Genomic DNA, 142,770 nt, shown 5'->3' with positions numbered 1-142,770 from the left:
CAGGAACTAGAGGACCTTTTTGGGAAACGGTGATCACCAACAAAAGGCCTCTAAAAGGTTTGTGTTATTTCCGTCACTTAGAAATTTATAACCTATTCACAAACCTTTATTCCTTTATTGTAAATGAAAATACAATTACCGTGAATCGGTTTTAGTTTCAAAATGAAACAGTTTGTATACAGCATTTTATTTCATATTCAATGTGTTCAGTAATAATAATAATAATTCATACGTAAATATATCATACGTGGGAAATATAAAATGCAGTATTGCACAATTTTGGCTAAAAGTTACACGGTGCATTACAAACAGCATTCAGCCCCTAAATAGATTTATTTTGTAAATAAGCAATTCAGTAAAAACCCGCGAGTAAGAACCTAGTTTTTCCAGGTTCTTACATAAATGGTAGTTAACACGAATTTAGGTTATTTAGGTTCTACTTATTTTCTGGGAAAAAATTTACATTGTTGCTAACAGAACTTTTAGTGATATTCGGCCTATTATTTGTATAAAATTTGCATACCACACAAATGTTAATGTAAAAATGAAGAACTAATCATTTAGAACACAACATTACATACATGTACAGTAAAGCCTTGTCCAAACTTATTTTCCCAAAGGTAAACATTTTTAATGAATTTAAGGAAATCAGAACCTGTTTTCAAATTTTAGGCTAAATAGGTTCTTATAAAAATGGGGTTTTATTTACAAATTTTAGCATAACAGGTTCTTAAATGTTAGGTTCTTACTCGCGGGTTTTAACTGTATTCCCCGTAAATAAACAAAATACTACACGATAAAAAAACACTCGCGCAAGGTCTGCCGGTTACTAGGGAAACAAACAAACATTTGATTAGCATTTAGTAGATTGCTACATTGACCAGATTTTAATCAGTCCTTTTAGAAAAACCAGGAACAGTGATACGGCAAATAATTAAATTTATCGGCTGTTGTTATGCACGTAAGAGCCAGAACTTTCACTAACAGTTTTACAGCCATCTGCCCTTCGCTGAGCCAATCAGATCAAAGAACTGGCATTAAACTAGATTAGCATGTAATAATGCTTTTTTATATATCAGAATCGTTCAAGGGAGTCGTACAACATCACTAAAAATCAAACGTGATCGGGAAGTGGCAACCCGAATACAGTTGAACCCTTACCATCCGATCGAAAACCGAGCAGAAATTTGGGTGTCGACTCCTGGCTAAGAGACTGTATCTTGAAGTTGGTGAGTCCCTCATACTACTGTTGACATAAAGTAACTAGAAAGAGAGGTGCACATGCACAATTTTTTTTTTGTGTGTGTCAAAACAAGCAAAATAGCAACTTCGTTACACTTTGACATAATGTGTCGTTTTTCCATTATGTTCAGCTAAAAAGAAATCCAATATATTTGACGTGCGTGTAAATTTTTTCTTTTAATTTGAACTGGTACATTATTTTCGTGATTTCTTTGAAACCCAACGCTCTTTTTTTCCGCAAGGCCACACAGTTGACACGCCGGGGAAAAAATATCAAAATCTGTGGTTTTGTCTTATTCAAACGTGTGCATTTCTCGCCTCTTATTATTATTCTTGAAGGTACAGGACGGTAGAATTGATGGATTTGCATATTTACATTGTAAAATGTTTCTATGACGCATATTTATTTCTTCTTTTTTTTTAATTGCAACGTATAGCTTTATCGCGTATAGCGTATTAAGCTTTCGTATGTCGATGAGCATGAATGCTTATCGGTTCATCAGCTAAAAGCTTTGGCCGACTTCTGGCAAATAATAGTGTGAATTTTCAATTCACTTGGCTAGTGAAGAATAAAGAGTTACGTAAAAGATGTATCGATCCTTAAGATGTGAGCAGCGCTTTATTTCATCCTTGAGCTTTTCATTTTTGCTGTATCAGTCTCATAATTGAACAGGTGTAAATCAATATGCAAATTAACTATAAAAAAAAAAACTGAACATTTCTTCTTGGATAATGGTTGCTCCTTACTTTGAATTTCGTTCAGTGAAATAAAGGTCGCCATGACTGTTGATTATTTGCAGGTAAAACACAAACTTTGAGCACTTTCACTAAAAAAAAATCGCGCGTAAATGAGTTGCACAACTAGATTTCTTATATGAAATTGTCCGACCGGAACCTAATGTAAAAACTTTGAAAACTGCATCTATAAAATTACCGTAATTTCCGTAACTTAAAAAATTACGCTGGTGAAATTAATCCTGCATTGTACAAGGACTGTATTGCGATTACTTGTTTATCTCGTAACTCCATGGAAAATTTTTCGTGAAATCGTGCCTTTTTAATGTGGCCGACATGAATTTCTTCGATGAGTGTAAAGCTTTTAAGCCGTTATCGACACAATTAACAAGAACAACTCTTTGCAACGTCGACTAAAACACTGAAATTTGGTTTCAGGAATTAACCATTCAAAATACGTCAGTTTCAAGTCCATTAGTAATGATAATGCATGTGAAAATGGTACAGTTGTGGTTTCATTTACCTTTGGTACAATCTGGTATTTTTCTTTGTTTTATATGCATTGATATATATTACCAAATTAATCTCAAAATCGAGCCAATATTTTCTTATTCAAGTCTTGACCAATCAGAATTAAGGACGAACTTTTCTATGCCAGAGAGACAAAAATGCTCCTGGTATTAACAAAGCAGTCGGCACGCTCCTTATCGGCTTAGGTAAAGAGTGGTTTAGTTTTTTAGCCGACTATTTTAAACACTTTGGTCATTTTATACGGTTCGTTCCGCAAGCAATCACACATACTCACTACATCATCGCCAGACATCAGATGCCGCTATTTTGGGGGAAGAAAGGACGCGAACACGACCGATGTCAAATTATTACCGTAAAACTTTAATTTTAAAAAAAAAATTATATGAAAAATGTTAATGCATGATTTTCAGTCTGAGAGAAGAAAATATCGTTAGAAGGTGAGCAAACGTGTTTTTATTTTTCAAACAATTGTCTGTAATTTTGCCCAGAAAGTCATCCCTTTCTAAATCTGCGGGAAAATGTAATTCCTTCCTAGCAAAGACACCACTCTCTAATATGGTCATTTAAATTTTTTGCCCAATACAGTCGAAGCTCTCGTAAGCGGCCACTAGAGTTGTAGGGGATAAATGGCCGCTTAAGGGAGCTTGCCATGCTAACAATAACCGGACGGACGTGGATGACGCCAAAACAAGCACTGAAATATGGCACTGTAATTACTTTAAAATCATCGGCGATGTGAAGTTGATTAATGAACACAAGATTCAGAGGTTGTTAATAGGATTTTCTTTGGGGTGTCCGCTTACGGGAGCTTAAAACAAAGAAAAAGTCTAAGTCGTAATCTCTGAAAGTGTCCGCGGCCGCTAACAAGAATGTCCGCTTATGAGAATGTAAAAATACAGAGTTTGTATGGGAGTTAAAACGGGGTTTCAAACAAGACGGCCGTAAGTAGAGCTGTCCGCTTACGAGAGTGTCCGTTAAGAGAGCTTCGACTGAATCTCAAGTTTCGCTAAGTCATAAATGCATTTTAAATACGATTTTTAAGGAAATTATTCGATTATTTAATACACAGTCTATTTTTTTACTCCCATAGGTCATAAATGCTGCTAGGATGAAGAGCAAAATACAGCCAATTGATGCAAGCCCTCAACTGACACCGGTGCCTACAAGGATCACTCGAAGACACAGACGGCTCCGATTGGTTGTGGTGACCGGCCTGTGTTTGATTGCCATGACTGGTTTAACAGTTCTTACAATATTAGACACACTAAAAGCGAGCGCAAGCGCCTTAAAATCGAAAACACTGCAAAACAGTGTTAAACTAAGCATCGAGGTTGCTGGTCTTATTCATACGCTACAAATTGAGCGCGGAACAAGAGTCTTGCTTGCGAGTTCTGGCAGAGATCACAATGTACGGCAAAAGGTGTTAGAAGCGGGAAATAACACGGACAAGCACGCCAGAAGTCTCGAAAAGTGGCCTGAGGCCGAATTGGATCGATATAACTTTAACAGCCTGGAAACTTTTATGGCGCTTGTCAATAGTCATCGTATCTCACATAGCGTCGACAACAGTACAGTCCGAGACGAGATCATATTTTACTCAGAGATTATTTCAAACCTGTTTGACTGGTTATTCCGCAACGTTCAACAGATCGACCATGACGTTTTGTCAGAATTTATTGGTTACCAAATGCTTCTTATTGGAAAAGAGAAGACAGGGATTGAACGCGCTCTTGGTGGTGCGTTTTTCATTCGAGGACAATTCGGTGAATTAAAAGAGCTACTTTGGTTCACGGAGAACAATTTGCTGGGAAGGGAGAAATTAAACTCTAGCATGCAGTTAATGCCCGAAATTAAAGAAATTTACAAAAAAGCTGTGGAATCCCACAATATGTCGGTATTAATTGAAGTGGAACAAAGAAGGAACATCATTTTGAGTAACAAAAAACAAAATGCCTCGGCGGAATCTGGTAGACAGTGGTTTCACTTCATGACTACTTACATAGACGCATTACTTGACGTACAACGTGAAGCCGGAAATGTGATCCTTGAAAGACTAGAGAATGACGTCACCACCACCGAAAATGACTGGATTCTTAAGCTCAGCATTTTTGGTTTCATTGTATTACTAATGCCATTTTTTGTTTATGTTATATACACGATTCAACGCTTTGCGGCCAAACTTCATCAAACCACGAAAGAGCTGAAGGAAGAAAAGCAAAGAGCGGACTCTCTTCTCTATCAAATGCTGCCTTACCCGGTAGCAGAACAGTTGAAGGGCGGCCATAGCGTGACAGCAGAGCAGTTTGAAAGCGTGACAGTCTTCTTCAGCGATATTGTAGACTTCACACAAATATGCGCCAACATTTCTCCCATGGAGGTCACACAAATGTTAAATCGACTGTATGGAATCTTTGACAACCACATAGACAAATATGACGTCTATAAGGTAGAGACGATTGGTGACGCTTACATGGTGGTATCAGGTCTTCCAGAGAAAAATGAGCACCGTCACGTCACCGAGATAGCACTGATGGCGCTACATTTAGTTGAGCTCATGGAGAGCTTTCGTTTTGGCGCCGACGGTGATCGGGATCTTTGTGTACGAATCGGGATTCACACCGGTAAGTCAAATTGATTTGACAGTTAAAGAGGAAGTTCATTCCGAAATGGCACTTCTTTTCTTCACGCCAACGAAAAGGTAATTCCAAGATATGTTTGTCGCCAAAATTTCAGCTTCCAAATAGTATTCAAACCTTATGAAATCCTTGTCTGAAGTAATCCGAAAATCGAGATCTGGCCGCCGCCATCTTGGAGTAACTAAGCAGCCTGGCGATGTACGTGCGATGTCAAAGAGTTCAATCTGACGTTTGGCAGGAAGTTGTTTAAATACTTGACATTCCTTGTTAATTTTGTATTGGCTTGTTTTTCGAAATGCCTGTTCTGTGCAGCATCATTTTGCACAAACTGAACTCCAAGACTGATAGCAAAAATTGAGATCTTTGACGTCACACATACATCGCCAGGCTGCTAAGTTACTCCAAGATGGCGGCGGCTGGTTCTCGACTTTTCGACTACTTCAGGCAAGGATTTCATAGGGTTTTCATACTCTTTGGAAGCTGAAATTTTGGTGAGTAATGTATCTTTGTATTACAGTCAACTCTCTCTTAACGGACACCTCTATAAGACGGACACCTCCATAAGACGGACACCTGGTGATGGTCCCTGCCGTTTTTCAGTCATTTTACTGTAACCAAACTCCCTATAAGACGGACACCTCTCTAAGACGGACAACGGACACTTTGAAATCATAAACGGACACTTAAGAAGTGTTTTTTATCATCCAGCTTCAAAAATCTTATAACTGAAAAGAGAACAGCGTACAATCTTCGCGGTAATTTTAATCTTTCCATACCTAAAGTGAACACTACCAGATATGGTCTTAAGTCGTGGCGTTATGCTGCAGCAAAGCACTGGAACATGCTACCTCGTGATATTCGTTCCATGGCAGGCTCAAAGGACTTTTTGAAAAAGATTAGACAAACTGATTTCAATGTTTAATAATTATATTTTATCGCTTTTAGATAGGATTTTTATATTTATATATATATATTTTTTAGGAATCTTAATTTAGCTAGATGGTGTTGTTGTTTGTTTGTTTGTTTGTTTCTTTTTTTTTTTTTTTTTTTTTTTTTTTTTAACCATTTTAAAATAGTCTGATGTAATACTTTTATACCCTTTGTTTTGATGTAAATACTTTTGTAAATACTAAACTTTTAATCGTGGAGCACCTGTAAACTAGCTAACAGCTAAGTGTGTACTTTTTTCCACGTTAAATAAAGTATGTATGTATGTATGTATGTATGTATGTTTTACCAGTGAAAATACTTCCAAACATCGTATCGACCTAAAGTAAAGTTAGTCGGCGCCCAGAGGATACGTGTATACCAAGCTTACTAACCATAATTGATGACGCTTTAACGGATTTCTTCTCTGCTTACGTGTATGGACACTAAAGAGGTCGTTTTCTACTTACAGTATTACAGTTTGTATTACAGCTCTCAATTTTTGCTTTAACAAGCAAATACGCTCCTTTTATTATTTTAGTCTTGTTGCAGTTAGCAAAGGTTTGTTGTATTGTGCAAAGGTTTAGCTTTATTATCTCAGAATTACTGGTGTCATGATACCTCGACTCTCTACAGAGCGGACACCTCTCTAAGACGGACAGCTGCGGCCGGTCCCAAAGGTGTCCGTCTTAGAGAGAGTTGACTGTACCAGAAACCCATAAGGGTGGAAACGTGTAACGCGCGCGCACAGCGTTTGAATATTCATTTTGCTAAGTACCATATTTGGAAACACGAAGAATTTGTACGCGAATGCTTCATACACGTAATGACACACGCAACATAATTTTTGGTTTTACGGTAAGTTGCTTGAATTTCGACCTAAACACCGTAAATTTCTTACAGAAACTAAAGAAATACATTAAGTGTATCGAAGCGAAGTTCTCCAGACTACTTCAAGAAGATGAAACAGAAGAATTTAACCAAATTTAACTTTATTCAACCAAGCTTGTTCAAAAACAAGATTACGCCATTGAGCGCGAGCTAGCGCGCGCTGTGAATTTAATTCAAATGATGCAATTTTGATTGGTTAATTTTTTCTTCTGATTTTCCAAAAATGGTACTTAATGGAAACGAATGTGCAAACGCTTTGTACAATGCGAATCATATGGAGTTACACGTTTCAACCCTTATGGGTTTCTGGTATTACCTATTCGTTCAGTTGGCGCGAATAACAAAAGTGCCATTCTGGAATGAACTTCCCCTTGAAGAAAGCATGGTAGACTTCTGATTAGCCTGCTGGACTCTGGATCGAGCGGTCTGGATTTGAGCCCTAGTCAGGGTGCTTGTGTCATGTTCTTGGGCAAGACACTTAACTCTCACAGTGCCTCTTTCCACCCAGGTATATAAATGGATACCAGTGAACTGTAAGGGAAGCCTGACAGCCCATCCCTTCCAGGGAGGAGTAGTAATACTCCTAGTCGATTCATGCTACACAGTCACGTGACCCTTCCAATTCGTTAGACTAGAAGAGGATTGAAACTAAACTTAACTTAGTGAGTAGAATTCTTTTAGTATACTTATGCAAACCGACAATCTGACTGGTTAAGCTACTTGTTTACTATCAGTCGTTAGTATGCGAGATCGCGCGTGATTACGAGGTAATCGCATTAATTGTGTTTTTTTTTTCGTTCCAGGCCCCTGCGCGGCGGGAGTTGTGGGAAACAAAATGCCTCGCTACTGTTTGTTTGGTGACACTGTGAATACCGCCTCGAGAATGCAAACAACGGGCATGCGTAAGTATTAGTACCGTATGGTCTTGTGTCATATTTGGTGACTTTTGTTTAAAGTGGTGTTGTTTGATTTCATAAGCATTTTTTGTTTGATCATAAAGTAGATTTTGAACTTGTTCCTTTAAACATAGATCATAATACTTTTGCATGTTCTTTCCAGTTAAAACAGTTTTTAAATCAGATGAATTTCTATTTTGTTTTAAATTTGATATGTCAACAATGGCATCAGTCAAAATTGCCGTATTCCATTATAATCTTTTCTTAAATTGACCAAATTTTAAATTTGTGTAATTTTGCATTTTGTTTAGCTCAGAGAATCCATGTTAGCAAAGATTCAAAGGATATGCTGACATTTCTGGGTGATTACGCTCTAGAGTTTAGAGGACTTGTCGAAGTCAAGGTATGTGTTAGCTTAACCAGTTCACCGTGCCCAAATTCAGAATCAACCAATCAGAAGCTCTATCTGCTGACCAGCTGGTCGATATCGACGATATCAAGTCCCTAACCTGCTAACTAGTATCCTACCATATCAGCTTGGACAGTTTAAGAAAAATGCCAGCTCCAGCTTTGTTTTCCCAACCAAAATATTCAAAACTACAACTGTAATGTAAAATAGGAAAATCGTCAAAATGGATAAGGTAATTTTTATGACACTCACGAAGAAAAAGTAAGCAATTTTCGCACCGAAACCACGGCTGCAGCACCACGCGTGTTATTGTTGCCGGCCGGAGGGAAGGAAGAACGCAATTTGCACGCTCGTATAAAGAGAGAAAACTACATATCCAATATGGCGGACGAAACCGAACCTCGTACTTTTTATTTTACCCACCCAAGATACTTAGCGACTTTTACCATTTGTATAGGGGGGAGGGGTGGTGTTAATATATTCCTGGTCTTCTTTATCCTCAACATTATATGTTACGTGTCGTATTCGAGGTTGTCTCAACAAACTGAATTGCCCTTTATAAACAACTTAAAAGGGGATAAAACTTCACAGTCTTTAAGACAAATTCACTACAGGACCATAAAAGCAATAAGCAATCCAGATAGTGAGCAATACAAGCCATGACTCGGCCAAACGTAAGTGACTTTAAATAATGAAGCTCGACGGGACACCGTGAATACTGAAATTATTTTTATAAAAACACATTTTTTCCCACTCACGTTTTAAGGTACCCCTCCCTCGAAAAATGTGCCGCAACCGTCTCTTTACGAAGTCTTTTGAAACACGTATGAATAATACGCTAATATTCCTCCTCGTACGTATTAACCTGATGATCCCAGGTGTCTCGTCCCATTTCATCAAAAAGCTTAACTCGTACAATTACTTCTTTCCACAAAACCCTTGTGGTTGCAAAAGTCTCTTATATCCTTTTTATTTCTCTTTCCAGGGAAAGGGTACAATGCAAACCTACTGGCTGTTGCGGGAACACACTTCCAAGACAAAGAAATATGAATTAAATTGACTTGGTGACTGTTATGACCGTGAGCATAAGAGGTCTGGGGCTAGTCGCGTATCACCCTGCGAGCAGAGCCTCTTTTAACTTCCCTGCGGTTGAGATTTAGGAAGAAGAAAGAGGCTCTGCATGAATCGTGTCATTTCTTTGAAGTCGCCGCAGCCCCAAAGTTTGGGCTGGTCAGCCCGGATTAAACCGGTTTTTGCTGCGCGGGCATTAATTTTTTGGAAAAACTGATGTTCAAGGCGGAGCCCACAGTACGCTCTCGAAAGCACTAGAGCTGACGATTGCTCTCGCCATCTGCTAACGTTTGTGCGCGCGTGCAGGTTGTGGATCATTTAAGTTCTCGTTTTTTCGCAAGGCAAGAAGAAATTTCACGGTTAAAATCGCACATCTCTACCATAAAGTCACTAATACGACTTCAAGCGCTGCTTGACGTGTTATTACTAAAGGAATTCAGATGCTCTCCGAAGAAAAGAACTTGTAAAACAAACACTTTTTCACACTGTCGTGTACGATCCATCACGCCATTTCTCGCGCGCATGCTAAGATTAAGTGTTCCTCGCGCAAGCTAAATGCGCAAGCATCGCGTAAACCTCGCGCATGCTCAACAAAGATTTGACGCGATTCTTGCAGAGCCCTTTCTTCTCAGTGGAAAAGAAAGGGCTCTGCTCGCTGGGTGGTCGCGTATGTAAGTTACGTAGTTATTTGCCTTCCAAAAGCGCGTGGCTTTTGAGCCGTTTAGTCCGAAAGGACATTAAAATTCAAATGTAGAAGAGGCCAAGAAAATAAAATAACAGATATCGCAAGATTAAGTAAATTGCGATTTAGTTAACAAAATAGCGTACATCAAGTTCTAAACAACAGGTCTAAAATAGCACTTTTTGCCACCGAAACTACCCAAGAGTATCTGCGGATCCGAGGGCAAGAGCAACTTTGTTAGATTTTACAACAAATAGACAATGTTTCCTCTCTTGTGACAGTTTATTGTCGAAACTCAATCATATTCAAACAGTCATGCGTAAACATAGATTTTTTTTTAATTTACCTCTATGAGTTGAAAAACGTTTCCTTTAGTGAGCAGAATAATCCAGGTAAACAATAATAATAAAAAGAAATATTTATACAGGACCGGACACTTCAGTTATACATTCAACTTTTATCAATGTGGGCCCTGATAAATGTTAAATTTCGTCCAGTTTCGTTAATTTCTTGTCTCAAAAAGACACTTTGTCCGAAATATAAATACTAAATATATGTAAAAAATAAATATGTATAAATAATAAATATATGTAAATATCTCTTTGTCATGAAACACACAGCACGTTAAATATCACTTGTAAGAATCATAAATGGGCTAGCTTGATGGAAAAGGTATAAATGTACGTCTGCAAATAGCTTCTGGAATCGATTATGAATTCCAATATGTTGACCATCAAAAGTTTCTATAAGCAGAACTGTTAGGTCTGTATATATATTTAAAGCATACATGCAAGTGCTTTGATAAACAAGAACTTTTGTATAAAAATACAGTAGATCTATTAAAGATACATGTTCATGATATTAACACCGTTTGATGTTTGTTTCCCCCCAGTAATATGAACAAGTACACAACTTACCGGAGCGAACCCAAGTCCCCCCACCACCACCCCCACTGCGGGAGGCCGGTTTCACACCATGACGTCAAAGGAGAATTTCTACCTATGGGTACACCCCGGTGGAAATACTTGCGCGGATCAAATTCACTTTCCCCACTCCCCTAATATGGCTGATCTGTCATGCCGATGACAATTAGTCCCCGATGATTTCTAACTCGTCGGCTTAGCTTCGGCGAACTTTCCACAGCGAGATATTTTGAACCAAAATGACCGTCCACTGTTTTATGCCTGGTCACTAAAGTTGACCGGTACAATTAATATTTCTTAATACGTCTTGAATAATCACTCAAGGGGTGAGTATTTTCCAAAATTTCAGTTTCAATCCGAAAATAGGGATTGAATTGATTTTGCTGTGACGTCACATTGCAAACAGAAGACATAATACGGATCGCTAATTAGGCCTAATTAATTATCTACTGCACTGTGGTCTTGTTGTTGAAAGGAATTAATTTGGTCAGTTCTTCTGTTAATTTGATTGACCCAGTTATCTGAGTTCCATACCTAAATTTCTCCTTTCCAAAAGGCCATTCTTTTTTGTTAGAGTTCGTTTAACGAAATTTCCTGTTGCACTGTTATTTACAAACAGGCAAACACTCATTGGATAATTAAGCTGTGACGTAATATTGGGCATTACGGATCGCTAGTTAGGCTAATTAATTATCTGCTACAATGTGGTCTTGTTGTTGAAAGGAATTAATTTGGTCAGTTCTTCTGTTAATTTGATTGAAGCAGTCTTCTCATTATCATCTCATATCATCTCATTTTATTGAGCCAGTCATCTCAGTTCCTAAATTTCTCCTTTCCAAAAGGCAATTCTTGTTTTTTAGAGTTCGATTAACGAAATTTCCTGGTGCAGTGTTTTTACAAACAGGCAAACAATCATTGGATAATTAAGCTGTGACGTAATATTGGGCAAAACATAACTGAGTTATTTACTTATCATTTTGCTCCACTTCGGGAAAACTAATTAGGCCTACTTAGCAACGTACCTGTTGATTGGCATTATAACGTCAGTTGTCTTTAAACATGCAATAATTCTTTTCGGTTTGTCCTTGTTTTTCAAATGTTAGATAAACTGCCGTAGTTGAATTTAAGCTTAAAATCAAATTTAGCCAACTATCAAAGTATTTCCTAAGTCGAAAAGCACACAGTTTGATTCATAGTATGTTATAGGCAATTTAGGAAATGAATGGATTTGAACAATTCTGACTTCCATAATGGACTCTCAGCTTTTGGCCTTGTCCAATTTACAGTCCACAGTGTAATTAATTATCCACGTAATTCTGGATACGTTTTTCGTAATGAATATTAATAGTGTTATTCAATGATGTCATGGTACAAACATAGCGAATACCCGTATGGCTACTTTGACGCTATACGCAATTCCCTGGTACAGTACAAACAGATCACTGATGTGATCATTGTTTGTTTCGGTTGGTAATTACGTGGAGGAAACCCTTAAACAAAGCAAAGAATACGTCACTACACACAAAAAATATCCCGTATTATCGTAATACGACAAATAGCCAATCATGTGACAGCATGTGAAACTTGGCGATTAGTACTAAATGCAGTTATCATTGCAATGTTCCACATTTGGCTAAAAGCGGCCACTGTGTAGCGTGTAGTCACTTCCAACGCAGCGTTTTTTCGAAAATGGCAGAATGTTCCAAACGGCCACTATCTGTAAATGTAGGTGCTTCCAGTTCAGATGATGCTCAACTATTCGACCAGAACGCATCGTCAGGTTAGTTATGTCATCCAAACTAGCAAAGAATTTTGATTTATTTTAGGAAATCAGCATAGAAAAACAAATATTTTTCACGATAAAACAACCTTTGTTTTTCTGTCACCCATTTCGATGGTACTTTAAAATACGCAAGCGTTATCCCAATTTACTTAATTCACTGACACGTGTTGGAGAATTTCTCTCTGTCTTCTATAGCATTACATAATATTTTAGTGAGCGGCGTGAATTCTTTTAAGCAGATTTGACTAAACCAATTTCAGATGAAGTTGCGTCCTCGTGCGATTGACCTTAACATATGCTTTTTTTAAATCAGTAATGTAAAAAAAAGTATACTTATACAATGTAAAAATAATTAAAAATTGTCTTCGTTTGATGAGACGTCAGTGCAAAAGTATCAAATAATATCTCTTAAAGCCTACATGGCTTAAAGCTTAGTACCTGTAATTTGCGACTTTTATATTATTATATATTTTAAATATTTACTTGTAAATATTAATTATAAATATCGATAATAATTTTCATCGTTTTAAATTTTGAAATAAAAATTGATTTTTACTTTTAGACACTTGTACACATTCAAACGAGAAATCTACGTACTCCTTGGTGTTATGTGTTTAAAATAAAATGTGATTTGATTTGATTTAAACTCACACTCGCCTAACCCAAGAACACATCTAATATTCTAAGGGACGGACCATTAGAAATAACCGGAGGGGGGGGGGGGGGTGACTTTTACCAAAAAAAAATTCCTGCAAGGAAAACTTGTCGAAAAAAAATTCCTGCAAGCGGTTGTGCCTGAAAAAAAATTCGTGCAACGGAATAACCTGTAAGTGTTGTATGTTGGCATCTATAAACGTCCATCAGAATGGCTAAAATAGCGTTTCTGAGGTTCTGAAAATTAAAATTTTCCCGGGGGAGCATGCCCCCGGACCCCTCTAATTTGTCATGTACCGAGAGAACAGCATCAGCTGAATCCTATCAACTAATTTGGTTGCAAACACATATGACCCACCCTAACAATCGCGTCCCATCAGTAAACAGTTAACCAAAAGCACAAACAGTATTATTATTATCACTTTAAACTGCAATTTTGTCTGATATTCTAAAGTTTAGCTTGATAGGTTTTAGCTGTCATCTTTTTTGTTGAGGGACTAGGGTAAAAATTTCTAATAAGGAGGGGGGATTATATTTAACAGGCACTATCTATCAAATCCCTTCAGCTCCCCTACCTATGGCATAAAAAATGAACGGTCCCTAAATGTCGCTTAATTCATAGAACGAATCTGAAAAAATGAAACAATAATGCTATTTAATAATGATAATTGTTGCGCAAATCATAGATGCGTTACAAAACAAGACCTTTATTTTTGGGTGAAAAAAAAATTCGTGCAAAGCTTGTGCCTCAGAAAAAAAATTCCTGCAGACAAGTAGGCCTTCAAAAAAAATTCCTGCACGGAAAATTTTTTACCCCCCCCCCCCCCCTCCGGTTATTTCTAATGGTTCTTCCCTAATAAGAGATTAGGAGATGATTATGTCGCAAGCTACACAAAATAATTTATGCTTTGAAATGAATTTCCTTAAAGGTGAGGCCGCAGATCAGGTCACTGTTTGTTCCTCAAAGAGACAAACACGCACAAGATTGAGTGAATATCAGAAACAAGTGTTGAAGCGAGCGTTTGAGTCGTCACCTTACTTGACCCCCATCCAGCAGACGGAGGTGGCTGTTGCACTGGGAATAACAAAGCAAGTGCTACAGGTTTGTAATTTCCTGCTATGCAGTAAGGTAAAGTTCTTTATTACATGAAAAAGGGATGATACCTGATACATTTCACACCTCGGGCGCAAAATGCAAACGTGTATTCTTGCAGCATGTTGCAGAGTCGAGCATCCTACAACGTTTATTCTGAATGTAGCTGTGTTTTTATCTTATAGAACTGGTTCAAGAATAAACGGTACCGATTGAGGCTTAAGATGGAATCCACAGTGAATAAAACGACCTGTATGATGCCAGTCTCTATGCCGCACTACATCGAAAATACAGCACCACAGAGTGCTTACATGGAAGTTCCTAATAGCTACTTCTATCGCCAGTGCTCAGGAGCACATAATGGGCTCCTGCAGTGCTTCAATACCTCACAGGGCCAAGAGCAGGAAATGGAATACTGGTCTCCCCCTACTACAAACAGTTATTAATTCCCTTGATATTTCTACTTACTAATGTAAATATGTTCTTACTTATTTTCGCGCGTACTTAATTTCGCGAAAATTTGGGAGCCGAATTTCGCGAGTATTAATTTTCGCGATGGCAAGAAAAATTAAAGCAAGAGGGTATTAAATTTCGCGATTTTTCCAGTGTATTCTGGATCAGTCGTCAAAGACTAAGGAACTACTGGAAATATACAAAGGCCGGGTTCAATGTAAGTACTGTACACGAAGCCTACAATTGGAAACTTCGGTGACTGTACTAAAGAAGTCTTGGCCGATTTACAAGCTAAAGAAAACAGTAATCAGAGAAAGGGTGCTAGTCTAAAACAAGACGGAAAGATATTTTCAAGGATAGATAGTTTAATTTCCAAACATTTAAAATTTTTGTTTTGATATAAAGTAATTTCGCGTGTTTAAATTTCGCGCAATATTATATTCGCGCGTATTAAATTCGCGATTATTTTGAAATCGCGAATATCGCTAAAATTAGTACTCGCGAAAATTAGTAAGAATAAGAAATATGTCACTGCATATCAGTGATATTTAAGGAATTGCTGTTTATTTGTCGAAAACAGTTTTATGACGGTTGGGTATCAATAACTTGCCTCACAAAATGGTTTTTTTTAATTCCGAGTTTGGGGAGAGGGGGTGGACTCTTTTATGAAAAGGAGGTGCGTGCTCGTTGGCAAATTTAAATCCAACCCCTGAAAGGGCGTCGCTCAAGTTATTTTTTACCCCTGTAAAGTCCTTTGCTCTTTTTGTCGAGCACTATGTGAATAAATTTTAAAATATTCATTAACGTAACATTGTACTTAATGTGCAAAAATTTGATTTTATTTTAGTGGTTAACGACTTGTAAATAACTGCTTAGTAAAACGTTAAAAATCCAGGCAAGGGCGTTATGTTCAATAAATTTTGTGAATCTGATAGCCCTCTTATGCTACTTTGGTTGTCACAAACGTGCCATGTTGCTTGCATTTTGTTATTTAAGAATTTATTGTGTTGATTACTAATGTTTTTTGTTTTGCTATCTACTTGGAGTAAATTGTGCGTAATAAAAATTGTTTGTCAAGGTACAGTTCATTTCATTGTGTACGAACGTTTGGAGATTTCACACAAAGTATGTCAAACCCGTAATTTAGGGATGTCCCGCTTGTGGTCGTGATCTTGAACGGGACAAACCCCGCGGGTGACAAGTGCATGGGGCCTTTCAAATACACGGCCGTTTCCGACCATAAGCTGTTCACTGTTCAATCTAAATATGGAAGACTATCTTTCACATAGGCTCTCTCTAAGTTGTGGTTTCTCCATTGGCCGTACAAACAACTCAGTCATTAATTGAGAAATATTATAAAATTTAGAAAAAACTGAATTGTTTTATCTCACTGGCAGGGAAATAAATTCTAAACGTAAATTAACAAGCGTGGCGGATATTTAGAACGTTAGCCTTTCGTCGGACCATAGTTAGTAAGATTTAATTAAACGCATAAAAGGGCAATAACTTTATAGCAAAATATTCAAAATCCAAACACAAAACAGAAATAAAAATCTCTTATTTATGTTTGTAATAATCACTGTTCTTTGTTCATGTTCTTTTTTCTGTTGGGAGTTTTCTGGTTTGAAGCAGTAAATTGGTTTTTTCGTTTTTAAAATGCGAGCCACAACATTTGATTGATTGTGTTCACTATAAATTTTCCTAAAATTAGAAAGAAGCACATTTGGAAATTTTAATACAAGCAACAACCTTTTCCTTCACATCGACGTAAGGAATGCGAAAAACCTGTTTTGTCACTAAAATTACGAATCTCCTCAATGGTGTTATAACTTCATACTCTTATCTCTAGCTTTTTCAACCCGAAATTACAAGCATTGCAGAACAGCTTTTTTTTCTGTTCTAATTGTTTATGTTTTTGTCAGTTCTGAGTTAAATTTAATTTTCAAAGGCCCAGGCATTTTAGAGAGGTCACTTAATCAAATGACCTCTTAGTTCCTGCTTTACAAGTATGTCAAATTAAAATATACCTTTAAAATACGTGTATTTATAAATCGAATTTTCATTTCGAACGTGATATGCCTAATCTTTATTGTTCTACTCAAAACAAACATTTTATTAATACAGTTGATAAATTAAAACAAAATCCGTGAGTTATTCAACACTTTTTTGATGTTTGGGTGTGTTCGTTAACAAATATTTTGTTTATCGTTTCAAGTGTTAGACACCAAACAAATTGTGTCCTCATCGACAGCAGGCGTCAGTGATCGCTTGTCTTTTCACGCGTTCACAATTTTCAGTTGACATAATACTTAGTAATAAGCCAATCAAAGGGCTTTATTTTTCAGTAGGGGTGTGTGATTATTTCTTAAATTCCTATCAATCAAAGACATTCATCAGAGTTTGTTGGAATTCGCAGTAGAAGCGTATCGGAGGTAGAAAGGAATTGGTAAGTTCAGCTTCTTGTTTTAAATCATTCTACGTTCGGATAATAAAAATAGAGTCGTGTAATTTTTCAGTAAGAAACCATAAGTGTATCGTAGCGAGTGCCTATTTTTCAGCTGATGTCCAAAGTTTGAATCAAGCAGTTTTTGTAGGCTTTTCAAACTAGCTTTTTTTTAAAATGCTTAACAAGGGAAGGTAAATATATTTCTATGAGCCGCCGTTTCACTACCTCTTTTCGAATAGCATACGTGTTCATAGCCTTTAAAAAATCTTGTCTAAATAATTTTTAAAAAGCGAATCAAGTTGTCCGCGAGTACTAATTATATTTATAATCTATTTAATTTCCTATTTCGTAGCAGTTTTTTCCAAAATATCTTCAATTATAGTCTGATCCCTGTCACTACCAGTAAAATTAATATTTTAGTTAGTAATGTAGTTATTTTAAATGTCGATATTGGTGGATGTATAGAACTGTAAGCAAAAACTTCCATCTCGGCTGCGCTGCAATAGATTTTAAACAAGAAAATATTGAATGCTTAAAATAGAACAAATATTTTGGGGAAGAAGTATAGGATTGCAAGGATGGAAGTGGATTACAGTTCATAAAATTTGATCTTGTGTCAGGATGAGAAAAAATCAAAACTTTCATTCTCAGGAAATTCTGAATATTTTAATCATTACGTATCCATTTTTCTTTTAAGTTGAGATTTCTTTGCTTTCACCACATTCAGGGTGTTTTTCTTTCTTTCTATTGCAAGATAATAAAGCAAGTTTATAGCAAGCCAACGGTCATACTTTTAAAATAAGATATATCAGCCGGGACACTGCTGTCCCTTAAAAACATGTTTAATAAATTACGTTATATCTATACCTAATGCTAATATCGATGGTTGTGTTTTTTTTGTTTTGTTTTAGACATGAGGACTTCAGTTGTGATTGGTTGCCTGTTGGCAGTGGTGTGTTTCGTTGCAGTTGAGTCCAGGGCTCTCAGTTCTTTGGAGGTTAATGCTAATCAAGTTAACCCCGCCGAGTCTGCGCAGCAAGTCAGTTTTCAGAGCCAATCAGATGAAGTGAAACAGGACCAAGACAAGAAAGGTATATCAAGAAGATAGTGCAAAAGCTGCAACTGTAGAGGAATTGAATAATTGTTAAACCTACGCATAAGCGTATGTTTTATTTGAGTTTGTCATTGCTGAGTTGTTAAATTTGTCAGAAAACTCGTTCAAAGTCCCTGCAACCAAACAATTGTTCATCCGATTAGATACAAACGAGAACCAACTGTGTTTTCCCGCGCTTAAAACTGGTTACATGTTTTCGCACGCCTGACACCGGTTGTCAGTTTTCCCGCGCTACGTACCCTGTTACTTAATTGGTTAATTGTGTTATTTTCGTTTGTTCTGATTGGCCACTGGCCGATTGGTTTTGGCCTTAAGTCAGTCGACAGAATTTGTCAAAAAAAGAAGCGTGCTTGATTTTATCTTTGCAAAAAAAAAGCCCAAAGGAATACTTTATTACAAAAAAATCCTTATTTTATCCTTCAAAGCAGCTAAAATCCTATAAAACTGCGAAGTGAGAAATAATACGATGGGCGGGTACCTGTTCTTCTCCCCAGGTCCCTTGCTTGTGTTCGAGACTCTCTTATTCATCGCAACTTCTGTCAGATGACGAAAGCATTAAAAAAAAAACCACCACACACCATTTTAACAATTATATTCTATCTAACGTTTGTTGAATACTGGTTTTTGCAGCCCTGTAAAGTAAACTAAAGGTGAAATGACAACCGTTTCTTTCATTTTTTAGGACAATCCAACGATGTCTATTACCCTGGATATGGACATCCCGGATACCCGTGGCATTACGGACAATATCCGTATCAACACCCCGGCTACCCGTATCATTACCCTTACCCATACCAGCACCCAGCAGTCCACCCTGCAGTCCATCCAGCAGTCCAGCACCCCGCAACAACAGTAGTACACCCAGCTTCAGTAACTGTACACCCAGCTGTGACTGTACAGCACCCCGACACACACCACTACCCTTACAACTACCCGTACCCGTATCACTACCCCTACGGATACAACTACTGGTACAATAACTGCGGGTATCCAGGGTGCGAGACACACGTCCCAACAGAGACGAAAGAACAGAAAGCTAAAGAAGAAGACCACCATGAGGACAACGATAAAGAACAAGACAAAAAGAGCAAAATTACTCACTGAGTAAACCTTCGCTGTTTTTGACAGTTATCCTAAACATGTTAGGTTTTTGTTCCTAAATAAAATAGTTTGAAAAGAAGGCTGAGTTGTTTATCGTTTATTATTATATAGCCGCGAGTGTTTTACTGGAAAATAGACCACTCGTAAAATTCATACGAAACTGCATCCGGGACTGTAGTGGCCTATTTCCCATATCCTCACTAGTGACGAAATCGATGACGTCATTTCCCGCCTTTGCACGGTTGTTTGTGCAAGGCTGCCAAACGCCGGTTGGAAATGGCGAGCTATCGATTCATGAAGTTCACTGAAGCCAAAATAAAATGTTTTACTGAGGAGCAGGAAAATATGCTAACACGAAGAAGAAAATTATAAATTATAAGAGCTTCTAGCTTGTGGAGACGAAGAGAGGGAAAATCAAGAAATTGCAGCTGCCGAACTGCAAGACTTCGCGATCAGAAATCAAAAAAGCGGTGAGTTTGAGCAGAAACAGATTTCAAAACGGCGAATTATATTATCAGTGACAGTGATGAAAGCTAATAAAGTCAATAAACAGTTTTTATTATATAAACTGCAGTGGTATAGTGAGTGGTAGCAAATCGATAAAAATGGTATCACACATGTGTGGATAAAAATGATATCCACACACATGTGTGATATCATCTTTGACCAATCAGCTCGCAGAGTTTACCATGTTTGAATGTTCAATAAGCCAAAGTTTATCGATATTAAGTCGAAACATCTTCGGTTCTCTCTCGGCAATCTTCGGCAATCTTCGGAGTCTGGAAATTTTCGGAAAATGTTCGGCAACATTAGAACGACCTTCGGACAACATTTTGAAAATCTTCGAAAATCTTCGGAAAATCTTCCGAAAATCGTCAAAAACGTCGTAATTAGTAGGTTTATATAATAAACAAAATAATACATGGCTGCTTGGAGATATGAAATATATCTTTTCGTGTTCTCTCTCCCTCCCCTCCCCCTCTCCGGGCGCCTCCGCCCCGCCGCCCTCCCCTCCCCTCCCCCCCCGCTGCCCCCCCCCCCGGGCGTGTCCGGCCCCCCCCCCCCCTCCCCCCGCGGGGGTGCGCTCGGGGCCGGCGTATTTTCGGTTTCCTATTATGGAAATAAAGCTCTATTCATGTCTATGCATGCGCGCTGGACTCCGGATCGAGCAGTCCGGGTTCGAGCCCTAGCCGAAGTCATTGGTTTGTGTCCTTGGGCAAGACGCTTTACTCTCATAGTGCCCCTTTCCACCCAGGTATGCTTAATGCCGGGGGTTTATCGCGCCACGGACTAGCATCCCATTCATGGGGAGTAGAACACTCCTAATCGCTTCATGCTGCAGAATGAAACCGGGATAAGCTCCGTCCTGTATGGGCCAGTAGGCTCGACGCAGACCTTACCATGTCGAAATTCGTTCGAGGTCGTTGAAGTTCATTAAAGTTAGGATTTCTAGTTTCCTTTTTAGGTTTGTGAAAGCGACTCCAGTGTAAGAAGTACATGCTGAACAACATGACAACAAGTAAACTTGACGTTGGATTGTTTAGGCAACGTGTTTGATTCATTATATTGCTGTTATACACAGTATTTTCTCCCACCAAACGGTTTAATAACAGGCGGCAGGCGGCAGAAGCTAACAACATGTGACTCTATCGTCTGGTATTGTGCTGCTATTTAAGTCTCGACTCATATGGGTTTGTACAGGAACGCAACAGTTCTAAGATGTATAAATTCAACTGTGAATAAAATTGACTTGCCCCGTTACTTTGTCGTATTATCATAAATTGTTGAATGCTTGCCAGCTCCTTAGGCCAGATTTATTCCCAATGCTGGAAGAAATTGAATCGTACATGATCTAATCTGGCAAGGGATAGTCCAGCCCCTAAACTCTGTAGCGCGGAAGGAAGATTCTAGACATGCAAGAACTGGAACTGTAAGTAGTGTTGTAAAATTCATTAATTATTCATGAGGGTGCAAACCAATCCCAGCACAGTATTCAGATCACATGTTCACAACTGTAAACCCCAATACAAATCAAACAAAAGGATTATTTAACTTTAGATACAAACTCCTGCTCAGCTAATTAGTATTCATTAACTTTTGATACAGATCTCTACTGATTCGCATAACAATACTTTGCATTCAATTCATTGTTTTCATTTCACAAGTAGGATAAAATATTCGCGTCCGATCTGAATGGGCGTTTACAATGGCTCGCCTATCGGCTCGCCATTGTAACTGCCCATACAGATCTTCCGCTCATATTTTATCTACTACTTGTAATAACGCTGTTAAGGTAATGATTGTAAATGTGTGAGCAATCAATAAAAAAAAAGAACTGAAGATTAACTTAAACAAATTTTGCTTATTATGAAAAATGAATGTTCAATGTCTAGACTCCGAGTGCTCTCGAGTTTATGTTCACTGTTTAAAAGCACGAGGATTAAGCGACAGGTCGTAAAATCCATGTGACTTATACAAGCATCATGATTTCAAAGACGAGTAACCACAAGAATTACATAACAAGTTATTGGAAACTAACATTTAATGGCGTTTTCATACAAGAAACAGTCTTACTCCCATTCGAAGTCAATAAAAGAACTGAATACGAAAATAAGCAGTCTCTTGATTCATAACAATTGAATCTAAAGTAATGTTGTTATTCTATCTACAGGACAAGTTCAAAAGTCAACGTTTCTTCTGAATCTTTCACTTCTTATTTACAACAGGCGGGAGCACAGGATGGGGCACAAACTGGCATTGGAGGGGGAGGAGGAGGAGGGATATACACAGGGGGTGGAGGAGAGCAGCATGGCTGAGGACAAATCTTCATACAGTGGTGAATACAGATTGGGGGACACGGTGGTGGGGGTGGAGCTGGGAGACCGGGGCATCCGGGTGCTCCTGGTGGTCCCATCGGTCCCATTGGTCCCATACATCCGGGCATGCCGGGGAATCCACGGCATCCGGGAAGTCCGGGTGGTCCCATGCATCCTGGCTGTCCGGGGGGTCCTGGCTGTGGGCAGGGGATTGGCATAGGCACGGGGACGGGGCATGGTGGTGGAGGTGGTGGCGGTGGTGGTGCACAGCATGTTGGTTCGCAGGTTGGAGCACACATTGATGGGCATCCATAACCACAAGGGTTAGCTTCTCGCTTTTCTTTTTCATCTGCAAGGTAAACAGCAAAGTGAAGTTACACATTTTGCAAGATCTCGTTTAACGAGCACCGTAGGTACCACAGAAATGTCCATTTTAGCGAGCCGTGCGCTTAAAAAGAGTTAAAGTAAGAGAATGTATGAGGAAGGAACCAAAACCACTGCATCAATTGGGTGTCCGTAAAGCGATGTTTGACTGTGCTAGTTTAACTTATCGTAGTGTTGCATTTTTCTCCTGAACGTCCTACGAATCTCCACATCCTCAAGAAGAAGTAGTAATTAAAAACAATATAGTGATTCCTTACCAATTGATTTTCCGCATACTACTGCCACAAGGCAAGATACAAGAAGAATTCTTAAGTCCATATCTGAAAAGAAAATAAGGACAACTTATTATAGGACTGTCATCAAATGCGTCAGCCGTGCTGAATACGCCAGCACTTTGTCGGATTTCCAGAATTCTCAGTCAATCCGCACGTGCATGTTACTGACCGAGGTACTATTCCGCCTCGTAGACTAACTCAGTTTCCCATTGGCTGAGCAGTGGGAAAACCAACAATGCGTTATTTTCCGTTATGCCAAACAAGTACCCAGGCGTGCCATCTCACTAACTCGATTTGGCGCGAAATCTCACGACGCGGTGACAGAATGTAGTATGCAACCGATACGAAACTAACGACACGCAAACCGTTCCCAGACCCTAACGTGGTCGTCGCGCTCGACCGCGGGGAGGGAGAGTACGCCTAGATACTACAATGGTCGCATACATAGCAAAGTTCAATGTGACTCAGTTTCAAAATCTAATATTGTCTATTGTTGGTATCCAGTGGTTCGCTTTTGTTTAGCAACAGGTTTCTGTTCAACTCATGTCAGTTGAATAATACAAATACCAGTTAACTGCCAACTCAGTAAGGCTAAATAATTAGAAATTCTCCTTTAAAAAATCACAAATTCTTCCTTTGTCCTAAAAATCCCCAGAAATTTCCGTTTTCAATAGTGTTTTTACGCCACAATTTTTTAAGTACGATCTGATTTCCCCCTTCTTCCTGATTTCCTCCTTTCCTCCTTCGATGACAATAATGCATTGGTTCGTACACAACAATCAAACGAAAGCAAAGAAAATCAAATTCTTGATGTACTACGAAACTCTCTGAACTTACAACAAAACAAATGTATCGAGTTCAGTAAGGAGGATTCAAATTTAAGCTTTGGGATTGTAGAGTTAAATTGTTTGTTGATCTTGATTTTATAGTCATTTTTAACAAAATGCTTCGTAATATATACTGCATGTGTAGTGTTTAGGAAGCCACGTCTCGAATGTCGCTTCTTCAAAAAAGTTAGCCAAAATTTTCAAGCCCGTCGTGGTTTGAGACCCTTCTCAACCTACGTCAGTCTTGATCATCCTTGTACCTTTTGGTTAATTATTATCCCTTTGGTGTATTTCTACCTTAATTAACTATTATTTTGAGGTTTCCTTTTATTTGTAGGCAGAATTTTGTAACATAGCTCCCTTAAAATCAATAGCACAAATAGTGAGGCTTTCCTTTGAATTGAGCGTCTAAGAGAAGGTTTCAATTGTATTATACTTAACAGCGTGAGTTCCAAGTTTCTAGTTGTTAAAATATACGACCTTTTTATTCACTCTGAGGGAGTCAGTTTAATCTTCGAAGCATATATTAAAAAAAATTTACTTCAAAGGTCAGAAGACTAGAAGACTAGATACAACGCCACTGGAGCTAGCAGATTGTTAGTAAAACAATCTTCTGCTAAGATTTACATTTAGCTTCGACACTTTTTAACATGAAACAATTATATCATGATTGCTGTAACTAAAACAAATAAGTATCAGTATTATCGCCGAGCCCAAAACAAGAAATTTTGTATCTGGCTTTTGTTTATACTTGAGAGAAAAACACAACACGATTAGAAAGCTAAATAACAGGTTGTTTTTGGTCAAAGTGTTCATCGCACGATATCGAAGCAGTGCGAAGCAAAATCGAGAACTAAGTTTTGCTAACTTTCTTACCTGTTTGCTTGATTTGTCCTGTTTCAACTCAAGGGTAAGGGTTTTAGGATTTGGGACTTTTAGTGTCTGCTTTTGTTCCCATTTTTGTCGACTCGTGAATGATTCATGATGTTGAGCCAAGAATTACATAATAGCCGCTGCTCGGGGAATTTAACGCATGAATGGCCAGTCTTTGACAGTTATTACCTAACAAAGAACAAAGATTTCCTTCATGTGGAGTTCGATAAATAATTTGCTTTGCTTGTCACTGTGAGACAAAATATTTGCTCTGACTGTCGACAAAATACGAAAGAGCATTGGTTGAAAAAATGTGTGGTTTTATCGTTTGCTTGGTAGCTACGGGTTTTAATAATTGATCCCCCGAGACCTCAGCCATTCGCGCTTCATTTGAGCGTTTCACAGAGGCCAAAAATCTTACAAAGCGCTCGCTTAAGATAAATAAAACCCGAAACATAGTTTCTTTAGCTTCAACCTGATTTTCCTTGCGTTGCGTTTCTTAAACGAGCCAATCAGAGGACATCCGAGGTGAGGGACGGCGGGTTGAGTTACATGACGTAATGCTGTTGACAGAAACTCGCCCCGGGGCAGGTTGCGTTGGTAAACTGTCCGCCTCCGATGAATATATGATGACACTAGGAGCACCGCCTGCCAGTAGGGATTGCTTAACGACTTGACCTTTCGACAGCACTTTGTCAACCGAAGGAATCACCAAAAAATAAGGTAAAATTATAGACACTGTTTTTGCTTGTTGTTTTGAAGGGGGTGCTTTAGAGATTTCTTACCCAAGCTTTTCGGGTGCGTCTAACGCTGTTTCAACTCGTTTACTTGAATAAAGAGACGGTTTTTCGGACGGTTGAGTTTGGCAGGTGACCTCTTTCATCTTCTTTGGAAGCGAACTTCCCTTAACAATAAGAGAGTGTCACTTTGGATGGAAGAAATTCTTTGAACCTTTTACTTTATAGAAGCGTTCGATGGAATGAACTTGAAACAATGTCAAGTTGATTCCATTTTGGAACAATTTGGGGAGGAAAAATAAACAAAAATCAATCATAAATAAGGACGGGAAAAGAGCACCGGATTTAAGCATTGATTATTCTTGATAGCTATAAGTATTTCTTATGGTTATATGTTTTAATTTTAGACAAAAATTAAGGAGAGAACGAAAACTACAACTCACAAACATAACCCTTAAAATTTAAGCAATATCTATTTCAATGGTTAGCCAAGTGTAACAGAATTGTGGCAAGCTTTTCACGGATCGATTAACAAGAACTTTTTTATTATTTTCCTCCACAGAGCGACGTGGGTCATGTTTCGAGTAACGCTTGCTTGTTTATTCCTCTTTATTGCTTCGCTGGAAGCACGGAAAGGTTAGTTTGTTTATTTATCCTGGCCAGTAAATGTATCCCTTTTATCTCTGTGATTTCAGCTGGAAAAGCTAAACGGTATCAAATGTCAATATAATGATTTTAACTGGTATATTGACATAAACATGCAATCCATTTTAGGTTTTCTTCGTAGATCAAACTTTCTTTCGAGATAGGCGCCGGCAGAAACATTGAACAACTAATTTAGAAACGTAATTTGAAAACGATTAGCAAAACGAAGAGACGGCTATCCACGTACATTTTCTCTTGTCTGTGCACAAAACAAGTGTTGACATTTTTATTATTTCGCCTTGTGATATTTTACTGAAAAGTGTAGATGGCGGTATATATATTTTGCCGTATTTGTTTAGTATTTTATCAGGCCGTTCTGTGAATTAAAATGACTTTTTTGTAGAATCTAATTTGGAATCTGATCTTGTTTAGAATCTAAGGTGATTGCAGATAATTACACTTTCCTTGTAACAATAAAATCGAAACAAACAGGTGTTGCGTTTATGCGCTTAACACCTGTACCCAACCCGAAAAAATAAAGACTTAGCAAAGAGCCGGGAAAAGATCATTTTGTCATAGACTGAAATCTTGTGTTAAAATTACTGTTTTCTCTGGAGCCCAAAATCTGTTGTCATACCGATATATTAAGAGCTTTGCAATAACTTTTGGAATACGCGGTGAGTGAATCATGTTTACTTTTGGACAGGTTGTTGCTTTATAATGGCGAGAAACTGAAACAAACTAAACAGTACTACTTCTTGCAAAACGAAAAACTTCGGGAAATCCAAATATTGCGTCTCATTAGTATTACACTGCTTAGGTTGAAAAATGGATTTTGTGATTCAGATTCGGCTTGTTCAATTTGGTAACTACGAATAGAAAACTTGACGCGATTTAAAAACGCAAGCCTTTAATGTTGAAATCAAGTCTGGATTACCGGTAGTGTCCAAATTGGTGATAGAAACAAAAGAAAAGAAAACATGAATTTGCAAATTATGTGGACTTTCGTAGAAAATAGCTAGAAGCAGATCTTTTTAAAGCCTATCTGAGAAGCAACCCACAAAAAGAGTTTAGCGATTCGATGGTCACGTTCGCAGGGTTCTTGTTCACAGTAAACAGACTTAAAGGACATCTTTGAGTTATTCGAAATAGTTTGGTTTAACAAGCGGGTACCATGAGTAAGGATACACGGTGATTATACGCTGTAGTGGATTCACTGAGAACTCATACCTTCTGTCGCCAATACCAGAGTAATCAGTGGTATGTGAAATTAGCGCGCACCAATTGGCGAAGCGAACTTTAATCTGAGACGACCATTGTTTCAGTATCCATGTGAGTAAAACCTTCTTAGACCCCATGCTGAAAAGTTTCTGCCCCGGGTTTTGGTCTACAAACTGTGAAATCAGTAATAACTCAAACAAATACGTGCTTTTAAGCACTAACTTAAAAGTTGTCCCTAGCTATTTTGAAGGTTTCTTCTGAACGGCGTGTAAGTTGTGGCTGGTTAAACACTTTTGTGTGAGATGTAACGCCTTTTCTACACGTCCTGGATTAAATTAAACGGTTCGCAACAGTGGCAGCACAACACCTTTTGAAAAGGTGTTCAAGCACACCTGTTCTGATAAAGATCATAGTTTATGATGCCGGAATTATGAGTATGAGTTAGAAATAAGGTACAGCTAATATTAAAAAAAGGAACCCGGAATCGCTACAGGAATCACGATCACAATCTAACAGAGAATCGAAAATATCTTGCTACAGAAATTCAGTTGACATGACGTCACAGAATAACTCGCCCCATATTTCTCTCAACGCGTTCTGAGTGTTATTTCGAAACTCTTCCACATAGATTTCAACTGTCAAACAAAAGAAGAGAATTGGCCGTAAGTATTTAAACATTGGGAGGCGTAGTTGACTAATGGTTAGTCCACTGTACTCCTGACCGAACGGTCTGGGTTCACGCCCTGACCAGAGTCACTGTCTGTTGTGTCCTTGAGTAGGACGGCTTAATTTTCACAGTGCCTCTCGCCACCCAGGTGTACCTTTACCTTTTACATTTTAACATTGTTTAAACCTGTACTTTTACAGTTACTGAGGCTTACCTTCATCATGGAAAGATCGTCAAAATAACGAAAGAAGTCGAAGATGAGCCAGGTAAAATGACCTGCTAACAAATATAAAAACAATTACTTAAAAATCAGTTACGTTTAGTTTAACATATACCTTCGTTGTAGTCTAAGCAACGTCACTATCAGTTACATGTGTATACAAATTAAATCGTCAACGGTAAAGTAAGGGGAATTTTTCCAGTCAAACTCCAATGCCGAGGGGTGTCAAATGCCAAGTGTTCAATGAATAATACTGAATTTGACCATACATTACCAATAGCATGTCTTGACCTTATTTTTCATCTGCTTCCTTTTATTTACTCACAGAAACTGTAGAGAAGCGTAACGCAAACCCCTGTGGTTTGGGATGCGCTGCTTCGTGTGCTCCGGCCTGTGTACCGTCATGCTGTGCCCCTCCTCCTCCGCCACCTCCACCACCACCGCCGCCACCTTGTCCTGTCCCCTGCCCTATTCCAGGACCTCCCGGCCAGCCAGGATGCATGGGACCCCCAGGCCTCCCTGGATGTCGTGGACTCCCCGGTATGCCAGGATGCATGGGACCTATGGGACCAATGGGACCGATGGGAACCCCCGGTTGCCCCGGTCTCCCAGCACCACCCCCGCCAGCATGTCCACCTGTTTGTATCCACTACTGTATGAGAATCTGTCCTCAGCCGTGCTGCACTGCACCCCCTCAACCAATTATGCTCCCTCCCCCACCACCCCCTCCCCCAATGCCAGTTTGTGCTCCGTCATGCGCACCAACGTGTTGCATGGGCAAAAAGTAAACTACACAACCGATGTAATAAATTGACAAGTCAGGCCAATGGTTGAGAAAGAGCGATACGAGGACGCTTTGATCTGCGGAATGATGAAGAATAACACGAAAAAGATTTGGTTTTTTTTTTCATGATACTGATGCAGACGGCAGACAATTCGATGCTCAAGAGGGTGATTTCAGGTTGAAAGCTTTTGTAAATGACGTCTTGTTTTCCAGAACTGGCTGCGCAAATAAAGATTTATTTTAGCTATGTGTGTCGTTACGTTAATTTTCCAACGTTTACCTATGGGAAAATTGAGTATCTTTAAGTATTGGATAATGACATGGTGCCGTACAGAATAAGGCCATTTTTGGGAGACCGCTTTCCTTGTCAAATGGTCACACGTTTTTACCCAGTATCAACCAACACGCGCAGTCGAGGTCTGTAACAACGCCAATTAAAAAAACAGAGAACCAGGCCGATATCCCGCCATTCTGATTGAACAAACTTGGTCAATAAAGGCTAGGATTTAATAGTATGTCATAGAAAACACCATTTTTCTTGCGGGACAGAGCGGGCAATCCCGAATGAGCAAGCTAGCTCAAGAGTGGTGCCCGCTCGTGTAACCAATCACAGCGCTGGATTCGGTTCAACTTGCCCACTTGCTTTAAAATGCTGGGACCTCTGGACCAGGGCTAGTTCAAACCAAATTTAATAAATCAAACAGTTTTAAAAAAGTCGCACAATTGTTGGACACGGAATACAGTCGATGCCAGATTATAGGTCTGATAACAGTGATCAGAAGAGAAACTCTCATAAACTGAATGTAAACTAGATTTTAATCGCAAAATGTGTTACATTTGAATTGTGTTCAGCTTACAATGCCGCTTAAAGAATAATCAATGTAAGAAAGTTATAAAAATACTATTTGTCACTGACAATAATCCACTACAATACTCCAAAATCTGTCACTGACATAGCTAAGTATTCTTCCACTAAACGTCAACAAAATTTGCTATATCGTTCATTCCCTTTTTATCTAAAAAATAACGCAAATTTTGTAACTCTTATCAAAAGCAAAACTACTGAAGCAATTGACCCTCTATTTGGAGTTATTTAAATACTTGAAACTCTCTAGTTTCATTTGACCGCATTACAAAAATAGCTTTTCTTACATTTTTCTTATTTCTATTTATTAGAATTAGAGCTTTGTACAAACACAAACAACGTCGTATGATGGACTACTTTTTGTAAAATTTCAACTAGAATTAATAGTTTTATAAGTACATAAAAATGAGAATTTAGCAATAATTTTCCACTGCTCTTTCGGAGCAATAATTGAAATAGTGCGATCTTAGAATAAATACTTGCTGAAGTCAATTTTCAGTGAAAATTTGATAAGGTTATAACTTTGCATTTATCCATAATCCGGATTACTTACAACAGCACTTATTGTAACAGTACAAAACAGTTAAATAATAAATATTTGGATATTCAGTTTAAAACAGTTAACGCTCAACGTACAAGTTATTGTTCGCGGACCATTCGGTACCAGCCCTAAACTGAGTCCGCGACTCCTGCAAATGAAAGACAACTATTGTTACCAAAACACACAGATAAAGCAAGAAAGAATATTAACGTCAGCTTAGTTCCTAGGCGTTCTCTCTTGTCCTATTGTTCGCGCGAAGTCTTGGACGGGCGAGTCTGTCTTGTTGACGTCCATTCACGTCCCCATAGCCCTTTTGTTTCTCTTAGCCGGCTGGGCCTTGGCACGAGAAAACGAAGGGCTCTGAAGACACAGGATTTCCAGTCCTAGATTCTAGGACTTCCGGTCTTCATGTATGCAGTCATGATGTTTCAAAAGAATGTATGAGAGAGTCGTTACGTTTTGACTCTCGTTTAGGAATTCTTTGTTCCAAACAGCCAATCAAAAAAATTCGAATTAATTCAAAAATCCTATGTCCCCAGAGCCCTTCGTTTTCTCGTGCTAAGGCCCAGCGGGCTAAGAGAAACGAAAGGGCTTTGGGGACGAGAATGGTTTTCGTCATGGCTCACAATAGGGTCCAGGTTTGACCAAGTCGTGAACGCGTGGGGACTAGGCTGCATTAACTCGACATTACTCATTAACACTCATTGAAGCCGCAAAGGACACGTGATTTAGGTAACTCATTTGACACCATGATTAAAGGTTTAAACCAGCTGATCTCATAATTGTAATTATATGTTATTTGATTCTTGTTTTTATCATTTCACCTTTCTTTTTAGTACCGTTTTCTTTCACAATCACGTGTACTCAGAATCGTCGTTAGATAGTTTAGTATTGTGAGTTAAGCCGAATGGGTTAAAGCTTTAGGAAAAGTTTACTTTAAAGTGAATATCTGCATTACTGTAAGCAACGTTTTATAGGATTAGACTTGAGTATCAAGAATGCAAAACAATGTTGACTTCAGTTCAGAATTATTATTAAAGGGATTTTGTGGTGTGTTAAAAGCATAGCAGCAGCAGCAGCATTACTTACTTGAGAGGTAACAGTTAGCTATCACTTGTTGATCTCAAGTCTTCCCAAGACTTCTACATTAGTAAAGTAAGAGCAAAAGGTAAGGGTAAGAACACTCAAGATCGATTTTCAATTGAGTGTCGAAAGTAATTCGCGTTTATTTTGGTTTTGCGTTACTACGCTAAATGATTGGTTGAAAACACTCGCGCCACTTTTTCAACCAATCAGAAGTAAAACCAAAACCAATCATGACACTCTTACGCACGTTTTCCCGCGCTTCTCGCCCGCTATATGTATTTGCTTCGAGATTTGATTGGTCTATTGGATTGTGTGTGTCCTTTATGATTGGCCAGGGTGATAAATTCGGTTATGGATTTAAGATACTCAATCGAAAATTGCTCTAACAGTTAAGGATTCTTAATCTTCTTCACAAACAGATTCATTCAGTAAGATTTAGATAACGTTACTCCATAACTTTGCCTCCCTTTTTAAGGATTCTTCAATATGTGAGCTCCTTTTGGGTTGAATATCTTCATCCGAAGTCGAGGAAATAGTAAAAGTTTACAGATATTTTAAACTTTAATATAAGACACTTTAACAGTTTAAAATTTAGTGGTTTTGATTCTATCATTCTAATCAATTTTTGGCAACCGCACTCTTTATTAACCGCTCCAAACCCCTATCATAATAAATTAATTTTAAGTTTGCGTTTTTTCTGTTCGCGTTTTTTCTGTACTTACGATATTTTCAAGTAAGTCGTCAAACACCAAATTATCGTAGGTAGGTTCCAGGTTGTCGCGGGGTCTTCTCGCCTGTGTGGATTGGGACTGTTGTTGACCCACTCGGGATAGCTGCTCCATGGCGCGGTTAGCTGCCCCCAGTCCCCTGGTGACCTCGCGGAATGATGCGGAAGATGGAGGCCTGGCTCTCATCCTTCTATTTGGAACAGTGAAGTCTTCGTCGATTGTTTCAAGATGGACGACGCCAGATTTTCTGACTGGACGATACCTTTGAGGTCTCACAGAAGCGTTTCCATCTGAATCTAGACGTTCATGTCGCCTATTACCAAAAAACAGGTACACGATCTATATATGTGTCTACTGTTGTTACGTTGGTTAGGATTTTGGACTGACTAGTATCGTGCTTAAAAGCGCATGTGATTACTGCAAGGCTAGAGTCTTGAACGATATTGAGATTGAAAGCCACTTTCCAAATTCCTATCAAACGGAATTTAGGGAATTGAGAAATGTAACCTAGGTTTTAGGTTTACACGATAGTCACTTTATAAATACAATAACATATTGTTACCTCCTTCTGCAGTAGCAAATAGCAATGATCAACAGAACCAGTAATAGTGTCCCACATACTGAGGCAAGGACCACAACGATTATCATCATATCGTCGTCTGTAAAGAAAGGTAACAAACCAAAAGAAGAACGACATGAAATACTTGCAGTCAAATAATGTCGTAATGAAAATGGCATGTTTTACGTCTAAACCGGAACGTCGTTTAGAACATTACTGAAGCAATTCAGTCAAGGGACAGCCTCCCTCGGTTTAGTAGATGACATTCCAGAAAGCACCAATGTAACGTTTACTTATGAAAAATGTTTGTAGCAAACGCCCGAGCCCACGCGTGCGTGGGGACTGGTGCAGAAATACGGCTTTGGATAAGGAATTCTTAGCTTATGCGAGTAATGCGGCAACTTTGTAAACAAAACCGGTAGTAGAGCATTATGTTGATGATACAAAACAGCTTTACCTGAACCAACACGAGGGGCCTCAGTTGGTTCTGCGCCTACTTCACATCTGTCACCATAGTAACCTCTTGGGCATCTGAATTAAAACAGACACAAGGATGTTGAATTAGTAATGTTAGTATGTGATCATGCAAGAAATTAATCTAACTAAAATCTACTCCTCAATGAGTTTGCAAAGATTTCAAGAACCTTATGTATCTGCGTTCATTTAGAACTAAATTTTGACTATCGAATGCAAGAGTGTCGTCATTACATATTTGTTACTTAACTTGGGAGACTGAATAAAATGTGTTTTTCATACTTCAGTAGTTATAAAAAAACTTCAAATTTGAAAAATGTAATCTTGAACTATTGGTTTGACGTTAGAGCATTAAAATACCAGAATTAAAAAGTAAAAGACCATCACAGCTTTCTCTTCTTCCCATCTCTAGTAATTCTGGTATAGGATTCCTTGTAATTGCTTAACTTTGCTTGCAGTTTGCGTACGAGTTTTGTTCTGACAACGTTTACAGAGGGTCTATTATAGGGGGACGTACTGTCCGTAAACCGCCATAATTTGTTCTTCCTAGACAGCAAAAAGTTTTCGTTTTCTCCTAAAGATCGGACCCTTTTTTTAATTTTTCTTTATTTTAAAAAAATAAAAATATTTACTTTTTTCCGGGTTCTTCTCCGGTAAAATATTTAAAATTCACTTTCATTTTATATTTTCTTCAGGCTTTTTTTAAAAAAAAAAGGATTTTTTCTATGTTCAGCTTGGTAACCGCGCCAAAAAGAATATTATACGACGTATGTGAAAAAAGGCGGGAAAATGTAGCGAGGTCTGTCAAGTAATTTTACATTTGTGATACATTTGTGATACGCGGAAACCGCCATAATTTCTTGACTGTAAACCGCCAGATAAAAAGGAATGTACCCGCAAACCGACACTTAAAATTGCCTTAAGCCGCCAAACCGCCAGATTAAAATGGACCCTCTTTACAATATCCCCCCCCCCCCCCCCCCCCCCCAAAAAAAAAACCCCCCCCCCAAAAAATTTTTTTTAAAAAAATTTTCTCACCCCCCTTTTTATTTTTTTATTCCTCTTATAACCCCCCCCCGAAACCCCCCCCCCTAACCAAAAAAACCCCTTACAAGTTGTATAACCCAGGGCTTATAACCGGAATTCTACGATATCACATTGATGTCTATGTCTTACTTGCAAATGTTTCCAACTCTGGAAATAATACAAGTTCCTCCATTTTCACAATGATTAACAGGACATCCAACTGCAAAGAAAAAATAAGAACTTCTCACTGACTCCGGGGGAAAGTGTAACGATGCTTGACACCCATCTTGTGCATTGTAATAATTGCCTTTGCATTTTAGGTGAATATGTAAAGGAAGCGTTCAGTCTCGAAGGGAAACACGAAAAATTCACCGCCGCCATTATCGTTACCAAGCACAGTTTGGTCCTTTCGCATATTTTTTCAGAGGACGACTAAGCAATGTATCAAAGTGTTTAAAGCACGTGCAAAGCATGCCCCATGTCCTACCAGCTAACACAGCCCCAACATTGACCTGTTTAAATTTAACGCACGACAAGTAAAATTAACAAAGGGATAATGGTAACTCCTAACAAAAGGCGCAACAAGATAAAATAATACGACCTTACCAAAGCAGTGTGTTCCATTTCCAAAGTAATTCCTTTCTTCTCTGCACGCGCACTTGAACGTGGGGCCTGGGAAGGAGGTGCAGGTGGCGTTTGGGTGGCAGTTATGTGTTCCCGCCAAACAGTGATCGATTACTATGGTAACAAGAAATTGTAAATTTCGTTAAGAACGTTATCTTGAAAAAATACATTGAAAAGATATTGCGACAAATTATTCCTCAGTTGTTGTCCCAGTTACCTTGCACCACTTTTCAATACTGAACAACTTCTGTTTAGAAAACTCGAACTAAGCTTTCTAACATTTTAATTACTCGTTTTAGTCACTTCAGCATGAGGGGAAATACTAGGTTGATAAACATTACGTAACAAAAACAGCATTGGAGCTTAAACTTTTAATATTTAATTATTTGAATTTCAAAAGAAAATCAAATACTGCTTATGAGAGCTCATGACTTCATCAAACACAAGAAGTAACAAAGAGTCACCGCACGGCACAATCTTTAAGCTCTTACTACTCAGGCCTTCACTCTGTTAATTTATTTCTTAACATTAAGTCAACATCTCGTAGTTGAAAAGGAAATTATATATTGTTTTCGTGTACATCCACATAAAGAAGCATATATACCGTTGCACGTGATTCCATTTCCAGAATAACCTGCCTTGCACGTGCACTGGAATCCTCCAGGTGTGTTGAGACACGTGACCCCAGGTGTAGCCATGCTGCAGTTGTGTCGTGATGAATTTTTACATTCGTCGATGTCTGAACATGGAGAAATAATAAGAAAAAAATTTAGATTTATTATAAAATCTGTAATTTTGTTGTTTGGTGAATCTGTCTTTAGAACTCGGGAGCCTCTCTTGCCTTAACATGCAATTTGGAATTTGTCCGAGCATGTGGCATACCTTGACATGTTTTTCCATTCCCAGTGAACCCGTCTTTACAAAAGCATTCAAATGATCCAACAGTGTTGTTACAGATGGCATTTTGATCACAGTCATTGGTGCTGGCATCTTGGCATTCGTCTCGATCTAGAAGAACGAAAGGAAGATAAGGAACCTTGATCACACGATATATTGACGTTTTTTGTTTGCTAAATAATAATTGTGGCAAAGGAAGGCGAACAAGATTAAAGATGCGAATAAATTAAAGTCACCTTGACACGAGACTGACTGAAAGCAAACGAGCGATTAGAAAAGGCGAAGTCAACAATCACATTTCTGAACACAATCGACTTACTAACCACAAAATCGACTGGGACTCTACTGAATGCTTAAGCTACAGTACAAACTATTTTCAACGACTGACTCTAGAAAGCTGGTACACAAACTTAGAACAGACGCTTATCAACAGATGTCAACAACTACCGGCACCTTACAAACGACTTTTTCACGACGTAAACGAACTCAATAACATCACGGCTTAACTGACCAATCAGCTTCAACGAACCAGACTTTATAACGTCATCGACTGGCAACAATAAGATGACTTCATGGCGCTATTCTCCCAGTGGAGAGCTAGGATCTAAGCATGCTCAGTCCTGAAGATGACTTCCGCTCAGGTTGTTGAAACGTCAGTCACCAACAACAATTGCCATGTTCAAACGAGCGGGGGACTGGTCGTTTCGGGCGTCATCGCTCGCCCATGTTGCGCAGGTTGTTCACTCCGTCGGGGCGCTGTCCTCCCTCCTCTCTGTTCCACCTCGTATCTCTCTTGTGGCTTGGGCTCGTGCTGTCTCTCCATCGTTTTTCGTCCCTCCCCTCTCTCTTAATTCTTTTCAGAACTACTCTTACCAGGACGATCACACTATACGAACTACTGATATGACTAACAAGACTGCAAGGCTGATCGTACTACGTGAAAAGTAGACTTTGCGAGACACCACCACGACTAAAACCGATAGAGCAGGATTGCAACCGCGGACAGCTGTTTCGTTCTTATTGGAACTCATCAGCGCGGTGTAGCAAATCTAAATAACGCCAGCCCAAAGAGCCAACGCAAATAAATTGCCCATTAACCCGTACACTGTATCAAGTTCCGTACGAATAGCAGCATTATCGTATGCGGTCCCTTGCAGTTTTAGTCTTATTAATATGACTCCTTGGTTCAAACCATCGACTTTGTCTTTTTACAGCAAAAACAATGTCGCCAGACAAAATCTCTTACCTTCTATTACAACAGAACCTGGATCAACTTGCAAATCTCCAAAGCTCGATGCATTCTGGGACTGAGACACGCTTTCGTTAAGAACCTTCCTCGCTGTAGGTAGCACGGTTGCATTGCCAGTTTGTTGAAAATTGACTACAAAATCAGCAATTACGCTGCCTTCTCTGTAGAGATATAAAAAGCGTACATTAATTGATGGTCTATAAATGTAAAAATTGCTGTGATACAAAAGAATGCATAATGTGTTAGTAAATGAAACACACTGAAAAACCGAATCAGATAACTTAGCCACATGGCACTTGTTTATTCATTATCCACAAATGAATGCGTTGTTGGTGATGTAGTACCTGCGAGTCACGCCACACCTTAACTGTCAATATTTAAGAATGTGACGTCATGTTACATTTAAATGACGAGCGTAATAGGACAGTTTCAACTACTCCGTTTGTTCTTGTTGGATTTTGTTTCTTGGCACTGTTAAATCCTTTGAGAAGTTAGAAGAAATACACAGAGAGACACACAAATACACAGAACAATGAAATCACGAGTCGCTAAGTGAGAAATTTGAACGTGCATCAGAAAACAGTCATAAATGCTTGGTGGGTTATAACTTTGATCATTAAACTGTAACAAGACTTATTCTAAGTAGCATAAAATATTATAGTAAACGGAAACGCGAAATTATGCAATCAACATAAGGGACACAACCCGACCATGGTACAATATGGTCAATCACCAGCCTGGCCCCTTGGCGTTCTCGGCTCATTTAAGCCTAGACTCTACTCGAATCGGAGACGTCACGGGATAGGACTCACAGTGAGTTCTCTCGCCTACTCCCAACGCAGACTTCGCGCGGATAACGAGACCCCCAGTTTCAGACTTCGTGTGGTTGACGAAACAAGAGAGGAGCCTAAATACTAGGTTGGTGATCACAATGTCATTTTGTCAGAGATGATATGGTATTTTGGTAACTAAAGACATCTATAGCGTGTTCCTCAGTACCTAAATCCCCGAATCTCGCACCCTTGGTAAATTGAAGCCAGTTCTGATTTGTTGTAGACCTCGTCCACCTGCAGAGAGAAAGATAAAATAAAGGTTTTTTAATGAAGAATTTTACATATTTTATAAACTGAATTGGCTCACCAGGAATACTCTGCAGCTAATTTGCTAGATGTGCAGAAGAACAAAGGCTTTAACATTATCGGGGACTCTGGATCTGTACTTTCGACTCTACTTTCTTTACGGAATTTTTTTTTTGCTTTTGTTCTTGCTATTCTTCCTCTGTTCATTTACCGCATTGGGTCTTCAATCTAGAAGAGCGTTTTCTTTGTTTTCATTTTATAATTTTTATGCTGAACCATATGATGATGAAGTGACTCTCTCTCCAAGAAAAGCAGCAATCTACTATAGGGGAAAAACAAAAATTATTGAACAAGCCAGTTTCCTTACCGCTGAAATGACTTTGTTAGCCAACTCTTTGTATTCGGGAGATTTCTCGTCCGCCAGTTCTGGAGTGTATTTTGAAAAGTTCCCTCCAGTTATTTTGAAAGATCCTTGATACGCGTCGATGGCTGCACAAATATAAGAGTAAAATATCTTTAATATAAAGAGCTTGGTCCCACCCTGGACATGCCCGTAAAACAAGTGAACATTCACGTTCACACGAAAATCGATTCAGCAATACACTTGGCTAGATTAACTCAACTACAAAATCGCCAAAAATGTATGAAATATCTGCTTAATATCATGGCCTTTCTTGATACACCTATCAGACACATGAAAAATGCATCACATGTTTTACACCTCTAAAGGGGACAAAGAGCTTCATCTGGAAGCAAAGTTGCGCTATAACTCGATCACAAGCAGCCTGTAGTCACAATGCCTCTTTCAAGGGAGTCCGTTTCTATTTTAACACTTTAAGGAGGCTCGATGTAGTTTTTTTAGCCGAAGGGTGGTTGTTTTGAAAATTAAAATTATCTAGGAAGCCAATGTTCGATTTTTTCCAAAATACACCATAATGATCAAATATGACCAAATTTTAATTTTTTACACGTCACTTTGTCACAAAGGTTACCATAGCAACCATTGACGTTTTCTTTTGTTCTCAAACAAGCTTGATTTTCTCGAAATCCAGACTGACACTTGGTATTCATTTTTTGATATGTTCAAGTACAGTAGATTTACTACCTGTGCTCAAAATTTTAGGAAAATCTGTAAGAGCGTTTTAGAGTAAATCAAGAATGAAGTTTTTGGTATTTTCTTATAATTTCTTACAATCGGCAGTCGATATATTTTAACAAATTAAAGCAAAAAGTCTTTCTCTTTTAGTTAATGGTCTTTGATGGTGTAAGTATGTATATTTCAGTGAGAGAAACTGTGCTCAAATAATACGAAACAATTTTAAGGCGCCTATTTTATATTAAAACGGTGTTTTTCTGAAAATTTCATTCTTGATTTACTTGAAAACGCTCTTACAGATTTTTCTAAAATTTCTTCAACAGGTAGTCAATCTACTAAACTTTAACATATCAAAAAATAAACACCAAGTGTCAGTCTAGATTTCGAGAAAATCAAGCTTGTTTGAGAACAAAAGAAAACGTCAATCGTTGCTATGGTAACCGTTGTGACTAAGTGACGGGTAAAAAATTAAAATTTGGTCACATTTGATCATTATGGTGTATTTTGGCAAAAATCGAACATTGGCTTCCTAGGTAATTTTAATTTTCAAAACAACCACCCTTCGGCTAAAAAAACTACATCGAGCCTCCTTAAATAGGACGGTGGACGATAGAAGAATCCTTTTTATACTTACCTTCACAGACGTTGCTATTTTCTTTTTCAAACTTCCCCGGAGGACATCGACACACGTGATCTCCAACCAAGTTTTCACAATCTTGATCAGGACGGCATGGTGAGGAGGCACACTCGTTAACGACTGAAACAAACACTTATTGTGAGACGTTGACGGGCTATACCGAACAGATCTTTGATCAAAGCTATCAATGACACACAACACAGAGAAATATGACCTTAGATAATAATACTGTCATCGTCCCAAGCATTTAAAATAAATTCATCAAAATGTTTCCAGAAAACGAAATCAAATGTATATTCAATGAAGATATTCAATGTCAGATTCCTTCAGCAGGGTCAACATTTCATCAACTACAAAACCAGTAAAATTCGGCTGTAACATGGTTATATCGTTCCTCTAAACAATTTTATTTTCCATTGAAAACAACAACAATAATGGCAAACTTACCAACAGAGGACGAGACGACTGACAAGCTGATCGTACTTGAAGGACTAATCGCCAAAGAATCGACACTGGAGCTCCTTCCCAAAGATGGCAAACTACTTATCTCCCTGGTAGAAACAGCAGATACAGAGCTCACAGAAGGCAACGCAGCTGTACTTTGATCTGTTGCCAGACTGGAACCTATTCTCACCGATGGCGAACTGATTATCTCACTGCTTGATACAGCTACTGATGAGAAAACCACTGCGGGTGACGAGGCCAACGGAGATGTAACTGAAGACAAGGCACGCGTACTTTGATCTATTGCCAGATTGGAGCTCATTACAATGGATGGTGAACTGCTAATCTCGCTACTTCTTGAAACACCAGCTGACGAAAAAAACACTCCAGATTTCAATGATGACGGACTGGTTATCACACTGCTTGAATCAGTAGTTGAAGTCGAAACCACGGCGGAGGATGAAACTACCACAGACCTCGTTAAAGACAATGCAGGTGTACTTTGATCTACTCCCAGCCTGGAGCTCATCGCAATCGGAAGTGAACTGCTAATCGCACGGCTGGGAACAACGACTGACGACGAAATCAGTGCAGATGATGAAACCACTACAGACCTCGTTAAAGACAATACAGTTGTACTTTGATCTACTCCCAGGCTGGAGCTCTTTGCAACGGGAAGTGAACTGCTAATCGCACTGCTTGAAACAGCGATTGACGACGAAATCACCGCAGATGATAACACCACCACAGACCTCACTGAAGACAATACAAGCGTACTTTGATCCATTGGCACACTGGAACTCATTCTCGTCGATGGTGAACTGCTCATCACACTGCTTGAAACAGGAAATGCTGACAAAATTACCGAGGATGATAAAGTCCGCAAAGATCTCGCCGACGACAACGGAGATGTACTTTCCTCTTGTGCCAGAGTAGAACTTAATGAAATGGATGGTGAACTGGTAATCTCCCTGCTTGATAAAGCAACTGACGAAGCAATCACTACAGATGAAGACGTAGCTGAAGAAAATACACGTGTACTTTCATCTACTGCAAGACTGGAGCTAATTACTATAGATGGTGAACTGCTTGAAACAGCAACTGCCGACGAAATCACTGAAGACGAAGAAACCAGCAGAGACCTCTCTGAAGACAATGCTGACGAAGTTTTATCTATTGCCACACTGGAACTTATTTTCACCGATGGCGAACTGATCATCTCACTGCTAGATACAACTACGGATGGTAAAAACACTGTGGATGACGAAGCCAGCGAAGACCTCGCTAAAGACAATGGAGGCGTACTTTGACCTGTTGTCAGACTGGAACTTAATACTATGGATGTTGAACTGCTTATCTCCCTGCTAGAAACGGTGACTGACGAGGAAATCACTGCAGATGATGATAAAAGCATAGAACTAGCTGAAGACAATGTAGCTGTACTTTCATCTACTGCCAAAGTGGAGTTCATCACGATGGATGGTGAAATGCTGATCTGCCTACTTGAAACAGCAACTGACGACAGAATCACTCCAGATGATGAACCCATCACAGACCTGGCTGACGACAATGCAGGTGTACTTTGATTTATTGCCTGACTGGAACTCATTCTCACTGATGGCGAACTGCTTATCTTACTGCTTGATACAGCAACTGATGAAAAAACCACTACGGATGACGAAGGCAACAGAGACCTCGCTGAAGACAGTGCAGGCGTACTTGGGTCTAGTCTTAGGCTGGAACTCACTGCAATGGATGGTGAACGGCTTATCCCGCTGCTTGAAACAGCGACTGATGATGAAATCACCGCAGATGATGAAACCAGCAAAGACGTTGCGGAAGACAATGCAAGTGTACTGTTATCTACTGCTAGACTGGGGCTCATTGCAATGGATGGTAAACTGGTTATCTTCTTGCTTGAAACAGCGATTGACAACGTAACGACTTCAGATGATGAAGCCAGCAAAGACCTCACTGAAGACAATGAAGATGCCAGACTGGGGCTTATTGTGATGGATGGTGAACTACTAATCTTGCTGCTTAAAACAGTTACAGACGACGAACCCACCACAGACCTCACTGAAGACAATAAAAGTGTAGTTTGATCTTTTGCGACACTGGAACTCATTCTCGTCGATGGCGAACTGCTTATCGCAGTGGTTGATATAGCAATTGATGACACAACCACTACCGACGATGATGATGCCAACGGAGACCTCGCCGAAGACAATGTAGATGTACTTTGATCTTTTGCCTGACTGGAACTTATTTTCACCGATGCGGAACTCGTTATGGCACTGCTTGAAACAGCAACTGAAGTCGACACCACTGCGGAGGATGAAGCCAGCAGATACCTCTCTGAAGACAATACAGCCGTACTTTGGTTTACTCCTAGGCTGGAGCTCATTGCAATAGATGGTGAACTGCCAGTCTCACTGCCTGAAACAGCAACTGACGACGAAATTACCGCTGATGATGAAATCAGCAAAGACGTCGCTGAAGACAATGCAAGTGAACTTTTATCATCTGCTACACTGGGGCTCATTGCAATGGAAGCTGAACTGCTAATCTCGCTGCTTGTAACAGCGGCTGACGACAAAATCGCTGCAGTTGATGAAACCACCACAGACCTCGCTGAAGACAATACAGGTGTACTCTGATTAATTCCCAAACTGGAACTCATTCTCGTCGATCGCGTACTGCTTATCGCACTGCTTGATACAGTACCTGATGACAAAACCACTACCGATAATGATGTCATCGGAGACCTCGCTGAAGACAATGCAGTTGTACTTTGATCTATTGCCAGACTGGAACTTTTTATAACGGATGTTAAACTGCTAATCTCACTGCTTGATATGGTAACTGACGAAGAAATCATTGCGGATGATGAAACGACCACAGACCTAGCTGAAGACAATACAGGTGTACTTTTATCTATTACCAGACTGGGGCTCATAACAGTGAAAAGTGTACTGCTAATCTTGGTGCTTGAGACAGCAATTGACGACGGTAGCATAACGGTTGATGAAACCAACACAGACCCCGCTGAAGGCAATGTGGGTGTACTTTGATCTACCGCCAGACTGGTTGGTGAACTGCTTGATATAGCAACGGACGACGAAATCACTGCAGAGGATAGATGGAAAATATTTGTATCCAGAATGGAAATACTTTGTATAAATTATGTTAGTAACTTACTCTATCGATATCTGTCTTTCAAATATCTGCCTGTCCATACCCTTGTTCTTCCTATTTTCGCCCTTCGTTGTGTCTGTCTGTCTGTCTGTCTGTCTGTCTGTCGGTTTGTCTGTGTCTCCTTTGGTTTCTCAGTCCGTTTTTCTTGTTTCTGTCTGTGTCTACTATATATTACATTTGTACCCTTTTTTAATTGAAAATCAAACAGTATGGCACAGGAAGATGGGTTTCAAATCTCGTCTAGGTCAAAGGATGGTGTTGATCCAATCAACTCACGCAAAAAGTCTCTGCATACCAGCGTGGCTGGCATTACACGAAGCCCTAGTCAAGCACATTGATGCCTGTTTAGAATAATTATTGCTTGCAAGGTAAATCAAAAGTTAGCTTTTAATTTGTTGTGATTGTTACCTTGACATGTTCTTCCATTCCCAGTGAACCCTTCCTTACAAAAGCATTCAAATGATCCAACAGTGTTGTTACAGATAGCATTTTTATCACAGTCATTGGCGCTTCCATTTTGACATTCGTCGCGATCTACAATAAAAGGAAAGTTAAAACGTCTTCGAAGGAATATGGACGATCTTGTTGTGTGATAAATATAGACTTTATTAGTTGCGTGAAGTCCATATTGGGAAAATATTGTTCAAGTTCTTTCCATTGAGTTCTTTCTTATCTTCGCGGTCCGTATCGCAAACTTTGGACCGCTCAGGGAACCAATCAGGATGCTCCTTTCCATCGTGGACCATTTTGCTGACTAACAAAATAATTTATGGGATATAAGAGATATTATATGTGTGTATTAGGCAGACAGTTGCCAGTAAAGTAGGCAGATAAAAATTTTCAATTTAATGTACTGTACATTTCTTCAGCATCGTTTCATCAGATGAACTACTAAGCTAGTAGTTTCTTACCGTCTAGTATAACAGACGCTGGATCAATTTGCAAATCTCCAAAGCTCGATGTGTTCTGGGGCTGAGTCACGCTTTCGTTAAGAACCTTCTCTGCTGTTGGTAGCACACTTGCATTACCAGTTGGTTGAAAATTGACAACAAAATCAGCAACTACACTGCCTTGCCTGTAAATAGATTGAGTCGCGTCGTTAAACGAGATATTTTTATGCTTTACGGTTAACAGTTTTACTAATTGCTGGGTTACACTGACTAATTCTAAGTTTATAAAAATATTTCTCAACAAGAAACGCGACATTGTGTTATACAAGAAATACTATAGAGAACGCAACCAGACGTTGCTGAAGTTTTTAAAATCACAATATTCTTTAATCAGAAAATACACAGAAAATTAAGATATAATGAAAACCAAAGACATTGATTGTGTGTTCCTCAGTACCTAAATTCCCGAATCTCACATCCTTGGTAAATTGAAGCCAGTTCTGATTTGTCGTAGACTTCGTCAACCTGTACAGTGAAAAGATACATATTTAGGCTATTTAAAGAGTAATTTTTACAAAATAGCCTAGTTACACAGGCGTTTCTCTGTACTTTGAAGGTAAGCGCGTTCGATGTGTGGAAGTTCATAGGTCATAGATTCGAACCCTTTTTTTCAGAGCTTACTATTGTAGGTACCTGGGCACATCCTTTTCCCCCTAAATTTTTATTTTTTTATTTTTTTATTATATTTTTTTTTTTATTTTTTTTTTTTTTTTTTTTTTTTCTTTCTTTTTTAAATTTTAATTATAAATATTATTATTTTAAATTTATTTTTTTTTTTTTATTTTTTTAATTTTATTTTAATAATAATTATTATAATGCTTTTTTGAATATTTTTATAGAAAAAGGCAATATAAATATTAAATATTATTATTATTATTATTATTATTATTATTATTATTATTCATTTATTAAAGAAAATTATTACAAAAGCCAGTTCCTTACCGCTGTAATAACTTTGTTAGCCAACTCTTTATATTCAGGAGATTTTTCATCCGCCAGTGCCGGAGTGTATGTTGAGAAGTTCCCACCAGTTATTTTGAAAGATCCTTGATAAACTTCGACGGCTGCACAAATATAACGGTAAAACAACTTTAATAGTAACGGACTGGTCTTTCACTAGGCATGAGCATAAGATAAATAAACCTCACCATTCACACGAACAAATCGATTCCGTTAGCAATTCACATGACTAGATAAAGATTTACGATATATCTGCTTACCGCGGCCTTTTCTCAGTACACTTATCATCGTTTGAAAAATACATGACACGATTTGTACTTCTTAAGGGAACAAAGAGCTTTTCCTAGGAATGAAAATTGCACTTAAACTCTATCAGTAGCGCCATCATAACACAAAACCCTATCAAAACAGCAGACAATTATGTAACGATCAACAATAAAAGAATCATTCCCATAATCACTAACCACTCCCTCTTTTTTGTAGTAAAGTGTCTCTCAGACAAGATAATTTGTTGTAAAAGTTTCCTAAACAAAAAGCAAATGACATAGAATTCTTAATTCTATTTTTCCGTGGTAGGAGGCTTTAATCCAAACAATGTCAAGAAACAAGTAAAATTCCGTTCTCGTCTACCTTCGTACTGCAAGTAAGTACACGAAAATGCTAGGTATTTTCACATCTGTGATGCAACATGGAAATTTTCATGTACTTTTATATATGCGCTGCATAAAAGTAAATGAAATTTTCCATGTACTTTGACGTCTGTGCTGCATACAAGCAGGTCGAGATTACTATGTACACCCGAGTTGTAAAAGGTGCATGGACATTTTCCATGTACTTTTACGTCTGTGCTGCTTAAAGGCACAGAGAATTTCCCACGTTTCTTGTCTTGAGAATTGCAACAAGTTGCGTGGAAATTTCTTATACCTCCTCTTATTCATTGTCACAAGTTACATGAATATTTCCATGTACCTTATTTTATGTATTGTCAAAAGATACATGAAAATCTGCATGTACCTTGTTGTATGTATTGTCACAAGATACAGAGACATTTCCATGTACCTTGTTCAATTACTTTCACAAGGTACATGGAAATTTCCGTGTAACTAGTTTTATGTATTGCCACAAGATACTTGTACATATAAGTCCATGTACATATACCTTGTTCATTGTCACACCATACACAGAAATTTTCAAGGAACTTGTCTTATCTATTGCCACAAGATACATAGAAATTACCATGTACCTTCGCATATGTATTATACCACAATGTACATGAAACTCCCTTGTACCTTCCCTCGTGTATTACCAGAAGGTACAAGGAAATTTTTTAGATATCTTCGTGCTGCATAGTTTGTCATTCAATATCGTCACATCTCGCGTGGTCAATAACCAACTGAAAAACAACTAGAAGTGCGGGTTGGTTGGATCAATCAGAAAAGATTAACGATCTGACTAGTTCGATAGTGACCAATCGTGGACAAGTTCTAGTCACATCAAAACAAATTACGTTCTATTCAAAACTTGCAAGACAAGAACCGAATAACAGGTTGTCTGTATCAGCATACTTACGGTCACTGTCCATTTAATATCTCCTATGACAGAATAAAGCAATATTCTAATTTTCCTCGGTAGGATGATAAAAGATAGAAGTCTCATTCCAACAATCACTTTAGACTCTTACCTTTACAGGCGTTGCTATTTTCTTTTTCAAACTTTCCTGGAGGACATCGACACACGTGATCTCCAACTAAGTCTTCACAAACTTGATCAGGTCGGCATGGTGAAGAGGCACACTCGTTGATGACTGAAACAAAAACTTAATGTGAGTCGTTGATAGTCTATACTGCAGAGATCTATCAGTGATATCAATGATACACAAGCTCTTCAACCACAAAGAAATATGACCTTGGAGTATAGTCAATAAAGCTGTCGTCTTCCCAAGCATTTTAAATAAATTCATCAAAAAGTTTCAGGAAAACGAAACAAATACATATTCAATAGAGATATTCGATGAACGATTCATTCAAGGTCACATTTCAAAAAATTCATCAAACACAAAACCAGTGAAATCCGGATGCAAAATGGTAATAAGTTCTTTTAAATAATATTTAATTCCATTCAATACACAAAAAAAACAGCGAAGTAACTTACCAATAGAGGACGAAACGACTGACAAACTGATCGTACTTGTAGGATGAATCGCCAAAGAATCCACACTGGAGCTCACTTCCAAAGATGGCGAACTACTTTTCTCTCTGATTGAAACTGCAGTTAGAGACGAAATAACTCCAAATGAAGAAACCACCAAAGAACCCGTTGAGAACAATGCAGCGGTACTTTGATCTGTTGCCAGACTGGAGCTCATTCTCACCGATGGCAAACTGCTTCTCTCGCTGCTTAAAGTAGCAATTGATGACAAAACTAATGCAGATGATGAAACAATCGCAGACGTCAATGAAGACGATGTACTTGCCAGACTAGCGCTCATTACAATGGATCGTGAACTACTGATATCACTGCTTGAAACAGCGACAGACGAAGAAATTACTTCGGATGATGTAACCAGTAGAGACCTTGCTGTAGACGATACTGATATGCTTTGTTCTATTGAAACACTGGAACTCATTCTCGTCAAAGGAGAACTGATAATTTCACTGCTTGATACAGCTACTGATGAAAGAACCACTGCGGATGACGAAGCAAGCAGAGACCTCCCTGAAGACAATGGACGAGTACTTTGACCTGTTGCCGGAATGGAACTTGTTACAATGGATGTTAAGCTGCTAATCTCCCTGCTAGACATGGCGACTGACGCGGAAATCACGGCAGACGATGACAAAAACACAGAACTTGTCGAAGACAATACAGGCGAACTTTCATCTACTGCCAAACTTGAGCTCATTACGATGGATGGCGAAATGCTGATCTGCCTACTTGAAACAGCAACTGAAGACAGAATCACTCCAGATGATGAGAGCTTCACAGACCTCGCTGAGGACAATGCAGGACTACTTTGATTTATTGCCAGGCTGGAACTCATTCTCGAACTCGTTATCGCACTGCTTGAAACAGCAACTGATGAAAGAACCACTACAGATGACGAAGCCAATAAAGATTTTACTGAAGACAATGCAGGTGTACTTTGATCTACTACCAGACTGGAACTCATTTTCACTGATAGCGAACTCCTTATCGCACTGCTTGAAACAGCAACTGAAGTGAACTCCGTGGCGGAGGATGAAGCCATCAAAGACCTCTGTGAAGACAATTCAGCCGTACTCTGATCTACGCCCAGGCTGGAGTTTATTGCAATGAATGATGAACTGCTAATCTCGCTGCTTGAAACAGCGAATGACGGCGGGATGACTGCAGATGATGAAACCAGCAAAGACGTCGCCGAGGACAATACAAGTGTACTTTTATCTACTGCTAGACTGGGGCTCATTGCAGTGGATAGTAAACTGGTAATCCGCCTGCTTGAAACAGCGACTGACGACGAAACCACTTCCGATAATGAAGCCACCGAAGACCTTGCTGATGATAATGAAGGTGTACTTTGATCTATTGTGAGATTGGAGCTTATTCTGATGGATGGAGAACTTTTAACCTCGCTGCTTGAAACTGCCACTGAGGACGAAATCACTGCAGATGATGAAACCACCACAGACCTCGCTGACGACAATACAAGTGTACTTTGATCTTTTACCAGACTGGAACTCATTCTCGTCGATGGCGAACTGCTTATCGCACTGCTGGATACATTAACTGATGAAAACACCACTGCCGATGATGATGCCAATGGAGACCTCGCTGAAGACAATGCAGTTGAACTTTGATCTATTGCCAGACTGGAGCTAATTCTCCGCGATGGCAAACTACTTGTCTCACTGCCAGATACAGCCATGGACGAGTAAACCAGCGAGAATGACGAAAACAGGAGAGACCTCGATGAAGACAATGTTGGTGTACTTTGATCTGTTGGCGAAATGGAACTTATTACAATGGATGTTACACTGCTAATCTCCCTGCTTGATATAGCCATTGACGAAGAAATCTTTGCGGATGATGAATCCACGACAGACCTAGCTGAAGACAATACGGGTGTACTTTGATCTATTGGCAGACTGGAGCTCATTGCGATGGATGAACTGCTAATCTCGCTGCTTAAAACAGCGACTGACGACAGGAGCACTCCAGATGATGAGCCCATCACAGACCTCGCTTTTGACAATGACAGTGTACTTTGATTTTTTGCCAGACTGGAACTCATTCTCACCGATGGCGAACTCCTTATCGCGCTTCTTGAAACAGCGACTGAAGTTGACGCCATGGCGGAGGATGAAGCCAGTAGAGACCTCTTTGAAGAAAAATTAGAACTTATTACAGTGGAGGGACTGGAACTCAAAACAACGGAAGGTTTTCTACTAATCTTCGTGCTTGAAACTGCAGCTGACGACGATAGCAAAACGGATGATGAAGCCACCACAGACCCCGCTGAAGGTAGTGTGGGTGTACTTTGATCTACCGCCATACTGAAACTCATTTCAAAGGTTGGTGAACTGCTTGGCGACGAAATCCCTGAAGGTGATAAATGGAAAATATTTGTATCCAGAGTGGAAATACTATGTATAAATAACGTTCGTAATATCTGCCTGTCAATATCTCTGTTCGTCCGTATTTCCTTCCTCTGTTCTGCATGCCTATCTCTTTGTCTGTCTGACTGTCTGTCTGTCCTCTGTCTGTCTCTCTGTATGTATGTCTGCCAGTCTAGCTGTTTGTGTCTTAAATGGTCTATGTGTCTGTGTTTCCGTCTGTCTGTGCATATGTTTCTGTCGTTTAGTGTGTCTGTGTCTATTACTATGATTGCACCCCTTTTGAATCAAAGATCAAACAGTATAGCACATGTATGGTGTAATGTACAGTATGTTCAATTATACCAGCGTGGCTGGTGTTACATAAAGAGAAGGAATGACCTCATCAAGCACATTAAGACTGTTTGGAATTGCTCACAAAGTAAATCAAAAGTTGTAACTTGTTGTGATCGTTACCTTGACATGTTTTTCCATTTCCAGTGAACCCTTCCTTACAAAAGCATTCAAATGATCCAACAGTGTTGTTGCAGATGGCATTTTTATCACAGTCATTGGTGCTGGCATTTTGACATTCGTCACGATCTTCAAAAGAAAAAAGGTAAAATTAAAAAGCCTACAATGATTATGTACGGTCTTGCTGTGTGTTTCGTAAATATAATTGACCTTGAGTGAGGTCATAATTGAAGACATATGACACAAATTTGTAATATTATCGACAAAGTATTCTGCAGCAAAGCAAAAAAGTATCACAAGGAAGCTTTTTAAAAGTTAATGGCATGAAAAGCATTTATATATGAACTATTTACCTATTCTTCATGAAAAGAGAATTGGGAGTTTCGTACCTTCTAGTTTAACAGATGCTGATTCAATTTGCAAATCTCCAATGCTCGACGTATTTTTGGACTGAGTTACGCTTTCGGTAAGAACCTTCTGGGCTGTTGGTAGTACGGTTGCATTGCCAGTTTGTTGAAAATTGACCACAAAATCAGCAACTACACTGCCTGGTCTGTAAAGATATAAAACGTGTACATTAATTGACGGATAGACTTTGTGAAATGAAAATAATTACATAAGATAGAAACGTCACATCTTTTAAGTCTTGGATAACAGTACAGTTTCAACCACTTGATATATGGATACAATGAATTTTCTTCCTGACTTCATGTAAAATTCTTCGAGAGTTTGAAAGAAGACAGGCACACAGACACAAGAAACAATGAAATTATGACTCGTCAAACGAGCTTTCTTTCACGTCTTTTGGTTACTTATTTTAATTACATGCTGGGTAAATTGGACTGATTCTAAGTACTTGAAGGAGCTAAGTCACGCGGATTTCGCGGATTTCCTTTAAACTGTTCTAAAATTGGTGGTAGGCAAATAAAATAAAGACATTAACTTTCTTCAGTACCTGAATCTACGAATCTCACATCCTTGGTAAATTGAAGCCAGTTCTGATTTGTTGTAAACCTCGTCCATCTACAGAGTAAAAAGATTAACTCATGAAAGCTATTTAATTAGCAATTTTAAGAAAATGACCGAGTTTACCAAGCGTTTCTCCGTTGCTCAGAGGTTCACGCGTCCGATCGGTGTGTGGGCGTCCATAGGTGATAGATTTAAATCCTTTGTTTTCAAACTATCCCACGCTTTTGTCATAGAGGATTAACTCTTAAAGGAGCTATGTCACGGGCATTTCATAGACTTTTGATCTAAACTCTTTTGAAATAAGTGGTGGGCAACTTAACCCATAAAACATTATCTTTGAACATCTAAAGGAAGATAATTATAACCTTAATTTGCGGATAGAAATCAACCTTCGGCTATAAATATCGATTTTTTGATGACGCGCAGCAACAACTTGAAAACGTTAGCTTAGTTGCAATCCGTTTTAATCCGATCCATCCACAGCTAAGATGCCCGTCAACAGTTTCAGTGGTCCAATATAGCAATTTTCAATAAAAATGGACCATTAATTTTAGGTTTCCTGCGACACTAATATAAATTTTAGCTATTCAAAAATCTGATAAAATCCGCGACATAGTCCCTTTAACCCTTTTCGTTTTAGCAACAAGGCTATGTTCGAAACATACACATAGCTTTTTTTGTTAATTGTTACTTTACTATAAGATGCGGCTGTTGCTGTTGTTTTTGTGTTGTTTATTCATTTCTTTAAAGCATTAGACGTACATTCTGGAAGAGTTTAATCTTCTTCCTTATTCTGTAAGAAGAATATTACACACGCGAGTTGCTCACCGTAGTAATAACTTTGTAAGCCAATTCTTTATATTCTGGAGATTTCTCGTCCGCCAGTGCTGGAGTGTATGTTGAGAAGTTCCCACCAGTTATTTTGAATGATCCTTCATAAGCTTCCACGGCTGCAAAAATTTAAGGGTAAAAACACTTTATTAGTTACAGGCTGGTCATTCCCTATGCATGTACACCAACCAACAGGCAATACTGAGACAAACGTTACCATTTACGCGCAAAACTCGTTTCAGCAACTCATTTGCCAAGAAAACCCAAATAGAAAATAGCTCCCAGTTATCGCCAACCTTCAGAATAATAATCGTCAACATAGCTTCTCACAGAACATCTATTCACGCCAAAAGAGTCTGAACGTTTATTTCAGCACACGTAACATGTACGTCACAGCATCCTTTTAATTCTTATTTTTATCGCCATTGCCATATAGAAAGTCTCACTCCCCCGGGATAAGAAGTTAACGCGCTATAGCTATAGCGCTAGCAACATTTATTCAAAATCCTCTTTGAAAGCAATCAGGAAATATTTAAGCAGAGTAGTGAATAATCGAAGAGTCATTATAATAATCGATTTGAACACTTACCTTCACAGGTTTTGCTATTTTCATTTTCAAACTTTCCCGGAGGACATCGACACACGTGATCTTGACAAACATGATCAGGTCGGCATGGTGAGGAGGCACACTCGTTGATGACTGAAACAAAATATTGTTAATAATTGATTGTGTATATTAATACAGACCTTTGGACTCTCTTGGAGGTCATCATCAACAGAGCTATAAAAAATGTTACGGAAGCGCTCCAAGGACAAAGATGTTCATTACGCTATAAAAGCGTTTTCACAAATACTTATAATATATGCCACGTTACAAGAATTTCAAATGAATTTATTTAAATGCACAAACAGAAAGAAACCTATGCTCGAGACCGACCTAAGAACAAATTTGACAAATGGAAGGAGCAAAACAAATTACAACTGATGGCAGTAACTAACTTTCAAAGGATCAAAAAAAATAGAAAATAAAAACTGTATATTAATTTTTGATAAGCAAAAGTCCGAGAAAGAAGTTTAACTTTTTTAATAGTTAAGAAAATACAGTCGAAGCTCTCTTAACGGACACTCTCGTAAGCGGACAGCTCTACTTACGGCCGCCTTGTTTGAAACCCCATTTTAACTCCCATACAAACTCTGTATCTTTACATTCTCGTAAGCGGACATTCCCGTAAGCGGCCGCGGACACCTTCAGAGATTACGACTTAGACTTTTTCTTTGTTTTTAAGCTCCCGTAAGCGGACACTCCAAAGAAAATCCTATTTTACAACCGCGCTGTTTGTTTTTATCAATCAACTTCACATCGCCAATCGTCACAATGATTTTACAGTACCGATTACAGTACCATATTTCAGTGTTTGTTTTGTCGTCATCCACGTCCGTCCGGTTATTTTTAGCTGGGCAAGCTCCAGTAAGCGGCCATCTATCCCTTACATCTCTAGTGGCCGCTTACGAGAACCATTCTCGTAAGCGGCCAGCTCCAGTTGCGGACACTTTTTTCGCGTCCCGAGGGTGTCCGCTTACGAGAGCTTCGATTGTAGTACCAGCACTAGATGCCCGCGTTAAAAAGAGATTACTTTAATCGCTTTATTCATAACACAACGGATTTAATGTTTTACTGCATCTTGTATTCTTTGACAAAGCACACTAGCAGTAAAACGTTTGAAGGCTTCGATAAAAACACTAATTTCTTGAATTAATCAAATTTGGAGTAATCCAATGTAAGTTCAGTTCTTTGAGTTTATCAAACATTTCTCCGAGGTTCGGCCAGTAGGACCCACTGTTCCACAAAATTACCTTACCGAACCAGTAAAATCCGGATACGACATGGTAATGCAATTTGTTAAAGTAGAGATCTTCCTCAAAAATATAGTTCCCCTAGCAAATCTTAACATAAATTGGAAAAAAAAACCTGAAAATACTGTAGCGAACTTACCGATAGAGGACTCAATGACTGATACGCTGACCGTACTCGAAGGATTAATCGCCGAAGGATCCAGACTGGAGCTCAATCCCATAGAAGTCAAACTACTTATCTCCCTGCTTGAAACAGCAACTGAAGACGAAATTACTCCCAATGAAGAAACTGTGACAGATCTCACTGACGAAAATGCTGGTGTACTTCGAACTATTGTCAGACTGGAACTCATTCTCATAGATGGCAAACTACTTATCTTGCGGCTTGATATAACAGCTGACGATAGTTTCACAGCCACGATAATGAAACCACCGAAGACTTGGCTGAAGATAATACAGCAGTACTTTTCTACTGCCAGACTGGAGCTCATTACAATGGATGGTGAACTGCTAATCTCACTGGTGGATATAGCAACTGACGACGAAATCACTGCAGGTGATGAAACAAGCACAGATCTCTCTGAAGAAAAAACAAGTGTAGTTTGATCTATTGCGAGACTAGATCTCATTACAACAGACGGTGAACGGGTTATTTCTGAACCGCTTGAAACAGCAACTGGCGACAAAACCACTGCGGACGATGGAACCGGAACAGACTTCGCTAAAGACAAAACAGGTGTACTTTGATTCATTGCCAGACTAGACCTTATTAGAGTGAACGATGAACTGCTTATCTCCGTGTTTGAAACATCACCATGACAATGAAAACACTGTAGATGAAGAAACAAGCACCGATCCCGCTGAAGAAGATGCAGTTTTATTTTGATCTGCCGAAAGACTGGAACTAACTACAACAGATGGTGAGCTGCTTATCGCGCTGCTTGATACAGCAACTGATGACGAGATCACTACGGATGATGAAACAGCCAAAGTGCTCGCTGAAGACAATACAGGGGTACTTTGATCTACTACCAGACTGGAACTAGTTTCAATGACTGGTGAACTGCGTATCCCACTGCTTGATACAGCAACGAATGACGAAATCACAACGGATGATGAAACAGCCACAGAGCTCGCTGAAGACAATACAGGTGGTACTTTGATCTACTGCCAGAATAGAAGTCATAACAGTGGATGGTGAAAGACTAAGCTCTCTGCTTGAATCACCAACTGGCGACGAAATCACAGCGAATGATGGAACAAGCACAGATCTCGCTGAAGACAATACATCTGTACTTTGATCTACCACTAGACTGGAACTCGTTACGGTGACTGGTGAACTGTGTTTCCCACTGCTTGATACAGCAAAGAATGATGAAATCACTGCTGAGGATGAAACTGCAACAGACGTCGCTGAATACAATACAGGTGTACTTTGATCTACTGTTAGACTAGAAGTTGATAACAGTGGAAGGTGACAGGCTAAGGTCTCTGCTTGAATCAGGAACTGACGACAAAATCACTGCGGATGATGAAACAAGCAGAGATTTCTTTGACGACAATAACGGTAAAGTTTGATCAACTACCAGACTGGAGCTCATTACAATGGAATGTGAACTGCTCAGCTCACTTCTTGATACATTAACGGATGACGAAATCACGGTGGACGATAATCACCACAACAGAACTTGCTAAAGACAGTACAGGTGTACTTTGTTCAACTACCAGACTGGAGCTTATTGCAATGGAATGCTGAACTGCTCATCTCCCTGTTTGATATAGCAGCTGACGACGAGATCACCTTGGATGACGATACGAACTCAGACCTCGCTAAAGACAATATAGCTGTACTTTGATCTATTGCCGGACTGGAACTCATTACAACGTATGATGAACTGCTAATCCCACTACTTGCTACTCCAACAGATGACAAAATCACTGCGGATGATGAAATCGCCACAGACCTGACTAAAGATGATTTAGGTGTACTTTGATCTACTGCTAGACTGGAGCTCGGTACGATGGATGGTGAACTGCTCATATCTCTACTTGAAACAGCAACTGACAACGAAACTACTACGGATGATGTAACCACCGCAGACCTCGCTGAAGACAATACAGGTGTACTTTGATCTAACACGAGGCTAGAACCGATGAAAATGGATGGTGAGCTGCTAATCGCACTGCTTGATAAGGCGACTGACAAGGAAATCACTGAAGATGATGAAACAAGTACAGAACTCGCTGAGGATATTGCTGCCAGACTAGACCTCATTCTGATAGATCGCGAACTGCTTATCCCCCTGCTAGATATACCAACTGACAACGAAGGCACTGCGGATGATGAAACCACAGTAGACCTTGCTGAAAACGATGATGGTCTACTCTGATCTATGCTTAGACTAGAGTTCGTTAAAACGGATGGTGAATGGCTAATCTTAAAGCTTGATAAACCAACTGGCGACGAAATCACCACGGATGATGGAACCACCACAGACCTCGATGAGGACAGCGCAGATATACTTTGATTTGCCGTCAGACTGGAACTCATTACAATAGTTGATGAACTGCTTATCTCCCCGCTTGAAAAAGAAACTGACGACAACATCACTGAAGATGATAAAACCACCAGAGATCTCGCTGAGGACAAGGCAGGTGTACTTTCATCTGTTGCAAGGCTTGAGGTCACTACAGTGGACGGTGCACTTTGTATTTCCCTACTTAAAACAGCAATTGACGATGTAAACACTCGATATGATGAAAGCACAACAGACCTCGTTGAAAACAATGCAGACGTACTTTGATCTACCTCCAAGACTGGAGCTCACTAAAAAGGTTGAGCTGCTAATCCCCCTGCTTGAAACTGCAACTGACGACAAAATCACTCCAGATGATGAAGGCACCATAGACCTAACAGAAGACAATGCAGGTGTTCTATAAACTCCCAGACTGGAGCTCACTGCAATGGAGGCTAAACGGCTAATCTCCCTACTTGGAACTGCGACTGATGAAGAAATCCCCGCCGATGATGACAACAGTAGAGACGTCGATGAAGACAATGCAGGTGTACTTTCCTTTACTACCAGATTCGAGCTAATTACTATTGATGGTGAACTGCTAATCCCGCTGCTTGATATACCAACTGACGAAGAAATCATTGCAGATGATGAAACCACCACAGTCCTGTCTGACGACAATACAGGTAGCACTTTGATCTACTGCCAGACTGGAGCGCAATTCAGTGGAGGGTGTACCGCTAATCTGCAGGCTTGAAACAGCAACCGACGACGATAGACACTTGAATATGATGAAACCACTACAGTCCTCACTGAAGATAACGTGGGCATACTTTGATCTAACGCCACACTGGAGCTCATTGCAATGGTTGGTGAACTGCCAATCTTCCGACTTGAAACAAAAACTGACGACGACAGCACTTCGGATGATGAACCCACTACAGAACTAGCTGAAGGCAATGCTGGTGTACTTTGCCCAACTGTCAGACTGGACCTTTTTGTAAGGGATGGTAAACTGCTAATCTCGCTTCTTGAAACAACGAATGATCGACGAAATCACTGCAGATGATAAAACCAGCAGAGAAGTCGACAAATACAGTGTACGTGTGCTTTGATCTATTTCCAGACTGGAGCTCATTGTCTTCGATGGTGAAGTGCTTATCGAAGTACTTGATACATCAACAGGTGACAAAACTACTGAGGATGACAAAAACAACAAAGACCTCGCTGAAGACAAAGGAGCTCTACTTTGATCTATTGCCAGACTAAAGCTCGTTACAATGGATGGTGAACTGCTCATTTCTCCTGCTTGATATGGCAACATACGACGACATCATCGCGAATGATGAAGCCACCACAGACCTCGCTGAGGACAATGCTTGCGTACTATGTTCAACTTCCAGACTGGAGCTTACTGCTATGGGTGTTGAACTGCTAATCTCGCTGCTTGAAACAGCTACCGAAGACGAAATCACCGCAAATGATGAAACCAGTTGAGACGTTGTTGAAGACAATGCATGTGTACTTTGATCTACTGTTAGACTGGGGCTCATTGCAATGGATGGAGAACTGATAATCTGCTTGCTTGAAACAGCGACTGACGACGAAATCTCTCCTGATGATAAAGCCGCAAAAGACCTCAAAGAAGACAACACAGGTGTGCTTTGATCTATTACCACACTCGACCTCCTTGCAATGGATGATGACCTGCTAATCTCGCTGCTTGAGACTTGCGACGATAGCACTATGGATGATATAACCACTACAGACCTCGATGGAGGTAATGTACGTGTACTTTGATCTACCGCCAGACTGGAGTTTATAACAATAGATGGTGAGCTGCTAATCTCCGGACTTGAAACAGCAACTGGCGACAACAACATTACGGGTGACGAAGCCACCACAGATCTCGCTGAAGACAATGCTGGTGTACTATGTTCAACTACCAGACTGGAGCTTACTCCTATGGATGACGAACTGCTTATCTCGCTGCTTGAACCAGCTACTGACGACGAAACCACCGCAGATGATAAAACCAGGAGAGACGTTGCTGAAGACAATGCTTGTGTACTTTTATCGACTGTTAGACTGGGGCTCACTGCAATGGATGGTAAACTGATAATCTGCTTGCTTGAAACAGCAACTGACGACGAAATCACTCCTGATGATGAAGCCGCAAAAGAACTAACGGAAGACAACGCAGATGTGCTTTGATCTATTACCACACTCGAGCTCCTTGCAATGGATGGTGAGCTGCTAAACACGCTGCTTGAGACTGGCGACGAAAGCATTATGGATGAGGAAACCACAAAAGACCTCGATGAAGGTAATGTGCGTGTACCTTGATCTTCAGCCAGACTGGAGTTCATTACAATCGATGTTGAAACAGCAACTGACGACGACAGTACTACGGGTGACGAAGCCACCACAGACCTCGCTGAAGACAATGCTCCTGTACTATGATCAACTGCCAGACTGGAGCTTACTGCAATGGATGGTGAGCTGCTAATCTCGCTGCTTCCAACAGAGACTGACGACGAAATAACCGCAGATGAAGAAACCAGCAGAGTCGTAGTCGATGAAGACAGAACAGGTGTACTTATCTACCAACAGACTGGAGGGCACCTGCTTATCGAACTGCTTGATACAACAGCCAATGGCAAACTACTGAGGATGATAACCAATGGACCTCGTTGAGACAATGGAGCGTACTTTGACAATTGCCAGACTGGAGCTTATTACAATTGATGGTGCACTGCTATCCTCCTGCTTGCTATGGTAACTAGCGACGAATCTTGCGGATGAGAACACCACAGACCTTGCTGCGCGTGTTAGTGAACTATGATCACTGCCAGGGAGCTCATATATGATGGTGACTGCTGTCCTCCTGCTTGAACAGCACTGAGACAAAATCAATACGGATGATGGCCACCGTAGAACTCGCTGAAGACAATGTATGTGTACTATGATCGACTGCCAGACTGGAGCTCACTGCAATGGTTGGTGAACTGCTAATCTCCCCGCTTTTAACAGGGACTGACGACGCAATTACCGACAATGATGAAACCAACAAAGTAGTTGAGGAGGACAATCTGGGAGTACTGCTTATCTTCTTGCTTGATGTGGCAACTTGCGACAAAGTTGTTGCGGATGACGAAACCGTCACAGACCTCGCTGAAAATAATGTATGTGTACCATGATCGACTACCAGACTGGTGCTTACTGCAATGGATGGTGAACTGCTAATCCCTCTGCTTGAAACAGCGACTGACGATGAAACCAGGAGAGACGTCACTGAAGATAATGCAAGTGTACTTTCATCTACTGCTAGACTGGGGCTCATTGCAATGGAAGGAGAACTGGTTATCTCTAAACTGCTTGAAACAGCGACTGACGACGAAATTACCGCAGATGATATAACCAGCGGAGACGTCGCTGAAGACGAGCCAGGTGAACTTATTACAATGGAATGGAAACTGCTAAAATCCCTGCTCGCAACGGATGAAGAAATCATTGCGGATGATGAAATCCCCACAGACCTAGCTGAAGGCAAAACAGGTGTACTTTTACTCTACTGCCAGACTGGAGCTCACTACGATGGATGGTAATCTGCTAATCTCACTGCTTGAAACGGGGACAGACGACAATAGCACTACGGATGATGAAACCACTACAGACCTCACTGAAGGTAATTTGTGTATACTTTGTTCTACCGCCACACTGGAGCGCATTACAATGGTTGTCGAACTGATAATCTCCCTACTTGATGCAGCAACCGACGACAAAATCACTGCAGATGATAGATGGAAAATATTTGTATCCAGAGTGGAAATACTTTGTCTAAATTATGTTAATAATATATCAATCTATATCTACCTCACTTATGTCTGCCTGTCCATATCTTTGTTCGTCAGTCTTTCCGCCTTCGATTCTGTATGTTTATCTCTGTCGGTCTTTCTGTTTGTCAGTCTCTTAATTGGTCAGTCCTTTGTCTGTGATAACGCACGGCTGTGCATGTGTGTGTCTCTCTCTCTGTCGTTTGGTATGTCTGTGTCTATTATTATGCTTGTACCTCTTTTGCAATCGAAACTCAAACAGTATAGCACAGAAGAATGTGTCTCAAATCTCATCCAGGTCAAAGGATGGTGTGGTTAAAATCAACTCATGCGAAAACTCTCCTTATACCAGGGTGGCTGGCATTGCACGAAGACAAGAAATGGATTTATCAAGCACATTAAGGCCTGTTTTGAATTCCTTCCACGATAAATCAAAAGTTAAGTTTTGGTTGTTACCTTGACATGTTGTTCCATTCCCAGTGAACCCTTCCTTACAAAAGCATTCAAATGATCCAACAGTGTTGTAACAGATGGCATTTTTATCACAGTCATTGGTGCTTGCATTTTGACATTCGTCACGATCTACAATAAAAAAGAAAAATTAAAAAGAAAAACTATGTATGGGATACATGAGATATTATACTTTAGTAAGTAAAGCAGACGGAACAAATTTGTCAATACAATGTACTGTACGTTTCATGAGATGAACAATTAAGCTATTTTTCTTGTAAAAACGTAAGTGGTTTCTCACCTTCTAGTATAACCGATGCTGGATCAATTTGCAAATCCCCAAAGCTGGATGTATTCTGGGGCTGAGTCACGCTTTCGTTAAGAACCTTCTGTGCGGTTGGCAATACGGTTGCATTGCCAGTTGGTTGAAAATTGATCACAAAATCAGCGACTACACTGCCTTGTCTGTAAAAATACCAAGCGTGTACATAAATTGATGGGCTGGACTTGTAAAATGAAAATAATAACATAAGATAGAAATGTCATATTCTAAGTATTTATTACATGTATTGTGCAACAAGAAACGCAAAATTGTGCAACACGGAGAATATACTAAAATAACACAACCTGACATCGCTACGGTTTGTTTAAATCACTATTTTCTTTTGTCATAAAACATGTAGAAAGTGAAGCTTTTCTTCGTTAATATTTCCAGTGTGCTTCTCAGTACCTAAATCCCAGAATCTCGCATCCTTGGTAAATTGAAGCCAGCTTTGACTTGTTGTACACCTGGTCAACCTGTAGATTAAGAAAAATTTATATGAAAGCTACTTAATGAATAATTTTAAAAAAAACGACCTAGTTCGCCAGTTCTCTGTACCTCAGCGATAGCGCCTTCTACCAGTGTGCGTGAGTTCATAGGTCTAGGTTGGAACCCTTTTATTTCAAATTGTCCCACGCTAGCTCGTGACATAGATGATTAACATCTTATCCGAAGTTAACTATTTTCGATGCGGCATATCTTGTTTACTTGCTTCTTTACAGCATTAAATTATATTCTGGAAGGCTATCATCTTTTCGCTTATTTTGTAGTTTCTACATTAAAAGATATGGTGAAAACTTGTTATTGTTGTCCCTGCTGTTATAATTATTATTATTGTCATCATCATCATCATCATCATCATCATCATAATCATTACTTTTGTTGTTGTTGTCATTAATGTAATAGGTGAAGACGATTACTACCACTTAATGTTATAATGATCATCTCTCAACAAGACGTAGGGTCACTCATCTGTTAAAGAAACATTTCACACACTCAAGTTTCTTACCGCTGTAATGACTTTGTTAGCCAACTCTTTATATTCAGGAGATTTCTCGTCCGCCAGTTTTGGAGTGTATGTCGAGAAGTTCCCACCAGTTATTTTGAACGATCCTTGATAAGCTTCGACGGCTGCGCAAATATAAGAGTAAAATAACTTTAAATGTTATAGCAACAGACCGGTCACTAACTAAACATGTTTAATAAGCAACACTTAGAGGTTACCATTCACACGAATACCTCATGCCAGCAATTCATTTTCCCAAGATTACAAATTAAAAATACGAAATATCTTGCAGTTATTAGCAACATGTCAAATATTAATGGTTTAGGTTTTTAATTAATTTGTTGTAAGGCGCATTTGATCATATCCACATGTTATTTTGCGCCGAATAAGCATTAAATTATTATTATTGTTATTAATTATTTTTATTATTATTAATTGATTGTTAACATAGCCTCTCTCGCATGACATCTATTCACACCAAAATAGTCTGAACTTATATTACAACACAGGTGAAACGTATGTCACAGGAGTTATCTCTCATCGTTATTGCCCTATAGCAAGAGAGGATCCTCCTCCCAGGGGGGTACTCCGGCTTGTAAATGACGGGGATGATCGAAGGATTTTTTGGGGTTTGAAATTTTCGATTCTGGGATTTTTTTGGGTTGGAAAATCTGGCAAGTATTTTTTTGGGTGACTTGATATAAATAGGGGATTTTTTTGGGTATTAAAAACGAACTAAAGTGCCTTGGCGCGGTCTTGGCGTATTTATAGTATGATGAATAAAACAAACACGAGTGTTCAATTTTTTTATGATTTTCTTTGTGTTATATTATTGCCCCTGCTGGCAATTTAGGGGTAATTTGACAAGGGATTTTTTGGGGGTTATTTTTGGTCCAGGGATTTTTTTGGGTAATGTCGGAAGACTTAGGGATTTTTTTGGGTCCTGAGTTTTGCCTCCATTCGATCATCCCCGTCATTTACAAGCCGGAGTACCCCCCCCCCCTGGGATCCTCCTACCGCGTTACAAGTTGGAATTTGCGCTGTTGCCCTAGCACTAGTAACATAAATGCCTCTAACAAAGCAATTAGGAAATATTTAAACATTCTTAGCAGAGTACTAAATTAGAGAAGACCCATTCCAATAATCGCTTTGAAAGATTACCTTCACAGGCGTTGCCATTTTCTTTTTCAAACTTTCCTGGAGGACATCGACACACGAAGTCTTCACAAACTTGATCAGGTCGGCATGGTGAGGAGCCACACTCGTTGATGACTGAAACAAAAACTTTTTGTAAGTAGCTGGTTATGTTCTACGACGGAAACAAAACAAATTACCACTGACGGCAAAAACTTAATTAAAAAGGATTCTACTGTTTATTATTAACTGATCAACCTGAACGGAAAGCGCATCTTGAAAAATTTAGTTTGTCATTTGTAATAAGTTTCAATCATAACAATCAAATTCAATGTTCCTTTTTTAGTATTTCCTTTGAAAAGGCACACTAGTAGTAAAATTTTTATCGGCTTTGATGAAAAACTAATAATTAAATTTATCAAATTCGACATTTTTGGCCATCCTTGCCTTCTTTTGAATTTGGTGTGTCATTTAAATATTCCTTCGCTGTTTTAAAAGGTTATTTTATATATTTAAGCGAATTTGATGGTTATTTCCTAAGCCTAAGTTTGGCTAAAATCCGTGACATGGTCCCTTTAAAATTATACTAGTGCAAGAAAATATCTTTTTTTTAAATTATAGGAACAACACAACGACAGCAAACTTACCAACAGAGGACGAAACGACTGATAAGCTGACCGTACTTGACGGACTAATCGCCAAAGAATTCACACTGCTGCTCCTCCCCAAAGATGGCGAACTACTTATCTCGCTAATGGAAACACCAGATAAAGACGAAATCACTCCCACTGATGAAACCACGACTGAAGACGACGAAGAAATTGTAGTCGTACTTTGATCTACTGTCAAACTAGAGCTCATTCTCATAGAAGGCAAACTTCGTATCTCACTACTGGATACAGCAACTGACGACGAAATCAATAAAATTGATGAAACCACTTGAGACCTCGCTAAAGTTGTACTTTCAACTACAGCTACACTGGAACTTATTGCAATAGATGGTGAAGTGCTACTTTCCGTCTTTGATATACGAACTGCGGATGATGAAAACGAAGATGTCACTAAAGTCAACGCAGGTGTACTTTTATATGTTGTCAGACTGTGACGTCATCACCATGGATGGTGAACTGCTAATATCACTGCTTGATATAACACCTGACGATGACATCAATGCCGCTGAAGATATAACCAAAGATCTCCCTGAGGACAATGCAGGTGTACTTTGATTTACTGCTAGACTGGAGCTCATTACATTGGATGGTGAATTGTTAATCCCTCTGCTTGATGTACGAACTGACGACAACATCACAGCGGATGACTGAACCTGAGATTTCACTGAAAACAATACAGGTGTACTTTGATTAACCGCAAGACTGGAGCTAGAAACAATAGATAGTGAACTGCTAATCTCTATGCTTGATAAAGCAACTGATGACGACATGACCACAGATGACGAAACCACAGATCTCATTGAAGACAATACAGGTGTACTTTGATCTATTGTCAAGCTGGAGCTCATTACAATGGATCGTGAACTGGTAATCTCTTTGCTTGATATAACAACGGACGTCGACATCAGCGGGGATGATGATAACATCGCAGAACTCGCTGAGGACAATACAAGTGTACTCTGATTCATCGTTAGACTGGTGCTCATTACAAAGAATGGTGCACTGCTTTTCTCCCTGCTTGATATAAGAACTGACGACGACAAAACTGGGGATGATGATACCACCACAGATTTTACTGAAGACAATGCAGGTGTACTTTGATCTATTTCTAGGCTGGAGCTCAAAATAATGGATGGTGAACTGCTGATATCTCTTGTTGATAAGACATCTGACGAGGACATCACCGCGGATGATGAAACCACAGATCTCACTGAAGACAATGCAGGTGAACTTTGATCTATTCCTAAGCTGGAGCTCATTACAATGGATGGTGAACTGCTAATATCTTTGCTTGTTGTTACGAGTGATGACAACATCACCGGGGAAGATGAAACCACAGATCTCACTGAAAACAATACAGGTGTATTTTGATTTACTTCAAGACTGGAAATTATACCAATGGACGTTGAACTGCTAATCTCTCTGGTTGATATAACAAATGAGGACGACATCACCGCGAATGATGATACCACAGACCTGATTGGGGAGAACGCAGACGTACTTTGATCTATTGCTAGGCTGGAGCTTACCACAATGGATGGTGAACTGCTAAACTCTCTGCTTGATTTAACATCTGATGACAACATCACCACGGATGATGAAACTACAGATCCCATGGAAGACAATGTAGACGTACTTTGATCTATTACCAGGCTGGAGCTCATTACAATGGATGGCGAAGTGCTAATATCTCTGCTTGATGTAACAACTGACGACGTCAACGCGGAAGATGATATCACAGATCTCGCTGAAGACAATGCAGGTCTACTTTGAGCTAATGCCGGACTGGAGCTCATTATAATGGAAGCTGAACTGCTAATCTCACTGATTGATGTTGTAACAACTGACGAAGACCTCACCGCGGATGATGAAATTTTAGGACTCGCTGAAGACAATGCTGAGGTACTTTGATTTACTACAAAACTGGAGCTCATTACAGTGGATGGTGAACTGCTAATCTCTATGCTTGAAATAACAATCGACGACACAATCACCACAGAAGATGAAACCACAGATCTCACTGAGAACAATGCAGGTGTACTCTGATCCATTGTCAGGTTAGAGCTTATTGCAATAGATGGCGAACTTCTACTCTCTGTCCTTGAGATAACCATTGACGAAGACATCATTAAGGAGGATAAATCCACAGACCTCACTGAAGAGAACGCAGACGTGCTTTGATCTATTGCCAGACTAGAGTTCATTAGAACGGATGGTGATCTGCTAATCTTCCCGCTTGATATAACAACTGACGACGACATCACCGCGGATGATGAATCCACAGATCTCACTGAGGACAATACAGGTGTACTTTTATTTACTTCAAAGCTGGAACTTATACCAATGTATGGTGAACTGCTAATCTCTCTGGTTAATATAACACCTGACGACGACATCACCGCCGAAGACAAAACAACATGTTTCACTGAAGACAATGCTAATGCACTTTGATTTACCTCAAGACTGGAGCTCATTACAGTGGATGGTGAACTGCTTATCTCTTTGCTTGAAAGAACAATTGAAGACACCATCACCACAGAAGATGAAACAACAGATCTCACTGAGGATAATGCATGTGTATTCTGATCTATTGTCAGGCTAGACTTTATTGCAATAGATGGTGAACTGCTTCTCTCTGTCCTTGACATAACCATTGACGACGACATCACCGCGGAGGATGAATCCACAGACCTCACTGAAGAGAACGCAGACGTGCTTTGAGCTGTGGTCAAACTAAGGCTCATTACAACGGATGCTGAACTGCCAATCTCTCCGCTTGATATAACAACTGACGACGACATCACCGCGGATGATGAATCCACAGACCTCACTGAAGACAATACAGGTGTAGTTTTATTTACTTCAAGACTGGAACTTATACCAGTGGACTGTGAACTGCTAATATCTCTGGTTGATATAACAACTGACGACGACATCACCGCGGATGAAGAAACCAAAGATCGCACTGAAGACAATGCAGATGCAGAGTGATCTACTGCCAGGCTGGAGCTTTTAGCAATGGATGGTAAACTACTAATAACTCCGCTTGATATAACAACTGACGACGACATCACGGCGGATAATGAATGTACAGATTCCACTGAAGATACTACAGGTGTACTTTGATTTACTGCAAGGCTGGAGCTCATACCAATAGATGGCGAACTGCTAAAATCTCTGGTTGATATAACATCGAACGAGGACATCACATCGGATGATGAAACCACAGATCTTACTGAAGACAATGCAGATGTAGTGTGGTCAACTACCAGGCTGGAGGTTTTACCAATGGATGGTGAACTGCTAATCCCTCTACTTGATATAACATCTGACGACAACATCACCGCGGATGATGAATCCAGAGATCTCACTGAAGTCAATGTGGGATGTGTACTTCGATCTATTGCCAGACTGTAGCTCATAACAGATGGGGAACTTCCAATCTCTCTACTTGATACAACAACTGACGTTGACGTCACCGCGGATAATGAAACCACAGACCTCATTGAAGAGAAAGACGTACTTTGACCTGTTGCCAAACTGGAACTCTTTGCAATGGATGGTAAACTGCTGATTTCACTGGTTGAAATAACATCTGACGACGACATCACCTCAGATAATGAAACTACAGATCTCACTGCAGACAATGCGGTTGTACTTTGAGCTACTGCCAGACTGGGGCTTATTAGAATGGAAGCTGGACTGCTAATCTCACTGGTTGACGTAATAACAACTGACAAAGACCTCACTGCGGATGATGATACCACAGACCTCATTGGGGAAAACGCAGACGTACTTTGATCTAAGGTTAGGCTGGAGCTTATTACAATGGATGACGAGCTACTAATCTCTCTGCTTGATTTAAAATATGACGGCGACATCACCGCGGATGATAAAACCACAGAACTCACGTATAACAATGCGGGTGTACTTTGATCTATCGTCAGGCTGGAGCTCATTACAATGGACGGTGAACTGCTTATCTCACTGCTTGATATAGCAGCTGACGACGACATAACAACAGATGCTGATGTGACAGATCTCGCTGAAGACGATGCAGGTGTACTTTCATCTGTTGGCAAACTGGAGCTAATTACAATGGATGGTGAACTGCTAATCTTCCTGCTTGACATAATAACTGAAGACGACATCAACGTAGAGGATGATACCACCCCAGATCTCGCTGAGAACACTGTAGGTGTACTTTGGTCTATTGCCAGACTGGGCTTCCTATATGGGTGATGAACTGCCAATCTCTTTGCTTGATATTACACCTGACGACGACATCACCGAGGATGATGAAATTACAGATCTCGCTGAAGACAATGCAGGTGTACTTTCATCTGTTGGCAGACTGGAGCTAATTACAATGAATGGTGAACTGCTCTCTCCCTGCTTGACATAACACCTGAAGACGACATCACCGTGGATGATGAAACTACCACAGACCTCGGTAAGGACAATGCAGGTGTACTTTGATCTTTTGCCAGACTAGAGCTTTCTAAAATGGATGACGAACTGCTGCTATCATTGCTCGGAACAGCAACTGACGATGAAACCACTGAAACCACTGCAGATGACGAAACCACCACAGACGTTGCTGAAGACAGTCTAGGTGTACTTTGATCTACAGGCAGATTGGAGCTTTTTACAATGGATGTTGAACTGCTAACCTCTCGGCTTGTAACAATTGACGACGACATCACTGCGGATGATAACACCACAGATCCCAATGAAGACAATGTAACTGTACGTTGATCAACAGCCAGACTGGAGCTCATGAGAATGGATGGTGAACTGCTTATTTCTCTGCTTGATATAAAACCTGACGACAATATCGCCGTGGCTGATGAAACCACCATAGATCTCGCTGAGGACAAGGCTGGTGTACTTTGATATTCCACCTGACTAGAGCTCAATACAATCAATGGTGAACTGCTACTCTCCCTGCTAGGAATAGCAACGGACGACAAAAACATTGTGGATGATGAAACCAAAGATCTCACAGAAGACAACGCAAATGAACTTTGATCTATTGCCAGACTGGGGCTCATTCCAAAGGAATGTGAACTGCTTATGTCTCTGCTTGATATAACAACTGACGACGACATCACCGCGGATGATGAAACCACAGATCTCACTAAAGACGATACGGGTGTACTTTGATCTATTACCAGACTGGTGCTCACTGCAATGGATGGCGAACTGTTAATTTCTTCGCTTGATAAGACAACTGACGACATCACCACGGATGATGATATGACAGACCTCGCTGAAGAAAATTTAGATGTACTTTGATCTATCGCCAGACTAGAGCTCATTACGATGGATGGTGATCTGCTGATATCGCTGCTCGGAAAAGCGACTGACGACGAAGCCACTGCGGATGCTGAACCCACCACAGACGTTGCTGAGAACAGTGTAGGTGTACTTTGATTTTGAGCCAAACTATAGCTCATTACAATCAATGATGAACTGCTCAGCTCCCTGCTCGAGACAGCAACTGACGACGAAACCAGCTGCAGTTAATGATACCACCACAGACCTTTCTGAGGACAATGCCGATGTACTTTGATCTACCGCCAGACTGGAGCTTATTGCAATGGATGGTGAACTGCTTTTCATCCTTTCTTGAAACAACAACTGACGATGCAATCACTGTAGATGAAACAACAAGCACAGATGTCGCTGAGGAAAGTGTTCTTGTATTTCGATGCTTTGCCAGACTGGAGCTCATTCTCGTGAATGGCGAACTGCTAAACTCTCTTCTTGATACAAAATCTGATGGTGAAACAACTGCGGACGATGAAGCTAGTAGAGACCTTGCTGAAGACAGCGCAGGTGTAGCTTTCATCTATTACCAGACTGGAGCTCACTGCTCATCAATGGCGCAGCTGCTTATCTGTCTACTTGAAACGGCAACTATCGACGATATCACTGCGTTTAATAAATGGTGAAATAATAGTTTATCCTCAGTGGAAATACTATGTATAAATAATGTTCATAATATATCTATCCCATCTATCTGTCTATAGTATGCCTGTCCATTTGTGTGCCCACCAGACTGTCCGTCCGTTTTAATGTAAATTTGTCTGTCACTCTTTTTATTCGTCGGTTTGTTCGTCTGTGTTTCTGTTTGTGTGTCTGTCCATCATACTGCCCCCCCCCTCCCTTACCCCCCCCAAAGGAAAAAAATATTTTATGAATGGTCTCTCCTTTTGCATTGAGGCTCATACAGTATAGCACAGGAAGATGGGTCTAAAATCTCGTCCGGGTCAAAGAATGCCGTGGTTCAAATCGACTTACACGAAAGATCTCTATATACCTAGGTTGCTCGCATTGCACGAGCAGAAGAGATTTCATCAACAGTTGGAATGGGTGTCATACATTTCGTTACAGACTTTATAAAACTTCATTTTTAATTTCTTGTGATTCTAACCTTGACATGTTCTTCCATTTCCAGTGAACCCTTCCTTACAAAAGCATTCAAATGATCCAACAGTGTTGTTACAGATGGCATTTTTATCACAGTCATTGGTGCTGGCATCTTGGCATTCGTCTTGATCTAGAAGCAAAACAAACAACCTTACACTTTATATTTTTATGCTGCATAAAGACTTTATTGAAGTAGAGTGAGGTCCGTAGTTACGAAACTATTTCGAAAATATTGGTTGAGCTTTTTTCATCGAGTTCTCTCCATCGTTTCGGTTCCTATAACAAAGTTCTGTCGGCTCAGAGAACAAATCAGAACGCTTCTTTTATCGTAGGCCAGTTTAACAGGTAACAAAAAAAAATCGCGCCATGCAAGAGACGATATGATAAAAGAGAGGAAGACAGTGTTTCAACAGATATTTAAAGAGCATTATTCCAGTATTTAAACCAAATTGAAATGAGGCTCCTCACAGAAGAGGTTTTTCCCCCCCACCGCGGATTTTTTTTTTCCAATTTTTAAAACCCCACCCCCATTTTTTTTTTTTTTTTTTTTTTGTTTCCCATCCCCATAAACCAAAATCTATTTTCCCCAGAAAAAATTCCCAAAACCCAATTCCCATTTTACCCCTTCAGGTCCCACGAAATATTCTTGACAAAAGTCCTTTACGGTAAATCAAAAAGTATGATATAGAAACATTTCATAACTTTGTTGTTTCCTACCTTCTAATGTAAGAGAAGCTGGATCAATTTGCAAATCTCCAAAGCTCGACGTATTCTGGGGCTGAGTCACACTTTCCTTAAGTACTTTCTCTGCTGTGGGTAATATGGTTGCATTTTCAGTTTGTTGAAAATTGATCGCAAAATCGGCAATTACACTGCCTTTTCTGTAGAAATATAAAAACGTGCACATCGAAGTGATTAGAAATAATGTGATAACAAAACAATGTAACGTTATAGGTTTTAAGGCATACGTTAAACGTTACATTTATGGCGAGCATGAGAGGAGAGCAGTGCCGCTCGGCCGCTCGGAACAGAGATACCCTTACCCTAAATTGAAAAGAATTGGCCATTTTTACAAGATTTCGTTAGAAATCACTTGTTTAGCTGGCAGAATACTGAGAAACACGGACAAACCCACAAGTCGTTAAGCGTGATTTTAACTTTCAACACTGGTGACCTCTTTAACTGTGTCAAAAGACTGTTTCTAAATATTATTGTTAATTAGAGGAAACACGAAATTATGCAATACAAGGATTAATGTAATAATACAACCTGGCCATAACAATTTTGTAAATCTTTAAATCTTTTGTCTGAAAATATATACTACTTATTAACCGGAGGTCCGCTGCCGGCCGGCGCAGCGGGTCTACATCAGTCGGGTCGCCCGACGGGAGTAATATATGGCCTTTAGCACTATTCAAAAAGAGTATTCAGGGGAAACTCGCTCTCGCTCTCTCCGCTCACTGTTCGGTTGCTTATATTTTTCTTTCAGTTATGAAGATGTAATTTTCGGCATTTTGTTGTTTTTCCCCCTCGCTGTAGCTTTCACTCACAACTAAAAAAACCGTCGAGCCGAGAACAATTTTCATTGCCCGGTCATCGTATGCCCGCTCAGCAGCCAATCAGACGCGCGTACTATTGTAGCCATATAATAAACCACAGAAAGATATTAATTCTTTGAATTTCTGTACCTAAATCCCCCGAACTTCACATCCAAGGTAAATTGAAGCCAGTTCTGATTTGTTGTAGACCTCATCAACCTGCAGAGTGAAAAGACTAGTATCAAAAAACATGTTTAATTAAAATGATCATTTTCAATGTTATCAAAAGGGTTACAGCTAAAACGAAATAAGTCATTATTCTTATGACTGAACTTATGCACGCGGTCGTTCCACTTGTTGTTGCTACTGCTGTTATATTTGTTAACTGAATAAGTCGTTGTTGTTTTGTTTTTCTTCATGTTATCGTTGAAGCAGTGTCGACTAACAGCGGCGCTCGGTACGCACACGTCAGTTTCTTACCGCTGTAATGACTTTGTTAGCCAACTCTTTGTATTCAGGAGACTTCTCGTCCGCCAGTTCTGGAGTGTATGTTGAGAAGTTCCCACCAGTTATTTTGAGTGATCCCTGATATGCATCGACGGCTGCACAAATATAAGCGTAAAATAAATTTAATGATAGCAACAGACTTCTCACCTAATAGGCATGCGCTCTAAGCACAACATATACCCTTCGGCATTCTACAACATATAGATACTGGAATGGATGCTATAAAGTTTGATAACCATCGGTGCTAAGCCCTAGACACACTGTAGATTGCTGGAGATCAGTGCTTAACGCCAAAAACACAAGTTTTTCCATAACCTGCAAGCTTCCACCTTCCTAATAGGAGCGTTCTACTCCACCTTAGCTGGTTGACGTTATTATATTGTACATATAACCGTCACAAGGTGTCTCCTTATTTAGAGCATCCATTCCAGTCGCAACTCTTCTAAAATGGCGATTGGTTGGCAATAGTAAGCCATTTTTGCTGAATTAATACCATTTGCACTCTCAAATGAACAAGGCTGGAAAGATTATCCAAATATATCCTATAGATAACCACTTCCTTCCTTCGTGTAGTAAAGTGTCTCTAAAACAAGATAATTCGTTGTAAAACGTCTTCAAACAAAATGCAAATGACATAGAATTAATCCAAACATGTCAAAAAAACTAGTAAATTTCCGTTCACCTCTACCACTGTACTGCAAAATACACGAAAATATAAGATACTTTCACATCTGTGCTGCAACATGGAAACTTCAATGTACTTTTACATATGAGCTGCATAAAAGTAAATGAAATTTTCATGTACTTTTACGTCTGTGCTGCGTACAAGTACATCAAGATTTCTATGAACACTCGAGTTGTAAAAGAACATGCAAATTGTCCATGTACTTTTACATCAGTGCTGCTTACACTGTAAAGGCACATAGAATTTCCCAAGTTTCTTGTTTTGCGTACTGCCACAAGTTACGTGGTAATTTCTATGTAGCCCTCTTATTCATTGTCACAAGTTACATGAAAATTTCCATGTGTCTTGTTTTATGTATTGTCAAAAGATACATGGAAATTTGCATGTACCTTGTTTCATGTTTTGTAACAAGATACAGAGACATTTCCATGTACCTTGTTCAATTACTTTCACAAGGTACATGGAAATTTCCGTGTAACTAGTTTTATGTACTGCCACAAGTTACTTGGAAAAGTCCATGTACATACATGTATACCTTGTCCATTGTCACAAAATACATAGAAATTTTCAAGGACCTTGTCTTATCTATTGGCTATTGCCACAAGATACATAGAAATTTCCATGTACCTTTGCATTTGTATTTCGAAACTGTACGTGAAATTCCCTTGTACCTTGCCTTGTTTTTTACCACAAGGTACATCAGGGGAAATTTTTTAGATATCTTCGTGCTGCATAGTTTGTCATTCAATATCGTCACATCTCTTTGGCCAATAACCAACTGCAAAACAACTCGAAGTGCGATATGACTAGTTATCGCGACCAATCGTGAACAAGTTCTAGTCACATCAAAACAAATCACTTTCTATTCAAAACTCGCAACACAAGAACCGATTAACTGGTTGTCTGTATCAGCATACTTACGGTCATTGTCCATTTAATATCTCCTACGAAACATTAAAGCAATATTCTAATTTTCCTCGGTAGGATGGTAAAAGATAGAAGTCTCATTCCAACAATCACTTAAGACACTTACCTTCGCAGGCGTTGCTATTTTCCTTTTCAAACTTTCCCGGAGGACATCGACACACGTGATCTCCAACCGCACACACTTGATCAGGTCGGCATCGTAAGGAAGCACACACGTTGTTGACTGAAAAAAAACAACACTTATGATGAGAAATTCGTTGCGTTATACGACACAGATCTTCAAACTTCCTTGATGATCATAATTAACTAGCACTTGACCGTAGAGATATAAGAGTTATTTTCCAGGCAAAGAATAAAACAACAATAAACTTACCAATAGATGACGACGCGACTAACAAGTTCTCTGTATTTGAAGGATAAATTCCGACAGAAGAATCACCCACAGAACTACCATACATAGGAGACGAAACTAAACCAGTAAAACTATCACGCCATGTGCCAATATGGGAAGATCGCGTGACATCACTGCCCAGGCTAACCAACGGAGAAGAACTCAAACTATCCGTGTAAACATAAGATGTCAAACTGGAACTGATACTCATAGATGACGACCTGCTTATACCTCCACTTGAAGTAACAACTGGAGACGAAATTACAACCGGTGATGAAAACATCATAGACCTCTCTGAAGATAATGCAGGGACACTTTGATCTATTCCAAGACTGGAGCTCACTTTCATAGATGGTGAAATAAATGTGTCTACCCTGCTTGAAACCAGAACTGAAAACGACGCCGCAGCGATGGTTGAAACCACCGTAGAACCCCCTGAAGACAATACCACCGTACTTTCGCTAACTTCCAGACTAGAGCTCATTTTCAGGGATGGCGAACTGGTTATCTCTACTGTGCTTGAAACTGGACCTGACTTTGACGGCATTGCAGAAGTGGGAACCAAAATAGAACCCTCTGAAGACAATACAGGCGTGCTTTCGTCAGCTGACAGACTGAAACTCGTTTTCATGGATGGCGAACTAGTTATGGCTACTCTGCTTGAAACAGAAACTGAGGACGACAAGACTGCGGAGGTCGAAACCACCACAGCACTCCCTGAAGATAATAAAGGCGTACTTTCATCTGTCGATAAACTAAAGCTTGTCTTCAGGGATAGAGAACTGCTTATCTCTGCACTGCTTGAAACAGGAACAGACGACGATATTACTACATAGGATGAAACCGCCACAGACCTCTCTGACGACAATATCGGCGAACTTTCGTCTATTTCTAGACTAGAGCTCATTTTCAAGGATGGAAAACTGGTTAACTCTGCACTGATTGAAACAGGAATTGACGACGAAATGACTACGGAGGATAAAACCGCCACAGAACTCTCGGAAGACAATACAGGAGAACTTTCAACTTTTACTGGACTGGAGCTCATATTCGTGGATGGAGAAGTCGTTATCTGTGCACTACTTGAAACAGGAACTGACGATGATGTTACTACAGATGATGAAACCGCCACAGAACTCTCTAAAGACAGTACCGGCGAACTTTCATCTCTCCCTACAATAGAACTCTCTTTCATGGTTGGTGAACTAGTTACCACTGTACTGCTTGAGACAGGAGCTGACGACATTACTGCTGGGGATGAAACTCGAATGAGGCTCTCTGAGGAAGGCGATGTTTCATCTGTTGCTAGACTAGAGCTCATTTTTACGGATAGTGAACTGGTAATCTTTGCACTGCTTGAAACATGAACTGACGACGACATCACTGCCGACGATGAAACCGCCACAGATCTCTCCGAAGACAATACTGGCGTACTTTCTCTTTGTAGACTAGAGCTCATTGTCATGGATGGAGAAGTTGTTATCGGTGAACTGCTTGAAATAAGAACTGATGACGACATTACAGTGAACGATGAAACCACCACAGAACTTCTTGCAGACGTAACAGGCGTTCTTGCATCTATTGCTAGACTAGATCGCATTTTCATGGATGGTGAACTGGTTATTTTTGCACTGCCTGAGACAGGAACTGATGACGACACTACGGTAAATGACAAATCCGCCACAGAACTCTCTGACGAAAATAAAAGCGCACTTTCAGCTGTTGCAAGACTGGAGCTCGTTTTCATGGAAAGTGGACTAGACATCTCTGTGCTGCTTGAAACAGGAACTGACAAAGACATTACTGCAGAGGATGAAACCGCCGCAGAACTTTCGGAAGACAATACAAGAGAACTTTCATCTCTTACTGGACTGGAGCTCATTTTCATTGAACTCTCCGAAGACAATACCGGCGTGCTTTCATCTATTGCTACACTGGAGCTCATTTTCATGGATGGTGAACTGGATATCTCCGCAATGCTTGAGACACGAACTGACAACGACATGACTGCAGATGATGAAACCGCCACAGAACTGTTTACAGCCGTAACAGGCGTATTTCTATCTGATGCTAGACTAGAGCTCATTTTCATGGATGGAGTAGTCGTTATCTGTGCTCTGCTTGAAAAACGAAGTGACAAAGTCATTACTGCAGAGGAGGAAACCGCCACAGACCTCTCGGAAGACAAGACAGGAGGACTCTCATCTCTTACTGGACTGGAGCTCATTTTCATGGATAGAGAAGTCGCTATCTGTGCACTGCTTGAAACAGAAACTGACGACGACACCACTGCTGATGATGAAAGCGCCTCAGAACTCTCCGAAGACAATACCGGCGTACTTTCATCTATTGCTACACTGGAGCTCATTTTCATGGATGGTGAACTGGATATCTCTGCAATGCTTGAGACACGAACTGACGACGACATGACTGCAGATGATGAAACCGCCACAGAACTGTTTACAGCCGTAACAGGCGTATTTCCATCTGATACTAGACTAGAGCTCATTTTCATGGATAGTGAACCGGTTTTGTCTGTACTGCTTGAAACATTTACTGACGACGACATTAGAATAGAGGATGAAATCGCCAAAGAACTTCTTGAAGACAATACCGGTGTACTTTCATCTGTTCCTAGACTAGAGCTCATTTTCACGGATGAAGAAGTTCTTATCTGCACACTGCTTGAAACTGGACCTGACGGCGACATTACTATAGATGGTGAAAACGCCACAGAACTGTTTGCAGACGTAACAGACGTTCTTACCTCTGTTGAAAGACTGAAATTACTTTTCATGGATGGTGAACTGGATATCTCTGTACTGCTTGAAACAGGAACTGACGACGACATTACTGAAGATGGTGAAGCCGCTACAGAACTCTCCAAAGACAATACCGGCGTACTTTCATCTGTTGCTAGACTAGAGCTCATTTTCAAAGATGGTAAACTGGATGTCTCTGCACTGCTTGAAACAGGAACTAAGGAAGACATCACAGTAGGAGATGAGACCGCCACAGAACTCCCTAAAGACAATACTGCCGTACTTTCATCACTTGCTAGACTAGAGCTCATTTTTATCGATGGTAAACTGGATATCTGTGCACTGCTTGAAAAAGGAACTGAAGATGACGTTACAACAGATGATGAAACCGCCACAGAACTCTCGGAAGATAATACTGGCGTACTTTCATCTCTTACTGGACTAGAGCTCATTTTCATGGATGGGGAAGTCGTTAACTGTGCACTGCTTGAAACAGAAACTGAAGATGACGTTACAACAGATGATGAAACCGCCGCAGAACTCTCGGAAGATAATACTGGCGTACTTTCATCTCTTACTGGACTAGAGCTCATTTTCATGGATGGGGAAGTCGTTAACTGTGCACTGCTTGAAACAGGAACTGAAGATGACGTTACAACAGATGATGAAACCGCCGCAGAACTCTCGAAAGACAATACTGGCGTACTTTCATCTCTTACTGGACTAGAGCTCATTTTCACAGATGAAGAAGTTGTTATCTGTGCACTGCTTGAAACTGGACCTGACGACGACATTACTGTAGATGGCGAAAACGCCACAGAACTGTTTGCAGACGTAACAGCTGTACTTGCATCTGTTGAAAGACTAAAACTAATTTTCATGGATGGTGAACTGAATATCTCTGTACTGCTTGAAACAGGAACTGACGACGACATTACTGAAGAGGATGAAACCGCCACAGAACTCTCCGAAGACAATACCGGCGTACTTCCATCTGTTGCTAGACTAGACCTCATTTTCATGGATGAAGAAGTTGTACTAGGTGCACTGCTTGAAACATGAACTGACAACGACATTTCTACAGATGGTGAAACCGCCATAGAACTATCTGAAGACAATACAGGTGTACTTCCATCTGTTGCTAGACTAGAGCTCACGTTCATAGATGGTGAACTGCTTAACTCTGCACTGCTTGGAACAGGAACGGAGTTCGACCTTACAGCGGATGATGAAACCGCCACAGAACGTTTTGCAGACGTAACAGGCGTACTTGAATATATTGCTAGACTAGAGTTCAAGTTCATAGATGGTGAGCTGGTTTTCATCTGCACTGCTTGAAACAGAAACGGAGTTCGACCTTACAGCGGATGATGAAACCGCCACAGAACGTTTCTGAAGACGTATACAGGCGTACTTGAATATACTTGCTAGACTAGAGCTCAAGTTCATAGATGGTGAGCTGGTTTTCTCTGCACTGCTTGAAACAGGAACTGACGACGACATCACTGCCGACGATAAAACCGCGACAGAACTCTCTGAAGACAATACAGGAGTACTTCTTTTTGCTTCTAGACTAGAGCTCATTTTCATGGATGGTGAACTGGTTATCTGTGCACTGCTTGAGACAGGAACTGACGACGGCATTACTGCAGAGGATAAAACAACCAGAGAACTCTCTGAAGACAATACCGGCGTACTTCTTTTTGCTTCTAGACTAGAGCTCATTTTCATGGATGATGAACTGGTTATCTGTGCACTGCTTGAGGCAGGAACTGACGACGACATTACTGCAGAGGATAAAACAACCACAGAACTCTCCGAAGACAATACGGGCGTACTTTCATCTCTTGCTGAACTAGAACTTCTTTTCATGGATGGTGAACTGCTTATCCCTGCACTGCTTGAAACAGGAACAGACGAAGATATCACTAAGGAAGCTGAACTCGCCACAGAACTCCCCGAAGCCAAAAACAGCGTACTTTCATCTGTTGCTGGACTAGAGCTCATTTTCATGGATGGTGAACTGGATATCCCTGCACTGCTTGAAACAGGAACAGACGAAGATATCACTAAGGAAGCTGAACTCGCCACAGAACTCCCCGAAGCCAAAAACAGCGTACTTTCATCTGTTGCTGGACTAGAGCTCATTTTCATGGATGGTGAACTGGATATCTCTACACTGCTTAAAACAGTAACTGAGGACGAAACAGGAGCTGAGGTCGACATTACATCCGGGGTTGAGACCGCAACAGAACTCTCTGAAGACAATACCGAAGAACTTTCATCAATTGCTAGACTAGAGCTCATTTTCAAAGATGGTAAACTGGTTATCTCTACACTGCTTGAAACAATAACTGAGGACGATATCACTACGGACGATGAAACCGCCACAGAACTCTCCGAAGACAAAAACTGCGTACTTTCATCTGTAGCTAGACTAGAGCTCATTTTTAAAGATCGTGAATTGGATGTCTTTGCACTGCTTGAAACAGGAACTAAGGAAGACATTTCAGTAAGGGATGAGACCGCCACAGAACTCCCTGAAGACAATACTGCCGTACTTTCATTGATTGCTAGACTGGAGCTTACCGAAGACAACACAGGCGTACTTGTCTCGTACTCTGTCGCTAGACTAGAGCTCATTTTCCTGGATCGAGAAGTTGTTAACTGTACACTGCTTGAAACAGGAACGAAGGACGACGTAATTGGAAAGGATGAAAACGCCGCAGAACTCTCGAAAGACAATACAGGTGAACTTTTATCTGCTGCAAAACTAGAGCTCATTTTCATCGATGGTGAGCTAGTTATCTCTGCGCTGCTTGAAACAGGAACTGGCAACGACATTACAGCGGAGGATAAAACCGCCACATGATTCACTGAAGACAATACCGCTGAACTTTCATCAGTTCCTAGACGAGAGCTCATTTTCATGGATCGAGAAGTTGTTACCTCTGCACTGATTGAAACAGAAACTGAGGACGACATTATTGGAAAGGAAAAAAAAGAACAGGAATCTATAAAAAAAAAATTTTTTTATCTGCTGCAGGAAAGAGCCATTTTCATGGATGGTGAACTGGTTATCTCTGCACTGCTAGAAACATAAACTGACATCGACATCACTACAGATGGTGAAACCGCCACAGAACTTTCTGAAAACAATACAGGCGAACTTGCATCTGCTGCTAGACTAGAGCTCATTTTCATGGATGGTGAACTGGTTATCTCTGCACTGCTAGAAACATAAACTGACATCGACATCACTACAGATGGTGAAACCGCCACAGAACTTTCTGAAAACAATACAGGCGAACTTGCATCTGCTGCTAGACTAGAGCTCATTTTCATGGATGGTGAACTGGTTATCTCTGCACTGCTAGAAACATAAACTGACATCGACATCACTACAGATGGTGAAACCGCCACAGAACTTTCTGAAAACAATACAGGCGAACTTGCATCTGCTGCTAGACTAGAGCTCATTTTCATGGATGGTGAACTGGTTATCTCTGCACTGCTAGAAACATAAACTGACATCGACATCACTACAGATGGTGAAACCGCCACAGAACTTTCTGAAAACAATACAGGCGAACTTGCATCTGCTGCTAGACTAGAGCTCATTTTCATGGATGGTGAACTGGTTATCTCTGCACTGCTTGAAACATGAACTGACGGCGACATTACTACAAAAAAAACCAAATAAAACCACCAAAAAAAAAGCAACATACTCACCAAACAGAACTACTCGACATTACTGGAGAGAACGGGCCCGCCACAGAACTCTCTGAAGACAACACTGGCGTACTTTCCTCTGTTCCTGGAAGGGAGCTCATTTTCACTGATTGCGAACTGGTTATCACTGTACTCCTTGGAACAAGATTTGACGCAGACATTGCAGCAGAGGATAAAACCGCCACAGACCTCTCTGCAGACGTAACAGGCGTGCTTCCATCTGTTGCAAGACTAGAGCTCATTTTCGTGGATGTTGAACTGGTTACCTCTGCACTGCTTGAAACAGGAAATGACGACGATATTACAGGGGAGGATAAAATCCCCACAGAACTGTTTGCAGACGTAACGGGCGTTCCTGCTTCTGTTTCTAGACTAGAGCTTATTTTTATTGACGGTGAATTGGTTATCTCTCCACTGCTTGAAATATGTATCTTTGCACTGCTTGAAACAGGAACTGACGACGACATTATTGGAGAGGATGAAAACGCTGCAGGGCTCTCTGAAGACAATACACTTGTGCTTTTATCTGCTTCTAGACTAGAGTTCATTTTCATGGTTGGTGAACTGGTTATCTCTGCACTGCTAGAAACATGAACTGACGCTGACATTACTACAGATGGTGAAACCGCCACATAACTTTCTGAAAACAATACAGGCGAACTTTCATCTGCTGCTAGACTAGAGCTCGTTTTCATGGATGGTGATCTGGTCAGCTCTGTACTGCTGGAAACATGAACTGAGGGCGACATTACGGCAGAGGACGAAACCGCCACAGAACTCTCTGCAACCGGCGTACTTCCATATGTTGTCAAATTCGAGCTAATTTTCGTGGATGGCGAACTGGTTATCTCTTCACGGCTTGAGACAGGAACTGATGACGACATTACAGGGAATGATGAAACCGCCACAGAACTGTCTGCAGAAGCAACAGGCGTACTTTCATCTGTTGCTAGACTTAAGCTCGTTTCCATGGCTGGTGAACTGGTTATCTCTGCACCGCTTGAAACAGGAACTGACGACGACATTACAGCGGAGGATGAGACCCCTAAAGACCTGTTTGCGGACGTAAAGGGCGAACTTGCATCTGTTGATAGAGTAAAGCTCGTTTTCGTCGATGGTGAACTGGTTATCTCTGCACTACTTGAAACATTAACTGACGTCGACATTACTGGAGAGAACGGGCCCGCCACCGAACTCTCTGAAGACAACACTGGCGTACTTTCATCTGTTTCTGGAAGAGAGCTCATTTTCACTGATGGCGAACTTGTTATCGCTGTACTCCTTGAAACAAGATCTGACGCAGACATTGCAGCAGAGGATGGAACCGCAATTGACCTCTCTGCAGACGTAACAGGCGTGCTTCCATCTGTTGCTAGACCAGAGCTCATTTTCGTGGATGGTGAACTGGTTACCTCTGCACTGCTTGAAACAGGAATTGACGACGATATTACAGGGGAGGATGAAACCCCCACAGATCTGTTTGCAGTCAAAACGGCCGTTCTTGCTTCTGTTTCTAGACTAGAGCTTGTTTTAATTGATGGTGAATTGGTTATCTCTACACTGCTTGAAATATGTATCTCTGCACTACTCGCAACAAGTTCTGACGACGACATTATGGCTGTAGATAAAACCTTTACAGAACTTTTCGCAGACGTAACAGGCGTACTTGCATCTGTTGCTAGACTAGAGCTCATTTTCATAGATGTGGAACTGCTTATCGCTGTACTGCTTGAACTGGTTATTTTTGCACTGTTTGAAACAAGAACTGACGACGACATTATTGTGGACGATGAAACCGCCGCAGAACTGTTTGTAGACGTAAAAGGCGTACGTTCACTTCCTAAAGTAGAGGTCATTTTCAAGGATGGCGAAGTTTGTATGTCTGCACTGCTTGAAACAAGAGCTGACGACAAAAGTACTGCGGATGATGAGACCGCCAGAGATCGCCCTGAAGACAGTACAGGTGTACTTTCATCTTTTGCTAGACTAGAGCTTATTTTCATGGATACTGAACTTGTTATCTCTGCAATACCTGAAACAGGAACTGACGGCGACATTACAGGGGAGGATGGAATCGCCACAGAATTCCCAACAGACGTAACAGGCGTGCTTTCATCTGTTGCTAGACTAGAGCTCATTTTCATGAAAGGTGAACTTGTAATCTCTATACTGCTTGAAGCAGGAACTGACGACGACATCACTGCAGATGGCGAAACTGCAAGAGAGCTTTCTGAAGGCAATACCGGCGTACTTTCATCAATTGCTAGACTAGAGCTCATTTCTATGAATGGCGAACTGGTTGTCTCTGCACTGGACGCAACAGCAAGTGTCGACGACGTCCCTTTGGAGGACGAAACTCCCATAGCTCCCTTGGTAGACAACTCAGGCGTACTTTGATCTTTTTCCGGACTTAAGCTCATTTTCGTTGACAACAAACTGGTTATCTCAGCACTTCTTGACAGCGCAACTGACGATGGAGTCTCAGCAGAGAGTGGAACCACCACAGAACTAGCTGAGGGCAATTCGGGCGTACTTTGATCTATTGCCAGACTTGAGCTCACTCTCATAGACGGCGATTTACTTTTTTCCGTATTTGTAGTAGAAGTTGATGAGGACACCACTGGTGACGGAGTATCCACCGACGACCCTACTGCTTGTGCCGAATCTAGCCAACCAGATACTGACGACAATGTAGGTGTACTTTGTTCAATTGGTATAGAGCTGATTGCCTCAGAGAATGCATTACTTTTTTGTCTCGTTGAAACAGCCACAGAGGACGTCACTATCGCTGACGACAAATCAAGCAAAGAAGACATCTGCGTCATATCGGGTGATATTCGGTCCGTTGTCATTGCTGACGATGATGAATATACAACTGAAAATACGGATGACAATGCAGGTATACTGTGATCTAGCGTCTGCTGTGAGCTGCTGTTCTCTGTACTTGAGACTACAATGGACGTTGATGATGAGTCCAGAAAAAGAGAAGCTGATGGCAATGCAGGTGTCTTTTGATCTGTCGACTGTCTTGAGCTCATTGGAATACTGAGTATTTTACTACTCTCTTTTACTGATGATGAATCTAGGATGGAAAACACCGCAGACAGTTTAGGTGTACTCTGATTTAGCCCCTGGCTTGTGATCTTGGTCACAGTAGAAGGACCACTTTCCTTTGTGCCTGAGGCTTCAATGGACGACGACACAGCTGCTGATGATGAATCTAGCAAAGAAGACATTGAAGACAGCGCAGGTGTACTTGGATCCACCGTAAATCTAGTTCTCGTTACCACAATGGACAAACTAGTCTTCTCTGTACTTAGGGAAACAATGGACGACGCCGCCAATGATGACGATGATGAAGAATCTACTAATTGAGATGCTGAAAGCATTACAGGCGTGCTTTGATCTGTTGTATTTCTTGAGCTTATTGCCGTGACAAACAAACTACTTGCTTTTGTACTCGAAATAATAGCGGACAACGACGACCCCTCGGACGCTAATGACATCACCAATTTGGACACTGAGGCCGAAATTGTTTGAGCTAACCTTGCATGGCCGCTTACAGGTTCTGTTCTGTTAAAGTGATTTCCATTTGTTCTCAAAGTTGTTGAATGAAATTCCGTTATTTCGGATACAGGGTTATTATCGACTTCGGACGAACTACTGTTGATGGCGTTGGAGGATCGAGATGAAGATATTGCAGGTGAATCTGAATTAACTGAGATCGGTGATGCCACAGCATGCGAAGCAATATTTGATGAGGACCAATGATGAGTGTTTTGAACGATACTTGTAACTATCTCAGGAGGAGAAATTGATTCACTATTAGGAGTGCTCATTTCTGTTCTCGATTGATTGGACAATCCTGTCCTTGACAACGTTGTCTCTGTAACAACAACAGTGGCACGTACAGGAGACATGTCGCTAACGTTTCCTGTAGTTTGTGAGGAATACGTGTTCGATGTAATAACTGAAGACTGTAAGACATCTTTGTAGGATGTGCTTATTAAATTGTGCTGTATTGTGGTTGCATTTGGTGTCCAGTTTGGCTGTAACGATTGAGAATTCCCGGAAGTGTACTGAGTTACAAGCAAGGGCGTGGACATTTGAGGCGAAACTGAGATGACGCTTATTGCATTCTGGGAAGCGTTCACAGAATTGTTTCTGAAAGCCCGAGATTCAGTAACACTGGAGCTGCTAACAAGTGTGTTTGTCTCTTGCCAGACTGACTTGCTTAGTTGAACAGTGGAGCCCAGTAAACTGGCATCACTTGTTGAGAAACTTTCTACGTTCTTTGTTAAACAAAGGATGATGGTTCCCTCCAGAGACAACCATAGCACGATTAACGAAGCAACGTCACGGAAGGCCACTAAACCTACATATATCAAAATTGAGTAAAAGCACATTAAATATTCATTAAAATTTAAATTGAAAAGAAACTCACCACAAACATTTTTTGCTTAAGATGTTCACGACGAAGTAACCAAATAGGCATTATTAGGTTTGCTGAATACAATGTAATTTCGTGATAGAGACGGCGCCTTATTTTGCTATGTTGCAGCGTTTTGTGTATTTCGGGTTTCCCGCCCCGGCAGAGAAACTCGCTGCACTTTTTTGTCCGTGATTTCATACAAACAAATGTACCATATGCTTTTATCGCAGAGAAACATGGTGGTTTGAAGGAAGTATCACAAACAGTTTTAGATACTTCCAAAGAAAAACATTTCCAAGGAAGGATTCACAATAGGCTGATTGTTCCTTAATAAGCAGCTGCAGAGCCAATGTAATTTTTATTTAAGCGAATGGCTGGTCCGTCTCGAATTTTAAGAGGAATTCTCTTCTCGCCGTTGACACTGCCTCGTCCCCAGGCGTCCTGCTCCTTGGTAGTGCACGGTTCGCTTGGTGTTGTGAGACTGACGTACACGGTTCGCTTGGCGTTGTGGGTCTGATGCGGACGGGAAAACCATCAACCCCCGCGCTCCCCGTTTTCCCGCCTTGCCGCCTTTGCCGTCCGGCAGACCGGCGCCTGGGGACGAGGCAGCCGTTGACATTAGCGTTCCCTCACCCCTCCCCAGACGGTTTTTATCGAAAGATAAATTGATGAAGAAAGTAAACAATTGAAATATTGTTTCGTTCCGATCATCGCAATGGCATCAGGAAACCACTACAAGAAAGCTCCCTATTAGTCATTAAAAGCCTAAGGAAACGACAGAAATGGACAAGAAATGTACGTGACTTCCCTATTTCTCGAACCCTCGGTTTCTCGAAACTCTCGACTTCTCGAGCCAATTTTCCGTTTCCTTGAATTTAATGTTACCCCCGATTTCTCGAACCCTTTACGCTCGGCCTTCGGCCTCGCTTCGCGAGGAATTAAGTGACAAATTTACAAAAAACAGAAAGAAAACCCATCAGAATACGGAGGAGTGAATTAGTTTTTTTCCTTCCCTTTTAACGCCTGTCAAGCAGGCTAGGAATAAATAAACATCGAGTATTTGTTTTGTCTGATGACTTAACGAAAAAATAAAATTAAATAGAACAGTTGACCTGTACCACTTCAAAACCTCCATATAAGTACTGTTTGTGCTTTTGAGCCTCTTTACCTCTTTGGTAAACTATGAAGAGCTTTTCAAATCGTAAAGGCGAAATTGAATTAGTCGCAAGGCATACCATCTAAAAATACACTTGAAATTTATATAGTTCGTTTTTTTTTTCCACTCCGTTCTGTGCCATTAAAGCGCGTCATATTCCACCGAGTCCTTCGGCATTTTAACTTGTTAAATTGACTCCAAAATCACATAGAAAACCAGAAAAAAGTTTTAATAATTAAGAAAAATTCAAAGCGAAAAACTGCAATTTTGGGCGACGTGACCGAAGAAAAATGATACCTTATACAATAGCAATTGTACATAGTTGTTTACATTAACATTGCGTTGGTTTCCTGTCCTAACTAAGGAAACGAAACGAAAGAAGTCACATATTAAACCTATCCAGAACGTCAAAATCTACCTCCATGCTCAATTATATTCGACAACGTTAGTTAAATACTCGAATTAAGAGCAGAAAACCCAATGTGCGCAAAGTTTACCGATATTAAGTGAAGTTTCCCGATGTAAGCTTAAATATGGGGTGAAAATGGTGGTGATTTCCGTATTTTCTCGTTCCCGCCGATTGTTTATCAAAGATAGCATTGTGTGAGTTTTTGCTTGGTACCTGATCTCTTGAATTGAGCTGCTTTGACTTTCATGACTTGCTGCATTGATAAAAGCTCCAGAAAAGATGCTTCTTGCAGATGTAACCTGCGCAAGAGCGCGAGAGGCGGGACGGAGCAAACTTACTATGACTAAACTGGGGGAGGGGGGTTGGGGGACGAAAGGAAAAGCATGCCAGCTTTGCAGAGCTCTATCGTCACTAAACAGGAGGGAGGTGAACTTTTTGATTGGCTAATGTGCCGTCCGTCGACGGTGTAAAATAACAGATTTTTGATCGCATTACATCTTGTTCAAAACGAGCGAGGTACGAAGTTCGAAGAAACAAAGTTCACAAGTCTTTGACCAGCCTAAAAATTTCAAGCACGACTGTTTTCGACCAACATTTCAAATATTTTTGAAGATTCAAGATTGAAGCACCTGATCATCTGATCTTTGACTAAAAAAATCTCGCACTGATAGTTCTTTGTAATACCCAATAAATCGCGTTACCTCGCCATCTCTGGGAAGGACGAAATAGTCAATCTAAGCTATATTTTATTTCAAGTCACTTTTTTCGTGACATCAACCTTTCGAGGTCGCATTTCAAATTTGCAGTTGAGTCAACAAATCATCGAAAAAATGGGAAAAAACTATCCATGGTATTAAAATTGCCCTTAACATTGTCGCACAGTCTCTCCTTGAGTGGCTATTATTATCATCAGATCACATCAGATTTCCCTTAGTAAAAGTGCAATTTAGACCAATTTTTTATCTCTTATATATTTTAATCTTTTTAACTTCCATTTTAGGTACACTGTAAGGCTTTTAGCGACTTTTTAATTTTTACTTTTTACTAGGGCCTCTAAGGATAACAGTTTTTATTGTAAAAGCTGATGGAGTAACCCTATTTAAATAAAGGCTTCTCTCTCTCTCAAAGAAACTATGATATCGGCAATGGTACACCAGTAAGCAACAGCTATTGTTTGTACTGAATGCAATACAGGCCATAAACAACATAACTTTAGAAAGCTGAAAAGTTTAATATACAATGCTGGAGATATATAGCAATGCAGAGTTACCTAATTATAGGAAATTAACGCGAATTTAAAAATTCGCGTTAATTTAAGTCGCGTTAATATTTGTCAGCGTTAATTTCCGCGACGTTAATTAAGTGAAGCGTTAATTTCCACGACCTTATAAATTTCCATTAATATTACCCTAAATTCTGGATCCTGTGCAGGCATTGTTGATTTTCCCTTTTCTGCAAACTGTATTGACTTGTATTTCGATCTTTACGATATTTCCAGTTCATGCCTGCTTTCAGAAAGGCAGTTCGACATCTGACACATTCTTTTCTTATGATTACGGCCAAAAAAGTCAATATTGAAATAAAATTTGTTCTTGTTGTCGCTACAAACTGCGCTTCCTTTTGTTAATCGCGTTAATTTCTTTCATTTTACAAATTTACTTCCGCGTTCGCGCTAATTTCCTTTATTCAGGAGTAAGATTACCTCCAATTCGCGTTAATTTGCAGGAGCGTCAATTTCCTATAATAAGGTAGTCGCAAAGCTATAAATGAATACAGATTGTACTTCAGTCAAAGCTCGATTGTAGAAATATCTCCTTAACCTTTCGAGGATTAGTTTCTACAGAAACTGTTGTAAAGCGTCACCGAACAGAATTGAAAACACTTCTCTTCTGTAAATTCGGACCAAGTTGACAAGGAAAATTAAACGCTCCTAGTAGGCCCCCCCCCCCCCCCCCCCTGGTTCAGCTTCTAACTTTGCCAACGTCGCACCCCCTCTAGGCAGCGAGTGGCGATCATGTTACGGCGATACCTGATTTTAAAAACTTCCGAATTATTTATCTTAAAGGAGCAACGTCACGAACATTTCGCATATTTGGTGTAAACTGTTCTGAAATTAGTGGTAGGCAACTTAAACCATGAAAAACATTATCTTAATTTGATGATAGAAATCAAGCAACGGCTATAAATATCGATTTTTTTTTTGAAGACGCGCGGAAACGACTTGAAAAGTTAAGCCTTAATTTTTCAAGTTGCAATCCATTTCCATCCAAGCCATCCGCAGCCAAAGACGCTCGTTAACAGTTTCAGTGCTCTAATATAGGAATTTTTTATAAAAATGGACCATTATTTTTAGGTTTCCTGCGACACATATAAATTATTCCTGGCTGTTCAAAAGTTCTGGCAAAGCCCATTGAATTACGTTTGGACTGGTTGAGTTCATGGGCTACATTACACAGAGTAAAAGAACCGCCAGCCCAAAAACAAGACCCAAACAACAAAAGACCTAGTTAACAAGAAAACAAGACTATACTGTAATTTATTGACCTAATACTTATTAAGGAATGCGTTTGTGTTTTTGTTCTAGTTTCTTCTAAAATAGTTTGCAATATGGTCAGATCTATTTTTGGCCCCTGTTGTGACATTTCTAAAGATGGCATTTTTAGACGAATCAACTTTTTGATGTTAGAACCGTTAAAAAGAGCACACTTGAAAGCATCAATTACAGGCCAGTTAATAGTATTGAAATCAATTTACACCCCAGGCCCGAACAAAAGTAACAGATTTTTGGTAAAAGCAAAGTGGAATATATATCACAAATCCATTTGTCAACTTTAAATTTTATAACGATATTATAACGATTTTCCAGGACAAATCGTAAGCTGGAATTTCACCGAATGTGAATCTTCAACTGAAACATGGTCAACTACACGAATGTCACCTTAAAAAAAGAATCATTTATAAAGAATTTAAAAGCATTTACTATAAGCAATTGTCATGAATTATGTCACTCCTTGCCTTTCATTTAAACAATTCAATTCTCTTGACACTGCTCTGTTCAAAAGCTCTGTTATGAAAACTATCTCATTCATTCACGTGGCGAACATTAAAAAACTTAAAAAGGCTAAACGCAATTTTTACCAGAGCGCTTTAGAAAAAATTCAGCCGTTCAGCGATCTATAGACTTCGATAAATAACGTTTTGTGCCTTTTGTTTATTTATCAAATGGCGCTCAACTAACAACGGCAATGCGCCAGTATTGGACACCATAAATGTAGAAATATTATTCTACGTTTGTGCTTATTTTAACAAATTCCCTTCGTGTTTTATGAATGAAAAAAATCGGCTTTTCTAAACGGGCTAAGCCAGAAAGCATAATAAATAAAATACAATTCAATAAAGTGTAGTATCATCATCGGTTTGGAAATTATATTTATTTGAAATAAAATTTTTTGCCAAGTGTCTTATCTAGTTGTCACTTTGCCGATCCGAGCATTTTTCTCGAGTCTCAAAATCGGCAATATTTTCAAATTCCCTTTCGGTCCGATCGGGAAATATGCCGCGCCGCAAAACGTCACACGTCGACACTCGTCGTAACGTATTAAACAGGCTTAGCATGGACAAATGCGAGGAAAACTTTTATGAACAATCACTAAGTTCCTTAGACAATTGTAGTTCTGTTATAACGCTATCGATCTTGTCTTTGCTACATAACGTGTCCGTGACACGAAGTAACAGAACTACTACGCTTTGTGTTCCGGACAACGTTAGTTCGCGGCAGGTTATTTGCTTGTTGTAAATGAATGAAATACAACGTGTGATCTTCCATAAAGAACGGTAGAAGTAATAAAATAAATTATAGCCTTTCATTGAACATGTTTAAATTCGTTACTAACGTTGATTAACTTCATTACTATCTTGCAATGTTTTTACACCAATGTTGCGTGTTGTTCGCGGGAAACAAGCGCCTCGAATCGAAAAAAGCCGGTAAATCGAGCTGCATTTTGCAAGATTTGCACCATAGACCATCTAATGAAAATATTACTCGATTGTTAACATTGCATATTAAGCCGCTTTACGCTTGTAAGTCAGAAAAAAACTGCAAACACAGTAAAAACTAGCCAACATTTTTATGATCGTTGTAAGAAACTAAAAGTCTCACTTACCGCGTGCGGTTAATTTCCATGGCTTGTAGTCTTTCATGTTCCTTCTTGAAACGTAAATACGAAGCTCAACAGCCTGCCTGATCGTTCCATAAGTTCAGATATTCACTTGATTTCATTCAACAGCGTAGGTACACAAAATATTCCACCAGTGTTCAGTGATATACAGCAAAATACAGCAGTTGTTTCCACGACTCCTTTTAGAGTTACTTCACATTCCAAAGCCTTGCAAGTGTAAATGTGTGGGCGAAATTCATTCAAACAATAAAACCGAATTGTTGACTGTTCTGGTTACTCAATTCTCCGCGGAATACTTCACTTATAATTGTCACCAAATGCTTTGTTGAAGAAAAATAACATTACCAGTTTAATATTTTTTCCACGGATACTCAAATGAATGCCCAAGCAAGAGAGATATTCATTACAATGCACGCTACGAAATGCAAATTCAGTTTTAGCTATCATATCCACTCTTGGTTTTTTGCCGGTATTAATATTCCACAAGACAAAAATATTTAGACGAGATTCAATTGATTGGTTTACTCAAGGATTAGACAGCGCGTTCGCGCCATCGCCGCTAATTACAACTACTGGGCCATAAGACTAAGCAATCATTAATCTTAATGCGAAAAATTTAGTCACTTGGTTCTACCAATGAATGAAATATCTTTGCGCATTAAGAAAATGATTAACAGTGTGAATTAAGAGGTAGCAAGTTTTAGGCACAAAAATGGCATACTCATTAAACATTTAATATTTTGTGGTTTAAACCTGTCTGAATTTCGGTGTTTGTCTGTTATTAGTGTCTTTTGCGGTTGAAACCTGCAAATTTGGCAAAAAATTATCGTCAAATAATACGTTCTCTAACAAAGATACACAGCAAGTTGAGAACGTAAGTAAAGCAGCCTCGTGAATTGGAGGGAAACAGTACAAAGTGCATTTCCCACGTTTCCATCGAACGGAACAATTTCTGCTAGGAAAATATTTATTTTTCTTAGTAAACAAACACGCAACAACTCAATACCTTGTCAACGGAAAATATCAGAGGAAATCGTTATTAACAAGCAGTTACGACCTATGGCTCACAAGCAAAGACTATAAGCAAGCTGATCTATGAATTAATATTTTTTCCAACACCTTTAAAAAATCGCTGCTCTTTTCTGCGAATTCGGGGTGCAAATTTTTAGAAAACTGCGTCACCTTTATAGAATAAGAATATTTACCAGTTTTAATATAGCATTCATCGAGCAGTGACGCATTTGTCATGTAAATATTTGACAGCTTTACATAATACGCCTACAGACTGAAAAAAAGAAGTGAATGAAAAGAGATAATTTTTTACTCACCCCGCGAAGACAAGTAACAGAATGACGTTGGAGAAGAGTAAAGCATGCCAAAAATTAAATTTTAAAACCTGCTCAAAAATTGCAATTTTAATATCGTGCTTTGCTTGAACGTCGTTAAATACGAAAACTGTAATCAAGCAACTGCAAACACAATAACCGGATGATAACTTACTTATCACCCGGCAACCCCAGATTGCATTTTCCATTTACTGCACGACTCCAATTAAATTGCAATTACACAGCGAAATTAGGTGAATCTCGATAAATCGAAGAATAAACGTTCTGGGAGTTCGGCGGAAAGTTCTTGAAGAAATTTTTTAACTCATAAGCGCATTTCAAAATTAAGGAGTATGGACAGCAAACAGACACAGCAAACAAAGTGACAAGAAATGAATTTCAGGGGGCAATATTGCGCGACAGATTATGACACTAAGAAAAAGTAAATTTGTAATGCACTTCAAGAGTAGGATTAGCTGGACATTTGCCTGATAACAATGGAAAAAACGCAGTTAAAACCATTTCTCAATAAAAAAAAAGGAGGGGGGGGGGTGCTTAAAAAAAAAAAAAAAAAAAAAAAATTTATAAAAAATTTTCACCAAAAAAAAAAAAAACCCAAAAAGCCCCCCCCAACCGCGCCCGCCCATAAAAACCCCCCTTAAAAAATTCCTCAAACAACACCCTTACAAAAACTCACTACGCGCCTGTTCTCTTACGTAAGATTGTTGAAGTTAAATGTGTTTCTGCCCTGCGATGACATAGCAGAATTTGTACAAACGGACTAATAAAGATTAAAAGATTACAGTTCGTAAAGAAACATTGAACACAACCGGTGTAATAAAATTATATTCTTTCTCAGGCATTCTCTCTTGCTGTTTTACAACAAAATTAAGTAAATTGAAGAACAAATGCACCGGGAGGTCGACGGAAAGTTCTTGAAGAAATTAGTTAACACATAAGCGCATTTCAAAATTAACGAATATGGACAGCAAACAAACACTGCAAACAAAGTGACAAGAAATGAATTTCAGGGCAATATTGCGCGACGGATTATGACACTTATAAAAAGTAAATTTGTAATACACTTCAAGAGTAGGATTAGCTGGACATTTGCCTGATTACAATGGAAAAAACGCAGTTAAAACCATTTCTCTTACGTATGATTGTTGAAGTTTAATGTGTTTTTGCCCTGCGATGACATAACAGAATTTATGAGTATCAACAAAGTGCATCAATATCAAACCAGACTGGCGAGTAAGATTTCATACTATCTGCCAAAAGCAAGGACCAATCACGGCAAATTTAACATTCGTTTTTTCGGTGCTAAAGATTGGAATTCCATTGATGACTCACTTAAATCTAAGAGAAGTGCTTGTTTCAAAAATCTCTTAAAAGAATTATCTCCAACTACTAACTGGTATCGGTTGATGTACTTTATTTTTCATTTTTTGTATGCACATCCGTTGTTTGTTTCTTTTTTGTCTCTCTTTTTCGTTCCTTGTGTGTGTGTGTGTGCGTGAATAGAAATCGTGTCTCGTTTTTTATACTTTGTAACTTTAATGCAACTTCATCATCATCATCATCATTACTTTTTTTTACCCTTTTCCGCTTGGCCCAGCCACTTAGCTCGATTAGCCTTTACTATTTCTAAGTGGCTGTGCTCTTATTTTTTTTCACTGTAATTTTTTTCACGTTGTATGTATTAATCTTCATTCTAATTTCTGGGCACGAAAATAAAGATTGTTAGTTGTTGTACAAACGGACTAATAAAGATTACAGTTCGTAAAGAAACATTGAACACAACCGGTGTAATAAAATTATATTCTTTCTCAGACATTCCCTCTTGCTGTTTTACAACAAAATTAAGTAAATTGAAGAACAAATGAACCGGGAGTTCGACGGAAAGTTCCTGAAGAAATTAGTTAACACATAAGCGCATTTCAAAATTGAACGAATATGAACCGCAAACAAACTCAGCAAACAAAGTGACAAGAAATGAATTTCAGGGGGCAATATTGCTTGACAATTATGACACTTATAAAAAATAAATTTGTAATACACTTCAAGAGTAGGATTAGCTGGACATTTGCCTGATTACAGTGGAAAAAACGCAGTTAAAACCATTTCTCTCACGTACGATTGTTGGAATTTTAACGGTGCGATTTCTAATGCCTGCGAAGACATAACAGAATTTGTACAGACGGACAAATAAAGATTAAAAGATTACAGTTCGTAGAGAAACACTAAACACAAAAGGTGTGATACTCTATCTCTCTCTTGCTTTTTGTTTTTATCTTCCACGGACCGATGTGCTGCTTTCTGATTGCGTCGTATGATCCTCGTAAGCTCGTAGTGTAATTTACAAAGACACGAACTGCCTGAAACACAGCGAAGCGTTCGTTCCGCCGAACCCGAACGAGTTAGTGAGCGCTGTTCTCGGCTCAGGTGCGTGGAACGGCTGTGACGTCAGAGGTACATAGTTCATGTTAAACTCCTCTTCTGAGTCGACGCTGTGTAGGTTCAATGTGGGTGGGACCACGCCCTTCGAGAAAACGGAAAACTCCTTCTGTATTAACACTAAAGAATGGTGAAGATAAGAAATTTAAGCAACAGCAAGAAAGCCTTAAAACATTCAGTCCCGGGGCGAATTTTTGTTCCAAACGGGACTTTTGGAAGGCCCACTTTGACCTGCACGTTCCTCGAAGTAATTTTTTTCGACGCTCTGCCGACTAAGCTATGAAACCACTGGGGTTATTTTGGAGGTCCCCGGTTCAAAACATACCGCCAAAAGCTCGTTTGTTTCTCGGTCGTCAAATAAACAGCGCATTCTCTGAGCGCATTGTATATCCAAAAAAGTTCAGCCTCCTGCCAGTTCGGGATTTAGTAACCTTATCAGGCTGGAGCTTATCCCGGTTTCCATAGCATAAAGAGCATTAAGAAAACTTTCTACTCCTCCCAGAGATGGCATGCTAAGTCCATCACCAGGGTTACCACCAACATTAATATTCGCCACTATCCAATTAACTACCTGTGCGGAGAGAGTTTGCACTGTGAAAAGTTAAGCTGTCTTGCCCAAGAACACATACTGCATGTAAGAACTATACTAGACGCTCGATCCGGAGGAAAGATGGCTAACCATAAAGCAACACCAAGTCCTCGTGCCACTACAATCCAAAGCAAGGTCCCAAAAAGTACTCAGTAGAAATTATATATCTTGTCTTTTAGAGCTCAATAATATCCCATAGCGTTACATTATCGCACTATCGGGAAAGGGGATTCATTTTAGTAGGGTATTTTTGCGCGTGTTTTTTTGAAGAAAGGAGGGGCATTTTTCTGGAGGGGGCTGTTATCACAACTTATAAACGGTATGTTGTACGGATGTTACATGTATTACAAACACAACTCACCTGGGAAACACTAAGTACAGTAAAGATAGCTTCTACGGCGCCCGCCGCTCCTAAAAGGTGACCAGTAGCCCCTAGAAAGATAATTAGTTCAACTTAATGTGAAATTAACGATTATATGAAAATAATTACTTAATATACTCGTCACGCAGCATGTAGAAGATGACCTATAATAACAAACACACTAAGACGTTTAGCCGCAAAACGCCCATAAGTTAATTTGTATGGCCAGTGAAGCTGCGAACTTCGAATCAAGAATCTCAAAAAGTTCTTACTAAACACTGATCGAGCGCAGACGTTAATTTACGTTTGTCAAATTCCCACAAGTCAAAGTCAACTATGAGCGAAAAATTACAGTGCTTTCGTTTTGGGACGACTAAGAACCTCACCTTTTGTGGAGGAAACTTGAACATTTTTGGAGTGGCTTTCAAGCAAAGTTTTGATGGCATTATTTTCACCAGCATCTCCTAAAAACAAAATCACGTTATTTTTTGAATGTTACCTTTAATATATAGTACCATCAACTTAGATTATGCTCCCGCTAAATCAATATTTTTACAACTATTTTTCAGTGAGACTGCAAAACAGTCGAGGATGAAGGTTCGCAAAAAAAATACGACTGTTTGTAGTCTAATTTTTCAGAACTATGAATACCGAGAGAGTGTTATATCACGTGCCGTAAAAGTGCTTGTGACAGTTTATTTCTTTCAAAACGTTCACAAAGAGGAAAGCGTTCTTTCAAGTAAATCTATTTCCTCTCGTTAATTTCACAAAGAAGGTCTATAAAAAGCCTTTGATTCTCAGACTATGAATTTTAACTGCTTGAGACAACCGGAAAATGAGACATTCTCATGAGGCACATACGAAATAATCTCCAATCCTCACTTGACTACCTGAAGAGTTTTTCGATATTTATTTTCCAACCACACACAATAATCACGCGCCCATAATAGATATGGTGACGTAAGCTGTACGTCGTAAGAACACGTTAAGTTACTAAGCAACATCAGTGCTGTAGACCGCGGGCTCAGAGAGAACTACTCTTAAGAAATAGAAAACATGTTCCTGTTTCTATCGAGTTAGAAACTAGCTGTGTTGTATTGGAAATCCGCGAATCTATTGTTTTCCCACTATTTCCCGATGAACTCGCGCCTCGCGGCTCTTTGCGGTTTTCTTGTTCTTCGTGCACATTGTGGTTTGGACTGCTCCTTTAGGTTTTGTTGCTCTGGCGTGTCCTCGGTCCCTCGTTGACTTCTCTGCTCGCGTTCGTTGTGGGGGGACGAGATGCTGTGGGAACACGGTCGATGACGAGTGTTCCTGTCTCCACTCACGGTGTTTCTCTCGATGCGGAATGTTTCTGCCACACGCACATCAGTATTTGCGCTTTAAACATACGTAGATTCTCCTCTGTTTGTCAGGATCACAATCATGACGGGAGTCGTGAGAATACTGTTCAATGCTCCGGGCAAACAAACAAAGAAAACAGGCCAAAACGAAGGAAGCGATGGATGATCAGCCTGAGGAGTCAAGAATTTGGTCCTTCGCGAATGGTGACGACCGACGATCGAGCGACTCGAACCTTGGAGGTGAAAGTGAATATTTTTCTGTTAGGTTGATCGGCTCTGGGAATTCTTGTCCAGTTGGGAGCTGTGAATAGTTCTGGTGCTGCAAAGCCTAGAATGGGTGAAGTTGCGCCAATTCATAACTTCTTTGAGGTCAGCCGCTTCGATATTTCTTTCACACTATTTTTAATGTGTTGCGGGCTCTGTAAACATCTTACTCGCTTGTTTTAAAAGTGCAATTGTTTGTCTCCTGTTTTGTCAGCGTGACATTAAATTTGGCACATTATTAGTGTTATTGCATTGCTTATTTTGCGCCGTGAATATTGATTGCCGTGTCTCGACAACTGTCTGTGTCTCCATCGAGTTATAGAAACACAATTTTTAACCAATCAGCGCACGTATTTACTTTGTGCTATTTTCTAATTCCCAATACTGGTAAATCACAAAGAAACAACAAAGTGTCCCTTACCCAGTGGAGTGGATGTTGCATGTGCATTGATGTAGTGTATATCATCTGGTTTAAGACCTGCATCTCTGAGAGCGTTTTTCATCGCTAAATATGCTCCGTACCCTCCCTCTGAAGGGGCTGTTATATGATAAGCATCTCCTAAAAAGAAAATCAGACTACAGTCAGGCAATAAAAAAAAAAAAAGGGGTTTTCGAACAAACTTCGCAAAAGGAGAGTTGACTATCGTTATTTTGCAATTAAAAAAAAGCTGAATATAATCTTGAAAGCTCGCATTTATAGGGATTCGTGAAGGTTTTTTTCAGCAACGCATTAACAAAGGTGGCGGAAATCGAGTAACCCTGCTATGCGCGGGAAAACGTGTAAGGTGGGGTAAAGCCTGCTGTCGAGCAAAGGGCTCATCAGGCCGGGGCTTTCCCAGCTTGCATCGCGGCTAGAGTTCTCTCCCCCCTGGATGGGATGCGTCCTCGCGGGACCCCACAGTTCGCGTCCCATTTTCACCTGGGGGGGGGCACTATGGGTGTGTCTTGCCTGACCCGCGTCCCCGGCCGGCCGCCCGGACTGCTCTCCGTGTCCGGCGCACAAACATTAGGCCACCGCGACTCCCACGGGAAAAATGTAACCGTTGAAAAGTGCGAGGAAATTCATCACTGGTGCTAAGCGCGGGAAATCTATGTAACCAGTGGAAAGCGCAGGAAAACGGGAGTAAGCCAAGTTACGAATGGCTTGGTCTTGCTCCTGATTGGTTGGAAAAATGTTAGTCTGCTTTGATTAGTCAGAGTACTGAGAGTAGGTCGTACCAAGGTCGCACCCACGAGTTTTGCTGCCAGTTGTAGAGCTTAGCAAATGCTAAACTAAGGTTAAGAACAAGTATGGTCATTGCAAAATGCACTGGTCAAAGCAATATACCTGAAAGACCGTAACCAAGAAGTTCAGCGTAAATCCTAGCACCCCGACTCACAGCGTGTTCGTATTCCTGAAAAGAAATAAAAAATGTTGCTGCACTAATCTCTTCTTTATATTCAAAGTAGAATTAAACAGCACCGCAACAGAATCGTTATGAATAGGACCGATAATTTAACTTTTAAGCACTAAGAGGGGACGATGTTTGTGTATTCTTACCTCTAATATCATGATACCTGCTCCCTCGCCCATCACAAAGCCAGATCTCTGACTGTCAAACGGCCGTGATGCCTCCTGGGGATAGTCATTAAATTTGGTGGTCAGCGCTCGCATTCTGGAATCAAGAAATAAAATATAACGCACAATCATGGACTGCTAGCCTGCGTTGCAGACAAACTTAACCTATACTATACCGGGATTTAGTTCGTCTGCAACGCATGCTATGGACTGCCTGCTATAAAAGCCTTCAGGAAATGGAGGTTATTTTTTAATGATTGACAGTAGAGAATAGAGCAAGCACTGACAAATTAAAGAGCGCTTCTTTTCTAAACAGTCCCCACCTGATCCACTATGACTCCTACAACCCGCGTTATATTGCTGCCCTTAATTTATAGGAAAAGAGAAGTATGCCATCGTATGCTTTCTGGCATTGCCTGATACAAACATGCCCTAAAAAATAAGTAGCCACCGAATGCAAGCTATAACAGTTAAGTTTCAAAACCAAGAATTGCTAAGCTTGAAAGCAGAAAGTGAGCTGGTAGGAGTCTTACTTGCAGAAGCCTGCCATAGCAACTGGAATAATGCAGGCCTCAACACCACCTGCAACCATCACATCAGCATCACCATAACGGATCATTCTAAAAGCATCGCCGATAGCATGTGCACTGGCTGCACAAGCAGTGCAGACAGCATGGTTTGGACCCTGAGGGAACAAAGAAGAATATGACGTTTACAAGGATACTGAATTTCTATTACTGCTGTTATTTCAGTGACACACAAAGCTCCTGTCCACCAGTGCCAGGAGCATTGCATGATGACACAAATCACAACTGGAAAGAAGACTTACATCAGCATGTACACATGAAAGATCTGCAAGTATGGGATTCACTGCTGTTCCCAAGTGGCGCTGTAGCTCAGATGCTAGAGAAGTGGACCTGTAGCCCGAAGGTCGTGTGTTAGAATCCCACCTGAGCTACTGAAGTTTTTCAGGGGTCGGGATTTACAAGCAAGGGATTAATAAATGAACTGAATGAAATCAAATAATTTGCCTACAATACTATTAACACTAAAGAGGGGGAGGGGGGGGGGGGGGGGGGGAGGGGGTGGGGGGGCGCGGGGGGAAGGGGGGGGGGGGGGGGGGGGGGGGAGGGGGGGGGGGGGGGGGGGGGGGGGGGGGGGGGGGGGGGGGGGGTGGGGGCGGGGGGGGGGGGGGGTAAGGTGGGGGAAGAGAGAGTAGAGGGGAGGGAAGGGACAAAGGGCCTATTCTCCCAGAGGAGACATAAGGAAGCAGATGATGACTATTAACACTATCCACAATTAATTATCATAAGTACAATCTGCAGGGCTCAGAACAAAATCTTTTTGTACTGAGACCAAATAAAGTGGCCCTCAATATGAGTTTCACTCAATCTTCACAATTACCAGTTTTTACTTGATTATGAGGCACTTTGTACAAACCTGAAGGCCAAAGGTCATGCTGACGACTCCTGCAGGTAAATTCAGAAGAACTCTAGGCACATAAAATGGACTAACTTTCCGGTATCCCTGAAAGAGTTAACACATGTTCCATAAATATTCATTTTGAAAAATAGTTCCTCCATGATTTTGGTAGGAAGAGTTTTAGTGAGGTGAAGACAATAGCCAGGAAGAGGCCAGACTGGAGATTATTGTCTGCACTCTGACATTTTGGCACTAAAAGGATAGATGATGATGGTGATTACAATGATGATAATGATGATGATGATGACAATAACTACGACAAAAATGCTGATGATGATGTTGATGATGATGCTAATGATGATGACAATGACGATGGCTACAACAAAAAAGAGGATGATGATGATGATAATGACAACAATGATGATGACATTTTTTTTTCATCAGATGACATAAACACTTTAATCTGACCTGCTTGTTAAGTGCTCCTCCATTCTCCAGTGTGTCTGTCAGTCCAGTGATTCCCATTCCAACAGACACACCCTAACACAAAAGAATAACAAAGTTCATGCCAGGATCCTGGGGACATGTTTACAAAGCTCTACCCACACCCAACCCTCTCCTTCTCGCCACCCCCACCCTCACAAAAAATTCTATTAGTACTTCCTTTTCTTGACTAACAAACCTCCTAACCCTATCTGCACTTAGTTTTTGGAATCTTTTTATCAGAAATCTTCATAAATCATCTTCAACAGTTTGGAAGTCCTCCCCCTCCCAAAAAAAGACAGGAGTAAAAGTGGGAAACCTAACAGACTTTTATTCATATTTTTACTTCCAAGCACTATACTGGGATATATCAGCCTTGTTCAGGCCAACATTCTTAAATAAAACTCCTTCGCTAGGTTTGTACAGTAGACTTCACAATGATATTGTAGAACCTAGTTATTGGACTTTTTGACAAATTATGCAAACCTTTTTTTTTAGTAAGTACGCTGCAGGCAACATTAGCATATCCCATCATAAGGTCATACAATACAAGTTAAGGAAAACAAAGTTTACATACTGTTCTTTCTTTCTGTTCCTGAGTAGTTGGTCTCCATTTACAATCTTCAAAAGCTTCATGTGTAGTCACAATGGCAAACAGCCCTTCTATTGTGGTGCTTCGTCTATCCTACCCAAGAGAAAAATCAACCAAGAATGTCCCATTTTAAGCAATAAACTATTTATGAGTTAAAGATTAAAATAGAATAATATTCTTAAATGATCACTCCACCCATGGCGCTTTGTTTTTATTTAGAACAAATAGATACAATATCTCTTACCACTTTAAGCTTCTTTTCCCAGTGACTTTCATCAAATTCTCCTGGATTTGTACCTCTTGGCACAAAGGCAGCTGAAACAAGAAAAAACAGCTTTCATATAAAATTACCAGAATATGCACCTATGGTAAGAAGGGAGCATTCTATTTCCAGAAGAAGGGTTGCTCTATGGAAATGTCAGTTAGTTGTATGATATTTAATTTTTTGTTCATGTAAATGTTGTGGTTCAATTTTACTTGACTTGGTGCAATTTGGTATTCTCCTTAGTTCTAGTGTGTGGTAATATATGATATTATGAATTCAAACAAAGGAAAATACCAGATTGTTCGAAGGATAAAATTGAACCACAACATAAATGACTTGTTTGTGGACTTATATGATGTTTTACAGTTATATATTACTATAAATAATAATGTGTTGCATTTACTGTTTCCAACATCTCTGTGTTTAGAATAGCTTAGAGACATCTTAGTTTAACAAAGAACACAGTGCTATTGTTAGTTTGTTGAAAACGTCCTTACCTATTTTTGCAGGAATTCCCTTAAAATCTATTTATAAAAAAAAAACAAAATAGTAATAATTTAAAACTTCAAACACACTACATTTCAAAATTGATGTTTACTTTGTCAGAAATTGCTGTCTCAATTGAAGTTTCAAAAATTATTAACACATGAAACAACAACAGCAACTTTTTAAGCAAATGAAAGATCATTGCAGTAATGTACTCAACTTAAAGCAGTTGAGAAAAGCAAGCCTGAAAAAAATTCAGGCTTGAACAGGAATCAAACCCATGACCTCTGCAATACTAGTGCAGTGCTGCACTAGTATTGCAGAGGTCATGGGTTTGATTCTCGTTCAAGCCTGAATTTTTTTTCAGGCTTGCTTTTCTCAACTGCTTAAGTTGAGTACATTACTGCGATAATCCTTCATTTGCTTAAAATGTATATCCGCAGTACATATATATGAATTTCATATATTCATTTCATAACAGCAACTTTATTTCTTTCTACTTATCCTGGTACACTACCGGTAATTATGCTACACATCAAAAAAGAGAAAAATGACTGAAGAAACAATTTACTAATAGTCACCTGAAAACAATCTGGGGGATGAGGCTAATCTTATTAAGGTTGTGCTATTTTATATACATGTAATGAAAAGAAATAGAGTCAGTTACAAAAGTACAACCAACAAATCAGTAGCCACAAAAAATAAAAAAAAATATTTGTACCTTGACTATGTATTTGTGTTATGCCACATTTTCCTTGCAGTAAATTCTCCCAAACTATATTGGTACCAATTCCAAGAGGGGTAATCAGACCTGTGGAAACCTCAACATTCAGTTAATTCTGCCTCATTGTCATATTCCTCAAGTATCTTTGACACTCGCACCTTTATTCAACAGAGAACATTGGGTCTCCATGAGCCCAGCTGGTTTTTACGAACGCGATCTTGCAGCAGCTTGTCCATGTGGCAATTTAGAATGATTTAGTTTAAATAGTGGCTCATTTTCTTTGAATTCTTGCAATTTTTAACATTTTTTATAGTCACTTGAGGTTTCAACAGAGATCCCCCAGTTTGTTTTGATCTGTTTTGAAAAAAAATCTGAAGACTTTTTTATTTCTGTATGTTAGTAGGTTTGGAACATAAACTTCTTTCCTCTCCCACCAATACATCAGATAAAACAATTTTACATTTTTCTAAATAAAAAGATTTTTTTCCTGATTGTTGATCCAAACAGAGGCACTGATATGCCATGACTAGACAGGGAAAGGTTTGATTATGCGCCCCCTCCCCCTTCCAAGGGGAGAGGGCATTGTGTCCCTGGGATGACTCCCCTATCAAAATGACGGGCGTGCTTGCCATAAAATTTTAAAAACACCATTGAAAGGTTAGATGACCCCCCCCCCCCCCGTCCCGCCATTATTATAGTGGAGTCCCCCTCGGGTTAACGGGTTTGCGTTGCTCTATTCAATGGCAATCAGCTGAACACATCGCGGAAGATCGCTCCAGCGGAGCCTTCTCCAAACTGGATCAGCCCCCGTCTAAATGATCCGTTTTACACACTTGCCTCAAATAAGTAAGCTTAAGATTAGTTTATATCGAATATTGAGATATCCAAGCTTACCCAGACCAGTGACAACAACGCGCCGATGTATTCCGCGAATCAGACTTCCGTATTGTCTTCTAAAAACACGTCTCCAATGCCTTGATCTCGTTAAGAAAAAACCTGGGTTTTGCAGGCTCATGGCTACAGCTCAACGCAGTCGAGTCTCAGTAACATGTAAACTTATCATCCCCGGCATCGCGAACACTCTTTTCCAATTTTCCGCCATGTTTTCATTTGTAACCACCCCTTCAAGAGAAGCCGCGACTCGGCTAGAATTTCGTTCAAACCACAGGCAGCCCAAGCACACGAATCAGAAATCAATCAATCAATCAAATGTCATTCATACACGTAGCCTGACGTAGCACCAAGGAGTACAAGAGTTCTAATGGCACTTATGGGGCCAAACTTCTGGTCAGTTAGACCTTGTAAGAGTTACTAGCCGACCGTGATTCGTCCAATCACACATTTCCAGTACCTCGCTTTGTATATTTCAAGTTTTAAAATCTTCCGCTCTTCGAAACCGTCACTTCTGAAGATACAGGCTGTAGCATGCAAAACGTCAGAATCGGCTAGGGAGGTATGTGGAATACCAATATACCTGAAATCATGTACCCAGTATACCCCAAACTGTCCCCTCAAAATACCAAAATACCAATGCAAAATACCAAAATTTTGAAGAACACAGTATAATTTATACCCATAAAGGAACAGTTTTTGCATAAAATACTTTATACCTCCATACAAAATCCCGCCAGTATACAGAATACCAAGAAAGCCTGGCTGACCCTAGTCTATGTCAGACGGTATCCAACCCAACCTTCCCTTAAAATATCGTTCGGAAGACGATTTGAGATCTAGAATTCTCGATGAACGTTATTGTAATTTTTTTTGCTTTCCTCCTTTCTATAGCATGTTCGAATATCTAAAAAATGGTATAATTGTTCATTTTTAGTGGATTTATACTCTAGAATAGGTCACCTAGTCATTTTCGTGAGCCTTTCTCTGGCTAGACATTCTTTCGAAAAGGCTAAGTGTTTATCCCTAGAACATTCGGATCACTAGACTTTCAGCTAGGATAATCCGAACAGATAAACAACTTTTAGGGGCATAAATAATATGCCTATATCTACCTTTTAAATACTAAAATACGTTCAACGATGCTATCTTTAAGTGGTTTTGAACTATATTCTCGATGGCTGCCCCTAGTCTATGTGTTATGTTTGTTCCCGCTGTTTGTATTTTATTTCTTTTTAATAAGCAAATTTTGCGTGGTCTGAACACGTGAACCACAACGGCAAATTTATCAAGTTTCTATTTGAAATTGAACGTTGTCTGTACATATCAGGCTGAGGATAGTTCTGATATTAAAAGAAAAATTTACTTGGTCTAGAAAATCACGAGATTCCTAAGTAACATAAAAACTTTTTTAATCGGCATTGTTGTCGCCGTCACCGTCGTGATTGCTGATTGTGCTCGGCAACTGTTGGGCAACTTTTGGCGTTTGGAGCAACTTTTTGCGGTTCTAGCAACTTTGAGCAAGTTTTGCCTTTCCGAGCAATTTTTGAGCAAAAAGAAGGTTTGAGCACATATCAAGCATGAAAAAGTCAACGATTTCATAGAAAACTTCAATTTATACGAATTTCTTGAATTGAATGTTCAAGCAACTCAACAAATCCCTTTGTTATAATGGATTTACAACGATTGATTTGATTGGCTAGATTTAAATTCACTTCGTTAAAAATTTAGCCAATCATATCATGTGTCTCCAGAAACACTTGTTCCTCATGCCCCAGGCTCTGCCGGCTAAGAGGAACAAGCCGCTCTGGGGACAAGAATCCGCCGCGAAAAAAAAAAACGCCTGATCGCAGGTTAGAATGATCGGTGAGCATTTTACTTCGGGTGTCAGTAAAAAAGAACTGAATATGCAATCTTCCAAAGCTAATTCATAATCATAATCATCGTTATCATCATCAATTCCTTCTTTCCGTATGGACAATAGGGCCAGACAACGGCTAATTATCATTCGTAATTATTTCTAAAAGCTTCCATTGTGCTTTGGCGGCCAAAAGGGAAGATAATGCCACTGACCTACCATAAAAGGCAGTTTGACGTGAATGAAGTGCAACATTATGACGTTATGACTATTTTTCAAAGAGCTTCCGATCGCCCTTGGCCGGACCAACAGTTACCTGAAAATTAGTTGTTTGTTTTTTTTCAAGCGACTCGCTCGTTTTGGTATAAGGTGCAGCACTCCATCGCATAAGTTTTTCAGTTTTGCTCCTTTGATTGTACTGTTCTTGTCACGGCTAATATAATGGAGCAAATTTCTGAGCCTGGACCAAGTCCTATTCATGTGGTTGAACTCCCATTTCAGATAAAGGAGGAAAAATTGTTTCAGGATGAAGGGAACTCTCCACCGGAGCCACACGACGAGCAAGGTTAGTTACATAATCAATGTTGGTTCAATTAATTTCAATTTTATGAAAAAAAAAAAAGAAGCGAAAGGGAAAGTAAAGTGAAGATGAGACGCCAAGATTTGTGCTTTGTTAGGTTTAAGTAATAAACTATACGATTTTGCTAGCCTCAAATTGTTAAAACTGGTCGTTATCGAAGGAAACGGCGAGAAAACGTCGAGTTAACAGAATATAGATCAAGACACATAATTTTTTTCCTCTCAATGTGCATGCACCAATCGCAAGCTAAAAGATTTGTTACATAACGAGCGGCTGATTTTCTAAACGCAGCGAAGTTCAAAAACTGTCCCTGAGGTCCGTAACCAGACTTATCGCATAGACGAGGCAAGATCGGTGATCCGATAGCGCGAGACGCAAATTTTGAAATCTAGATGCACTGACGCCATTTTCGGCATTTTTACAATGTATTTCTTATAAATAGTCAATCTTGTTCAACTGTGGATTTTTTTTGTCAACTAAACATTTTCTTTTTTGAATTTTTGGTGAAAATCTAGACAAAGCAAATGCCTTGAATTGCTAGTTACGGCCCCGTCCCGGCAGGGAATGTACTGCATCAAAACTTTTCTGTTTTGAAAAACTTGCGACTCAAAACACATTGAACCAATGACAAAAAATTGTTTTTAACCCTCGTTGTGATAAAATACTGATTGATTTCTCTTTGCACGATATATTAGAAGTAAAATATCAATAAAAAGACAATCAAGTTAGCCTCAATTGACAGCCAGCTTTAGTCCCATTCTGATCTTTTATTTTGCTGTGCATCTGAAAAGCTGTTTCCCAAAAGCTAGGTTTAAAATCAGTTCTCGAACAGAGATTTGTTTTTTAAGAATTAACCGGTTTTTTTTTTTATTGGAAACCTGTAAGAATGCCAGCCATCGATAATGTCACTTAATTGATCTGAATTTCGATAGCGGGTGCAAAGAAGCAAAATGAAAGGAGGTGCTCTTTTGTTGCAATATTCTTACAGTCGGCTAATTAACGTTTTATTATCCAAATCACGATCGTTCACCTTTTTTATTTCCCTTTTTGCGAGTTCAATTTTCAAGAACCTGATGTCCTTATTAAAAAATTATTAGTTTTACGAGCAAAAGTTTTGTATCGTCGAGTTTTACACTGAGGCTTTTTTGTTTTCAATGTGCGATAGATCATGAGATTTGCCGGAAAATAAAACATGAACTATACGGTAGAAATAACTGAAAATGGTAACTGAGTTCATCAATTAACTCAGTAACAACTTACAAAAGCGTTCATGTGATAAAATTCCATTTCATTTCAAAATACCTTTGCGACACAAATTTTTTTCTTCATTAAAAAAAAAATTGTTACTCGGGCGCACACAGATTTTATATGTCTATTATTCTAGTTATTAAGGTCGAATGGTCCTACTCTTTATTAAGCGGACAGGATTTCTCTTTCTCTTTGAGAATTTTTCTCTAAAGGGGTTTAAGCCGATGTAGACGCATTTAATTTTTAAAGGACATCATCGCTGTCGATCGCTCAAAAGCATTATGTGCGTTCTTCCAAAATAAATAGATGTAAAGAATTGGGACGCTTAGCTATTCACCTTCCAGAAAAAAAGCAGAGAAGGCAAGAAAGAAAACGCAGGCCCCGGTTGTTCAAAGGATGGTTAATGCTATCCACCGGATAAATCATTATCCAGTGGATAGCTTAGCTTGCTTTGTCAGCACTTATCGGTGGATAGCGTTATCCACTTTTGAACAACTGGGTGAACTGGGCCCAGTGTGTCCAAGATTTTGCTATTCCAAAGATTTAGTGTGCTTTCTTCACGTTTAACGAAAACATTTAGAAAAAACTTTATTATCGCATTGAATGAATTTTTCACAATAGTTTTTTATTTTGCGGATGGGAAATTATGGGTTTTTTGCAGGAAATACGTTTCGCGGCCTAGAAACAACAATATTTTCTGGAAGAAGTTAACTTTTACGCTTTCCAAAAACTCTAGGCTTGATTCCCAGCCTTTTTGTGAGTAATCTTGTTGCTTTCATAGACGAGATTCAACCCGAGCATGAGCAAGTTCCACTGAATGTCGTGGCCGAGAAGAAGCGTGGAGGACGTACCCGGTTTTCAATTTATCAGAAAGCGGAGTTGGAAGCGGCCTTTACAGCATCACCATACCTTTCAACTCAACGGCGCCTGACCCTGGCTGCACGACTGAGAGTTAAACCAGTCGCTGTTCAGGTAACTTGACAATCTACTGTTATAAAACCTTGTTGCATGTTCTTGAACTAAAGATCTGAAAATGTAATTTACTAACATGGCGCAACCAGGGATGATTGAAAGGCAATTGCTTTAAAAGCAAAGCAAAGTTTAACGGGGACGTAAAAGCGCCATTACTATGAATTTAGTACTATTCACGGACAAAGCAACGAACAGATTTGTTTTCGTATGATATCAAACTTTTAAAGCTTCGATATTTCTAAGACATGCTTACTCTGTTTTAGTCTGAATACTCTTTTAGAGGAACAAATATTTTATCACTATGTAAACCTGTTACCACTGACTTATGGCTTTAACTCTTTTCGTACTTTACATCTAAGACCTGGAACTCCCTACCTTATAATGTAAGATCTGAGACTACTGGTTTTAGAAGCCGAATCTCCTTTCAGACATAATGTTTATGTTTAACATTTTTCCTATGAATAGACGTAAATAGATTTTTAATGTAAATAGATCCACCTTTTTTTTCTTTTTTATACTAGTATTTATATTCTTGAAGATATTAGCCTTTTCAAGCTACTCTGTAATTCGAGTACAAAACTGAAAAACTTTACGTATCTATAGATTTATGTAACATCAGCCGAATTTTGATTATCACGACAAATGTCATCCTTTGTCATTCTTATTTTTCTGAATTTTTTTCTCAGTCGTGGTTCAAGAACAGACGTTTCAAATGGCGCAAAGAAGCACGGGAAGGATCTGGACAAAATACCCAAGGGCTCCCTGCTGCACCTTCCTTCCCCTTCATGTATCAGCCACCATATGTCTACAGTTCTGGCCCCATTCCTGTGTCTTCTCAGTGCCAAGGCTGTTTCAAAGGTCAACCAACCAGTGATTCCTGCCTTTACGCAGACTTCTCAGTTTATCCGTATTACCCCCGCTAACTTAGATATTGCTTTGGTGAAAGGGTAAAAGTGATGTTTCTTAACAAAAAAAAAACGCATGCTTTTGGTGATCCAAAGAATGAATTTTCGAAACTTTAATTTATAGTGTGAACCAGACCGGAACACTTTCCTCTTCTCCTCGGCCATCGAGCGACTCAATGGACAGGTGGAGCCAGCAGGCGTGGGTCACTTTCCTCCTTCCTTCGTGTCACGTGTGTTCTCGCGTAAATTCGCGAATATTTTTTTTTTCTAGTTTTAATAAAGTAGGCTTTTAAGGATTTAGCTTAAGGGTAAGTTTAATTGTTCTAGAATCGCGATATCGTCTCACAAACTTGTTTTTACTCAAGGTCAACACTTTTAAAAGCTTGTTTTCTTTATAAAAGGAATTTTGAACTACGAGCTTTTTACCTTGTCCAATTTGTGCTTGACAATTGCAACAATACGGACTTTATCAGTCTACTCTTTTGAAGTAAAATTCGTCCTCAAAAAGCATGCGAAAGTTAATTTATTATATTTTTTCATCTACTTTTTTCATTTGTTGCAAAAATCTAAGTACTCTTACAACAGTTACCTAGTTTCCACAAGTTTACTGACTTTCGCCAAAAATTTCTCCAGCAATTAAACTTCCATAGGAGTCAAGAATGTCAAACGCGGAAAAATAATTTTAATTATTTTTCCAAAATGGCGGATCGACAGGTCTTTCTTGTTCTTCCGCGTGTCCACCATCTTGGATTTGTAGTCCTGAGAGGTGACTCAAACGCGGCAGAATTATGTTCAATTTAACAGATTTGAACAGTGATCATGTGGAAATATCCCTAGAAATAATTAACGTTCCCTTTTATACTATTTAATTTTCTGTTTGAGGCGTGCCTACTCGGGCTTTCAAGCTCAGTCGAGTCTGTAAAATATCGTTAATCTCTTTTTTCTAATACTGTGGATATTATATGAGTTAATATGGATACTCGAACCTCTATTATTATTATAAGATGTAACCTGGCAATGCAGGCAATGCACTCAAGCAATCAAATTTAAGAATTTCAGCACTGAAAAGCGTACTGTAATAGTTCAAGTGAGTACCTTATTAATGCCAGCAAATCTGATAGATCGTATTGCCCGAGCTGGTTTTCCTTGCCTAATTTATTCGTAGCGGAATTTAAATTGTTATATAAATGCTGCAGCCGGTCTGCATATTCATATATACCTGACTGAAGAAACGTTGACCCGTGAAAAGCCTAAACGATAAAGGATGTGACCCAAATGTTTACTGGGAAATCGGAAAAAAGTAATCGTCATCTGTGACAGAATGAACATTATCATACGACAGGTTGCATAAATCATGCTCTTAAACCTCTCAAAAAATATATTGCCTTGATTATGAATAAATAGAATATTACTCAGCTTAACAATGTTGTCTACCCATAATCTCATTCGGTCTTATCGTTCATGGTTTGAGCTTTTCATGGGTCAGTGTTTCTTCAATCAGGTATATATACCGCCCGTCGTATCGTCGTATCAGGAGCCTGTAAACCCGCTGTAAAATGACGCGTCCCTGTCACATACTACGTCATCTGTGGACCACTATACTCAGGCTCTCTCGGTATAGTTTTGAGAACCGGTGGAAAATTCTTAATTTGGTGGAACAGAGAGCTTTTGTTTTTGGGAAACATGGAGAACATACGTTTAGGCTTCGGGCTTAAGGAGACCAAAAATAGTAAAACATTCTCACTGAATACAATTGCCCTGACACGGGAAGCTAAGTTATGGGAGGATACCCGCGACTGCCAGGGCAATTGGCGTGTAGAATGTAGGATACAGCAGTGATCGACCGCCACCAGGGAGGTGGGAGGGGCGAAACTTTTACAGTCACTTCACCGAACTCCGTTAAACTGGCCACGAGGTGACTGAAACTGTGATATTTGAAGCGGAGGTCGCAATGCATCATGCTACTAGCGCGCAGGTACAACACACCGGAATTTAACGAACTTAAGCCATTCCCGCGTGACGGGCTAATTATGTATGCAGTGAGAATAGTATTCTGGACAAGAAACAAAGCGCTTTATCTTGCGGGAAAAGTGTTTTATTTAAGAGGAACAGGGGCACAAAAGGCTTTATTTTCAGGGATCAAAAAAACAAAGAGCTTTAATTTTAGGAATTATGGGACAAACAACGAGGAGAAGGAGATGTGAGCTACTTGAGCTTTCGAATAGTATTTTCTATAAAATTCTATAAAATAATAGTTTATTAAGTGTTCATGCAGGCATGTATAAGATAATAAATTTGCTTTAATCGTCTTGAGAAAAGTGTGGTCACTGTGGGAAAAAGGTTCTGAAAATGCATACAAAACTAGTATGAGAAATAATTCTTAACTTTAACTTTCAACAAATTGCGTTGTTTAGCCTCCACTGTGGATTTAAATATGCAGACGTATGCGTAGGATATCCTTTCCTTGATTTGCCATTTTTTCTCTAACAGACGTTTGATATTTCGATTTCGAAATATGATCTGTCCAATATCTGCAACCCCAGTAAATCGAGAACCAATAGAGAGTCATACAAACATACTGCACGATGCGAAGATCACAAACAAAGAATTTACAATCGATGTGTAAGTCCCATAAAATTTCGAGCAAGCTATACAAGACGTGTTTGACGTTCACAGGCTATCATAACCGCGCTCTATACCGAACAAAGAAGACATAAGCACCGTAAGGTACTTATACGCAAGAAGCCCGGGATAGTTGCAGGGGCAGTGGTGTCTGTCGCAGCGACATGTAGCAGGGGGAATAGATGGGACGCACGCTTCCATCAACAGGACTTTATGATTCCTTCTAGTATAATCTCTTCTTTATTGTTATTTAAAAGAGTATTTTATACAACCAAAACAGTAAAAGGAATTCTCAAAAAATAGTGTTTCCAGAGCAGAAAGTTCAAAACGCTTATAACAGCTTTAACTATCCACTTTAAACAGCGTACTTATCATAGAAGGGAATTCTTAGATAACAACTCGATGAAGAAGAGGACTATATTGATCGTTTATATACAAGTCTAAAACTAGGTGCAACATTTGCCCTAATGCAGATGCAGATGCAGAAGTTGTCGATGATATACTGGGCTTCGCTATACTATACCAGAAAACTTGATTATATACAGCAGTACAACATAAGATTGCGCTACAATTCTATATGAATATACAGATGGATTAATGATAAAACTCTCCCTACATTAATGTATGATATATGTATAGCTTTTCTTTTGCTTGCTAAAACTGCACTCGAAGCGTCAATTAACCCTCGATGAAACAATATAGTGCATGTTGAGCTTAGAGCAAAAGACTTCGAAAAGATTTCAGACGACTGTACGATAAAACTTGAGCCGAGCTTCCCACATCTGGGCCAATAACGGCAAATAGAAATTCGCAATGAGCCAATGGGATTTCGTATCAAAAACTGGCAAGAGAGGTGGCAAACACGAGAAAGCTTGTTTACAATAACATGGCTCATAAAATGCGAGATTCATAATAATCGTTGCAGGTCTTTACCTTTTCCCAAACAAGTGTTGTAAAAAAAAAAAGCTGTCTTTGTTTATTCTATTTCTAAGTCTCAGTCCTGTTAATGTTTTGCAAGAATAACACTTCGCGTAACAAAACAGAAACAAAGTCCTCAAGTACCACCAAGGGGCAATTCTCTTCTAACCACCACACTGTCGAAAGGACTATTCTTTCTGCCTTATCAAAATGATCTAAGAAAAACAATGGTAAACTCAGAGCTAATTAGCAAGGTAATATTAAAGAACTGTAAGCAACAAAAGTTAAAGTCATTTTGCTTAGCCATGCTAAGTTAAAGTCCACGCAGTGGCAAAAATGTCCCTCAAACCCATGTAGGAAACGTTTGTGTTAAAAAATGGCTTGTTCTGAGGTGACCAGTGTGTTGCTTTTTATGTTCAATTTGATGTACTTTGCTCACCTAGCAAAAAAGATTGAAAAATAGATTGAATACAGGAGATTTTGAAAACCTTCTCTGCATTCGGTTTGTCTAGTATATCTTAAGGCGTTCACTATTAAAAATACTCACCACTTTACTTTAGCTTGATTTGCTGTCAACAGCGGTTTCTAAAGACTCCTGCACGGGATCATCAAGCATGTCTCTTTGTACACCAGCTAAGTAGAAATAAAAAAATGTCTGTCATTGGCTGCTTTTGTACGTTTTATTCCCTTGTTTTGCGTATAACAATGGCGAACACGGTATTTTTGTTTGGATTTAGTTATTTTGATTTTACCTTGAATCTTTATTTTGGAGAAGAAGCCAGGGATAACCCCTCAAGCATTGCTCAAAACAAGAGAGTGCAATAAGAACCAGTTCCTCATATTTTTCATCTGTTACTCAGCATCTAGGTTTTTTTTCAGTAGCCGGGAAGTGGGAATTTTGGAAAAGGCGTTCATTTCCCTGTAACAATTTCTAAAAGATTTCTATTTAATTCATGGCAAATGTGCAAATCAAGCAGTGGTGGATCTAGGGAAGAATTCGAGGTCTCCTCCCCGCCAAGTACTTTTTAAGCCAGAAAGGCTACACCCTCACTCATCCCACTCCACTTCCCCCTTTCCAAATAAAAAAATGTCCATCATCGCTTCCTCACACCGTTGGATCTACCAGTGCGAAGTACTTTTACACTTCACGTTATAATTTATTTTCTCCAGTTGTTTATGAGGTCTTGTGAGCGTCATGTCTCTCAGTAACTTACCAGTTTGTGGAAGAGAACTGTAATCTCCTTGGGATGATTCACCTGTTGCAGGAAACGTGTCGTATCCTGCCTCGGACATGGATGATGAGTCTGAATATCCCGGTGACACATCTACTCCTGAGTCGATGAAATTCACCGACGAAGTCGTAACTGCAGACGTAGGCGTTGGCAAAGTACTGTCATCGCTTGCAAATGAATCATCGCCAACTGGCGAAGATAAAGTAAACACTGGGATCTCGTCTGGTGCGTCTTCAGGACCTGTCTCTTGGGCTGTGTCCTCGTGAAGATCGCTTACCTGAGAACCCTCTACGTTTACCACCTGTGGCTCCCCACCAATGGGTGAAGAAGGTTCTGTAAGTTCATCTAAGATGGCTGGAGTTTTAGGTCCTTCGAGCTCCGTTTGTGAGTCTTGATCTTGTGTTGTGTCATTGACTTCTATTGATTCTTGACCAGGACTACTTGCACCAGAGCCATTATCTATTTCATTAAGAGCCGGATGATCCTGTTGTTTTGACTGTTTTGAGTGGTTGTTTGTGGCATCCAGTTGAGTGACAGGCCGATCGTTCTGTGTCTGGAAAATTTTCTCAAGGTTTGTCGCTGGCTTTGATCTCTCGGGCTCATTGAAGAGAGGCTGCGCTGCTTGCGTATCGAGATTTTATCCAGATTTTGCATCTTTGCTTGAAGCTTTCTGATCAGGGCTTTCTACTGAAACTGTTTTATCCAAATCATTAGAATCAGGTTGGTCGATGTGTTTGTTTTCTTCCAAAGCAAGACTTCCCTTCTTTGGCTCGATACCCTCAGTTGAATCTGGTTGGAATGATTCTTCGCTTTGGTTTCCCATAATTTGATTCCCCTCAACGTTTACCACTGTCTGCTGATCAATGTCTCCTTCTGGAACTGGTTTCTTCGATTCATCTAAAGAATCGGCACTTTCCTTGATAAAGGGTTTTCTTTCATGTTCTCTCTCTTGAAGATCCTCGGTGCTTTCCCCTTCTTCCTGGTTGGGTTTGTCATATGGTTGTCCTGCACCGCTAGCTCCCTGAGATATTTTGTCATCAGCTGCTGTTTGTGCCTCAGTGTTATCTTTGTTTTCAGTGGAAGGCTCCTCTCCACTACCCGATACTTCATTTTTATCCTGCTCTTTCTCTTCTTCTACTGTGGTATTTTGAGCTGCACTTTCTCCAGTGACTGATTTTTGTGATTCCTCTGCACTAGATTTAGATACTTCTCTGCTCATCCTGGCTTTCTTCATCTTCCAGTGTTGAATTCATCATATCTGAGCTCTTGGGCTCTTCCGATAGAGATTGCGGTGTGAGGCTTGATAACTCAGACTGAGTACCATTTTCATGTATGTTCTCGTGTTGGTCTGCGGTATTATTTACGACAACATCTGTTGAAACGTTTGTCTCAGATTTGATATTCTTCCTTTGCTCATCATGGATGCGTGACGTCTCTCCTTGCCCAGCGTCAGAACGATCATTCTTGGTCTGATCTTTTTGTTCAGTGTTTTCAGTTTGGAATGATTGCGCAGCGATTTCCTCGAGAGTGCCATTTGACTCTCTTCGTTTCTCTGATGCATCATATTCTTGGCTCTCTAACGGTCCATATATCTCAGGCTCTGGAAACGTCTCATTTCGTCTGTCCGCTGTTGTTGCCTCGTCTGTCTTGGCAATTACGTTTGGCATGTTTGTTGTTTCGGCATCGGCCTGCAAGGCAAGGTACATTCAAAGATAAACTACACTGAGGTTTATTAATTATAGTTGTATATGTAACAGGACTACGAACTATCGAATCTGAGACGGAAATAATCGAATGATAAGAATTGGAAAGGACTGCCAAATTGTTTGAAGCATTAGGCCGAGTCTGGGACTTTTTAAATGCCATATTTTCCCAATCAGTATACAAAGTGGTATTACGCGTTTACCATAATGTGGAAGACCATGTGCCGTCCAAGTTGGGAAATTATTGGCAAGTTGCCTTAATGGGATCAAGTACCAGGTTACCTCTTCCCGTCCTCGTTTGGGAAGAAAGTGCGTTATAACGAATCCTTACAAACGTCGGCGTATTAAAGGGACAGCTTGTAATATCGCACCGCTTCAACTGCCACAAACAACACAAAGCCAAACCACAAAGCTTAATAATGTCTACTGTGACTAATGAATATTTCATAAAGAAGATATTTACTGGTTCTCCTGCACCATTTCCAGAGGATGCACTTCCCATCTCATCACCACTCGCGGCATCAAGATCAAGGGCATGGTGTAAGAGAGCTTCAACTTCATTCAACGAAACATTCTTTTTTTGAGAATCTGTTGAAGAGGTCGCAGGTGACGAATCTTGAGTGACAGGACTGTCAACGGTAGAAGATTTAGGTTCAGGGACTTCATTTCTAATGTCTCCTTCTTTGTCAGCGTTGCCTGTAGCAAATAAAGGAACAAAACAATTATTTTTGTGTGGGCTATCATAGTGTAAGTACCGATGACCATTTTCTTTGTTGTTACTTACCGGTCGGCGTCAAACTGCTTCCCAGCTTCATGAGATGCTGGCCAAGGTTGGCCAACAAATCGGGAAGGGATTGTCTCTTTGTCGCTTGGGAATCTTTAATCTGCACGTGCAGTTTGAGCTTGTTGGGTAAGTTGACAGGGACATGGGTGATATGGCTTCGTTTGTTGCTATGGTGATGAACCACGTCTTTGTGATGATGTTGAATCTGTTGCTTGTGCAGATGGTGATGTTGATGGAGGGGTTGTTTATGAGGATGAGGATGAAAATGCTTCTTATGGGGATGGTGGTGTCGATGGAGATTATGTTTGAACGGATTGTGATAATGATGATGATGATGGTGGTGATGAGGATGGTGCTTATGTTTGTCGTCATGGTGATGGTGATGGTGTGGATGATGATGATGATGGTGGTGATGACGATGATGATGAGGGTGGTGGTGTTGGTGGTGATGGTGGTGATGATGGAAGATCTTTTGATGAAACTTTTTCTTGAGTTCAACCTCCTTTGCTTTAGCACCTGGGAGAAACAATGACGCATCAAGGTCTATGAGCGAAGATCCACGTGGAAAAGGTTCACAGGCCAAGTTTCTTTAAAGATTGTAATTTGAATGTCTCTATATTTAATATCTTCAAACTATCCCAAGGATCATTTTCATCACCTTTAATCAACTTAGCCAAAAACGCTCTGAACCTTTCTGTAGTATTTTCTATTTTGGACAGGGTATGCATAAAATATGGCAAATTATAAACGCAGCGAGCGTAAAGACAACAATGTTGGCACGGCAACTGATTCTTGTGTCGATTAAATTGCAGTTACTGTCAGGATGTTCTACAAGGTAATTTGTCAAACGTCTTCTTTATCTTATAAGCTGCAGTAGTATTAAAATATTCTTTAAAGATGAGCTTTGTGTTCGACGCTGGCAAGTACTACCAGCCAACATGGGATTAATCGCCTTGAATTGGTTAGGATAAATTTAGGATTAAAAAGATGAATTAACTTTACAATTATTTAAGTTATCAATAAAGCTAATAATATCTAGATCCTTTTTAGCGGCAGCAAAGCCGGCCAAGTTAGATGTTAAATGGTTTGTTTAACATGAGGTCACTAATAAACAGACACCGTCGCTGACATAAATCGATGATTTCACGTCAAACACCGTACCTTTTCCACCGCCACTACTGAAGGAAATTACAGTGCAAAGCACCAGCAAAAAAGCGACAGCCACTTTCATTTTACCGGCGCTTCAAGCCTTTTTTCAATTTGACTGTTCCACCGTCAGTCGTTAGAATTGATCGCCTATTCGCTTATCACGTTGGCATTTCTTGTATTGCTTTAGAAATGCATTCAAAACATAGGATTTATTTTTATCGTTGACTGGTGAAAATTGCAAAACAACAACAGGTAAGACGAGCTATATCCAAAACAAGAGCAAAACTTCAGGGTTTTTGAACTGGTAACCACGTTTTATAATGAACTGTGCATAATTTAATCAGAGATATATCTTCAGTGCTTAGATTTGATGAAAGATGCCTTTTTATGGTTACTAAACGACTCTGACAAACTAGTCAAAGATCACTGTCTAGGCGTTAAGCTTGGAATAAAAATGAGCTAACTCCGATTGAGAGTAAATTAGCCAAATCGACATTGCAGTTCTGATCCTGAGTGAGGCCAATAGGTTTTGTTTCTCGATCGGCAAATCTTCGTTGGGGCACCCGATGAGTTTCCGAATTTACTGTCCAATCAGAAAGATACCTCGCCCGCCAGTTTACCGTCGGTTATACGTCACATTACCAATCTCATTACTTGACAACACCACTGGCGAAAACCCGCGGGCTCAGTGTCGCGAAGAAAGAAATTCCACTTTTTCCCTCTTTTTCCGTAGGTGTTCAAGTGTAAAAGCATTTCAAATTGGTTAAAAGTCAAATGTAGTTGGGCACATAAGAGGCTTTTTGAATTTGTTAGGGGAAACGAAACATGCCCTGCCTACTCCCGCAATAAATTAAATTGAGATTGCATCCACGATTACGTTAGCCAGGACAATTATCTACGAAATCTACGTAAAAAAAACCCTGATATGTATTTCTTATCTTGTCAAGAGCCTCTTATAGTTATCGTTCACAACAAAAAACCCGGCAAACCTCTGTCTTTTAGTCCAATATAATACCGCAAAGGAGTAACATTTATGTAACGGTAATTCCGTGATAAGCAGTGTTCATTTTTCATCAATATTTGCTAACCTCGTTTATCCTCTCTTAAGGATTTCTTATTTTTCAAGAGCCTCCTCCCGGAGCCTCCTACAGTTATTGTTCAATCTTTTACTCCAATATTTTACCCCACACGAGTAACATTTACGTTATTGTATTTCATTGACAAGCAGTGTTCGTTTTTCATCAATATTCGCTAATCCTGCGTGCATTTGGACGTCAACTGCTTGCAAAAAAAATGTTGGATGGTTTATAATGTAAAGAACCTGCTTGCTGGGGTAGTAAAAATATTTTTATACCAAGATAGGCAGCAAGGATAAACAAATGCTGAGTCTGAAATAAGATACAGTATATAGAATGAATGCACACCGAGTTCTCCTGCGAAGCGGCACGCACGAATGACGCGAAACAGTGAATGAACTGGGAACTGGTCACGTGCCGCATCAAGCACTATACTGGACGAGAGAACTCCAGTTTTCTTGTCAAACCTTCCATCCAGATTCCTCTGGCAATTTATTTTTGATACACATTTCCAGAACTTCTTTTATTTATTCAATCTTTTGCTGGTCGTGCTGTTTCCCTATTTTCATTGATAAATCTGAGTGGAAACCAACTGTAAATATAAACAACTGATATGAGTTAAATGCCGCGATATCGGGATCAAGTCGTTTCCTTTGTTTTCGTTGAGGTAATACATTTCACGTGAGCTGATATCACGAAATTCATTTTGTTTAATTACAGTATGTCAGTACATTCCGAATTCCTTGAGTACATCTCGTATATTGTTTCCCTAAACTCAAGTTCGAGTATCGGTTGCGCATTTTTTTTGACATACATGAGTTGTCACGTACAAACACAAGAGGTTCTTAAAATATAAGTCTCTCTGTTTAATAATAAAAATAGTTCTATGGCCAGTGGTGGTAAGAAATATATACGGAGGGGCTTAAGCGGTCATAGCTCACAAGAAGTTGTCAGTTCTCACACAGGCACATAATTAATGGCGCGAATTCGAAAGGTGCGGCGCTAATGGGGTCAAGGACTGGTCTCCAGCCAAGCGGGCGCCCAGACAACTCGACGGCAAAATCTGCAAAATATAGGGATTTGTAAGGAACCTTATCGCTAGCATAGATAGCTGACGAAAAACTAATAAACAACCATTTTAGTTTACATACCAATATTTTGAAAATGTTGTCCATATGGTTTTTCCTTGACAGTGCTGCATTGCTGCGAGTTTATAATTTGCAATTCACCGTTTTCATTTCTTCCGTTTTCTTTTGGTAAAAGCGAAATGAATAGAAAAAAGAGAACGCACGAAATGTTTCAAGACAGTCGAGTCATTAGAAACAACGAAAACAACCAGCAACATTAGATCACGGTAAAAGAGGCGTTGTTTGTTTATACATACATACACATACATACATAAACTTTCTTAACTTTCTCATCAGTTATCTATGCTTGCGATGGCATTTCTTATATAATCCTTGTATTTCAGCTAACCGTCAGCACTTGCTGGGCCCCCCATGGTCTGTTTTCCAAGTTGATCAAAGTGCAGATAAAAATCGACTAGGGAATAATCCCTCTCCAGTGAGCAAACGTTATCAGGCGAGGTTGAAAATGGCAAAACCCCCAACAAATAGTGCCGGCTGGCATTTAAGCCTCTGTTTTCTTTGCTTGTTTGCGTTCGAAGTTCATCAACTTCATCATAGCTAGCCAATAAAGCGGCCGAAAAAATAAAAATAAACATGTGAAAACTAGTCTCTTAAGGAATATTGGATATCAAATAGTTTGTCCATCATACATCACAAGTTAGCGATATGAGCTGTTAGCCTTTGTTCTTATCGGTCCAACATTTATAAGACTTACAACGAATATAAAGTGTTGACGCCAGTATTTCGTCTATGTTCTGAGAGTTTCAAGACTAAAAATATTTTATACCCGATGACCCCAGATCGAATAATTATAAGTTCATTTCATTGTTTCTCAGCTGGCTCACGGACGACCGACGTATTTGAAACGATACACGGTTAAGCTACCCCCCCCCCAAAAAAAAAAAAACCTACGAGGTTAGGTTGAACTAGACTGAAGTGCTAGAAAAACAGTCTCCCATTTAAAACGAGGCCACACTTTAATCTCACGTGATAATTTTTCGCTTCATGCCACAATCACGTCAAAAAACAAAAAAACAAAACACTTCTCTCTATAGTTCTCTGAGAAATCCCTCTCATGGCCTCCCTTACGGACCTTACGGTCAAATATACTTTTCAAGAGCGAACTGCAAAGAGAAATTTAAACTACAAGATGTTTTGGTAACTTAGTTTTCCATGTAATGCTGTATTATAGTCAACTGAATTTGTTTCTCTTGGCTTTTGCGAGAGCAGGAGCACATAAACTTGAACTTTAGGCAAGAGTCATTTTAAGTTAGGCTACTTATCCGTGAAAGACTTTAGATCACCGTTTTGTTCAATAAAGCTGTGTCTACATACATCAATGAAATGAAGGGCGAGGTGATAGACATTTCAGGCTATCAACTAAATTAAATGAAGCCATAATTATTTCCCTGTCAGTTTAGAACAGTGTTTGAACTAGCTTCTTGACAACAATACAGTGTTATAATTATACGCTCAATGCAAACTTGAGTAAACATTGAACACGGCAGAAACTGCGAAATCGTAAATAACATTCCCGCGAAGTTAATCAATAAAGGAGACATTACTTTCAGAACATAAGCGAAAAAAACCGTACTCTAGTTTGCTAAAATTCTGTAAAAGTATTTTTCTTCATGCAAGCGTCGCGCAGTGTAGTTTATTATAAATAGATCATCTACTGACGGACAAATCGTCAGTCCAGAAAAACAAAGTTGACGGGTACAAGGCCGCCCACGGTTTGCAAAGCCGATTCCACTTTGTAAAGAGAGGTCTTTGCCTTTGACTTGCTTTTCCTAATCTAAATATTTATTTATATATTCTGCTTAGCACCCAAAGTTCTCTGACTCCTCTCCCACACGACAACAACAACAACCTGAAGCGAGTTTGGACTCTTAATTAACTTCACCAAAAATGTGCTCATTAGCGAAACAAAAAAATTTCCAGTCATCATCTCGTGAGCTGTGATATTGGACTCAATATAAAAACACGTAGACACACGTGCTGTGTGGATACGTAAGTTCCGTACAGTAGAAACAAGGGGTACAATTACATCCGTGGGTCGTGCCGGGAGTGAGAACTTCGGCTCACGTATGTTTTGCGATATTAGGTCAGCAACAAGAAAGGATGAATGCAAGTAACGGGTATTGAAGGCTTGCCAGCAATATCCCAGGAGATTCAATGACAAGTACAAAAGTAATAAAAAAAAAACACTAAAAAAACACTATTAAAAAATCTTTTGTCCAGGATAGACTCTCCGGAGATTGTGACGTAACAGTCAAATCAAGAACAGAACGTAACAGAACAGAACGTACGAGTTAACTTTTGAAACAACCCAGAGTAAAGGGCATTAGATGATGGCTCTTTCCAGAACTGAATAAAAATTTGTTTTTATGCAGAGAACGCCAAGTTCTATCACTTCGCCCCCGCACATTTTTTTTTTACCCCTGTGACATTGTTCAGTGTAAAATCATAAAACTCTCATTACGTAAATCATTTCGTAATAAGTAAGAGTATAATAAGTAAGAGTAATAAGGGATTAATCTTGTTTATGTTGCTGCGTATGTTTTTTTTGCAGTTTTTGGCAGCTGGTGAATTGTAGTTTCTTACAAGTATCATAACTTCGATCGTTTTGAACGAAACAACAACAAGATCATCAAAACTGCGCTATTTCAGTTTTTATCAGATGTTTTGAACTTGAGAACAACTTTATTTATAAATTTTATGTCAACCATGTCAGATGCGGGGTTACACAAATCACATTCCAATCTCGAGAACTGAATTCAAAAGAATAGTTGACATTTCTCAATCAGCAAACTATTTATAGCCAGACTTGTAATTTAATTAACGTAGATGGCGCTAAAGTAAGTGCCGAGAAAAGGTCAGAAAAAGCGAGAACCTTTCTTTAGTCAAAAGATCGTGTTTGGTTAGAAGAAAAGCGCTTTCAGGATGTTGCTATACAACTTATGAATCAGAAAAATGTTTTGAGCCAAGGAATTTTCATGTAGTAGAATATGTCATTGAACTGTGGAATAGTTGTAACTACGGTATCTCAATTTAGACTCCTCTCTCCCCTCCCTTCTCACAGAGCATGGCAGCAGGACAATCAATTTAACGAGTCCTCTTGTAAATCAAAGAAGAATGGTTAGAGAGAAAGATTGATAAGAGAATTCGAACATGTTGTTTTGTCCCTCAAACGTGACATAATTATAAAGTTAGTTGTCTTATGCCTGGTTATGCCTGGTTGGTTGTCACAACTTTATGAAATATTCTATTCCCGAACAAAGCCCGGGACGTTAGCCAATCAGCGTTCGAGCCCAGTGGTCATGGCCGAACACACATGTACAAAACATTTCGGCTACAACGCTAGCTACAAAAGTTATAAAGCACTTTGCTGAAGAGAAGCGTCGGTTTGATGTGAAAATTCTTCCTTTTTTACACCATTACAGAAATGCGTTGCCGGAAACTCATTTTACTTCTGTGTTTGAATTTCTTTTTCTGCCGTTTTGCACTTTCGCATGAACTTCCGAAACAGGGCCACGATCACTATAGTTTTAAAACGCTACAAGAAGAAGTAAATGGCGACTCGCTCATGTCTGATGATGTTGAGCGACTTCTTTCCAAGCTTCATTTCTGGAACTGTTCCGACGGAAATAAAAGGATAGATTATCGAAAGGTAGGGCTCCATTTTCCCGTAGAATTATTTTTAACCTTGCGGTTCGCGAGTGATATATATGGCGCATTGAAATATAAGTTATATTGATCTTCATCTTCTGTACAGAAACGAACAAACGTTTACAAACCATCGCTAGAAAAAAATGCTTTGCTCCAAAATGCTAGCTATTGAAACAAAACATACAGATAAAAAACCTGGCGGGATAAGCTCTATTCTGGAAGATCACTGGGTTCGAATTTACTGTTTTGAACAGTCAGAACAGTGTATACGAGAAAATCGAAGACGAAGACTCCACTCACTCAGTCTTCGAGAAACACGCGGTTTCTTTTGTGTTGATTTTTGTTCTCTCTTTCAGTGCCTTTCGCCGTCCGATCTCTACCGTTTTGCTGGATCGTCGTCATCAAAGCTTCTGAATTCCACAGAATTCGCGCAAGTGAGTCCATTGATTGTTTACTGCCTGTTGCCAGCGCCTGAAAAGAACCCTGGTCGTTGTGATTATTCTCCCAAGAACCACAGCGAACTTTTTAGCTCGTTCGCAAGGAATTTCAGTCAACATGGCGATCAGGGAAATATCACACTTGAAGCCCTGGATCACATCCTGGAAGAGGTCAACAAAACCATTGGCAAATTTTTAACACGAAAGAAGGTAAGAGAAATGACGAGATTTCAGGGTAATCTTTCTTATCAAGTACACGTACGCACTTAGCTCCCTTGTGGAAATTAAAATTTGTTTGATCTCGTCTATAGCTGCCATTCATCGTGAATTTTTTAATACAGTATGTTTTTTATCAATACATGGATCACATGATCTTATAGATATAGGAAATGTTTCATTTTTACGGCCTTCTATGAGCATAAAAGGAGGGAAGCTGTTCACGAAATAATTTCCAACTTTTATATGACGTGTTTTAATTCTGGTCGGTCGGTCTGGTCTCTGGTATTCAATTTGCATTTTACAGTCGTTCCTTCGTAGTTTGTTGCGCCTACAATAACAAAAACAGGCTTGAAATGCACAACACTTCATTGAAAGTCATCTGAACAACACGAGGCCGTTCTCCTGGGGTGATGTACAAAAGATAAAATTAATTATTTGCGCTGTTTTGTCTGGGGAGTACATGCCAGCATGCATGCATACAGTTGCCTCTAAAAATAAACAGTGATATTGCCTGAGTTATCTGTAGTTCAAGTCATGATTGTTGAGCATAAACAACAGGTTTCAACAAGAAAAAACAGTTTATATCTTAGAAAGGCAATGAAATACATGTAGTTTTGATAATTGTAGATATCTTGGCAAGAAGGTCAGGGGGGGGAGGGGGAGGTGAAGGGGGGGGGAGTAGGGGCAGAAGGGCACAGGAGCTGAAAGAACCTGAGAGTAAATGGGCAGCAAGTCAAAAGGAGGCATGACAGCCGTCAGTTAAGAGTCTCCTACAATGAAGATCCAACAGAGAGGCCCGGTAAAGGTAAAATCCCAACAAGTGACAAATCATTAAAACAGTTGATGTGGAGGATGATGAATGACAAGACTTTTGATGAAATCCTACAGCAAAGTGCAGATCTTTCAAATTTTGTAATATTATATGAAAACGGTAAAAAATTGCGATGGGGTTTAACATGCTCCCCCCCTTCCCCGCCCATTCACTATTCCTATGTTCTAATTCTTGCCTTGTATCTATATATTGGCATACATGCTATAAATTAAAATATTATTATAAATAAACATTAATAACTTTTAAATGCAATATGAAAGGTTATAAACTGATGTGAAAATGGTAATGTTTTATACCAGACACAGAAATATATCATTGATTTACACAGCTTTTACAAGATGTGCTTTTTGAATGACAATTCATTATCCAGAAAGTAAGCTTGTAAATTGCCTTTTGTTCAACCTTGCAAGTTGTATGATAAATCTGTACAGCTGATTACACTTGTTTAACAAGTTTGTATGACCACCTGTCGTGATACAATGCCTTGGCCTTGAGGGGCTTTCAATAACTCATTAGAAGGGTGTCAGGTACTGGTAGTTATTTAAGCCAAGTTTTTTCTTATGAGCATTTGACTGAATATCAAAGCAAGTTGTCAAGATAGATAGTTACCAGAACCCAAAAACCAGTAACACCCCAGTGACCATTAGTTACCCAAAAGTTAAGAATAAATTATCAAAACAGCTTCCTTTAGTAGGCAACTGTAAATATTCATTTGTTACAAGCATGGGACAAAAAAAACTCCAAGAACCTGATTGGAGTTGAAGTGAGTTGAAGGTGGGAGGGGGAGAATTAGCCATGGGTTTTAAGTAGTTGTGGTACCACTTGCAACCTTTGAAAATACCTGGTTTACTCTACAGGCAGCGAACATTTTCTTGCTACAGGAGAGACACCTAAGATTTGACTAAGAAAATTCATACACATACATGTATTGCTGTACAACTATGTCTTCTATATTACATTTTTCAAGTCAAATCCAAGAATTGAGCATGAATGAACCATTCAAAACCTCTACATTGTCAGGGATGTAGCTAAGGAAACACTAGGCCGGCTCATTAACAAGCCCAGCTGGCTTGTTGACCTAAGTCTTTGTTTTCATGTGAAATTTCAGCCGGATTTAAGTTCTCTTTCAGCCGGCGAAATTAGCCAGACGCCATACCTTAGCGACATCCCTGCATTGTGGATCGAAAATCAAATATATTTTGTGATCTTTTTGTAGTGTTTTTCTGCTGAAAGCATTTTTGAGGAAATTGAAGAACAAGAAGAAGAACATCACGAGGAAGAAGGCGAACATCACGAGGAAGAAGGCGAACACCATGGAGAAGAGGGAAAAGCTCTCCATCAAGAAGACTTTGAAAAGGCCTGTGCTAGCATTGTACTACATCTGGTACAAGGATTCTGTATTGAAGAAGCACATGGGGACAATGAGACAGATGAATCTCATCTACCTTCAAAAGAATTCTTCATCAATGACCTTTTCAAGAAAAAGGAACATTTGTCTGAAGATGACCTGAAGGAGATTGCGGAAGTTCTTGGCATCGGCAAAGCGGCTGATGAATCATCGCATAATCACAGGCGTAGAAGATCAGCTGGGTCAGTCTTGTTGCCACAGCAAGGATTAGGGGCACCTCATGCTGTTCATCGACGTGCAACTGATGATCATGATCACGCTCAAACCAATGGTGCAAGCGGCAGTGTAAGTTACACCTGTGATGTTTTAATGACAAATAGATATCATTTATAGTGGTTTATCTTTGGTTTAAAATGTTTTTAAACCAGTTTCAATTGATTTTTGACTTTCATTGTCTTATATTGATTATCATAGTCTGAAACAAAGGGAAATAAAAATCAAACTGGTTTGAAAATTTTAAATCAAGGAAAAATTTATTTAAACCACAACATATACATTACTGAGGTTTTTTACACCAATCACTCAGACTCAATTGCTGTCTTGTGGACATCAATACGTGTCTGTATGCTGCACCTTGTTGTACCACAAGAGAGAGGCAGTCAAGTGCTCTATTAGTCAAGTATGTCTGTGATTTATTTATGACTTGATAGTAAGGATACAGATGAGAGAATAATTATGTTTGTGCAGTCAACCAAGCAAATTTCTTCTTTCTTAGAGCCACACTTTCCTCATATTGGAAATGAATTTTGGACAGAATAATTTAACATCAATCTTGATTTTAAAACCTGTTTATGCTGAAATAGCATCCGAAGAGTTCATCTCTTATCAAAAGCTGCAGTAACGCGTAAATATACTAAAGTAGTATAGAGGGTAGGCCACAAATACCACCTCGAATTAGACGCTTTTATCGCAGCTGGAGTGCGTTTTTTGGCAAGTGTTAATGAGTCACGGTAAATTCCCCGACTTTGTTTACCCACGCGGAAAAAAACAAAATTTGCATACCATGTTCAGGCAAGCCCTTGACATGTTCAAACAAGCCCGTGACTGTCACGCTCTTAACGTAATTCGACAAATACCACACTGAATTAGACGGCAAGGGGTCATAATTGATATCACGTGCATTAAATCAAAAGAACAATAGTTGTGCACGTGTAAAACAATAGATTTTTCATTCCAGAGTGCTTAGAACTCAGATTTTAAGCACACAGGAATGAAAACAACTTACAAAAGTCTAAAAATATCATTCGGGTAAACCCCGACACCCACGCACAAATTTGCATGCCGCTCGCGGCTTCATGTCAATTGAACATTTGTGCTTTTTAGTTACATGGCTTTCAGCAAGACCTTGTTGACCGCGAACAAAGCAAGTCAATTTGACAAGTTTGTTGAGCAACAAATTGAGCGAATGCCTCAAATGTCGGGCCCACTTCGTGGAGTTGTCCGTAATATACTGGATGAACCGATCCCTCTTGAAGTGCAAAAGCGTTTGCTAAAACCGTTGCTTGCACAAAAGTATCACCCAAAACCCCCTCAGCAACTTCGTCACAAAGAAAAGAAGGAGCAAAAAATGAAGAACATTCAAAATGAATTTGATCCTTTTGTACCACACGAAAATTGGGTGGAAACAAATTATCAGAATGAGATTTTAAACCTTTTTGATGTCGCGGAAGACGAGGGGGATGAAAATAGTGGCCGGCGTTTTATTCGATGGCGCTTCATTAGAGGTCTGGAAAAAGACCTTACACCAAACTTTATGGAAAAAATTCGAGAAAAGGTAAACACAGCGTTTTATATCAGGCATACTTACTCGTATCGGTTGCGCAACATTGATGATGATACGGTCATTGTTTACTACATTAACAAAGGCTCACCTTGGATTAATAAGCTTTCTGCAGCGGAAAAATGGTTGACCGAACAGGAGACAAAACGCCTGGCCGCTGACAATATTAAAAGACCTTCTACAAAGTGGAAGTTTGAAAGCTTTTTTAATGTTGATGTAAAGGTTGTGCTTGACCGTCAACCGCTGTTAGGCACTGGCCCCTTACCAGACTGGCTGCGCAACCTTGCTCATGGCCGGTCGATGGTGGCGCTAGATACCTATCAAGATAATTTGTGTCTATGGCGTTGTATTGCTGTGCACCGAGGAGCGCGTATTGATCGAAGCACAGCAGCAGCCCGAGGTCTCGCAAAGAGTTTTTTCAAACTCGAAACTGTGCCGACTGACTGTCCAAAAACATCTCTTGATGAATTAGATAAAGTTGAAAGGCATCTGAATCAGGGTGCCGCTTTCTCTGATTGGCTCGGCATCCGAGTTTATGAGCCTGTGAGGGTAAAAGATGAGGAAGTCGTATGGCATCTAAAAAGAAACCCTCCAGCTGTGCTGAAGAACATTCTGACAATCGGCACTTTCGAAGGGCACGCGTTTGTCATTAAGGATATTAAAAGGTTAGCCAAGACGTATGCATGCGCCCATTGCAACGCGAGATTTACACAAGCTTGCAGCCTTAAACGCCATTATCAAACTTGCAGCCAAGGAAAAACAATAATTGATTGCCCGGGCAAAAAGGTTGAAGAACCGCAGACAAGCTTTGAGAAGGCTTTCTATCCAAACCATCAAGCTTCCAAAGAATCGCTTCGGTGGCTTGACCAAGAAGCCAAGCGGCGGAAAATTCACATTCACCACGCAATGTGCGGACATGGTGGCGAGCGTTGGGTTGAGCGCGCACCTGTCGACGGGTACGACCCTATTTCCAAAACTGTATTTCAATACCACGGCTGCCACTGGCACGGGTGTCGAAAATGTTACCCGCAAGATCGTAACAAAATCATTGACCGCAACGACCAAACACGCGAAGACAGGTTCAAAGCCACAATGAAACGTACAAGATTGCTACGAAGGGCCGGCTACCGCGTGATCGAGGCTTGGGCGTGCGAAGTAAGGAAAATCGTTGTTGATACACCGCGGGCGCAAACAAAAAGCTACCCGCACGCGATTTTGTACGATTTCGAGGCGTATGGCGACAATAATCAGAGAAAGGAACCAACGCCAACACTCACGATCGAAAACGCACACGTGCCAATCTCGGTAAGCATCGGTGACACCCTTGAAAGAGAGCCCACCCACATCTGTGAAAGAGACCCCGCGGAGCTGGTCCGCAAGTTTATGGAAGAGCTGGAGAGACGCGGAAAAAACATCCGGGCTCAAGTAAGAGCGAAATTCATGCCAAAAGACGTTGGCCTGCTTCCAAAAGCGCAGCGACAAAAAATTGAGGAATGGTGCAACCAGGTACCTGTTGTTGGGTTCAACTCTGGCAGTTACGATCTGAATCTGATCAAAAATAACTTTGCAGACCGCCTTGCTGACACAACGGGCAAAGTCAGAGTGGCAAAAAACTGTAACAAAATCATGTTCTTGCTCACTCAGGGCTTCCGTTTCCTTGACATTATCAACTACCTTGGGCCAGGAACAAGCTATGAAAAGTGGGTTAAGGCATACGGATGTGAGGCTACGAAATCGTGGTTTCCTTATGAGTGGTTTGACTCCCCCGAGAAGCTTGACTACCCAGGGTTGCCAGATTATCTTGCTTGGTATTCAAAGTTGAAAAACTCTTTTGTGCTAAAACTTTCAGAATGGAAAGCTTGTAAAAAACTGTTTCGAGAAAAGGGAATGCGAACTTTTGCAGATTGGCTTCGCTATTACAATAACCTTGATGTGGCTCCCGGCCTAGAAGCTCTAGAAAAAATGAAAGCTTTTTACACTGAAAAGGGTGTTGACATCCTAAAAGACGCCGTCAGCATTCCAGGCGTGAGTTTGCATTACTTGCTTCGTGGGTCGGTTGAGAGGGGAGCAGAAATGTACAGCCCGAGCAAACAAGCGTATTATATGCTGAAAGGGGCTGTTGTTGGAGGACCGAGCATAGTATTCACAAGGTACCACGAAGTTGACGTCACAAAGATAAGAGACCACCAGTTCGAAAAAGCAAAATTGTGCAAAAACATCGTTGGCTACGACGCAAATGCCCTCTATTTGTCAACAATGTTAGAAGACATGCCATGCGGAAAAGAACAACTTCGGTACTATACAGGAATGGAAACCTTTGCTGCCTATGCCCTTATGCAAAACTTGAAAGGAGAAAACCCTTCTCATATACCCAAATGGTTTGGATTTGCGGAAGTTGACATAGAAATTCCAAAAAATTTGTGGAAAAAGTTTGAAGAGATGCCGCCATTCTTTTACAACAAAGAGGTGCCAGCCGAAGCCGTTCCACAACACATGTATGAATACTTGAAAAAAACAAAAAGAAATCGTGGAGATGGTAAAAAGCTCGTTGGGGCCCTATCAGCCAAAAAAATTCTTTTGTATGCTCCACTGCTGCGCTGGTATGTGGAACACGGGGCAGAGATAACGGCGGTTTACCGAACGATTGACTATCAACCGAAAAAGATCTTCGCCTGGTTTGTAGAACAAGTGACAGAGGCGCGGAGAACAGGTGATGTTGATAAGAGCAAGGCCTTGCTGGCTGACGTGTTTAAGCTGTTTGGAAACACTCCATACGGGAAGCTGATCGAGGCACTAGAACGGCAAATGAATGTGATATACACCAAAGATGAGAAAGTGGTTGACAGAGCCCTGCGAAGTGCGTATTTTAGTGACTTAGATGAAATCGGGCAAGCGTACGAGTTGGAAAGCCGCAAGCCAAGAATAACAATCAGCAGGCCTTTTCAAGTTGGGATCGCTGTTTACCAGTTGGCAAAGCTGCGCATTTTGGAATTTTACTACGACTTTTTGGATAAGTATGTTGATAGAAAGGACTTTGAGCTAATTCAGATGGACACAGACAGTTGTTACATGGCCATTTCTGCTTCGAAGCTCGAGGACATCGTTAAACCTGAGCTAACACAAGAATTTGAGGCCCAAAAAAAACAATGGCTGGCTTGGGATAAGTGGAGCGGCCGCACACCAGGGCTCTTTAAGCTAGAGTGTACGGGCAGCCGGATGATTGCGCTCTGCTCAAAGTGTTATTTTATTGAGGAACCAGAAGGTGAAAAAAAGAAGTTCAGCACAAAGGGGATGTCCAAGACGCAAAACGAAATAAGATGGCAAGGATTTAAGGCCGCTCTGAATGGTCATAAGGACATGGCAACAAACAGAGGCTTCCGTATGAAGGAAGGAAAAATGGTAACTTACGAGCAGGAAAAACTGGGTTTGAGCGCCTATTACGACAAACGTTGGGTGCTTGAAGATGGAATACATACCGAACCGATTGAATATCACGTTTAGCTGGCATTGACTGGTGGAAGGGCGGTATCAGGAGGTACTACGAGCAGCTCCTCGCGCACAAAGCCACGCTTAGGGCCGTCTTGCAAGTAATACAAAACAGGTTCGTTCGGTTTCATTACAGCTCTTTCAAGCGAAAAGACTTTTAAAGACCAGATTGGATCGGTGGCACGTTTTACGCCACCTTCTAACTCACCCGGCTGGTACAAATATCTAACATTCACGGAGGAGGGGAGCTTTTTTTCGCTTTTACCAACAGGCCTCAAATAAGGAGTCGACGGCTTGGCGGCAACGGCTTTTAATTTAATAGCTTCTGAGGGTTTTTTGCCCGTCAGCCGTGTAACTTCGTTGTTCAGAGCGGCAATTACTTCGGGTAGCCTTTTAACCCACGCTGTCGACCGCTGGCCAGATGGCAGGGTCAACTCGACACTGTACTGATAACCAAACAGGCGCTCTGCCAGTGTGCGGTTGAAACGTTCAACAATGGCCTGATCTCTGTGAATGTTAACACGCCCGCGTCGAATAGCTGTTTTTTGATTTTCCATTTCTTTGGTAACAGCGCCCATAAATTCGCGCCCGGGGTCAACTTGCAGCATTTGTGGCCATTTCAGTGCACTACGCCTGTAAATTGCCCGAAAACCTTTTGCAACCTCAGTTGAATCTTTTGAGGTCAAAGGCTCGGCCTCTTTGTAACGGCTGGCAACGTCAACAACAGTCAACGCGTATTTGTAAACTTTTCGCCCTCGCGGCAATCTGTCATGAGGAAGAAAAAGAAGGTCCGCCTGGTGGACCGCGTTGGGAGAAGATACATCAAACTTTGGACGAGGAACGTATCGTGGTGCGGGAAGGTAGATTTGCCAAGAAGCTTGTTTTCCGAGCCACCTTTTTGCAGTATCTTCGGAAACCTTTGCGGCTTGGGCTAATTTTTTTATTGCAGAAATTCCTTTCCAGTATCCTTGAGGGCTGTAGTAACGTGCCTCCAATTTATTATTTTCCATTTGAACTTAAAAGACTTAATATAACATGGAAGAAAAAAAAAAATTCGTTGATTGCACTTGTACCCTTGCAGGCTTTAGTGATAATATGACTACGATTTATTATAACTTTGTCAAATCTTTAAGCCTCAAGTGGCTAAAAGACAAAAAACCATTTGTTGATGACCCTTATGGTGTGCTTTACGGGGCAAAACCATTGACAAAAAAAGATATCCAAAATTTCTGTTTGGTTCTTGTTGCGAAAAAGAAAACTTTTGAACCAATCGTTTTTCAAGAACCCCACGGTTTCGAATACCTGGAAGAGACAGAAAAAAGGTCGGTTGCGCCGACAGCGAACTTGTCATATTTGAAAACAGTTTTAACAAAAAACGGTATTGTTTGGCAAGATTTTGATCCATCAAGGCTGCGATTTTTGGCAAACGTGGTGAAAGACTGCCAAAAAAAAAAACATATTAACTACACATGTTTTTTGTATTTTTATTTTAAAAAGCTACCAGATTCTTGGCCAAAAAAAGAAGAAATGATCAAAAAGCTGGAGGAAAATTTGACGAAAAATGAAAAAACGAAAAAAACTGCCGAAAAACATTTTCAAGATTGGTGGGAGCGAGCGCTGTCAGTGTGATTTGAGTAACGCAGTTTTGTTTTTTTCGAAGAGAAGGCACTGTACTTTTTGACGATTTCTTGGTATTCTTCGTCAGAAATTTGTCCGTCTTCAAGGGCCGCAGAAGTGAGAGAGTTGATTGCAAACAGAGTTTCTTCCGCAAGTGAAAGTATTTTTTTGTGTTTTTTTGCTTTTTGCAAGAAAAACTTGACAGTGACGCCCAAAGAAGTTGAAGTGAGAGAAAAAACTGTTGCTATTCCAATCAAAGGCCCGCCAACGACAATGCCGACAGCGGAAAGCGAAGCTGCGAGACCTGAGCCGGTAAGAATCGTCGCGGCACCGCCCGTTAAAGCGCAAGCTGTTTGACAGCGAGTATGCCAGCGCTTGAATTTGGCGGAAGTCTTTTCGTAGTGGGCCTGCTGATTTTCCAAGGTCAGTTTCATTGCCTTGATTTCGGCTCGTCTGTATTGGGTAGCGGGGGCCATTATACTTGAAGACAAAAAAATTTTTTTTTGATTTAATCACAATAATGATTAACCCATTTTCCTGTTTTTTTGTTATAAACTGTGGCTGAGCAAGAAGGGTCTTGGTTTTCTGAAGGGTGAGTCCAAAACTTTTTGCTGAAAAACCCCGTTTTGGTGTTGAAAGCGCCCTTTGCTATGTCTCCTGACCAATATTTTTCAAGAAGCTTTTTATCTCCACCGAGAGCTCCTGTTAACAACATGCCGAGATCTTGAGCCTGCTTAAAACCAGGAATTTTCTCACCGACCTTTTTGTTGATCGTTTCACCGACACCCAAGCCGACCTTCTGCTTTGACGCGATAGTGTTTCTTGCCAAAGTGTGCCCCCACTGGCGCTTGTTTTTGGGAATTGCATCAAGCGCCTTCACCATTTTTCTGTCTGCAGCATGTTTGCAACCTTTCACGTCTTTTTTTCCTTCGCACACGGAATAATCAACGTCGTGTTGCATCGCGACTGCGTCTGTCGCCCCGGTAGGCTTCTGCATGATTTTCAATATCTTTCCGGTCTTCGGATCGTATGTAAGCTGCTTTTCAAGAGGATTGTAGGGACCAGTGTAGTTGTGACCTGGTAGAGTCCAACCTTTTTTTGGTTTTGGTAGCTTGCCGATGGCTTTGTGAATGTCAACGCCTGCCCCCGTTTTGTTTGAAACGAATCTTGTTTTCGTTATTCCGCAACTGGCGCATTTCACTTTTAACATTTTTCGGCCATTTTTTGTCATCTCGATTTTTTCGCTTCCCTCCACATTGGGAGTGAACTGTCTTTCTTTTACGCAATAGACTTTCATTTATATACCTGTAGAAAAAATTTCTGTTTTTTGCTTGGCTTTCCAAGCGCCTTTAGGAGTCCAAAAACCTTTTACCGGGTCATAACGAACAACCTTTTTTATGCCGCAACTGATGCATTTTGCTTCAAGAATTTATTGACCTTCGATGTTTATCGCAGTTCTTTTGGTATAAGGCTCGTTGTAAGTGCAACGCCTTTCTTTCACGCAGTAAACTTTTTGAATTTCCATTTATTTTTTTTTGTCTTTTTTTGTTTAATTTATGTTCTTCGAAAATATTTGACATTGTCGCTCACTCCTTTGAATGCTTGCCCCGCAAGTTTCGCAGCTGCCGTTGCAAACGAGGGGAGGGGCCAGACAAAAACATGCTTGCTCCCTCGGCGATTTTGTCAACCAAGCGTGTCTTGTGCCTTGCTAAAGCGCCTCCTTGGCTCTGGCTTTTCGAAAGGAACCTTGTTTTTGTGATGCCGCAGCTTTCGCACTTGGCTTTCAACATTTTTCGGGCATTTTTGGTTATTACCACTTTTTCACTGCCGGGCACGTTGGGAGTAAACTTTCTTTCTTTAACGCAATACACCTTCATTTTATACTTGATGCAAAAAATACTTTTTGACCACAGCTTCGTTTTTCAACAAATCGCCAGAAAACATTTCAAGAATTTTCTTAAACGACCGCCCTTTGTTTCGTTCGTTCAAAAAAAGCAAACAGTAGTAACCGCACCGCACGCTTTTTTCCCACTGAATCTGGTTGTCGTTTCGCAAAAAGCTCTTTTTTCCTTCAAGAACAAGCTCATTTTCCCATTCTGCGGGTGGGGGCAAACCGAAAGAGTCGAAGTACTCATAGCTTTCTTTTTCTCTTTTTCGAAAGCAACAAACCCAATGAGTACCAAGGCCGCCCAAGTCGTCCATGTTGATTATGCAGGGAGAGTGATTTTTTGGCAAAAATTCGTTTCTTGAAAAAACACCTTTTATCGGGATTTTGAGTTGATCACACCACGCAAACAGGTCAAAATCAGTTAAAGGAACGTCCTTAAAATTCATTTTTTTTCTCCCCAAGTTCCAATGAATGGAGGCGGCCGCCGCATCACATTTGCAAGCGCAGGCGCAGGCTGGACCCTCATACCATTGCCACCTTTTGGTTTTACCTGCAACCCTTTGCCAAGAACTGCGGTTTTGATGATTTTAACTGTGTTTTTAATCTGCGTTTTGCTCATTTTCAGATCGACCCCTCTTTTTTCGCTGATTGCTTTTTTAATTTTTTTAATTTGCCGCGAGGTCAGATGCAAAGAGTCTCCATTTTTTCCCGTAATGTCTTCGTACTTCAGTCTTAGAGTGATTGATGTTTTGTTTGAAAATGCCTTTGTAAGACTGTGTTTTTGTCCCTCAGAAAGCGCGACCTTGTGTGGGTAGTAAGAAGACATCGTATATATATTTTGTAAAAAATTTAGACAATAACCAGTTCGTTGCCCACCTGCTTCAGAACCATTTCGCTTTCATACATAATAGCAGCAAATATCGTGTAATCCTGGGCATTTGCCGCTTCATTCAGCCTGTAGTGAAAAATCAGCTGCTTTGGGTCGTTTGTAAGGTTATCTTTGTTTTCTCGAAGGTCGAAGTAAAGCAAAGGGTAAAGTGTGTTATAGTTGGTTGGCTGTAGCTGGACTCCTGTATTGTAATCATTTGTTCGGTAACGGTAATTCATCACATCGTTGAGGATTCGCAGCTTGAAATTTTCGTCATACTCCAGCTCAGGATAAAACTTGGAAGTACCGTACTGCAGCCTGCAAGTAGCGAGCTTTGCTGAGTTATCTCCGTCAATGTTGAAAGTGTCAAAAAAGTACGGGTTTTGGGTAATAGTGTTTACTCTTCGGGTCTGTTGAATAAAGATAAAGACATGCTTTGCGTTTTTAATTCCGGGACTTATTTGCCAAGTTCCAAAAGCAGTGCGTTGGCTGGTGCTGGGCTCCACCATTTCACTCATGTAAGTCCACTTTCTTGGTTTTAAAAAGTCTTCATTAGCAAGCATTTGTCCTTCACTCGTAAACCGAAGCAATGGAACCCACAGCTCAAGAGTTCTTACAACAATTCGCCTGTTCGTACCGTCGTTTTGCCAAATCAGTTCTGCGTCAGACTGAAGTTGTATTTCAAGCTCAAGCGGCATTGGAGGCAAAAGCTTGTCACTGAGCTCTTCGAAAAAAGAGTACCTGTTCAGAGGAATGATAGTGTTGACTGTTAAACCCGCGTGGGCTAACGCCCCTCTTGCTTTAGCTCCCTCGTTTGTTGAGGCTTCTTCTGTTTCGTTACTATTGGCCGTGTCAAGATACCAAAACTGGCTTTTTGCCACACTTCTGGAATAGTCATCTGAAAAATCTAACAAGTTTTTGATAAATATCAGCTTGTGAGCGTTGTCAACGTTATAAAGGGGTTTTCCCGCAGATTTTACCACAAGTTTATTTATCAAAGAAAAAGATCCATTAACCGGCGCTGAAGGGGTGTCTCCTGCAACAGCAGCCCCATCTGCGGTTGCTTCGAATTTGAAATCTGCACGGATGTAAGCATTGTACCAGTCGAACCAGTTGTCTCTGTCTGTCATAGAAAATTTGTAGCCACTTTTTGCCTGTAGCTGATTGTTTCCAGGAATTGTTATGGGCTTGTCTAACCCAAATCTCATGAACTCAGTTTTTTCCAAAAACTTTCCGCTTCTGAACATCGCTTCCAAAACCAGGTGTATATATTATCCACAAAAAAATTAATTTTCTGAAATGATTCGGTTCACCTTCATCTCTGCTTTTCTTTTCAAGATATTTTCAAGCTTTTGTCTCGACGTTTGGTTGAGTCCTTTCTCCATAGTTGCTTCTTTTTTTTTCAAAATATTTTCAAGCTTTTGTCTCGAAGTTTGGTTAAGTCCTTTCTTCAGAGTTGATTTTTTTCGAGAATCAGGTGGAAGAGTTTTTTTCTTTTCAAAACTTGCTGAATTTTTTCCGCGCCGCGCTCTGCAACTTTTTTGGTAGTTTCAACTGCTTTTTCAGCAGCTTTTTCAGCGACTTTTTCAGCAGCTTTTTTGGCTGCCTCTTCAGCCTTTTTTTTCCCACTTTTTGCAAATCGTTTACCGATAGACAATAAAGTATCTCTTACGACTCCGGTTCCTTTGTGCCGATATCTGTAGTGACCTCTGTCGTAAAACCTCGTCCATTCGCTTGGGTGGTTCATCCTATACTTTTCTCAAAAAATCATTTTTCCTCTTCAATAAAAATGCTCAAAGCGACAGGTTGATCGTTCAAAAAAAGGTCATTTCCAAGTCCGTCACTGATTCTGATTCTTATCGAGTTAATTCGGTATTTGTTAACTGGATGCCACAAGAGTCGACGGGGCTCTTTCGAAAATGGATAAGATATTTGAAGAGTCGATGTTGACAACGTGTACAAAACATCGTCTTCAATGTTGTCAACAGCTCTTGAAACAAGGTCGCAATGAACATAAATCCAGTCTACCCCTCTCGTCAAGTTCGGAACATGATCGCCAACGTTGTTTGCATCGTTCAAGATTTTTTTTTCAAAACCAATAAGATCTGAAAAATCACCTTCTCTTAAATCAAGCTCGTAATCATTTGCAATCAAAATTGTGACTCTGTATGTCGTGGTATAAAAATAAAGTTCAAAAATGTCTTTTGAATCATCAGTTTTTCCTGTAAGAGTTTGAAAAGCGTCGTTCAAGTCTTTGTAATCATACATTCCATCAGGAATGGTAACATCAATCCAGTCTGAGTCACTTTTTTTCTTCCATTTAAATTTGTTATTGTTATATTTTTCTGAAACATTGTACCAAGAATAGCTCATTGTTACAAGCTCGTTCATTGCCGCTTTGTACCTCTTTGAAGGGTCCAAAACAATTGGGGGTGTAAAGTGAATTTTAAAGTCATGAGGTTCATTTCTTGCATCATTTTTTTTTGCAATCGAAGAGTTAAGCAAAAGGTTAAGATGTTTCATCCTATATACTTATCAAAAATTTTTTTTGCTTCTTTTGTTGTCAGCGCTTTTTGTTTTGTTAACATTTGCAGCAATAAAACTATTTGTCTGCGCAACTTTTTTGAAGTGTTTCCTGCATCAATTGACCCGAGGCTTATATGAAGTCTGTCAACAAGGTCGTTAACATCAACAACACCGCTCCCCTCTTGATCCGGGGGTTCTTTTTCAGAAAATAAAGAAGATTTTGCTTTCTTTTCTCCCCTTCTTTCTAAAATTTCGTCTCGGGCTTTTTGTATGTCTGGAATAGTGTAACCGTGATATTTTGATTTCGGGCTTTTCACGACATAGTCGGGGTTGTCTTTATTTTTCGTTAACATGCTGTTCAGCACCTGCAAATCAGTTGATTCTGATCCCTGAATTCCTGGATTTTGTGGTGTCCCCCATTTGGCGCGTTCAACTGACTGAGACAAGTCTTGTGGCGGCGTTGCGGCATCGCCCTCTTTTGCATCATCATCACCTTTTGTTGCATCATCATCAACACCACCTTTCGTTGCATCATCATCATCATCATCCTCCCCTTCTGCAAGAGTGGGAACCGGTGATGATGTTGGTGTTGGTGGTGGTGTTGATTCGGGGGTGTCGTCTTCGAAATCTTGGTCAGATTCAGCTATTGAATAGTCAGGTACGGGTAACTGCAAAAAAGTTTCTGCATCTGGTGTCAAAGGAGGAGTTACAGGGGGTGTTTCTTCATCTGGCCTGAAATCTCCATCAAATGGGTTGATTGCATCAAAAGCATCTAAGGCATAGTCTGGCACTTCTTCAGTATCTTTTTGCGCTGTAAAGGCGCGGTCAAACCTTCGTGTCAGCGGTTTAAATACCTCCTCACCTGAAAGCTGTCCAAATTTTTTTTCAATCGCTTTGTTTTTCATTGCAGTAAGTATTTTTTCATTTTGCTGCTCAACAGCGGCCTTTTTTTCAGCAAGTGTTCGCCATTTTTTCATCGACATCTTTTCGCGTATATATATAACGACTAAAAAATGAAGATTCCGAATTACGATCCTGAGTTTTATTCGCAAAGTGCTTTCAAACAGGGGCATACAAGCATGCCATCTGACACTTTTCGCATGCTTATTTGTGGTCCAAGCAACTCTGGAAAAACAAACACTCTTTTACACATGCTTTATGAGCTTTTGGTTTACGACAAAATTTATCTTTGCGCAAAAAATCTTCATCAAGAAAAGTACCAGTTGATTCTTGACGATTTTGAAAAAAGAGTCAATCCTGAAACTGGTTATGAAGTTATTGAGGCAACCAACACCGTTATTCCTCTTGAAGAACTCACAGATGACAACCAAAAAATAGTCATATTTGACGACATGGTTTGTGAAAGCAATCAAAACGAAATCATCAATTACTTTATAAACGGAAGACATCGTCAATGCAGCGTCATTTATCTTTCTCAATGTTTTTTCAAAGTTCCAAAAAATATCCGTGACAACTGCAGCCATTTTTGCATTTTTTCCTTTCTTCCAAGAGAAAATAATCGTATTGCTGATGAGCTCGGCATAGACAGAAGTCTGCTTGATCTTGCAACAGAAAAAAAAATTCTCTTTTTTGTATCACGACAGGCCAAAAAAAACAACGAAAAAAAATTTTGACGAATATATATAATGGGTGCTTTCAACGGAGACACAGGTCATCCTTCAGACAGCTCTTCAACAACTGGCCCTCCCGGCCCCCCTGGCCCAAGAGGTTCGATTGGCCCTGCTGGGCATAAAGGCGACACTGGCCCCCAAGGCCCCCAAGGTCCTACTGGTCCTGCTGGTCCACAAGGTTCTCGCGGTCCTACTGGCCCCGCTGGCCCGAAAGGCGACACTGGTCCACAAGGTCCCCAAGGCCCAACTGGCTCAAGAGGTTTCGTTGGTCAAAAAGGCGATAAAGGTGACAGCGGCCCAACTGGCTCTACTGGTCCTGCTGGTCCACAAGGGCCCCAAGGTGCAACTGGCTCTGCTGGCCCCGTCGGTGCAACTGGTCCTGCTGGCCCTGCGGGTCCAAAAGGTGAAACAGGTCCAACGGGGCCCGCTGGTGCCACAGGGCCTGCTGGACATACTGGGCCTGCTGGAACAAAAGGGCCAAAAGGAGATGCCGGCCCAACTGGTCCTACTGGTCCACAAGGTCCCGCTGGCATAAAAGGTGACCCTGGAAAAATGGGTGTTGTTAATCAAAATTTGGTAATGAACGACCATTCAATCAAACAGCTTGCTAATCCCGTCGGTGACCAAGACGCTGTAAACTTAGTTTCAATGCAAAAGTATGTTTCAACTCACTCAATTTCTTCAGGAGTAAACGAAAATTTGTTTTCACATTTGTTTTTTTCTGCATCTTCTTTTCAAGGTGTTACAAATGTTAACTCATTAACAGTTGTTGAGAATTTTACCTCTGGTGTTCACTTACTCAAAGAAAGCGCTTTTCGTTTTAATTTAGTAAAATCTGGAAACAGTTTCAATTCAAGACTTAAAATCGGCCTAACCGGGTTGCCCTCTGGTGATTACACTCTTTGTGTTGAGTTTTTCTTCCCAGAAAGTGATCTTAACTGGAGTTTAAGTGCTTCGTCACCTTTTGGAAGTAACACTGTCAATTATCATACAAAAAGATTCAACAATCACACGCCAAAATATACGAGAACAATCATTCACTCACAAAAAAATGCGTCAAACAGTGACGATAAACTTTTTATTGACATAACCAATCCTGGTTACTCGGGGTCACAAGCAAGTGAGCAAGCTTATTTGATTGCTTATGGTGTAAAGGGTTATCAAGCGGACGTGCCAAGCGATGTTTTTGAAAAGCCTTTCATTATTTCAAGTGGAGACATGGTGCTTGAAACGAATATTGATATGAATGGGTTTGAGTTAAAAAACTATTTTCCAAAAATAACAAATTTTGTCATAAACGGTTTTTATGATGGAACCGATGGTACAATTACTCTTGGGGGCCATTTTCACCCAAGTTCTGTTGTTTTTTATTTGGTTAAATTTAATTTTAATTTAAATTACTTTATTATGCCCGTTGATGGAAGAATTGAAGAATGGCAGTTTCTTATTTTAAGTAAAAAAGATGATAATGTTGTAAATGATGAAGTACAGGTGGCGATCAAGGTTCAAACAGAAAATGGTGCAAGGGGGTCAGCCACACTCAGTCCAACCGTTTCTAATTTCCAAAAACAGGACCTTGTTTCATTAGAAGCATCAAAAGGAGACAAAATTTTGGTCGCAATTTCAAATAAAAACGGAGCAATAAATACAAAAACAGGTTTGTTAAATTTAATAATTACCGGTAAATATTAAGACGTACAAAAAAAAACAGTTTTAAAAGAGTCAATTTCCTGTCAAGAGGTTTGCGACAAGCTCTTTGTCAAAAGTTTTCAACTGTGCGATCGCCTCTTCTGACAATAAAATCACTGTTTGATTGTTTTCTTTAGCAATTTTATTATGTTGAAAAGTTTGTAAAGGGGGTCCAATAAACCTTTTAACTTTTTTTTTCCCACTTGTTATCAAAACTCCTTTTCTTCCTCGGCCCATCTTTGTGTATATTCCAATGTCTGCAAATGTTCAATTGACATGAAGCCGCGAGCGGCATGCAAATTTGTGCGTGGGTGTCGGGGTTTACCCGAATGATATTTTTAGACTTTTGTAAGTTGTTTTCATTCCTGTGTGCTTAAAATCTGAGTTCTAAGCACTCTGGAATGAAAAATCTATTGTTTTACACGTGCACAACTATTGTTCTTTTGATTTAATGCACGTGATATCAATTATGACCCCTTGCCGTCTAATTCAGTGTGGTATTTGTCGAATTACGTTAAGAGCGTGACAGTCACGGGCTTGTTTGAACATGT

The 142,770-nt window shown here is 40.0% G+C and overlaps 8 protein-coding genes and 1 pseudogene across 12 annotated transcripts in view; 4 read left to right on the top strand and 5 right to left on the bottom strand.

Annotated features, from left to right (window-relative positions):
* Positions 1 to 10,502, top strand: part of LOC144660849 (uncharacterized) — a 15,048-nt gene extending 4,546 nt beyond the window's left edge. For both annotated transcript variants that reach the window (XM_078521578.1, XM_078521577.1), the window contains 6 exons: positions 4 to 57; positions 1,080 to 1,229; positions 3,599 to 5,129; positions 7,766 to 7,864; positions 8,170 to 8,261; positions 9,253 to 10,502. In XM_078521578.1, the coding sequence (XP_078377704.1) occupies positions 3,617 to 5,129; positions 7,766 to 7,864; positions 8,170 to 8,261; positions 9,253 to 9,327 (1,779 nt within the window). In that variant the 5' untranslated portion in view covers positions 4 to 57; positions 1,080 to 1,229; positions 3,599 to 3,616 and the 3' untranslated portion in view covers positions 9,328 to 10,502. The remainder of the gene's footprint in view (positions 1 to 3; positions 58 to 1,079; positions 1,230 to 3,598; positions 5,130 to 7,765; positions 7,865 to 8,169; positions 8,262 to 9,252) is intronic.
* Positions 10,503 to 22,111: 11,609 nt separating this feature from the next.
* Positions 22,112 to 24,895, bottom strand: LOC144659519 (uncharacterized). The gene is made up of 3 exons (XM_078519977.1): positions 24,766 to 24,895; positions 23,045 to 23,107; positions 22,112 to 22,752 (listed from the first exon to the last, which is right to left on the bottom strand). The coding sequence occupies exons 2-3, from the start codon at positions 23,103 to 23,105 to the stop codon at positions 22,301 to 22,303; spliced, it is 513 nt and encodes a 170-aa protein (XP_078376103.1). The 5' UTR covers positions 23,106 to 23,107; positions 24,766 to 24,895; the 3' UTR covers positions 22,112 to 22,300.
* Positions 24,896 to 25,311: 416 nt separating this feature from the next.
* On the top strand, positions 25,312 to 29,283 carry LOC144659517 (uncharacterized). Its single transcript, XM_078519976.1, has 4 exons — positions 25,312 to 25,485; positions 26,062 to 26,135; positions 28,233 to 28,298; positions 28,580 to 29,283. The coding sequence occupies exons 2-4, from the start codon at positions 26,075 to 26,077 to the stop codon at positions 29,038 to 29,040; spliced, it is 588 nt and encodes a 195-aa protein (XP_078376102.1). The 5' UTR covers positions 25,312 to 25,485; positions 26,062 to 26,074; the 3' UTR covers positions 29,041 to 29,283.
* A 557-nt stretch (positions 29,284 to 29,840) lies between these two features.
* LOC144659384 (uncharacterized) lies at positions 29,841 to 69,658 on the bottom strand. The gene is given in 39 exon segments (XM_078519793.1): positions 29,841 to 30,590; positions 32,251 to 32,569; positions 32,819 to 32,915; positions 33,273 to 33,346; positions 34,466 to 34,535; positions 34,922 to 35,053; positions 35,544 to 35,678; positions 35,822 to 35,947; positions 37,083 to 37,246; positions 38,085 to 38,152; positions 38,532 to 38,653; positions 39,895 to 40,017; positions 40,345 to 43,470; positions 43,948 to 44,073; positions 44,451 to 44,614; positions 44,887 to 44,954; positions 45,432 to 45,553; positions 47,131 to 47,253; positions 47,601 to 50,027; positions 50,498 to 50,623; positions 50,884 to 51,047; positions 51,450 to 51,517; positions 52,292 to 52,413; positions 52,884 to 52,994; positions 54,288 to 54,960; positions 54,962 to 55,312; positions 55,950 to 56,865; positions 57,288 to 57,476; positions 57,931 to 59,267; positions 59,657 to 60,231; positions 60,233 to 60,454; positions 60,957 to 61,082; positions 61,252 to 61,415; positions 61,681 to 61,748; positions 62,282 to 62,403; positions 63,440 to 63,550; positions 64,060 to 64,516; positions 64,518 to 68,313; positions 68,452 to 69,658. Coding segments are annotated over 39 exon segments (18,228 nt in total). The 5' UTR covers positions 69,327 to 69,658; the 3' UTR covers positions 29,841 to 30,521.
* Positions 69,659 to 69,955: 297 nt separating this feature from the next.
* On the bottom strand, positions 69,956 to 84,939 carry LOC144659383 (uncharacterized). Its single transcript, XM_078519791.1, has 10 exons — positions 81,134 to 84,939; positions 80,499 to 81,011; positions 78,753 to 80,300; positions 74,549 to 78,661; positions 74,282 to 74,398; positions 72,537 to 72,658; positions 71,612 to 71,700; positions 71,236 to 71,399; positions 70,523 to 70,648; positions 69,956 to 70,020 (listed from the first exon to the last, which is right to left on the bottom strand). The coding sequence occupies exons 1-10, from the start codon at positions 84,897 to 84,899 to the stop codon at positions 69,956 to 69,958; spliced, it is 10,623 nt and encodes a 3,540-aa protein (XP_078375917.1). The 5' UTR covers positions 84,900 to 84,939.
* A 9,609-nt stretch (positions 84,940 to 94,548) lies between these two features.
* Positions 94,549 to 104,218, bottom strand: LOC144659692 (3-oxoacyl-[acyl-carrier-protein] synthase, mitochondrial-like). Of its 2 annotated transcripts, none has more exons than XM_078520180.1 (14): positions 103,999 to 104,218; positions 103,102 to 103,191; positions 102,392 to 102,418; positions 101,874 to 101,944; positions 101,615 to 101,722; positions 101,023 to 101,094; positions 100,573 to 100,659; positions 99,666 to 99,817; positions 99,115 to 99,229; positions 98,902 to 98,968; positions 97,996 to 98,133; positions 96,354 to 96,431; positions 95,968 to 96,038; positions 94,549 to 95,102 (listed from the first exon to the last, which is right to left on the bottom strand). In XM_078520180.1, exons 1-14 carry the CDS (start codon positions 104,117 to 104,119, stop codon positions 94,920 to 94,922), a joined length of 1,380 nt encoding a protein of 459 aa, XP_078376306.1. In that variant the 5' UTR covers positions 104,120 to 104,218; the 3' UTR covers positions 94,549 to 94,919. The 2 variants fall into 2 exon arrangements, with proteins under 2 accessions (XP_078376306.1, XP_078376307.1); XM_078520181.1 differs by having other exon boundaries at positions 98,053 to 98,133.
* Positions 104,219 to 106,294: 2,076 nt separating this feature from the next.
* LOC144659382 (retina and anterior neural fold homeobox protein 2-like) lies at positions 106,295 to 109,687 on the top strand. The gene is made up of 3 exons (XM_078519790.1): positions 106,295 to 106,418; positions 108,463 to 108,653; positions 109,340 to 109,687. The coding sequence occupies exons 1-3, from the start codon at positions 106,295 to 106,297 to the stop codon at positions 109,574 to 109,576; spliced, it is 552 nt and encodes a 183-aa protein (XP_078375916.1). The 3' UTR covers positions 109,577 to 109,687.
* Positions 109,688 to 112,412: 2,725 nt separating this feature from the next.
* On the bottom strand, positions 112,413 to 118,134 carry LOC144659927 (uncharacterized; annotated as a pseudogene). The gene is made up of 6 exons (XR_013571992.1): positions 117,979 to 118,134; positions 116,818 to 117,333; positions 116,497 to 116,729; positions 114,313 to 116,018; positions 113,646 to 113,731; positions 112,413 to 113,537 (listed from the first exon to the last, which is right to left on the bottom strand). The product of XR_013571992.1 is annotated as an uncharacterized LOC144659927 (transcript).
* A 5,121-nt stretch (positions 118,135 to 123,255) lies between these two features.
* The window catches only part of LOC144659826 (metal cation symporter ZIP14-like), a 35,191-nt gene continuing 15,676 nt past the window's right edge, over positions 123,256 to 142,770 (top strand). The window contains exons 1-3 of one of the 2 annotated variants that reach the window (XM_078520352.1): positions 123,256 to 123,839; positions 124,195 to 124,485; positions 126,543 to 127,019. In XM_078520352.1, the coding sequence (XP_078376478.1) occupies positions 123,615 to 123,839; positions 124,195 to 124,485; positions 126,543 to 127,019 (993 nt within the window). In that variant the 5' untranslated portion in view covers positions 123,256 to 123,614. The remainder of the gene's footprint in view (positions 123,840 to 124,194; positions 124,486 to 126,542; positions 127,020 to 142,770) is intronic. The other variant, XM_078520353.1, reaches the window with a different exon arrangement.

The sequence above is a fragment of the Oculina patagonica genome, chromosome 7, assembly GCF_052425735.1.
Source record: "Oculina patagonica isolate OP01 chromosome 7, crgOcupat, whole genome shotgun sequence".
Taxonomy (NCBI): Eukaryota; Metazoa; Cnidaria; class Anthozoa; order Scleractinia; family Oculinidae; genus Oculina; species Oculina patagonica.
This window is presented reverse-complemented; position numbering and strand designations above follow the sequence as displayed.

Excerpts from the sequence above, each read along its gene's own strand:
- LOC144659519 (XM_078519977.1), bottom strand. The coding sequence starts at position 23,105 with ATGGACTTAAGAATTCTTCTTGTATCTTGCCTTGTGGCAGTAGTATGC. Across the intron at positions 22,753-23,044 it reads AGTATGCGGAAAATCAATTG|ATGAAAAAGAAAAGCGAGAA; the intron begins GTAAGGAATCAC and ends TTTACCTTGCAG.
- LOC144659517 (XM_078519976.1), top strand. The coding sequence starts at position 26,075 with ATGTTTCGAGTAACGCTTGCTTGTTTATTCCTCTTTATTGCTTCGCTG. Across the intron at positions 26,136-28,232 it reads TTCGCTGGAAGCACGGAAAG|TTACTGAGGCTTACCTTCAT; the intron begins GTTAGTTTGTTT and ends GTACTTTTACAG. Across the intron at positions 28,299-28,579 it reads AGAAGTCGAAGATGAGCCAG|AAACTGTAGAGAAGCGTAAC; the intron begins GTAAAATGACCT and ends ATTTACTCACAG.
- LOC144659383 (XM_078519791.1), bottom strand. The coding sequence starts at position 84,899 with ATGAGCACTCCTAATAGTGAATCAATTTCTCCTCCTGAGATAGTTACA. Across the intron at positions 80,301-80,498 it reads TAGTCTAGCAGCAGATGCAA|TTTCTGTTTCAATCAGTGCA; the intron begins GTTCGCCTGTAT and ends TGTCGTCCTCAG. Across the intron at positions 71,400-71,611 it reads GTATTCTGCCAGCTAAACAA|AAAAGGCAGTGTAATTGCCG; the intron begins GTGATTTCTAAC and ends ATATTTCTACAG.
- LOC144659692 (XM_078520180.1), bottom strand. The coding sequence starts at position 104,119 with ATGAGCCTGCAAAACCCAGGTTTTTTCTTAACGAGATCAAGGCATTGG. Across the intron at positions 103,192-103,998 it reads CGTTGTTGTCACTGGTCTGG|GTCTGATTACCCCTCTTGGA; the intron begins GTAAGCTTGGAT and ends AGGTTTCCACAG. Across the intron at positions 102,419-103,101 it reads AACACAAATACATAGTCAAG|ATTTTAAGGGAATTCCTGCA; the intron begins GTACAAATATTT and ends TTTTATAAATAG.
- LOC144659382 (XM_078519790.1), top strand. The coding sequence starts at position 106,295 with ATGGAGCAAATTTCTGAGCCTGGACCAAGTCCTATTCATGTGGTTGAA. Across the intron at positions 106,419-108,462 it reads GGAGCCACACGACGAGCAAG|ACGAGATTCAACCCGAGCAT; the intron begins GTTAGTTACATA and ends TTGCTTTCATAG. Across the intron at positions 108,654-109,339 it reads TTAAACCAGTCGCTGTTCAG|TCGTGGTTCAAGAACAGACG; the intron begins GTAACTTGACAA and ends TTTTTTTCTCAG.